Genomic DNA, 144,179 nt, shown 5'->3' with positions numbered 1-144,179 from the left:
ATGCAAGACCAAAATCCACCCTGCTATATCTAGGTTGAGCAGGTTATCCCTCCAGACAGAGTGTGCTCCATGATGCCAGTTCAAACACTAGGAATAACTACTCCAGATCCCACTGAAAGTGGCCCTATAGACTTCCTAAGCCCCATAACTTTCCTGCACATTCACTGGTCCAAGCTTGACCCTATGCAGATTCCCCCACTTATCAGGCCAGGGTCTGTGCTCTCAGTTGCTCAGGTCAGCTGTTTCTGTGGGTATCACTATCATGTTCTTGACCTGTGTACTCATATCATCACTCCTTTGTCTCTTGGATTGGTCTCAGGTAGCTTGGCCTAGTGCTTTGATATAGGTATCTTTATTTGTTTTCATCAGTTGCTGAATGGACAATTAAGATAGTCATCACTCTGCTAAGAGGGAAAAGGCCAGTTTAGGTGTCCTCTCCACTGTTACTTAGAGTCCTTTTTGGAGTTATCTTAGTAGAATCCTGGGATTTTCCCTAGTGCCAAGTTTCTTGCTAGAGCTTTGATAGTTCCCTCAATCAAGATATCTCTTTTGTTGTTTTCCATCTGGGTTCTTCCCCTTCTTGAGCATTCTGTTTTCTCATGGTTTCCTCCTTTCTCTTCTTATCCCCTCCCCTTCCTTCCCAAGTAGTAATGTTGGGCAGTTGCAGAAGACCACCCACCAGTAGGATTGCCACTGCCCAAGGACAGCCACAGCTGCAAACACTCAAGGCCACTTGTGTGGTGGTAGCCTTATTTGTAAGTCCTGATCATCTCAGCAGTGCCTCAAGTTGTAACCCTATTCTGTGTTACCTTGAGCCTGCCAAGGGCCTGAAGAGGGAAAGAGGACAGAAGAGACCTGGGTCATTAGAAAGGAGATCAGCAAAATTCCATTTATTCAACCTTGGGAACATCCTTTCAGGCCTAGCTCATGCACAAGGAATTTGCAAGCCAGGTGGGTGAGAAAATGCCACATCCACAATGGAGTAAACAATGCCCTATATCTAATCACCAGGTGGGGCAGAGTAAACACAGGAACAAACAGGATGTTTTAGTTGGCTTACCAGAAACTGTCCTCAAGATGAACCCAAAGAGAAGGGGTAGACCCATGGGTCCTACACTTATTGAGGCAGTAGAGTTTCCCAGTTAAGGGGAGGCCATAGACCATGTTAGATAATTGCAAGTTTGGTGTTCAAGACATGCTGGTAATGGTGGTTGGAAAGAGAATGTTCCCCAAATGCTTATAGATTAGAATCTTTGGTCACCAGGGAATGAGACTATTGAAATAAGTCTATTCTTATAAGATGTAGCTTTATTGGAGAAGTGTGTCATTGTGGTTTGCTTTGAAGTTTCAAAGAGGCCATTCTTAGGGGACCTACAAGGCTACACAGTATATCAGCTGGCATTTAGAAGACAATCCATCAGAGACTGACATATCTGATGGAGGCATGTGTTGAAATATGAGCGGCAGGCTACTTTCCCGGCACCTAGCCGCCGGCACCGCTAGCTTTACCCGAAATAATTACATGGAAACTGTATTCTTTTAAACACTGCCTGGCCCATCAGTTCCAGCCTCTTATTGGCTAGCTCTTACATATTGATCTAACCCATTTCTAATATCCCTGTAACACCACGAGGTGTCTTACCAGGGAAGATCTTAACCTGCGTCTGTGTCTGGTAGGAGAATCATGGTGACTCCTTGATTCAGCTTCTTTCTCCCAGCATTCTGTTTTGTTTTCTCCGCCTACCTAATTTTATGTCCTATTAAAGGGCCAAGGCAGTCTCTTTATTTAACCAATGAAATTAACACAAGCCAGAAGACTCTCCCCCATCATTTCCTCTTTTTCTGTTTAAACAAAAAAAGAAAGGCTTTCATTTTAACATAGTAAGATTACATATAACAAAACAGTTATCAAGCGAGAATTACAGTTACAATATTTATATCTGTTTTATCTTTTATCATAACTAAAGAAAACTATAACTATAACTAACCATTCTACAACTCCATCAAAGACTCCAGAAGGATATAATATTACCTAAGCAAACAAGAAATCCAAAGCTCTAGAAATGACAGAGACATCTCGCTGTCTATACAGTCACACAAAGTTCCTCTGTACCATTGGGGCATCCATCTTCAGCCTTCAGGCCCATAGTATCCAGCAGACATTTCCATTAAGCAGGAAATTTCAGACAGTTCAGTCACTATCTGCTGTGTCCTGCAGAATGTCTCGCAGACTCTTTCATAAGTCATGAACCCTAAAAGACCGTCTCACCTTTAGGCAAGTTCAGCAGTCCTCTCTCTGCGGGTTCTCTGTGTCCATTTTATGCAACAGTACAGGCAAGAGAAGTTTCTTGCCCAAATGGCTATCAAACTCCATAAGGATCCTCTTCGATGCCCATCTTCCTCTTGAAGTAGATTGGTGCTGCCAGGAGCAGACATGTCTCATTGTCATGAACAGTCCTAAGTTATTAAAATATTTTAAATGCCATATTCTGCAGCCTTTGAGAGATATGAAGAATGCCTATCTGAAATATATCTCTATATATCTAGAAAATCTAACTAACATGACTACAAGCTTTACTATTATCGATGATTATCCATTAACAACCTATATTTCTTAATTATACAGTACATTTTTAAATGAACTACACAATCACAATACCCTAATCAAGATCAGAAATACATATACATATAACAAAATTGACCTTAAAATCCATACCAATGCAAATTATTCATACCTTATCCTCGTCCTCATCGTCACTCTCCTGGGTGGGCCTGGAGCACAAAGTAGGAAAAATGGAATAAGCCTCCTCCTTAGTGGAAAACCTTGTAAATCCTCAGTTTAGCTTGACTGTCAGAGGGAATGCAGCACATTTTATCCTACAAGGCATACTCATCCATTGGTTCACTCACTTATCCAATGAATGATTAAATTCATCCATTCTTCCATGTCTCTCTCTCTTTTCTTCGATCCCTCTTCCATTTCCCCCTGTATCCTGTCAACAGCTTCCCAGATAAATTTTGTATGTCTCTTCTGTTCTTTAGTTCATTTGTAAAGAATTTGCCCTCTCAGGGGAGGATTTTTTTTTTTTTTTTTTGCTTCTCTATGGATGGAGACCATATGAGGAAGATCAGATGAGCAACCATGACAACTCTTGTGCTGTAAAGTTAGGCTGACCACATATTGATGGCTGACATTCCTGTGCAATGAGTCAGATGTCCATGAGCTCTGCCCCTGGTGACAGACTGGCAGACATCACTGTGGTCACACATACTTAATTCATTCAGTGTTCACAGATCCTGGAGATTGAGGTTTAATTCTTGTCTGATGAAGAAACCAAGATGAAGAGAACAGAGGAGCCTGAATTAAGGCCTCAAAATGGGTCATTTGCAAAGTAAGGCTACCTGCCTCCACATGTGCTGTCTCCCTATCTTAGTCAAATCCATCCTTCCATAGAGTAGCTATAGAGTACTTCCATAGAGTACCAATGTCCAGCCAACTGCTAACCACAGGTTTGAACCCAACTGCCTTTGATATCTGAAACAATTGCTGTCCCCTTAAGGTCTCATAACAACACAAAAAGGTACATAAGAACTCTCCAGCACCACATTAGAGCAATTCTAGGACCCCAAAGATGCAGCAAGTTATGTTTATTGGGAATAAAGATGGTTCTGGTGGGACAAAAGGATGTAGCATTAAAAAACATATTGGCGTACTCAATATGATTGCATGTGATATGGCCCACACAGGCTTCTGGTTCTGAATACTTGGTCCTCAGCAGGTTTTGGAGGTTGTGGAGACCCAGAATTTAGCTGGAGGCATTGGGGTCTGAAAGGACAAGCCTTGATGTTTCAGAGCATCCTTTCACTTGGTCTCCACTGTTTACTGATTCCCTTACAGAGAACGAGCAGCCTCCTGTTACTGGTGCCATACTTTCCCCAACAAGAACAGACAGAACCCCCTCCATACCCTAGTTCCTTTCATCACATATGAAGGCATAAGTCACAAACAGTCTCTCACACCAGTTTAGAATTATGATTAATAGAATGGTTATTTCTTTAAAGGGGAAAAATTTACAGATCACCATCCCAGACAACAGCCCTCTGCAGGATCAGGAAAGGAGCCTAGTAGCCGGAAGTGAAGCTTGAAGCAAGAGATCAAGCTGAAGGCAGATGCTGCTTTTGAAAGAGAAAGAGACCACACCCAAATGGACTGATATCTCAGCAGCTATTAACGGAAAGAGTGAAAAAAAAGCTCCTGCAACACACATATTTGGTCATAGCAAAAAAAAAAAAAAAAAAAAAGTTACCAGTATGTGAGAAAAACCCATTTTAGTTTTTTTTTTTTTTCAGTCCTACAGGATATATCACAGAGACAGATTCTGCTTTATACATGACTGATGATTTCCCTTTAAGAAGAAACCCACAGACAAACCCCCTCCCCCAGCTCCTTCTGCAGGGCTGTCTTTCTTTCGCACGACCCAGCACCCCTCCCCAACCCTGCCCCGCTGTATGCTAGGACCAGTGCTCAACTACAGTCTTAAGCTCCTAAACTAAGGCGACCCACCCAGAGCGGTGAGTGCCTGCCAGCCGGGCAGGCCTCAGGGTCCCCTGTAAGGGAGCCGGGCACCTTCAGCTCCGGTACCAGGCTTCCTGCGCGCTCCTGGATACCACCCCCCCCCCTGCTCCATTCATCCTGTTGGCCCTGGATCATTGGGCTACCAGCGGCCCTGTTTAGTTGCTGAGGAATCCCATCAGGACGGTTGCTGAGGAATCCCATCAGGATGGTTGCGGAGGAATCCCATCTGGACAGGAACGGTTCCTGCTTCTACACTGAAGAGATATACCCTGAGAGTCAATCACAGCAAAGTCTGGACCAAGAGACCAGGCCTCTCCTGGCTCCATTTGAAGGAAGAGATGGGAAGGCGCCAATACAAGAATTACTCCAACAATCTGAAAGGCAACATGACACCACCAGAAACCAGGGATCCCGAAATAAGAAGAATTGTACACCCTACTCCTGAAGAAATAGAAGAAATCGACTCAAAAGTGAACTATATGAAAATAATAGAGGACCTTAAACAGGAGGTGAAAAACTGCCATAAACAATTAGAGATTACAAACAAAAAGGTAGAGGAAATGAATAAATCGCTCAAAGACACGCAAGAAAACCAAGAGAAACAAGAAAAAGCAATCAAACAGGTTAGGGAAGCGGTTCAAGACATGAAGAATGAAATGGAAGCAATGAAGAAAGCACAAACCGAGGGAAGAATGGAGATGGAAAATCTGGGTAAACGAACAGGAATGACAGAACAAGTACTAACAACAGATTACAAGAGATAGAAGAGAGAATATCAGACACTGAAGATACCATAGAAAAAATAAACACACTGATCAAAGAAAACAGCAAAACCAACAAATTCTCATCACAAAACATTCAGGAAATTTGGGACACAATAAAAAGACCAAACCTAAGAATAACTGGAGTAGAAGAAGGAGAAGAAGTGCAGCTCAACGGTACAGAAAATATACTTAATAAAATTATAGAAGAAAACTTTCCCAACCTGAAGAAAGAGGTACCTATGAAGGTTCAAGAAGCATACAGAACACCAAATAGGCTGGATCAAAAAAAAACATCCCCTCGCCATATAATAATCAAAACACAAAATACACAGAATAAAGAAAGAATATTAAGAGCCGCAAAGGAAAAAGGCCAAGTTACTTATAAAGGTAAACCTATCAGACTTACACCTGACTTCTCTATGGAAACCATGAAAGCCAGAAGGTCCTGGATAGATGTACTGCAAAAACTAAGAGATCATGGATGCAAGCCCAGACTACTATACCCAGCCAAGCTTTTGTTCACTATAAATGGAGAAAACAAAATTTTCCAGGATAAAAACAAATTCAAACAATACGTAGCCACAAATCCAGCCTTACAGAAAATTATAGAAGGAAAATCACTAACCAAGGAGTCCAACAATGCCCACAATAACTCAGTCATCTAGAGACCTTGCACCAGCGCAACTCAAAGAAGGGAAACACACAAACCCTACTACTAAAAAAGTGACCGGAGTTAACAACCACTGGTCATTAATATCACTTAATGTCAATGGGCTCAACTCACCTATAAAAAGGCACAGGCTAAGGGATTGGATACGAAAACAGGATCCAACGTTCTGCTGTCTACAAGAAACACACCTCAACCACAAAGACAGGCACCTACTCAGAGTAAAGGGCTGGGAAAAGGCTTATCAAGCAAATGGTCCTAAGAAAAAAGCAGGTGTGGCCATACTAATTTCTAACAAAGTTGACTTCAAACTTAAATCAATCAGAAGAGATGGAGAGGGATATTTTATACTCATAACAGGAACAATTCATCAGGATGAAGTCTCAATCCTGAATATCTATGCCCCGAATATAAAAGCGCCCACGTATGTAAAAGAAACATTACTAAAACTCAAGGCAGACATCAAACCACAAACACTAATAGTAGGAGACTTCAACACTCCTCTCTCACCAATGGACAGGTCAATCAAACAGAAACCTAACAGAGAAATTAGAGAATTAATGGAGGTAATGAAGCAAATGGACTTAACAGACATCTATAGATTATTCCACCCGAAGAGGAAAGAATATACCTTCTTCTCTGCAGCTCATGGAACCTTCTCGAAAATTGACCACATAATCGGTAACAAAGCTAACTTACACAGTTACAAAAAAATATTAGTAACCACCTGTGTCTTATCAGATCACCATGGATTAAAGTTAGAATTCAACAACAATGCTACCCCCAGAAAGCCTACAAACTCATGGAAACTGAACAGTCAACTTCTGAACCATACCTGGATTAAGGAAGAAATAAAGAAAGAAATTAAAGTCTTCCTTGAATTCAATGAAAATAAAGAAACAACATACTCGAACTTATGGGACACTATGAAAGCAGTGCTAATAGGAAAGTTCATCGCACTAAGTGCCCACTTAAAGAAAACAGAGAAAGCACATATTGAAGACTTAACAGCCCACCTGAAAGCTCTAGAAAAAAAAGAAGCAGACTCACCTAGGAGGAGTAGAAGATTGGAAATAATCAAACTGAGGGCTGAAATCAACAAAATAGAAACACAGAAAACAATCCAAAGAATCAATGAAACAAAAAGCTGATTCCTGGAGAAAATCAACAAGATTGATAAACCCCTATCCAAACTAATCAAACGGCAGAGAGAGAATACGCAAATTAATAAGATCAGAAATGAAAAGGGGGACATAACCACAGACACAGAGGAAATTCAGAGAATCATCAGATCATATTACAAAAGCCTGTATAACACAAAACTGGAAAATGTAAAAGAAATGGACACTTTTTTAGATAAATACCATATACCAAAGTTACACCAGGACCAGGTGAACAATCTAAACAGACCTGTTGGTCGCGAAGAATTAGAAGCTGTTATCAAAAACCTCCCTACCAAAAAAAGCCCAGGACCAGATGGTTTCAATGCGGAATTCTACCAGAACTTCCAAGAAGAGCTAATACCCATACCCCTTAATGTATTCCACAATATAGAAACTGAAGGGTCATTACCTAATTCCTTTTATGAAGCTACAGTTACTCTGATACCAAAACCACACAAAGACTCAACCAGGAAAGAGAATTACAGGCCAATCTCACTCATGAACATCGATGCAAAAATCCTCAACAAAATACTGGCAAACCGAATCCAAGAACACATTAGGAAAATTATCCATTATGATCAAGTAGGCTTCATTCCTGAGATGCAGGGCTGGTTCAACATACGAAAATCTATCAATGTAATCCAGCATATAAATAATCTGAAGGAAAATAACCATATGATCATCTCATTAGATGCTGAAAAAGCATTCGACAAAATTCAACATCCATTTATGTTAAAAGTCTTGGAGAGATTAGGGATACAAGGGTCATACATAAATATAATAAAAGTTATATACAGCAAGCCGACAGCTAACATCAAATTAAACGGAGAGATACTCAAAGCCATCCCACTTAACTCAGGAACACGACAAGGATGTCCACTCTCTCCATACCTCTTCAATATAGTACTGGAAGTTCTAGCAATAGCAATAAGACAACATAATGGGATCAAGGGGATTCAAATTGGAAAGGAAGAAGTTAAACTTTCGTTATTCGCAGATGATATGATAGTGTACTTAAGCGACCCCCAAAACTCCACCAAAGAACTTTTACAGCTGATAAACAGCTTTAGTAATGTGGCAGGATACAAGATCAACTCCAAAAAATCAGTCGCCCTCTTATACACAAAGGATAGGGAAGCAGAGAGGGAAATCAGAGAAGCTTCACCATTCACGATAGCCACAAACAGCATTAAATATCTTGGGGTAAATCTAACCAAGGAAGTGAAAGATCTATTTGACAAGAACTTTAAGGCATTGAAGAAAGAAATTGAGGGGATACCAAAAAATGGATGGATCTAACTTGCTCTTGGATTGGGAGGATCAACATAGTAAAAATGGCAATTCTACCTAAGGCAATTTATAGATTCAATGCAATCCCCATCAAGATCCCATCAAAATTCTTCACAGATCTGGAGAGGACAATAATCAACTTTATATGGAAAAACAAAAAACCCAGGATAGCCAAAACAATCCTATACAATAAAGGATCTTCTGGAGGCATTACCATCCCTGACTTCAAACTCTATTACAGAGCTACAGTAATGAAAACAGTGTGGTACTGGCATAAAAACAGAGAAGTCGACCAATGGAATCGTATAGAAGACCCGGATTTTAACCCACAAACCTATGAACACCTCATTTTCGATAAAGGAGCTAAAAGTATACAATGGAAGAAAGAAAGCATCTTCAACAAATGGTGCTGGCACAACTGGATGTCAACCTGTAGAAGAATGAAAATAGACCCACATCTTTCACCGTGCACAAAACTCAAGTCCAAATGGATTAAAGACCTCAATATCAGCCTGAACACACTGAAAAGGATAGAAGAGAAAGTGGGAAATACCCTACAACAGATGGGCACAGGAGATCGCTTCCTATGTATAACCCCAGAAGCACAGACATTAAGAGCAACATTGAATAAATGGGACCTACTAAAACTGAGAAGCTTCTGCAAAGCAAAGGACACTGTCACTAAGACACAAAGGCAACCTACTGACTGGGAGAAGATCTTCACCAACCCCGCAACAGACAAAGGTCTGATCTCCAAAATATATAGAGAACTCAAGAAACTAGACTTTAAAATGCTAATTAACCCAATTAAAAAATGGGGCACTGATCTGAACAGAGAATTCTCAACAGAAGAAGTTCAAATGGCCAAAAGACACTTAAGGTCATGCTCAACTTCCTTAGCAATCAGGGAAATGCAAATCAAAACAACTTTGAGATATCATCTTACACCTGTGAGAATGGCTAAAGTCAAAAACACCAACGATAACCTTTGCTGGAGAGGTTGTGGAGGAAGGGGTACCCTCATCCATTGCTGGTGGGAATGCAATCTTGTGCAACCACTATGGAAGTCAGTGTTTCGGTTTCTTAGGAAATTCGGGATCAACCTACCCCTGGACCCAGCAATACCACTCTTGGAAATATACCCAAGAAATGCCCTATCATATGACAAAAGCATTTGTTCAACTATGTTCATAGCAGTATTATTTGTAATAGCCAGAACCTGGAAACAACCTAGATGCCCTTCAATGGAAGAATGGATGAAGAAAGTATGGAATATCTACACATTAGAGTACTACTCAGCGGTAAAAAACAATGACTTCTCGAATTTTGCATGCAAATGGATGGAAATAGAAAACACTATCCTGAGTGAGGTATCCCAGACCCAAAAAGATGAACAGGGGTTGTACTCACTCATAATTGGTTTCTAGCCATAAATAAGGGTCACGGAGTCTACAATAGGTGAATCTAAAGAAGCTAAGTAAGAAGGGGAACCCAAGGAAAAACATATAGTTATCCTCTTGGCTAAGGGAAGTAGACAAAATTGCTTGGGAGAAAATTGGGATCTTGGGGTGGGGTGGGTTGGGGGTAAGGGGAGATGGGGAGAGAAAAGTTAGAAGGGAAGGAGGTCGGGCCTTGGGAAAGCAGGAGGATTGGGATAAAGGAAGGTTGGACAGGGGAGCACGGAACCACAATTCTTAGTTAAGGGAACCACTTTAGGGTTGGCAAGAGACCTGACCCTAGAGGGGCTCCCAGGTGCCCAAGCTGAGGTCCCCAGTTAGTTCCTTGGGCAGCTGAGAAGAGGGAACCTGAAATGACCCTATCCTATAGACATAATGGTGAATATCTTGCATATCATCATAGAACCTTCATCTGGTGATGGATGGAGATAGAGACAGAGATCCACACTGGAACACTGGACTGAGCTCCCAAGGTCCTAATGAGGAGCAGAAGGAGGGAGAACATGAGCAAAGAAGTCGGGACCACGAGTGGTGCACCCACCCTCCGAGACAGTGGAACTGATCTATTGAGAGCTCACCAAGACCAGCTGGACTGTGACTGAAAAAGCATGGGATAAAACTGGACTCTCTGAACATGGCGAACTATGAGGGCTGATGAGACGCAAAGGACAATGGCACGGGGGTTTGATCCTACGTAATGTGATGGTTTTGTGGGAGCCCAGCCAGTCTGGATGTTCACCTTCCTAGATATGGACGGAGGTGGGAGGTCCTAGGTCTTACCACAGGGCAGAAAACCCTGACTGCTCTTTGGACTGGAGAGGGAGGGGGAAAGGAGTGGGGGGAGGGGGAGAAGGGTGGGAGGAGGGTGCGTAGGGGAGGAGGAGGGGGAGGGAAATGGGAGGCTGGGAGGAGGTGGAAACTTGTTTTTTTTTTCTCCTTTTCTCAATTAAAAAAAAAAAGAAGAAACCCACAAACACTCCCAACAACATCATCAACATTCAACAACATGTCCATGACTTCTTTGCCTTGCCTTTGATGGTGCAGTAAATGATGCTGCTAGTTAATCTGTGCAAGGAATATGAATTTCCCTGTAACTAAATAGACATAATTGACAAATTATCTTAAACACATCAGGGAGTCACACTGCGATGGAGTGGGTTATTCATCACCAGTGTGACAGTGACATATTTAAGATCCCTCTTTTGTCTTTAAACCTCAGAATTTTCAACATGGTATGTTGTCATACAGATTTCTTAGGGTTTTGTCCCACTGGTGGTTTCCTTGGATGTATGATTTGGTATGTTTACATGATTTTTGCCAGATCCAATCAGTTTTTGCCATGCACTCTCAGCTCCACATCATTGTATTACCCTTAGATTCTAGTTCCAGGAATTTTAGACATCTTGTGACTGTTGTACAAGTACTCATGTTCCACCTAAATGATTTGGGGTGTTATTTAGGCTGAGTTTTATCTTCCATTCCTGAGTTCATTGACTTTTCTTGGCCATCATTTCTGGGCCTCTGAGCCTAACTACTGGGGGTTTCCGCCAATTACTTCTTCTTGCTGAGATAGCCTACACACTCGGTATTACTGTGACTGTGTTTCTATAGCAAATATTCTTCTCAAGATAAAATAAATTTCAGTATTACAATCCATCTGTTTTTATTGTGATTTAAACACACACACACAAGTTAATGCACACACACTGATGATATCTCAACTTAGGGGCCATTCTGGGGTTGGCAAGAGCCTTATCTCTCGAGGGGTTCTTAGAAGGCTATGGGGTGACCCCAACTAGAACCTTTGTCAGGTGAGGAGAGGGTGCCTGTACTGTGCCATGTCACTAGGCACTATGGGTGCCTTGTCCCATAGTCAGACTGATGACTATCTTGAATATCACCGTAGAACTTTCATTTGGCAGTTGATGGAGATAAAAACAGGGCCCACATCAGAAAACTATACTGAGCTTCCAAGCTCCAGGTGAAGTGCAGAAGGAGGGAGAATATGAGCATGGAAGTCAGGAATACAAGGCCTTGGTCCACACACTGAGACACTGTGCCTGAGCTAATGGGAGCTCAACAAAACCAGCTGGACTGGAAATAAAAAAGCATGGGATCAAACTGGAAGCTCTGAATGTGGCTGACAATTGGGGCAGACTGAGAAGCCAATGATAATGGCACTGGCATTTGTCTGCACTTCATATACAGGCTTTTTGTGATTCTATTCTATGTGGATGCATACCTTCCTAAATCTGGATGGATGAAGTGTGGGCTTGGACTTCCCAAAGGTCAAGGTACCCTGCCCTCTATTTGGACTAGAGTTGGAGTGGAGAGGTTTAGTGGGGGAGCGAGAAGAAAGTGGGAGGAGTAAAGGAGTGGATATTTTGATATTTATTATTATGAAGTAATAAAAAATCAATAGAAGATAACCAATGAAGAGATGGGAGCTAGGAAAAAAAGCATTCATGTGAGTTGTTGACTCAGACACCAAAGATTTTTTCAGAAAAAAAAAAAAAACAGATAAAGGGATTGAGTTACTTGGGCAAGAGTATGACTCATGTAATTGGGAAGATGAGTGGGGTTTTTAATTTTGGGTCTCCAGGGGGCTGTATGAGCAGCATTTTAGGACCTGTATGCTGGATGTTTCTGTGGGTAAATAGGGAAGAAATCAGCCTATGAGGGCTTTTATGACATAAGTAGAACCTTGGTGATGTCACAAAGCCGTGTTTGGGGGTGGCAACTCTGTTCCACATGAAGCACTAGTCTTCTTTGAAGGTGGGTTTACTATCTTCATGGTGGCTGAGGAGGTCAGTTCAGCTCCTGGGCTCCACAACTGTTCAACAGGATTAGGAAGCTGAACATTTCCAGAAGATGGAATCTGGAGAACCAAGACATTTTATGTTTAGGAAGCAACTGGGACCTCTGTAGTCCCAGAAAGTTTTCCTTCAAATCTCCTGCTGGTCCACCATTTATGTGGTCACCAGCTCCTATGTTTGATAGCTGTGGGGACAGGGAATGCCATCTATTCTTCCCACTATATCTTTGCTAACAATGTCCAATTCATCAGTCCACTAAAATGGCAAAGATCCTCTTTGTCCGTATATGTTTTAAAAGATATTAATTACCTCTAAATGGTGCTGTTGCCCAGTCTAATGAGTCTTTCTTGTTGCGGTGGGTCTCACAGTACTCACTTCTCTAATGAAGACACAGAATGGCTTTATGTAATAAACCTGGGTCTGGATCAGGAGCTACAATACAGAGAGCCAGTGAACTATAGTGCCATGACCTTGGGCAGGTGGTTTGGATCAGCCACCTAACTAATAGCTTGAGGGAGATGGAGAGAAGTGGCTGTCCTTCAATTCTTTGAAATCTGTTCAGATTTTTCTTACTCACTTTGGGGATAGGCATACCTTCTCCTCTCATTGACGTAGTCAGTCAGGAAGTAGGTTTCTCAGCAGAGGTCAGTTGCCTTTGGGCAGCAGGAATGTGTCTCTGATACAGATATACTGAGCTGTAGACAATAGTTTGATAATTTTCCTATTAATTTCTTAAGACAAAATTACATTTAGTTATCCAAATCTATTCAGCACTGCCTTTGTCGCCTGCCCCAAAGTTCTTCCAGAAAAGAGCCTTGACCTTACATCTTCCCTCCCTTTCTTATACTTGCAGGCACCCATGGTGGAGGAAACCACTTTGTGTCTGATTTAAACTGAAGAGTTCTTCCAACCCAGAGATTGGCAGCTATGAAACCCAAGCACAGAAAGATAGCCAAGAGACAGCGGAACAGGAGTGCTGTGGCCTACCTCAGTAAGTCTACTGCCATGATGAAGATGCCTCTTAGTATGAGATGCATGCCACCTCTCCAAAAGAGGAATGGGCCATCTCTCCAGAAGCAAAAACTTAGTAGGCCTTTTGAGGCCCTGGAGAATATTGTTGGCCGCAGAATTTCTCATGGCTGGAAGGAAGCCAATGAACCAGTCACCCAGTGGAAAGCCATCATTCTAGATCAACTGCCAACAAATCCCACTCTCTATTTGTTGAAATATGATGGGATTGATTGTGTCTATGGCTTAGAGCTTCACAGCGATGAAAGGATTTTAAACCTTAAGATCCTGCCTAATAACGTGCCATTTCCTCAGGTGACAGACACTCATCTCTCAAACACCATAGTTGGCAGAGCAGTGAAACATACATTCGCGGGCACAAATGGCTCTAAGGATGACTGGAAGGGGATGGTCCTAGAGGAGGTGTCAATCATGAAGACCTGGTTCTATATTACCTACAAGAAAGATCCGGTCTTGTACATTTACCACCTCCTGGACGACTACCTTGAAGGCAACCTCCATATCATGCCAGGCTCTAAGGAGGAGTGGAGTGGGGTGGTCCCAGATGAGGTGCAGACCATGATGACCTGTTTCTACATTATCTATGAGAAAGATCCAGTCCTGTACCTTTACCACCATTTAGATGACTACATGAAAGGCAACGTCAATATCATGCCAGAATGTCCTCCAGTATAGGTTACTTTGGAATTAGGTAGAGATTCCTTGTCAGGCAAAAGTGTGCAGTACAACAAAAAAGATGGAACCCAAGAGATAGGTAAAATTATTTACCAAGTTCCCACCAAACCATCCGTGTATTTCATCAAGTTTGATAATGACTTCCATATCTATGTCTATGATTTTGTGAAGATCTGTTAAAGTGAAATTCTCAAATTTTGAGGGACAGACTTAAAACTGTGTTTGGAAATTTTTTTTTTCAGAGATAATTCAGGTATTCTATTAATCCTGGTATCTTTTTTTATTTTTTTTTATTATTATTTTTATTAAAGAAAGAAAATTTCTGCCTCCTCCCAGCCTCCCATTTCCCTCCCCCTCCTCCCACTCCTCTTCCCCTCCCCCCACTCCTCTCCCCCTCCCTCTCCAGTCTGAAGAGCAGTCAGGGTTCCCTGCCCTGTGGAAAGTCCAAAGTCCTCCCCCCTCCATCCTGGTCTAGGAAGGTGAACATCCAAACTGGCTAGGCTCCCACAAAGCCAGAACATGAAGTAGGATCAAGACCCAGTGCCATTGTCCTTGGCTTCTCAGCAGCCTTCATTGTCCGCCATATTCAGAGAGTCCGGTTTTATCCCATGCTTTTCCAGTCCCAGTCCAGCTGGCCTTGGTGAGCTCCCAATAGATCAGCTCCACTGTCTCGGTGGGTGGGTGCACCCCTTGTGGTCCTGACTTCTTTGCTCATCTTCTCCCTCCTTCTGCTCCTCATTGGGACTTTGGGAGCTCAGTCCAGTGCTCCAGTGTGGGTCTCTGTCTCTATCTCCATCCATCGCCAGATGAAGGTTCTATGGTGATAAGCAAAATATTCATTAGTATGGCTATAGGATAGGGTAATTTCAGGTTCCCTATCCTCAGCTGCTCCAGGAACTAACTGGGGACATCGCCCTGGGCACCTGGGAGCCCCTCTAGGTCCAAGTCTCTTGCCAACCCTAAGATGGCTCCCTTAATTAAGATATGTGCTTCCCTGCTCCCCTATCCAACCTTCCTTTATCCCAATCATCCCGTTTCCCCAAGTTCCCCCCATCCTCCCCTTCTCACTTTCTCTCCCCATCTCCCCTTACCCCCCTCCCACTCCACCCCCAAGATCCCAATTTTTTGCCCGGCAATCTTGTCTACTTCCCATAACCAGGAGGATAGCTATATGTTTTTCTTTGGGTTCACCTTCTTATTTAGATTCTTTAGGTTATCATATTATAGACTCACTGACCTTTATTTGTGGCTAGAACCCAATTATGAGTGAGTATATCCCATGTTCATCTTTTTGGGTCTGGGTTACCTCACTCAGGATAGTGTTTTCTATTTCCATCCATTTGCATGCAAAATTTGAGAAGTCATTGTTTTTTACCGCTGAGTAGTACTCTAATGTGTATATATTCCACACTTTCTTCATCCATTCTTCCATTGAAGGACATCTAGGTTGTTTCCAGGTTCTGACTATTACAAATAATGCTGCTATGAACATAGTTGAACAAATGCCCTTGTCTTATGATCGGGCATCTCTTGGGTATATTCCCAAGAGTGGCATTGCTGGGTCCAAGGGTAGGTTGATCCCGAATTTCCACCATACTGATTTCCAAAGTGGTTGCACAAGTTTGCATTCCCACCAGCAATGGATGAGGGTACCCCTTCCTCCACAACCTCTCCAGCAAAGGCTATCATTGGTGTTTTTGATTTTAGCCATTCTGACTGGTGTAAGATGATATCTCAAAGTTGTTTTGATTTGCATTTCCCTGATTGCTAAGGAGATTGAGCATGACCTTAGTGTCTTTTGGCCATTTGAACGTCTTCTTTTGAGAATTCTCTGTTCAGTTCAATGCCCCAATTTTTAATTGGGTTAATTAGCATTTTAAAGTCTAGTTTCTTGAGTTCTTTATATATTTTGGAGATCAGACCTTTGTCTGTTACGAAGTTGGTGAAGATCTTCTCCCAATCAGTGGGTTGCCTTTTTGTCTTAGTGACAGTGTCCTTTGCTTTACAGAAGCTTCTCAGTTTCAGTAGGTCCCATTTATTTAATGTTGCCCTTAATGTCTGTACTGCTGGGGTTATACCTAGGAAGCGATATCTTGTGCCCATATGTTGTAGGGTACTTCCCACTTTCTCTTCTATCAGGTTCAGTGTGTTCAGATTGATATTGAGGTCTTTGATCCATTTGGACTTGAGTTTTGTGCATGGTGATAGATATGGGTCTATTTTCACTCTTCTACAGGTTGGCATCCAGTTGTGCCAGCACCATTTGTTGAAGATACTTTCTTTCTAATGGAATATTCTTGCTCTAAAAATAAAAATTTGTGAACATGTTGTGTTGTTTGGTTAATGATGGATTGTGTCTTGTGGATGGGACATCACAGAGAGACATGCCTTTGTTTCTCAAGTTATATCTCAGAATCCCTTCAGCATTGAAAATGTTGCATGACACCCTTGTTCTGAAGTTGTAAGCATGAGGTCCCTTTGGGCATTAAAAGAATGTCTGAGTTTCCTGGTTCTCAAAGGAAGGTGTGTCAACCTTCTTATGAACACAGGGTAATTGCTGAAGCTTTTGTTGTTGACAGTTTATTAGTTTACTGGTAAAAGCTGTGAGTTACCTCTGCTCTTGGCAGTAAAGATTGAGGCCAACTGGGCCATTCAGGAAGATCTGAAACCCCCAGTTCTGTAGAAGTGGTCAGAAGCTCTCTTCATCCATACATTTCTTTGGAAAATCTTTTTTAATGTCATGGTAAAACTATAGCCTGCTTGAGAATCAGTGGAGTTCATTCTGCATCCTGGTTCAGAAGGAATGTGCCTGAGAACCCAGTGAGTCCATGAAAATATTTTGAGGTCCACTTCAGTTACTGGGGAAAATGATGAGTCCTTCTGGGCCTGAAGGAATAAGTCTGAGGCCTCTTTGTCAGAAAAAAAAAGTGGAGAACCCTGTACAGAATGAGAATGTTGCATCCACAGACAAACAGGGAATTTTGAATACAAAATTTTCTTTCTTCAGACACAGAAACTCTTATGCTCTGGGGAATGCAGAAAGGTCAATGACTCTTATGGGGCGCCTGATCAAATCTTCATGGGAATTTAGAATATCATGTTGTGCAGGGCAGGAAGCAGTGTGAACAATCTCCAAAGGCTAGGAGGCAATTCTCAGCTAGGGTCCGGACTAATTCAGTTAACTCCTTCTGATTTTGTTATTTCTTTATTTTCTTTATTTCTTTTGATCAAGTTAAGGGACATACACTGTGTTTACGGCACTGCTAGATGTTCTAATGCTTCAGAACTTTAGGCACCTGGGTTGCTTTATTTTTGCACGGAGACTTTGAAGTCATAAATTTGAATAAGAAGCACTGAACCTCTTGGACAGAGGGAATTGATCTTTCACACACTAGTAAGTCATGGTCAATATTAGTCAGAAGAAGCACATGTTATTCTCAGTGGGTAATAGATTGTATATCATGTTCTATGTAGAAACTGTGACCAATTAATAATCAGATGCAAAACATCTGCCTTTGTATAGTCAGATGGACCAATCTGATGCCTTAATGTGCATCTGAGATAGCCAGGAATGGAAAGCAAAGTTTTAACAGGTAATTGATGAGAAAGAAAAGTTATAAATTCCTGTTGTTCATGTGGGCCACAGAGTAGGAAAATATGAGGCTGGCCTGTAAATAAGAAGATGTAAATATGGCATGATAAGAGAGAGTAGCACCAAACTACACCCCCCTTAAATGAGCACCTTTATTACCTCAGTTTGACAGGCTTGCAAAGTTTGAAGCCGCCATGGGCAGAAGAACTATGTTTGTGTCTTCCTGGGGAGAAGTTGAAGTTCTAACACAATCTACATTAGAGGGCACATTTCTAAATTCTCTTTGGTCACAAGGAGCAATTCTGTGGCTCGGTGATTAAGATGGGCAATTCTCGAGGCTCTCACTTTCAGACTGAAGCATTCTGAAGCTGCCTTGTCCATAGGAAAACCTGAGGGCCCTTTGTTCATATTGATATGTTCTGAAGCCTTCTTGAGGGGGGAGGTAAGAACTTAGGCTCTTTTTGTGAGTCCCATTGCCTTTTAATCTGACAGGATCATCATAAGCATTTAGAAAACACAGGACTAAATGCAGAAACAAAAATCCAAAATATTCAGGCATCTGAGAAATTCACTTGATTGAACACATTCCACTGATTTAAAAAGCAGTTCTCCAAAGCTGGATTGATGGCTCAGTGATTAAGAGAACTGTCTGCTTTTCTAAAGGTCCTGAGTTCAATTCCCAGCAACCACATGGTGGTTGTTATGAGATCTGTAATGAGATCTGGTATATTCTTCTGGCCTGCAGGCAGGCATAATAGTCCTTTTTTTTTTTTTGCAAGGGGATATTTTGGAGACTCCATGGAACTGTACATGATTATCTGTGGCCTTATAGGATAGAAGGGATGTGTATGGGTATCCCATATTTATATTGAAAGGCTGTGTGTCTGCCTTGGTACATGCTGGAAGATCTTAGGTCCACTAGTTCAGGTCATCTATGTCTGAAATTTTTTTGGACAACAGAGAATGATTTGGTACTCCCTTTTAGAATTGGTGAATATACACTATAGGCATTTCTGTAAAGGTAAGATGCCAGTGTTTAAGAACACTGTCACTCTAGAGAGGAGGAGAGATATAAGGGTAAATGTCACTGAGTTCTCTGGTTTCCTTTTGCCTAAAAAGCCCAGATTCTGCATTTCTTATGTAAAGGTACTCATATGCATTTGGAATAATTGTTGTCAATGGTATTTGTCAGCTTTTTTTTTTTTTTTTTTTTTTGCTTTCACATGACATAGAATCTTCTACTTATCTTACCCTGCCATCTTCTGTGGTATCATTCAGTTGAACACTTATGGAAATGCATTTCTGAAAGGCTGTCTGCCCACTTTAGTGTGAAGTCTAACCCTTCCGAGATCAGGAGATGAGTAGTTATGCCCCGCCCCCACAGATGCTTTCTTTGTAGCTTTGGCAGTGCATGATAATATTGTGGTGTTCAATACGACAATATTTTTTTCAGTTTGCTGAAGGAAGGGAGTGATAGATATCCATGGATGATGGTGAGTAAGGTGCAAAAATCTAAGCAACTCAAGGAAGAGTCGAAATATGGAAACGGAGACATTGAGCAGCTTACAACAGTGTTGTAAGTCAGGGACAGCCTTGATTTGCAATAGGATATCTGAGCCTGCACTTGAAACTCAGACTGGGAGAAACATCAGTGTCTCCTTCAATGGCTTTTCTAGAGCATAATCTGATACCTGAGCTGGCTTCATTCTCTAGAGCTCACCATATCCCCTATTTTCACAGCAGACTTTTCAGTTGCAAGTGGTAAAACACAATTCAAACTGGCTTTAGAGAATGCTGAAGTTTAGTTAAAGCAGAAATGCATCTAAGCATCAAAAGACAGTGAGTAAACTTCAGGTGCAGCTGGATTGGGTAATCAAGAAATCTTGACGAGGATCCTGGTCTTGCTCGCTATTTTTTACTGACTTTACTATGGACACAATGTTAGGATGTTTTCCCTGGCTGTCTTAAGGTCATGTGCATTTGCACAAAGCCTAATATGGTCAAGTGAGGTCAACTTTAACAAAACCAGTATGCCATAAGATGACTGGTCTAGCTAAATGAGGAAGGTAGAACATACAGTGTCCAACAGTTTGCCACAGCAAGACAGGAAAAGCCACACATGCCTGGATATGGAGGACAGTCTCAGAGAGAAGTAAAGGTGAGGGGCAGGAAGGTCCTTGTGGCATCTGTGCTGTACAGGTACTTATTTGTAGTCACTACTCCCTGTCATTTTTTGATATTGTTTTCTAAATTTGAACTCCATAGGAATTCTGTAATCACTGTGCTGTGAAGTCTCCAAGACCCTCAAAAATACAGTGGAGAATTACTGAAGAAATACCCTGATACTGACCTCATCCTATGCACATACATATACTCATGCATATGTGTAAACACCCATATTATATATATATAAACAGCACACACACAGGAACATGATTACATTTTCCCAGATACATAGGTATATATGGTCAAAGCTTCACTGTATAAGATACTAAAGATAATAGAAAAAGCAGTTACACCACTGACTATGATATCTAACACACATTTCTCAGTAATGAAAATCAGTAGACAAATGTGTCCTGAACCAGCACCACCAACCTGTATGAACTCATAAGAAATATAGAAAAGCAGAGTATAAAATACTCCACTGACCACAGGGTGTGTGATCCCCAAGAGATCCTTGATTTTAGATAGCAGGTCTTGAAAATCAAGGCTGTAGATTCCCTACAGCAAGCCAGCTGTCACTGACAACCTGCTAAAACACTCACGGGGTTTTCTCTTTGGTTTTCAGCTTTGAACGCCATAGACCTACCATAAGCTTTGATTGGGATTTTTTTTTTTTTTTGTGGTATATGACCTCTCAGATTTAAAGTTTGGTATTTCTGTAATTTTAGCTATTTTGTTTTCAAACATTCCTTTAGCCCATTATCTACCTTTATACACACAAACATGCAAACATAAACACACGCACGCTCACGATAACTTGTGGTAGATGTATGATGGGTATGTTGGAAGTGATACAAAGGATGATGAGATAAGCAGCTGCATAGATGGCTCAGCAGTTAAGAACATTACCTGCTCTTCCAAGGGTCCTGAGTTCAATTCCTGGCAAAAAACATGGTGCCTCACAACCATCTTTAATGAGGTCTGGTGTCCTCTTCTGGCCTATAGGCGTACACACAAACTGAATATTGTATTCATAATAAAGAGATAAATATTTTTTTTAAAAAAAGAATGAAGAGATGAATTCTTTTTTCTAATCAGCAATGGGCAATACCTGTCCATAAAGGCTTTTGGAGATGAGGTTTACTAATCTACTCAAAGGCCAGACATGCTCTGAGATGGAAAATTAAAATAGATCCTCGTGACCAGAGTACATTGTCCTTAGCTATCCTAGCAGATCATAGGGGCTTCTGGTTATGATATGTGATAGTATGTGAATAAACACTGTGAACTATAAAATTCCTGGAGATAAGTACCTTTCAAAATGTAATTAGTGAGATAAATTAGGGTTAAAGAAAGGGAGGGATGAAGTTTTCAAAAATTCCAAGGAGTAAGTATGTGCCAAATCACTAAGACAATGGCACAGGAAGAAAATTAGGTGATAGAAAAGTGCTCCAATGCTCCTGAAGCCATATTGTCTGTGTAGCCAAAGGGAAACAGAAATTCTTCACGAAAATCAGATATAGCACTGAAATAAATAAACAAAACCTTCATCCAGCAAGAACAAAAAGTGCTCAAAGTAAAACTGGAAAAACGTGCAACAAGCAAAGCAAATTTTTCTATCAGTAAGATAATGTCTTCATTCATATCTTCAAATTTACACTTTCTCAGTATGTCAACTGCTCAATAAAGATGACCTTTCAAAGAACCAACTACTCTAAGGGTTTCCAAAATTATTCTATGTAACTATACTTCAGCTTCGTCATTAGAATGGAGGTGAATGTGATGTGAGCCACTAGCCATAGTGTGACTTCAGGGAAATTAAATGACCTTCCCAAACAATCAAATATGGAAATGTTATAGCACCCAACATATAAACCCAGAACAAAGGAATTGCTTAAGGCCATAAGGGCTACACTAGGGAGTCCAGCTGTGGCTATGTTCTGAACTGGTGAACTTAAACAAAAGCAGATAAAAGTATTTGAAAAACAACTTGCTTTTGTACTATAAGACCATTATTTTTCTTAAACTTATGCTTATATACGTCCGGTAGCCGAAGCACACAGTACTCGAGTGACAGTTGGCCTCAGAAATCGAACAAAGCTCGAGAGCTGCACTTGGAATGGATGTCCTCGGGCCTGCACGGGCCAGTCCCAAGTTGTCTCAGCTGGCGGTTCTGCGTGCACTAGCCAGGCAAACACCCAAGCTTTCTGAATGAGGAGGGCACCTTGGACCCTCTCTTCTTCATTAGGGTCGAGAGTGCTAGGTAGTCTGGTGCCCACTCTCAGCGACCAGGACATGGACTATACATTTACATAATAATAGTACTGCAGTAACTACTATGAAGCAGACTAGAGATGCATTTCAGCATGCAGGATGATGTTCACAAAAGTTGTCACCAATTTACTAGAAAATCCCAGGATAGGTCATCCTTAAAATACAGAATAGCATTTGTAATATCAGGTCCAGATGGTATCCTCTTCTCTATTCAAGCACCATTACTTATCCTTTCCCTAGCACAACCAGTGATTGCCTGGCCCCCACAGTCTGAGAAGCAAACACCTGGATCACCCTTTCTCATTCAGTTATGAGGCTCAAACAGATCTGACTGCAACACTACGACCTCCTGACAGCGGGACCAGAATGGTGTTAGAGGAACCCGAAAGCAAAGTCTCCCAAGCACCCCCTTGCCTTCCCAATCATGTTGCCTCTTCAATAGTCCGTATCCTGGTCACTGACAGTGGGCACCAGACTACCTAGCACTCTCGACCCTAATGAAGAAGAGAGGGTCCAAGGTGCCCTCCTCATTCAGAAAGTTTGGATGTTTGCCTGGCTAGTGCACGCAGAACCGCCAGCTGAGACAGCTCGGGACTGGCCCGTGCAGGCCCGAGGACATCCATTCCAAGTGTAACTCTCGAGCTTTGTTCGAATTCTGAGGCCAACTGTCACTCGAGTACTGTGCGCTTCGGCTACCGGACGTGTCCACAGTTCTCGGGAAGGAGAGCCTCTCTCTGAGGATATTGCTTTGCTGCTGCTTGCCGAGAGTCACCAGTGGCAAGTACATTCGCTGCCCCTTGCGAGGGGTAATTTCCCTTTTTATTTTTCAACTACTTTATTGGCTAAATGGACAAACCTGTGGAGAGAGGCCAGAGAGCCTCAGCTGGTCCATCACACTCTGACCAGAGACCACAGTTTTCCCAGCCTCCCCGGCCTGGGACCCCCTTCAGTGGACCCCGTCCAGGGTCCCCCTTCTGGGTCCCCCAATGGGATGATGACATCCTATCCCAATGGGTGAAGCGCTTGCCTCATAGGCCTGGGACCCCTTTCAGAGCCCGACGTCCTGGGACCCCCTTCAGTGTCTCCCAAGGGATTGATGACAGCGCACCCCAATGGGAGACATACTTGACCAGCACCAAATTACCGAGGGACTTTGCACCTCCGGGGGTGCTTCGACTGGCTCGGCACAAGTTCAGGTGCCAAAAGCCTTATAAGGACAAAACAGCCTTCACTGGTACTGCAGATAGTCTGCGGAGTCTTAGAGCTCTTATAAAGACAACATCCAGTAAGAAGACCCTGGATCCCTTAAAAGAGCTGAAAGAGATCAAGGAAGGACAAGTTCTACTTTCTCCAGAGGTTCCTGACTGCAGGAGTAACCCACTGAGCAGGGAACCCAGACCATCTGTCTTACCTCCTGCTACCAGAAAAAGAGTGGCCTCAACTTCTGTGCATAGACCTGGGAAGGTGCAAAGAAGCCTGGATATGTCTACTGTGTTTGAAGAACCTATGGACTTTGACCATTCGGGCACCAGAGTGTCTGCAACATCTCCAAGACGCTGTGCTAGGGATGCCAGTGAAAAGGTCAACGAGGATGACAGAGTGCCTGGGCCGTCTTTTGCTGACTCTTCCACTGACCAACGTGGACTGGTAATTTCCCCACAATTTAAAGGTTCTCTGCAACCTTCCTCCCCTACCCAAGGAGCTCTGGGATACTCCACTTCTTCCCAAGATGCTCAGGGACTACCCCTATCCACCGGAGAGATTCTGGGAGGAGCCCAATGTGATCAAGGGTCTATGGGGCAGCCCATATCTTCCCAGGCATCCCAGAAACCTCTCCCTTTTCCTGAAAGGAAAATCAAACATGTCTCCTTTTCCAGAAGGGTTTTCAAAAGTCCATCCTCTAGCCTAGGGGTCACCAATCATTCCAATTCTCGACCAAAGAGTTTTAGACAAGCCCCTTCTGATCAAGGGGGCCTACAGCAGGCCCCATTAGACAAAGAAGGCTCCAAATGTTTTTCTCCAAAAGGGGTGCTCAGTGATTGCTCATTTTCCCAAAATGGAATGTGTCCTACCCCCTCTCCCCAGAGGAGTTTAACACCTTTGAGAGCTGACAAAGATGACTGGAGAGTTATACCCTCTCCTGAAGAGAGCCAGGCCTGTTTCCCCTCTCCCCAGAACGACCCTAAGCAATCAGTATCTGCTGAAGTGAGCTTGAGTCCTGCCTCCTCTGACCAAGGGAATTTTATAAGTTCCCCTTTGAACCAAGATGGCTTTAAATGTCCTCCACCAGAAAATGGGCTCGGATCTTCCCTTACAGCACAGGGGGGACCAAGCTCTATCACTACTCCCCAAGTGGGCCTCACACCACTCATGCCTACCCAAGCAGAAACAAAACTATCTACATCTACATCAGGGATTCCAGAATCTTTGCTATCTTCAGAGGGGGCCCTAGAGAGTTCCACATATCTTCAAGAGATGCTAGACACTCCCAAGTCTACCCAAGGGACCCTTGTACCTTCTCAACATACACAAAGGTCTCTAGCACCTGCATCAAATTCCCTAGGGGTTCTGAGTCCTTCCATATCTGTCAAGAAGACACCAGAATTGTCTACATCTAGAGAAGTGGATCAAAGACCTATTCTCTCTCACAAAAGGAAATTCAAACCTAATCCAGATATGAAAATGGGCAATGGATATTCCCACTATAGCAAAAAGAAAAGGTCAGATTTTCCTTCTGAGCAAGGTGAGTTTCCAGTGTCCCTATCAGACCAAGAGGGCCCTAAATATACCATGCCAACCAAAAAGGCCCTTCTGATTCGTCATTGGAAACAAAATAGCCAAAGATATGCCAAGAGAGTTCAAGTGAGCCATGCACGCCCCACAACTACCCAAAGTGCTAAGTCAATACAGCCTTCCCTTCTTCCTCAGGAACCTCTAGGACTTTCCACATGTGTAGGAGAGGCTCTTGAAATTTCTACATATACACAAGGATTACCAGGTCATTTACAACCTGTCCAGGATGTTTTGGGTTCTACCATATGTGATAAAGTGACTGTGGGACAGGATACATATGCAGAAGGGGTTCCAGACTCATCCCCATCCTTAGAAATGGTTCCTGGATGTGACACATGCACACAAGAATTTGTAGCAAATTTCACATCGAGAGAAGGAGATTCCTTAGATTCTACCTGCCCACAAACACCCACAGGACCTCTCCACTCTTCACAGGAGGCTGTGGAAGTTTCTCTATCTCCTCAAGGGTATCAACAATCTGTCACAACTACACAAGAGGCTATAGGCCATTCCCCATCTACACAAAGGGATGTTAGTATTTCCACATGCCCACAAGTGACTCCAGAAGATTCAACAAATACTCCAAAGGTTCTGAATTCTACCTTATTTTCCCAAGGGCCCTTAGAATCTGTTTTGTCCATCAAACTGTCTCTAGAACCTAACATTCCTATACAAAAGGCTTTATTGTCTTCTACACCTGCAGAAAGTGTTCCTAAAACTCCCACATTTACACAAGGATCTACAGTAACTTCCTTAGCTGACCATGAGGATTTTAGACCTATAACATATGCACAGGAAACTTTAGAGGATACCACACCTACACACATTCTAGAAACTTTCCCTCATTCTGAAACTGTAGTAAAAATACGCACATGTACACCTGACACAGTAGCACCTTCCCCTTCTGAGCAAGAGGCTCAAGGATCTACCACATCTCGTGAAGGCACTTTACCATCTTCCCCATCTACACAAGAGAGTTTCATGCATATCCCTTCTCAGGAGGGAAATAGTAAACATGTTCCCTCTACCCAAGTGGGCCCTGGATGTTCCATTTCTACCAAAAAGAGGTTGAGAGATGAGCCTTCTGATGAAGGGGACTTCGGAACTTCCTCATCTGAGGAAGGCAGTTTCATACTTCTCCCTTCCTCAAAAAGGGTATGTGCATCTTCTACCACTCCGAAAGAAACATCAATCACTACAAGTACTCCTCAGGTAAGTACTACGCCTTCTATATCTGTCCAAAAGGACCTGCAATGTTCCACATCTGAACAAAAGACTGTGGAACCTTGCCATTCTAACCAAGGGCCTCGTGAACATTCCATATCATCCCAAGAGGCTCAAGGACCTTCGCTGTCTGTCCTAAAGTGTCTATGTCATTTACCATCTGTCCCAGGCCTAAAGGGACATTCTCCATCTCTGTTAAAGGCTCAAGAAAATTCTACCTGTACCCAAGGTGATCTGTCAATTTCTAAATCTGACTTGGGAGTCTTGAAATCTTCCTTATCTGCCAAAGGGTCTAAGGGAAAGGCCAAATGTAAACAAAAACATCTTGAACCACAAGAGGACCTGACATCTCCTATGTCCTCCAAACCATCTAAAGATCCTTCTGCCTATTCCTGCCTTCTTGCTGCAGAACACTTTCCATCTCCCCCAGGGTCTCCAAAACCATCAACATCTAAGCAGTGGTATCTAGGAACTTCATCATCTTGCCAAGGGTTTCTTGAACATCCCCCATCTGCCCCAGGAGACCTGTATTGTTCCCAGGCTGCCCAGGGAGCAAAAGAACTTTTGCCATCTGCCCAAGGGCCTCAGGAAAAATTTCCACCTTCATTAAGTTATTCAGGACATTTGCCCAACCTCCCAGAAGATGAGGAAGATTCCTCACAAGAACAAGGGATTTTAGAACATGTCCCTCCTGCTCAGGACTCTTTAGAAACTTCATGCTCACCTGGGGTGCCTTTGCAAAAGCCCTTGTTGTCCCTAGAAAGGCCTCTGGATCTTTCCATACCTACTCAGGGGAATGCTGATACTTCCCAATCTGCACAAGGCTTGCAAAAATTTCTACCATCTACACATGAATATCTGGAAAATTCCCCCTCAGCCTTTGATCCTCTTGAGCACTTACCTGTGGCTCCAAAGGCTCAGGGACTTTCAACTCTGTCTCAGGAAATCCCTTCCCCATTGTTGCCAGTTCATGGAACTCTAGAATTACCTCAATATGGCTCAGAGGCCATACCATCAATGCCATCTGTACAAGGGCTTCAGGGAAGTCTCTCACCCTCAGAAGGTAGCATAGCCCCTGTGCTCTCAGTCCATGGGTCTGTGGGACATTCCCTGTCTGCACAAGAGCCTATAGAAATTTACAAGTCCACAAAAGCAACTTCAGGGCATTCTCTGTCTTCTCTAGATGATATGTCACCTTTCATATCTTCCCAGGGGACCCCAGGACTATTGTCCTCTGTGAAAGTGGATGTGGGAACATATTCACACAGCACAGGATCTCCAGGACAATTGAAAAATATCTCAGGGTTTCCAGGATCTATGATATCTGATCATGATCCTGTTTTAATTTCCTTACCTGCACAAGGGACTCTCAGAAATTTGCCATCTGCTAAAGAGGATGTGGGACTTTCCCTGTCTGCCCAACAAGCTCCAGAACTGTCCACATTGGAACAAGAGTCTATCCAACATGTGGAAGCAGCAAAAGTGGCTCTGGTAAACCCATCATCTCCCAAAAGGGCTACCAAAAAACTTCAGTGTGCCCAATATGCTTTAGAACATTTGCCACCTAGTGAAGGAGCTCTTCAACATTCTTCAAAACGCGAGGGGACTCAAGAAAGTTTGAAATCTTCACTAGAGTCTCTTGAAATTTTGTCATCTAACTCTGAACATGTCAAAAATTCTCTTTCTGCCACAGATAGTCTGGAATCCTCTCTATCTGGTTCAAGGGTTCTTGGATATGAGCTAGCTGACAAACACCCTGAACAACATTCTATATATAAACAGGGGTCTCTGGGTAATCCACTGTCTACCCTAGAGGTTCAAGGACACTTAGTGCCTTTAAAAGGGAATTTGAAATCTTGCCAATCTGCCAAGGAGGGACAAAAAACTTTGATACCTTCACAAATTGTTCTGGAAAGTGTTCCAAGTATTTCAGAGGATCTAGAAGCTTTATCATCTGCTCTGGAGCATATGGGACTTTCCTCATTAGCAAATGAGTCACTAGAGAACTCCCAATATGCTGGAGGTGTTGTGGAATCTTCTTCCTCTGCCACTGGAACTCTAAGAACTACATTTGCCCAAAAGTCTTTGGAAAATTCTTTGCCTGGAAAAGGGATTAGTGAAATATCATCATCTTCCCAAGGGGCTTTGGAAATGTTATCATCCACAAAAGGGAGAGTTGAAAATGTATCATCTCCTGAAAGGTCAATGAAATCTCCTACTTCTTTACGGGAGCCTTCGAGACCTTCTTCATTGATCCAAGGCCCTCACCAACATCCACTACCTGCACAAGAGCCTCTAGGACCTGTCCAAACTGACTCTGGCATTCAAGGACCTTTATTAACTCCAGAGGCTGGAGGAAATCTATCAAGGGAACCAGGTTCTTGCAAATCTTTCCCATTGATGCCAGAAACTCTAGATCATTTGCGATCTGCTGAAGGACCTGATGATCTGTCCATATCAGCACATGGGATGTTTGATTCTTTACCATCTACCCAAGAGACTCTAGGAATTTTGGTATATTCTTCAGGGCTCATGGAACCATCAGAATCAGAACATAGGAAACTTGGGCATATGTCATATGTGGGAAAAGATGTAGAAATTTCTCCATTTGAGAAACCAGCCACATCAACTTCTCCAGTGACCCCATATTTACCTTTCATCACAGAGGTTTTGGAATCTTCCTCATGTGGTCTGGAAGCTCAGGGGTCTCTGTTATCTGCCAGAGAAGATGCAAAAGACACTGCCTCTGCACCACATGCACAGGAACCTTCTTTATCTACTTCCCAGGCCCTAGAACATTTTGTAACTACCCAAAGGCCTCTGCAAATTAGCACACCTAACAAAGAGACTCTGTGCTCTTTGACATCTAGAGTAGAGGGTGTAGAACATTCCACTTTTTCTCCAGAGGTTAGAAAAGAATCCCAAATGCTCCCAAATGTTCTTGACCATCTGTCCAATACAGGAGAGTCTCAAGAATTTTCTTTCTCTGCTCCAGGAACTAAGAACATTTCCTTACTTGCTCCAAAGACTTTAGAACATTCCTCCCTACAAAATGCAACTCAAGCCACATCCCATTATCCTCAAGAGGTGGTGGGATCTTTGCTATCTGTACAAGGGTCTTTGGGACAGTCTCCATCTGATCCTGGCTCTCTGGGACCACTGACATCTACACTAGGAGCTGGGGGACCTTCCCTATCTGAAGCAGATACTATACAGCTATCTTCATCTGCACCAGTGACCAAAGCACATTTGACCACTTCCCTTGGTCCTTCAGCTTCTAAACATGACCAGATGGAGGTGGGAATTTTGCCAGCTCTCCATGGAGATCTTGAAACTTCTCAGTCTGATCAAAGGACTGTGGAAATGAACAAGTTTGCAGAAGGGGCTCTAGAAAATGTATCAGTTGCTCAAAGAACTACAAAATTTTCAACTTGTTCCCAGGAGGCTAATAAATCTTCTCTATCTGACCAAGGTCATCTATTACATTCAGCACATGTCAAAGAGGCTCTGATGCCTGCTCTGTCTAATCAGGAAACTGAAGAATCATTGTTATCCCCCGCAAAAGATACAGAACATCCACCATCTTCAGTTAGTGTTCAAATGCAGGAACCTTCTCTATGTATCCTAGGGCCTCAAAACATCTCCTTACTTGTTCCAGAGCCTTTAGAATATTCCTCCCTACAAAATGCAACTCAAGCCACTTCCCATTGTCCTCAAGAGGTGGTGGGATCTTTGCTATCTGTACAAGGGTCTTTGGGACAGTCTCCATCTGATCCTGGTTCTCTGGGACCACTGACATCTACACTAGGAGCTGGGGGACTTTCCCTATCTGAAGCAGATACTATACAGCTATCTGCATCTGCCCCAGTGACCAAAGCACATTTGACCACTTCCCTTGGTCCTTCAGCTTCTAAACATGACCAGATGGAGGTGGAAATTTTGCCAGCTCTCCATGGAGATCTTGAAGCTTCTCAGTCTGATCAAAGGACTGTGGAAATGAACAAGTTTGCAGAAGGGGCTCTAGAAAATGTATCAATCACTCAAAAAACTACAAAACTTTCAACTTGTACCCAGGAGGCTAATAAATCTTCTCTATCTGACCAAGGTCATCTATTACATTCAGCACACATCAAAGAGGCTCTGATGCCTGCTCTGTCTAATCAGGAAACTGAAGAATCATTGTTATCCCCCGCAAAAGATACAGAACATCCACCATCTTCAGTTAGTGTTCAGATGCAGGAACCTTCTCTATGTATCCTAGGGCCTCAAAACATCTCCTTACTTGCTCCAGAGCCTTTAGAACATTCCTCCCTACAAAATGCAACTCAAGCCACTCAGGGAATTCTATCTTCTTCACCATATAGCCAACAATCACTACAACAGTCACCATCTTCCCAAGAAAAGTTGGAACCATCCAAGTTTGACAAGTGCGCACATAGCCATTTGCCTTCTGTCCCAGATGAGTTGGGAATGCCTCCATTTGTCCCAGTGATTACAGGCACATTGCCACAAACACCAATGACTCCAGGACTTTCCTCACTAACACAAGAAAGTCCAGTTCCTTCCTCATCTTTCCAAAAAGATGATGAATTTTGCCTATCTTCACAAGCAACTCTGGAAGTGAACACATCAGGGCAGGAGACTCTGAATCCTTCACCAACTACTCAAGTTCCTGAGAAAGCTTCTCTTTATACAAAACCCAGTTTGGTAAAGCTCACACACGTACAGGGTACTGAAAGACATCCATCTTCTAATTTGGGGACTATTCAAAGTACCAAAAAGGAACTAGGATTTTCTCCACATGCCCAAAAGCCACTGATAATTTCTTTATCTACACAAGAAACTCTAGGATCTTGTTCATCTGACCAAGTGGATCTGGGGACTTCCCTATCTGTCCAAGGGTCTCTAAAACTATCTACTCCCACACAGGGAATTGTAGAAACTGTGCCATCTGTGCAAAGTACATTGACACATCCCACTTCTTCCAAAGTAACTCCAAGATTTTCTCCTTTGGCCCAACATACTGTCCAAGAGTCAGCATCTTCCCCAAGGACTACAGGACTTTTTCAATCTAGCCAAAAACCTCAAGGATCTTTTTTGTCTTCACTAGAGCACATAGAACATTTGCCATCTGCTCCAGGTGCTCAGGAAAATCTTTCATCTAATCCATGGACTCTAGGACCTTTGCTATCTTCTAAAGTGCCTAAGGAACTCTCCACAGCTACAGAGGAAACTTTGCCTGCCCTAAGTTCTTTGTCATCTAGTCAACAGTCTTCAAAACACTCAGTATATTCTTCAAAGGTTTTGAGACAACACCAATATTCCCAGAATACCTTGGGGCATTTGTCATGTGGGAGAGAGGGTATGGAAACTTCTCAGTCTGCTACAAGGACTATAGAAGCTTTGCCACCACCTCTAGTGCCTAGAGGACATTTAACTTCTATCAAAGGATCTGAAGAATCTTTACCTGCTGGCCAAGGGTATCTAGATCCTTATAAACCTTCCCAAGGGCCTCTGAAACATGTTACGTCACCCCAGGAAATGCTGCATTCAGCACAATTTGCTGAAGGAACTCTACAACTTTCTGCACATTCCAAAGCAGTTCCAGAGCCATATACAAATTCCCAATTTATACAAGTGACTAGAGGAACATTCCCATCTGTACCAGAGCATCTGGGTCTCCTGTCATCAACACAAACAACTCCACCATCTTCTTGTTCGGTTGTAACGACTATGGAAACTTGCCCATCCTCAGAAGAAACTCTGAAAATGCCCAAATCTACACAAGGGACCCTAGAGTCTTCTTCTGCTTCCCAGGGCACTGGAGAGTTTCTCTTATCTGCCAAAGGCACAATGGGAAATTTGACATCTGCAAAACAAAGTGTAGGACCTTTTCCATCAACAACAGAACCTCTGAGGTCTATCCAAAATACACAGACACTATTAGGATCTTTGCAATCTGGTCAAAGTTCTCTGGGAATATCTCGGGCTGCAGAAGGGCCTGTGGAGCCTTCTTTATTTCCCCAAGGGTCTTTGGACTTATCTGTGTCTGCACAAGGAACTCTAGTGACATTGCCGTGTAATCAAGGAACTAGGAAACATCCTGCTTCATCCCAAACCCTTCAGAAAACTTCTCAGTCTGTGCAAAATTCTCTACAGTATCCACCATCTGTCCCAGGATCTCTGAAACCTTCTCAATCCGAAAAGAGAACACTAGGATCTTTGTCCTCTCCTGCAGGTACTGGGATATCTTCCCCTGGTTCTCAGGAAATGTTCCAACTTTCTGCAAGTTCAGGATATCCTGAACCTTTGCTATATTTTGGATTGCCTCTGGAACTTTCTGTGTGTGCACAAGGAACTCTGTGTCCTTTTTCATCTCCTCAGGGAGAACTTGATCCTTTGCATTGTTTCTCTGGTAATCTAGAATCATCTCAACCTGCCCAAATGAATCTTAGCCATTTGTCATCTGTCAGAGAGCCTGTGGAAAACTCTCCATCTGTCCCAGGTCCTAGAGAGCCTTCACCATTTAACAAAGTGCCTAGAGGAATTTCATCACATGTCCCAGGTGATCCAACATCTCTAATCTCTGACCACCTGCCTCTAGAACTTAATGTATCTGCTCAGTGTTCACTGAGTCCATCAGCATCTTCAAAAGGAACCCCAGGGTCCTTGTTATCTTCTGCAAACATCCAAGGAAAAGTTCAAAATACACAAAGTTATCATGGGCAATTGTCACATATAAGAGAGACATTGGAAACTTCTCCATCTCATGTAAGAAGTTCAGTATATGAACCTTGTCCTCAGGAAACTCTGGGACTTTACTTCTTAGGCCAGGGGAGTCAAGCAACTTCTCAATGTGCTCAAGGAACTGTGGGTTCCTGCCTACCTCCACAAGAGTCTATGGGACTTTCCACATCTGCACAAAGGAGTCTAGGACATCCTCCACCTGCCCAAGGGCTCTCAGGCACTTCCTCACATACACAACATACATGCTCACAGTCCACGTCTGCACAGAGCACAGCAGCATATTCATCATCTACCCAGTATCTCAGCCAGCATGCCAAAAAGACAGTAGAAACTTTGAAATCTGACCCAGGGTTTCCAAGAATTTCTATCACAGCACAAGCATCTGTAGAACCTTTACTAACTCCCCAGGAGTCCCCAAGATATTCATCATCTATACCAGGTGTATGCAAAACTTTGACAACTACCAGAGGACATGTGTTATCTGATGATGGGCCTCTGGAACTTCCCATATCTGCCCAGGAAAACTTGAGTCCTTCCCATTCTTCCCAATGCCTTTTGAAACCTTCCCTGTCTGTAGAAGGGACTTTTGGTCTCTCTACACCTATGCATGGCACTCTAGGACCCTCTGTTTCTTCCCTGGGACATCTTGGATCCTGGCAGTCTGCTCAAATTGTTCAACAAACAAATCCATCTGCTTCAGACTCTTTAGGATCTATGCCTTCTTCAAAAGGGCAAACAGTCATTTCTTTATCTGGGCAAGGGACTCTATCATCTTTCCTAGAGCCATTGAAAATTTCCTTATCAGTTCAAGTGGGTTCCAGGCCTTCATTATCTTTACAAGAACCTGGGGGATCTTGCCTTTCTTCACATGGAGAAAATACTATGGAAGTTCCTACCTGTGCACATAGCAATCTAGTGTTATCCAATTCCTCAAGAGGAGATTTGGGATCTTCCCCATCTACTCCAGTGACCCTAGGATCTTCTCCACCTGCTAAAGTGGATTTAGGAATGTCTCCATCTGTTTCATGGACTCCGACACCTCCTGTTTCTGCCCAGGGTGTTCAAGGGACATCTACATCTGCGCAAGAGGTTACAAAACCTTCATTAGATAGTCAGGGGAGAACAGAACCTTTGCCATATGCCCAAGATGATCTGGGACTTGGGTCTCTTTCCCTGGGAAGTGAGGCAAATTCCCAATTTTCAAAGGAGGAATTAAAAGTCTTGCCATCTGCCCAAGGGGGTTTTAAACCTGCTCTGTCTACCCCAGGGTCTGTAGAAAAATTGCTATCTGCCTCAAGGACACAAAAGCTTTTCAATTCTACACTCCAAGATGCTGGGAGCTTTTCTCTTTCCTCCAAAAATGACTCAGAACTGTCCATATCTTCAAAGAAGCATCTAGCATCTTCACCAATTACCAAACCTTCTATGAAACATTCTCCATCTTCCCAAGAGTCTTGGGTACCTAACCCATCTACATCAGATACTCTGGAACATTCCCTACAAGACCAAGGGTGGCAAGAACTGTCTGTACCCACAAAAGTGACTCTAGGACAAAAACCACATCAGAAGGGTTATGAAGGAAGATCATTATCTGTTCAAGGAACTGTGAAATTGTCTATATCAGGACAAGAGTCTCTAGGACCTTGCTCTTTCGACCAAGGGTCTCCAGAATCATCCACATCTTCCCACAAAGTGCAGGACCCTTCTTATAATCAAGGGTCTGTAGCACAATTCCCATCTGTCCCAGGAGATACACCTTCTCTCTCTGCCCAGGGAATACTGCAAAATGAGTCATCTTCCATAGTTACTCTAGAAACGTCATCTTCTCTCCAGAAAGATATAGAAGGTCTATTAGATGTACATGGTGCTCAGCAACTTCAAACTCATTCCCCAGGGTATCTGGGACATTCCCAATATACTCCAGAGTCATCAGAAACTTTGACATCTCCCCAAATGGTTTGTAAATGTTCAGAATCTTCATCTCTGACTCTAGAAACGTTGCCACCTCTCCCAGGAACACTAGGACATTTGCCATCTTCGCAAAGTGCTGTGTTCCTTTCTGATTCTGAGCAACAGATTCAGGAATCATCATCATCTCTCCAAAAATCTGTTCAATTTTCTCCATCTTCCAAAGATTCACTGAGACCTACTCCATCTGTTCTAGGGACCTCCCATTCTTTATTATCAGCCCAGTTGTGCCCCAAATTGTCTATATCTGCCCAAGGGTTTCTAGGATCTTCACCACCTCAGCAAGGGTGTTTAGGAGATTCATTATCCATGCAAAGAGCTCTTGGAACGTCGATATCAGCACAAGAGTTTGTAGGACATTCAAAATCTGATCAAGAGTCTCCAGAAATGTTCACATCTTCCCAAGAGAATCTAGGCCCTCCTTTATTCCAAGAGGCTTTAGTACATTCATCATCTATTCCACAAGATTGTGGACTTTCTCAATCTTCAAAAGGTATGTTAGGAACATCACTATCTATACAAAATGCTAGGAAAACTCTATCATCTGTCCAGGGGTCTATAGTAACTGTACCATCAGCTCAAAGTGTTCTAGAATTTCAGACTTCTTTGGAGCAGCCTCTGGGTACTTCCCAATTTGCTTCAGAGACAACAAAACCTTTGCCATCTTCTGAAGAGGTTTGTAGTATTTTGAAATCTCTCTCAAGGTCTGTAGAAACTTTGACATCTATTTTAGAGACACTGACATTTTCAACATTTGACAAAGGTGCAGCGGGCCCTTCTAAAACTGACCAAGTGATACTGAGATCACAAACAGTTTCCCACAAACCTCTGGAATTTTCTCTATCTGACCAACAGTCTGTGAAAACTGCCTCATCTCAAATGGGGCCTGATAGAACTTCACTAACAGACAAAGGTTTACAGGAAATATCTTCAGGTGAAAAGATGCCTTTAGGAGATTCACCACTGCAGCAAATCTGTTCAGGAAATGCATTGTCTACACAAGGGTCTCTAGGACTGTCCATATCAGCACAAGAAGCTCTTGGATATCCACCATCTGCTCATGGGTCTACAGATATTTCCATGTCATCTGAAGAGGCTTCAGGCACTTGTTTGGACCAAGGGCATTCAGGACAGTCATTATCATTATCGTTATCTAATCTAGGAGATCTTGGACTATCTGAATATTCACAGTGGCCATTAGAAACATCTCCATCTACCCATAGCACTCTAGAAATACCATCTTCTGCCCATGGGATTTTAGAAACTTCACCACCTGCCCAAGATTCTCTAGGACATCTGCCTCCTTCAGTGCAGATTCTACAACAGGCTTCCCTTATGCCAGAGACATTAGAACCTTTGTCATCTGACAAAGAGGCTTGTAACATATCAGACTCTTCCCCAGGAACTTCAGAAACTTTTCCATCTATACCAGGATCTCTGGAAATTTCATTCTCTGCCCAAGGTACTATGGGACCGTCTGTATCTGAAAAGGAAATTTTAGGACCATCAGTATCTCTGGAGGAATCCCTGGGACCAACTTTTCCTGACCAAGGGTCTCTGAGAAGCACTCCACCTGCATCTGGGACTGGGTCACTCTCGCTCTCAGAACAAGGTTGCCAGAAAATATCTTCATGTGTACAAGGATCTTCACCACCTCAGCAAGGGTGTTTAGAAGATTCATTATCCATGCAAAGAACTCTTGCAATGTCGATATCAGCACAAGAGTTTGTAGGACATTCAAAATCTGATCAAGAGTCTCCAGAAATGTTCACATCTTCCCAAGAGAATCTAGGCCCTCCTTTATTCCAAGAGGCTTTAGTACATTCATCATCTATTCCACAAGATTGTGGACTTTCTCAATCTTCAAAAGGTATGTTAGGAACATCACTATCTACACAAGATGCTAGGAAAACTCTATCATCTGTCCAGGGGTCTATAGTAACTGTACCATCAGCTCAAAGTGTTCTAGAATTTCAGACTTCTTTGGAGCAGCTTCTGGGTACTTCCCAATTTGCTTCAGAGACAACAAAACCTTTGCCATATTCTGAAGAGGTTTGTAGTATTTTGAAATCTCTCTCAAGGTCTGTAGAAACTTTGACATCTATTTTAGAGACACTGACATTTTCAACATTTGACAAAGGTGCAGCGGGCCCTTCTAAAACTGACCAAGTGATACTGAGATCACAAACAGTTTCCCACAAACCTCTGGAATTTTCTCTATCTGACCAACAGTCTGTGAAAACTGCCTCATCTCAAATGGGGCCTGATAGAACTTCACTAACAGACAAAGGTTTACAGGAAATATCTTCAGGTGAAAAGGTGCCTTTAGGAGATTCACCACTGCAGCAAATCTGTTCAGGAAATGCATTGTCTACACAAGGGTCTCTAGGACTGTCCATATCAGCACAAGAAGCTCTTGGATATCCACCATCTGCTCATGGGTCTACAGATATTTCCATGTCATCTGAAGAGGCTTTAGGCACTTGTTTGGACCAAGGGCATTCAGGACAGTCATTATCATTATTGTTATCTAATCTAGGAGATCTTGGACTATCTGAATATTCACAGTGGCCATTAGAAACATCTCCATCTACCCATAGCACTCTAGAAATACCATCTTCTGCCCATGGGATTTTAGAAACTTCACCACCTGCCCAAGATTCTCTAGGACATCTGCCTCCTTCAGTGCAGATTCTACAACAGGCTTCCCTTATGCCAGAGACATTAGAACCTTTGTCATCTGACAAAGAGGCTTGTAACATATCAGACTCTTCCCCAGGAACTTCAGAAACTTTTCCATCTATACCAGGATCTCTGGAAATTTCATTCTCTGCCCAAGGTACTATGGGACCGTCTGTATCTGAAAAGGAAATTTTAGGACCATCAGTATCTCTGGAGGAATCCCTGGGACCAACTTTTCCTGACCAAGGGTCTCTGAGAAGCACTCCACCTGCATCTGGGACTGGGTCACTCTCGCTCTCAGAACAAGGTTGCCAGAAAATATCTTCGTGTGTACAAGGACATTCACCGTCTCAGCAAAGAGGATTTAGTCATGCTTCATCTGCCAAAAGGGACAAGAAACCAGATACTACTCCCCAACAGAGCATAGAAGCTTCCACTTCTACAGAAGAGGACATAGGATCTACTCCCTCTCATGAAGTGACCCTCAGACATTCTACCTCTCCTCATGGGACTTCCAGCCTTACTTCTACTTCTACCAGAAAAAGACTCGGGCATTTCCCTTATACTCAAGAAGTCATCAAAACTTCCACTGACACCCAAGAAAGCTTCAGTTCATCTCCAGATGGAGACAGTCCCAGGGGGAGTGTCAAGTCTTCCTCTTTGTCCAAAAGCAATGATGTCAGACATCCTGTTTCTACAAAGGAGGACTTTAAACACACTCTTTCCATTCAAGAGGGACACAAACCTTCCACTGGTGCCAGAGAAGGGAGTGGGACTTGGATTCCTGTACAATGGGGACTCATATATCCACCAATTCCAAAAGGGAGTGGTGTATCATTCCCTGTTGTCCAAGGAAATTTCAGACATATCCGACCTCAACTAGCAGACCTAAGATCTTCCCTCTCTTACCAAGGCGGAGACACAGCCTTCCAATATGAACATGGGACCCCCATATGTAACCCTTCTGTCCTAGGAGGGCACAGATATTCACATTCAGTCTCATGCAATCTCCGAAGGATTCCACTGCAAAAAAGGAGCCTGAGTTCTTACCTCTCCACTCAAAAAGACATCAGACATTCTCAATGTGACCAAAGGGGCCTCAGACTTTCCTATGGCCACCCCGTCCAAGGCAGCTTTAGAATCTTTCAATCTGAAAGAGAGAGCCTCAAGAATAGTCCATCTAAATCACTGAGACTCACATTTGCTCCTTGTAACCAAAGGGAATTCAGAAATGTGCCCTCTAATGTAGAGTGGGTTAGAACTTCAACTTCTGCTCCAGGAAGCCTCTATGGAGGCTTCAAACCTTATAAGCCTGTCAAACCCAAGTTCTAAAGATGCTCATCTCAAGAGGTGATCCTGGGTCCTACTCTCTCTTATCATGCCATCTTTAGATCTTATTCACAGGCCAGCCCCATATTTTCCTACCTTGTGCCCCACATGAACAACAGGAGTTTATAACTTTCCCTTCTCATAAAACACCTGTTAAACATTTGATTTCCATTCCTGGCTACCTCAGATGCATATTGAGGGATCAGATTGGTCCATCTGACTATAAAGAAGGCAGGCATTTTCCATCTGATTATTAATAGGTCACGTTTTCTACATAGAATATGATATACTATCTATTACCCACGGAGAATAGCATGTGCTTCTTCTGACTAATGTGGCCCTAGACTTACTTCATATGGTTTAGTGGGTGACAGATCAACTCCCTCTGTCTAAGAGGTTCTGGGTGTTTATTATTCTAATCATCTGACTTCAAAGCCTCTGTCCAAAAATAAAACTACCCTGGTGTTATAATAGGAGCGGCGGGGCTGCGTCCCCAGCACCCCGGCCACCTGCTAGCTTATGCCCGAAATAACAACACACAAACTGTTTTCATTTAAACACTGCTTGGCCCATTTCTATCTAGCCTCTTCTAGGCTAATTCTCACATATTAATTTAGCCCATTTCTAATCATCTGTGTAGCACCACTAGGTGCACTTACCGGGAAGATTCTAGCCTACGTCCATCCTGGATCAGAGCTTCATTGTGTGTGTCTGCCCAGGAGAGAGGAGGATGGCGTCTCTCTGAGGCATCTGCCCCCGAGAGGAGAGCTGTTGAGTCTGAGCTCACTTCCTCTTCCTCCCAGCATTCTGTTCTGTTTACTCCTCCCACCTATGTTTTAACCTATGAGGCCAAGCAGTTTCTTTATTACTTAACCAATGACCTTCCTCCATCACCCTGGTGCCTGAAGTTCTAGAATGTTAGATCATCCAGCAGTGCCCTAAACCCAGTATATGTGCCTTAACTTGATCAGCAGAAATAAAGAAATCACACCCTTCATATTCAGATGTAGATAGCTGAATTGGTACAGAGACATAGCTGAGAATTGCCTCCTAGAGGCTGGAGACAGATCACACTGTTGCCTGCCCTGCATGACATGGATATTCTATATTCCCATGAAGATTTGATCAGGACATGTTCAGACTTCTCTAATTCCCAAATTAACTGTTGATATCCCACGCTTCCCACAAGAATCTTTGACCTTTCTGTATTTCTCAAAATAGCATAAGTCTTTCTGTCTCTGAAGACCGAAAATATTGTACTCAAAATTCCCTCTTTGTCTGTGGATGCTTCATTCTCATTCTGTACAGGGGTTCTCCATTGTTTTTCTGACAAAGGGGCCCCAGACTTATTCTTTCAGGCCCAGGAGGACTCATCCTTTTTCCCAGTGACTGAAGTGGAGCTCAAATTATTTTCAAGGGCTTACCGGGTGCTCAGGCACATCTCTTCTGAACCAGGATGCAGAATGCACTCCACTAATTCTCAAGCAGGCTATAGCCCTATCAATACAGAACCAGAGCTATTCCAAATGGATGTATGGATGAAGGGATCCTCTGACCTCTCCTTCAGTACTGGGGGGTCTCAGATCTTTCCCAGTGGCCAAGGTGGCCTCAATCTTTTCTGTCTAGAACAAAAGTAACTCACAACTTTTACCAGTAAACTAATAACCCATCAACAACGAAAGCTTCAGTCATTACCTGGTCCATTACCAACTCCATCATGTCTTAGATATTCCCTTCAAAATTAAATTAATTCACTAGTTGAGGAAGCTTACACCTTGGTGCACGGTCTTATGAATAGGGATTTTAAAGTTATTTCCTTCAACCACAGTAGCCCCTGACTTTCATACTTTGCCAAAGGGGGGTTTCTGTACCATGCTGCTTTCTGTGTCTTTACTGGGGGAATCTGAGACATGCCCGTTTGATGAAGTAAGCTACAGAACTGGCCCAGTGACTGAAAAATGTCTCAGATATTCAGACTTGGTTTATAGGTACTTGAGATTGACTCCCTATTACTAGGTAAACATCACAGCTTCTCTTTGTGTTCATGGCCGACTCAGGTCTACCAAATAACTAATCGAGACTAGAGCTTCTCCGTCAGAACTGAATGGCTAGGAAATATGCTTCTCACCACCAAAGGAATCTCATGGAACTCTAGATTGAAGTTGCATGGCAGAAGAATAACAAGTACTCTGGATCTAAGATCATCTGTTTTCAAGCTACACACCAGATATATGCCTGTCCTCCATGTCTACACCTGTGCAGCTTATCCAGAGTTTAAGTAGGGAACAGACCTAGGGACTATAATTCAACTTGTAAGAAGAACCCTCTGATTGCCATTAAGCCTCAAAAGGAGTCCTCAGAGATAAGAATTTTCTAGAGTTCACTGAAGAGTTGGAGAAGGACTAAGGAGTGCCTGGATCTTATCCTCTACAAAAGGTAAGCAGTTGCATTCCCATTTGCTCAACAAGGTCTGGGATCTGTCTCCTTTCCAAAACATTATTATTATTATTATTATTATTATTATTATTATTATTATTATTATTATTGTTTTTTGCTCTGAAAACTTAGGCCTAAAAATACCCCTTTTAGCCCAAATGGCCTTCAGAAATTTCCCTCTGAGGAAGGGAACATGTAATATTTCACCATTGATCAAAGAGCATTGGTCACTGTGGTTAGTTCACAGAAGTCAAGAAGAGTAGACAAATCGAGGAACCCATGCCACTTCCTTAAGTAAAGTAGCCATGGTATAGACTTCTCAGTCATACCCAGTTCTGTTTGCCTGCACAGAATTCTTAGGCATCAACCACACTGTGCCTTCCACCAAGTATCTTAATGAATCCTGATATTGATGCTTGGTCTCTTTCAGATTCAGCTAAAGATATGGACATTCTAAACTATGAAGAAGAGTTAGATGGTGAGGCAATTCTAGGAGCTTATGAGGTATCAAAGTCAACTGAATTTTTGATCATGGTAATATGGGATTTTCACATTCTGATCATATCTCCCCTGCCTCATGGGTCTCAGAAACTCCTTTCTTCACAGGGCTACTCACTCTTCCCTCTGGTCAAGGAGATATCTGATCTTAATCCTGGAATAAAGGGAGTCCTACATCTTTCCAGTTTGTTCAAAGGAGGTGTAGATGTTCCTTTCGTGTGAGGGGCCCATATAATTCCTGATATTATGGAATGGACCTCAGACATTATTCTTAATAAATGGGCCCCAGATTTGCACTTCAGTAAACTGTAGACACAATATTGATCCAATGAGAGCCTCTGACAATAAATACCCTGTGAAGGATGGTGGTTATATTCTACTTTCCTTGAGAAAGGGGACTTTAGACACACCATTTACCTTCATGGGTACTGATAGAAACTCATCTGATTAAGGGGATACAAACCAGACCAGTGACATGAAGACTTACTCAGATGTTCATCTTTTTGTCATGTAAACTCCAAATAAGCACTCCCTGACCTTGGATTCCTCAGAAAAACCACTTTTATCTGCAGAAACCTCAGCTCTATTTCTCTCACTGAGAAGATGTTAATCTTTTCCCTTCTGACCTGGTTGTTCAAGCATGCCCAAATGACCAAAGGGATGACAGAGTACTCTGAACTGATACCCTGGGACAAAACAGTAAAAAAAAAACTTTTCCTTTATTAAACCCTTTTACTTTTAAGATTCTTACCAGAAATGGAATGGTCTCATCTTGTCTCATATGCCTATGCTACTGATGAAAGGCTTGTGGAGGACACAGAGCTAGGAGCTGCCAACCAACCTGTAAGAGAAAAACTCTGCTTCCCATGTGGATCTCCTGAGGAAACTGGGAGTATGGGGACATTGGAAGAGAGTTGAAGGAGAGGGGAGTTTCAGAGAGGGAGCAAAGAAAAACGTAGAATTCAATAAAAATCAATTAAAAAAAAGAAAAAAAACTCTGATCGCTTGAAACCAAGCTTGAGAGCCCCAAAACACATGGGTATTCCATAGTGTGAGGACATTTGGACCTGATAAGATATTGGCTGATCCTCCTAGTTTTCAGAGTAACCTGGGGACTTCATCTGTAGACCAGGCTGGCCTTGAACTCACAGAGATCCACCTGCCTCTGCTTCCCAAGTGCTGGGATTAAAGGCATGTACTACCACACCCAACTACTCTCTTTCTTTCTTTTTTTTTACTTTAAGAATTTCAACTTTTAGCTTGCATATATTTTTAACACACTGAAAACCATTTAGAAATTTTCTTTGTCTTTGAATCTCTCTTTACTGTATATCTCTCTTTTTCTGACCACATGAGTCTTTAATTTACCAAGCAATATCAGTAGGACTAAAGCCGTGGCTTTGCCAGCTACATCCAGTCCATTCCTTAGCTTTCCAGCCTCATGGCTAAGGTACTGGCTGTAGCCATGTTTACTGCCACAACTCTATGGCATTTCAAGGTTCCTGCCAGCAAGTAAGTTGCAGCATTATGTCCACAAACAACACACAAGTCCTCTCTCTGTAGTCGGCCCTCCTGCCTCAAACAGTCAGAGTTTGCCCTGGCAGGATGGCCCAGAAAGCCGGCATTTTAAAACAACACAGGTTTTTTCCTGCTGCTGAGTCAGGAAAATTTCAAAATGGAGGACGTACCATTTTGTGCTAGCTCTGGGGCCGCCAGGTAGGAGCGGTACTCAGCACTTTAATTCTGAGACTGAGCGTGCAGCACAGAAATTCTTTTCATCTAAGTTACATCCAAATCTGACACACAGAGCACTGCACAGTCTGAAAACATGTCTCCGTATGGCGGCAGAAATCCGCCATGCTCTTCCCCCTGCCTAAGCCTGATTCTGCCTTCTGCCCAGGTGCAGGCGGGAACGCTGAACCATAGGCAAGGTCTCAGAGCACTCTCCTCCGATCCCAAGTGGGAACACAAACATCTAGTCCCATAAAAGCCACTGAAATGCTTTAAAGCCAGAGTTCATGCTGGCAACACAGCCCCAAGAAGCTGCGCTTTAAATTGACACAGCATTTTTTCTGCTGCTGTTGCCAAATCAGGAAATCTCTCTACAGCACGCCACCAACAAACAGCAAAAATCTGTGTTAAACTCTCTCTCCCTTATTTTTAAGCCTTCTCAGGTTTTTAAGTGGATTTAGTCCATCACGTCGGGCGCCATTTTGTTGTAATTAGACCTGGTCACCTCTCCCAGACTCGACAGCTCTGCTCTCTGGAGCAGAGACGCCATGCTCCGCTCTCCTGGGCAGATGTGAGAGCTCTGCTCTCTGACACACACACGATGAAGCTCTGACCCAAGATGGACGTAGGCTAGAATCTTCCCGGTAAGCGCACCTTGGGGTGCTACAAAAATTATTAGAAATGGGCTAGTCCAGGTGCGAGAATTAGCCTAGAAGAGGCTAGATAGAAATGGGCCAAGCAGTGTTTAAAAGAATACAGTGTCTGTGTAATTATTTCGGGGCATAAGCTAGCCATGCAGGCGGCCGGGGTGCTGGGGACGCAGCCCCGCTGCTCTAATTACAACACCAAAACACATGGGTACTCCATAGTGTGAGGACATTTGGACCTGATAAGATATTGGCTGATCCTCCTAGTTTTCAAAGTAACCTGGGGACTTCATCTTCTCCCTTAGGGTTTCTGGAACTTAGGGCACTTTCCTACCTTCCCAAAACACTCTCCCTTTCAAACATGGGGACAGAAACCTTCCATAAATGGCCTAATAGGTCTTCTATCAAGCTGTTCAGGAATAGGTCTGTGGGAGACTCTCTCTATAAACAAGGGACAATAGTCCACTCTGGTTTGAGGTCCCATAAGCATGTTTGGCAATCAGAGCATAGAACCCCATGCCATCTGCCTTCAGATTAGTCAATGTAAATGGAATGACTTCAACATCTCTGCCGAGATCAGGACTGCTGAACACAAACTACAGGAAGTAACCTAGCCAGGAACAATCATCCAGGTCTTTGGAAGAAGACATAGATTGTTACTGCCTTGTCTCTCTCTCAGAAGGAACACAAATTATGGATAAGACTTGGAAGCTCATGATCAGTTCTGGGAACTTTCTCCACTATATGAGGTGCCCAAGATATTCCTCTTCAACAGAAATATGTATGACACTTTCACACTCTGTCCAAAGGCGATTCTGTCCTCATTTTTCAATGGGGTCTCAGAGGTTTCCTCTCTTACATTGGGCTCAGAATTTTCACTTTTCGTCTTCTTCTTCTTCTTCTTCTTCTTCTTCTTCTTCTTCACCTATTCCTTCTCAATACATGGAACAGGAGGTCAGAACTCTCCTAAGATGTAGATTTTCCTAAACCCCATTTTCCAATGAGCCCTACCCTAAAATATTTGTTTGGTGTTATATGGTCCTTATATATTCCCATTCCTCCTAAGTGACTCTGTCTTTTATCTTCTCATTACAGGTGTGTCAGACCAAGAGTGCATTATACCACCAAGAAAAACAAGTATCAGACATTCATGATCTTCCCTGAAGGTTTGTGAGCCAATTATCTACTTCCATCTAGGAAGAGGATTTCAGAAGTTCAGTTTTCACAAAAGGAAATCTAAAAAATCAAACCCTATTGAATGGTCTCTCAAAACTGGCCCCTGTATACAAGGGATGTCTCAGACCCCCATCCTCTGATCTTCAGCACTTTAGTACACTCTAAGGCTAAAGAACCATCAAGCTTCCCTTCTTTAGTTGGCGACCTCGCATGTTCCCCTACTAACTAAGATTGCTTTGGAGCTGGCCCCTCTGACCAACACAACCAAACAAATACATATGAGAACAATGGGATCTCACAACATTCTGCTTTAAGATTACAGGACAGAAGCCCCAAGCCATCTGTCTCCAAGTTTGGTTATCAAAAACACACTGTTTCTTTTATTCACAGATATGTACAGCTGAACACAACCTTGAGGAAACATCAATGCTTGCATAACCACTTAGCCTGTTGGAAGATTGTAAGGAGATTTGCCTTAGACTCTCAAAGATTTCGCACAAGGTATGCGTTTGCATTGGGAAAAATAGCTGATGTTAGTGCAGCGCCAGAACCTTTTCCCATTATCCAAGATGCCTTGGGACCTTCCTGTTCTGATCATGATTGAAGTGCATAGTAGTATTTTACCAAATGTGACTGGAGCCCTCCTTGCTGTGAATAAAGACATTTGGGATTTCTCATTTGCTGAAGGTAGTCTCAGAACTTCCTATTCTGAGAAGAGGTTGTCAGAATTTCCCTGTTTACAAGAGACTTCAAGTACACTTTGTTTATTGAAGTTTTCATGAGAACTACCCTGGGTCAGACTGAGCCATCATCCTTCCCTCCATTAAAAAATGTGTTCTTACACCTTATCCACCTGTACAAGGGAGACTAGGAAGCACTGTCTTTGACTCCAGGAAACTCATGCATTTCTTTTATTCACAAGGTGACATTAGAAATGTTATTTTGAATAATATTGCATCCTACATTGTAGGATTCTATCAAAAATCCTCAAACATTTCATTCTGTCTTTGAAGTACCTCCAAAATATGCTGCTCTAAACAAAAATGATTTAAACCTTTTATCTATGGTGCTGGTGGCTAGGGAACTCCATTGCTCCACTCTAGGTTGTGGGCCCCTGTCATAACTTTAGAAATAGAAATTGAATCCTTGAGATTTCTGTCCAGTGATCCAAAGTGGGTCTCTGTCTCTGTCTCCTTTCATCGCCTGATGAAGGTTAATATTCAGGAGAATGTTTTCTTTGGGTTCTCCTTATTTAGCTTCACTAGGATCACTAATTATAGGCTCAATGTCCTTTTTTTATGGGTAGAAACCAAATATGAGTGAGTACATTCCATGTTCCTCTTTTTGGGTAGGCTTACCTCACTCAGGATAGTGTTTTCTATTTCCACCCATTTGTATGCAAAATTCAAGGAGTCCTTGTTTTTTACTGCTGAGTAGTACTCTAATATGTAAACATTCCATACTTTCTTCATCCATTCTTCCATTGAAGGGAAGGTTGTTTCCGGGTTCTGGCTATCACAAACAATACTGCTATGAACATAGTAGAGCATATACTTTTGTTGTATGATAAGGCCTCTCTTGGGTATATTCCCAAGAGTGGTATTGCTGGGTCCAAGGGTAGGTTGATTCCGAAATTCCTGAGAAACCACCACACTGTTTTCCAAAGTGGTTGCACAAGTTTGCATTCCCACCAGCAATGGATGAAGGTACCCCTTTCTCCACAACCTCTCCAGCAAAGGCTATCATTGGTGTTTTTGATTTTAGCCATTCTGACAGGTGTAAGATGGTATCTTAAAGTTGTCTTGATTTGCATTTCCCTGATCGCTAAGGAAGTTGAACATGACCTTAAGTGTCTTTTGGCCATTTGAACTTCTTCTGTTGAGAATTCTCTGTGAAGCTCAGTGCCTCATTTTATAATTGGGTTGATTAGATTTTTACGGTCTAGTTTCTTGATTTCTTTATATATTTTGGAGATCAGACCTTTGTCAGTTGCGGGGTTGGTGAAGATCTTCTCCCAGTCAGTGGGTTATCTTTGTGTCTTAGTGACAGTGTCCTTTGCTTTACAAGCTTCTCAGTCTCAGGAGTTCCCATTTATTCAATGAGGCCCTTAATGTCTGTGCTACTGGGATTATACATAGGAAGTGGTCTCCTGTGCCCATGTGTTGTAGAGTACTTCCCACATTCTCTTCTATCAGGTTCAGTGTGTTCGGACTGATATTGAGGTCTTTAATATTTTTAAACTTGAGTTTTGTGCATGGCGATAGATATGGATCTATTTTCATTCTTCTACAGGTTGACATCAAGTTTTGCCAGCACAATTTGTTGAAGATGCTCTCCTTTTTCCATTGTATACTTTTAGCTCCTTTATCGAAAATCAGGTGTTCATATGTTTGTGGGTTAATGTCAGGGTCTTCTATTCGATTCCATTGGTCAACTTCTCTGTTTTTATGCCAATACCAAGCTGTTTTTAATACTGTAGCTCTGTAATAGAGTTTGAAGTCAGGGATGGTAATGCCTCCGGATGATCCTTTATTGTATAAAATTGTTTTGGCTATCCTGGGTTTTTTGTTTTTCCATAAAAAGTTGATTATTGTCTTCTCCAGATCTGTGAAGAATTTTGATGGGACCTTGATGGGGATTGCATTGTATCTATGGATTGCTTTTGGTAGATTTGCCATTTTTACTATGTTGATCCTCCCAATCCAAGAGCAGGGGAGATCCTTCCATTTTCTGGTGTCCGCTTCAATTTCTTTCTTCAAAGACTTAAAGTTCTTGTCATATAAATCTTTCAGTTCCTTGGTCAGAGTTACCCCAAGATATTTTATGTTATTTGTGTCTATTGTGAAAGGTGATGCTTCTCTGATTTCCCTCTCTGTTTCCTTATCCTTAGTGTAAAGGAAGGCCACTGATTTTTTGGAGTTCTTCTGGTATCCTGCCACATGACTAAAGGTGTTTGTCAGCTGTAGGAGTTCTTTGGTGGAGTTTTTGGGGTCGCTTATATATACTATCATATCATCTTCAAATAATGAAAGCTTAACTTCTTCCTTTCCAATAGGAATCCCCTTGATCCCATTATGTTGTCTTATTGCTATTGCTAGAACTTCAAGCACTATATTGAAAAGGTATGGAGAGAGTGGCCAGCCTTGTCGTGTTCCTGATTTTAGTGGGATGGCTTTGAGTTTCTCTCTGTTTAATTTGATGTTAGCTGTCGGCTTGCTGTATATAGCTTTTATTATATTTAGGTATGACCCTTGTATCCCTAGTCTCTCCAAGACCTTTATCAAAAAGGGATGTTGAGTTTTGTCAAATGCTTTTTCAGCATCTAATGAAATGATCATATGGTTTTTTTCTTTCAGTTTATTTATATGGTGGATTACATTGATAGATTTTCGTATGTTGAACCAGCCCTGCATCTCTGGGATGAAGCCTACTTGATCATAATGGATAATTTTTCTAATGTGTTCTTGTATTCGGTTTGCCAGTTTTTGTTGAGAATTTTTGCGTCGATATTCATGAGTGAGATGGGCCTGTAATTCTCTTTCTTGGTTGGGTCTTTGTGTGGTTTTGGTATTGGGGAAACTGTTGCTTCATAAAAGGAATTTGGCAATGACTCTTCTGTTTCTATACTGTGAAATACATTAAGGAGTATAGATATTAGGTCTTCTTGGAAGTTCTGGTAGAATTCTGCAATGAAACCATCTGGTCCTGGGCTTTTTTTGGAAGGGAGATTTTTTTTTAATTTATTTATTTATTAAGGATTTCTGCCTCGTCCCCACAACCGCTTCCCATTTCCCTCCCCCTCCCCCGATCAAGTCCCCCCCCCCTCATCTGCTCGAAGAGCAATCAGGGTTCCCTGACCTGTGGGAAGCCCAAGGACTGCCCACCTCTATCCAGGTCTCGTAAGGTGAGCATCCAAACTGCCTAGGCTCCCACAAAGCCAGTACGTGCAGTAGGATCAAAAACCCACTGCAATTGTTCTTGAATTCTCAGTATTCCTCATTGTCCGCTATGTTCAGCTAGTCCGGATTTATCCCATGCTTTTTCAGACCTAGGCCAGCTGGCCTTGGTGAGATCCCAATAGAACATCCCCATTGTCTTAGTGTGTGGGTGCACCCCTCGTGGTCCTGAGTTCCTTGCTCGTGCTCCGTCTCCTTCTGCTCCTGATTTGGACCTTGAGATTTCAACTTTTTGTTTCATTGATTCTTTGGACTTTTTTCTGTGTTTCTATTTTGTTGATTTCGGCCCTCAGTTTGATTATTTCCAGTCTTCTGCTCCTCCTGGGCGCTTCTGCTTCTTTTTTTTTTCTAAAGCTTTCAGGTATGCTGTTAAGTCCCCATATGCTTTCTCCGTTTTCTTTAAGTGGGCACTTAGTGCTATGAACTTTCCTCTTAGCACTGCTTTCATAGTGTCCCATAGGTTTGAGTATGTTGTCTCTTTATTTTGATTAAATTCAAGGGAGATTTTAATTTCTTTCTTAATTTCTTCCTTGACTCAGGTGTGGTTCAGTAGTTGACTGTTCAGTTTCCATGAGTTTGTAGGCTTTCTGGGGATAGCATTGTTGTTGCCTTTTAACTTTAATCCATGGTGATCTGATAAGACACAGGTGGACACTGATATTTTTTTGTATCTGTGGAGGTTTCCTTTGTTTCCAAGTATGTGGTCTATTTTCGAGAAGGTTCCATGAGCTGCAGAGAAGAAGGTATATTCTTTCCTATTTGGGTGGAGTGTTCTATAGATGTCTGTTAAATCCATTTGCTTCATTACCTCCAATAATTCTCTTAATTCTCTATTAGGTTTCTGTCTGATTGACCTGTCCATTGGAGAGAGAGGTGTATTGAAGTCTCCTACTACTAGTGTGTGTGGTTTGATGTCTGCCTTGAGTTCTAGTAATATTTCTTTTACATATGTGGGTGCTTTTATATTAGCGGCATAGATATTCAGGATTGAGACTTCATCCTGATGAATTGTTCCTGTTATGAGTATAAAGTGTCCATCTCAATCTCTTCTGATTGATTTTAGTTTGAAGTCAGTTTTGTTAGAAATTAGAATGGCCACACCTGCTTATTTCTTAGGACCATTTGCTTGAAACACCTTTTCCCAACCCTTTACTCTGAGTAGATGCCTGTCTTTGTGGTTGAGATGTGTTTCTTGCAAACGGCAGAATGTTGGATCCTGTTTTCGTATCCAATCTCTTAGCCTGTGCATTTTTATAGGTGAATTGAGACCATTAATATTAAGTGATATTAATGACCAGTGGTTGTTTACTCCGGTTATTCTTATTGTTTTTGGTAGTAGAGTTTGTGTGTCTCCCTTCTTTGAGTTGTGCTAGTGAAGGGTCGCTAGATGCCTGAGTTATTGTAGGCAGTGTTGGCAATGTGGGGTTCCTTGGGTTGCGATTTTCTTTCTATTACTTTCTGTAGGGCTGGATTTGTGGCTACGTATTGTTTAAATTTGTTCTTATCCTGGAATGTCTTGATTTCTCCATTGACAGTGAACAGTAGCTTGGCTGGGTATATTAGTTTGGGTTTGCATCCATGGTCTCTTAGCTCTGAAGTACCTCTATCCAGGACCTTCTGGCTTTCATGGTTTCCATAGAGAAGTCAGGTGTAAGTCTGATCGGTTTACCTTTATAAGTTACTTGGCCTTTTTCCTTTGCAGCTCTTAATATTCTTTCTTTAACCTGTGTATATAGTGTTTTGATTATTATATGGCGAGGGGATGTTTTTCTTTGATCCAGTCTGTTTGGTGTTCTGTATGCTTCTTGAATATTCAAAGGAATATCTTTCTTTATGTTGGGAAAGTTTTCTTCCATAATTTTGTTAAAAATATTTTCTGGGCCTTTGAGCTGTGACTCTTCTCTTTCTTCTATTCCTATTATTCTTAGGTTTGGTCTTTTTATTGTGTCCCATATTTCCTGAATGTTTTGTGATGAGAATTTGTTGGCTTTGCTGTTTTCTTTGATCAGTGTGTTTATTTTCTCTATGGTGTCCTCAGAATCTGAGATTCTTCTATCTCTTGTATTCTATTGATTATGCTTCTTTCTGTAGGCTCTGCTTGTTGCCCTAGATATTCCCTATCCAGCTGGTCCCCAGTTTGTGTTTTCTTCCTTGCTTCCATATCAGTTTTCAATTCTTGAACTGTTTCCATTACCTGTTTGATCGTTTTTTCTTGGTTTCCCAGGGTATCAAATAATATGGAATGCTTCATGAATTTGCGTGTCATCCTTGCGCAGGGACCCTGCTAATCTTCTCTGTATGGTTCCAATTTTAGTATATGTGCTGCCGAAGCGACCCACTTTGGAGCACCGGACAGAAATCTCAAGGTCCAAATCAGGAGCAGAAGGAGGGAGAGTACGAGCATGGAACTCAGGACTGCGAGGGGTGCACCCACACACTGAGACAATGGGGATGTTCTATCGGGAACTCACCAAGGCCAGCTGGCCTGGGTCTGAAAAAACCTGGGATAAAACCGGACTCACTGAACATAGCGGACAATGAGGACTACTGAGAACTCAAGAACAATGGCAATGGGTTTTTGATCCTACTGCACATACTGGCTTTGTGGGAGCCTAGGCACTTTGGATGCTCACCTTACTAGACCTGGATGGAGGTGGGTGGTCCTTGGACTTCCCACAGGGCAGGGAACACTGATAGCTCTATGGGCTGACAAGGGAGGGGAACTTGATTGGGGGAGAGGGAGGGAAATGGGAAGTGGTGGCGGGGAAGAGACAGAAATCTTTAATAAATAAATAAATGGAAAAAAAAGAAACTGAATCCTAAGCTATGTTTTTCAATCCAATCACTAGAAATCAACTGACCCCATCACTGCTGCCCAGACATGGAGCATGAAAACGACCTGAAAAAAAGAGGAGACCTAGCTGTTGACAGCCATCCAGGTACATTGAAGAAGGCTCTCATTGCTGCCTGAACTCTCTAATACTCAACACAAGTTGAGGAAGCTCTAAAGAAGAGTTAGAAGCTGAAGTGCAGTAATGGTACCTTCCTTCACTGAGTAAGGTAGTAAGGGCATTCACCTTCAACAGGATGGTACATGACATTTCTCCTCTCTGTGCAAGGGTTTTCCAACTCATACCCTTGCCCTAAACAGGTCTCACAAAGGGCCAGTGCTTCCACTCTCCTCAAGTTATCTTATTCCTTTTGCTACACTGATGAAAATGGTAGACCTCCCTCCTAGGACAAAGCCTACTGCAGACCTTCCCCATTTTCCTAAGGTGGTCTCAAGTATTCATTTGGTGGCAAAGATCCTCAAACTTTACCTTTGAATAAAGAGGCCCCATATTAAATATTCCTTACACCACTCACACTGTAACAGCGAGAGTCAGATTTGCCCATATTCAGTCCAGTGTAGTGAAAGGGGGAACTATGATTCCAAACTTCAACCACAAAAATTAGAAAGATCCCATTTTTTGCCAAGAGGTGTCTGGGCTATTCCACACTGATGAATAAGAGCTCAGAATTGCAACCAAAGGGGTTGCAAATCATTCCCTCTGTATTTAATTGAGCTACAGGTCTAGCCACTGACCCTGGGAGGCCCTAGAGCATCCCCTTCTTTTCATGGACATATTTCACTTGACTTTTGGACTCATATTACCTTAGTGCCAATCCCAGGGGCTAAGATTGCTAAGAAAACACTTTTGTAACCATGGGACCTCAAAGGATTCTAGGTAGAGGGAAAAATATAAAAAGCTAAAACTAATAATTATGCTATCTGCCTAGAATGTAGCTGTCAGAAATGCAAAATGTTCTCATCTTTTATGTAAATGAAGACTGTGCTTATGTTTCCCAACTGCCCACGCACAAATAATTACACAGAAAATATATTAATTACAATTCCATGTAGCCTGTTAGCTCAGGCTTCTTATTAACTAACTCTTACATATTAAATTAACCCATTTTTTTAAATCTATGTATCACCATATGGCTGTGACATACTGGAAAAGTTCCGGTGTAGTTCTGCTTTAGTAGCTACGTGTCCTCTTTTGGACTCCACCTAATTTCTTTTTATATCTCTTCCAGCCTGGCTATATTCTGCCCTGCCATAGGTCAAAGCAGATTTATTCATTAACCAAAAAAAAGAAAAGCATAAACAGAAGGACATTCCACATTACTTACATTGATGGATAAACACAGATCAATACAACCCTGAGGAAGCATCAAAGTTTACACAACCACTCATCATGTTGAAAGAGTGTTGTAATTGCTTCTTGTACTCTTCCCAACAGTTGATGTAATATATGGATCATGGAAGTTGGGAGCACAGTAAGAATCAAATGATGCTGAACCAAATCACTCAAGTAAAACTAGCATTTTCCCTTTCTGCACAATGGGGTGATTGGATCTTGCTATTTGGTCAAACATAATCAGGCACTTTTTCTCTAAGCAAGACAGTTCAAAATGACCTCAGAAGTTTCCCCTCTGAGTATAATGTGGGCTTCCCAAGCTGTTTCTATTCTCAAGGCATCTCACATTGTGCCTTTTTGGTGACTGGTTATCAGAAGATCCCTTTGATTAAAGTAACTATCAAGCCTTTCTGTTATTATAAATAACACCCAAGGCCATCCCTCTTTGTTTAAGGAAATTCATAAGAATAACTGATTTTTTAACTAAAGTTATCTCAGATTTTCCATTTTTCTCAAGGTGACCTAGATCAAAGTATCCTCAGATCACCCCCTATAAGCATGTGGGCCTCAGAATTATCCCCATAATGGAGATCTTTCCCCTTTAACTATGTCCACTATGAAAATACATGTGTGACCAAAGGGACTTCATCTTGTTCTGCTTTGAGGTGACAGAGCCTGAGACTTAGGTCATCTTTGCTTCATTAAAGTCACCAGAATGAAGAGGTCTCATCCTTGATACACACACCAATGTAGCTGATGAGAACTGGAGCCTGCCAATCATGACTGATAGATGATGCTCAGATTACTGCCAGGCCTGCCACAGGGTGCCTGAAGATGTGAACCTTCTAAACAGTGATGAAGTCCTTCCTCCACTGCACAAGGTAGAATAGGATACTCCCTTTTGCCTAAGTGGTTTGTGACTTCGCTTCTCTCTTTAAGTCTGCCAAAGTCTTCCATTCCTAACCACCATCTATTTCTTTCAATTAGACTTCAAATGCACACTCTGTAACAAAGAGGGCCTGATATCTATCCTGCATGACTGAGGGGGTCAGGGCCCAAGGCCCCAAAACTTTCAAATTCCAATCAAAAAGGCCTTCAAAACTTACCCTCACTTAGTAAGGATCCAATCATTCCCTTTTGATGAAGGAGGGCTCAGACCTTCTCCCCGTTTACTTAAATATGCTTCACTTACAATACATCATCTGAAAGGGTCATCATTATCCTCTTTTTTCAGGGTCCTCAAATTCCTCCCCTCTGTCCAAACGGTCTGAAAATGTCTTTCTTTCATAGAGGAGATTCAGAGCATCATAATATAGCATCAGACACTATTCGGAAATACTTGGCCTTTCCCCTCTATCCAGGGGGAAATAAAACTTTCTCCCAAAGCCCAAGATGGCTTGTAATATGTTCTCTTTTGCCCAAGGATGACTCCGGCCTACCTTATCTACTATGGGGCTTATAGATCTTGTTCTCTTGACTATGTATGTCTGCTATATTCCCAACTGTCTAGGATTGCTTCAAACTTTCTTCCAGCTACATATATGGGATTATCTTATCTGACCAATAACTTCTTAGACTGAAAATGACCATCCAACCACTTGGAAAACATGCAATGATTACTTCCCAGCCTTTCACAAGCCCACAAAGGTATGGATATTCTCAATACTGAAAAAGATTTGGAAGCTGACTAGGCCAAACCAGACCTTCCTCTGCTCCACAAGGTGTTTACTTTATGCTTAATGGAAAATTGCGATTCCTATTTTATTGAACATTGCCATATACTTTACACCCCTGACAAATAGGTGTAGACCTTCACTTGTGCACAAAATGTCTCAGAAATTCCAGTTATGACCAGAGTGCATTAATGTTTCTCATTATTCCCATGAATTTTGCCACATAACATTTTTGATGAAGGGTATAATAGTCCTTCTATTTCTGTCCCAAGTACCAAGGCCCTACCCATCTTACATAGTGGATTTAGACATTCACATCAATAAAGAGTGCCTCAGGCCTGCCTTGTGTAATCAAGGAAATTTCACAGTTGATTCCATACCTATAACTTCTAATTTGGTGGCCTGGGAAGTACTGTTCTGACTAAAGAGAACCCAGATCTCTCTGGACCGAGGTCCTTGAACACAAGAACAGCAAGATGGGGATAACTCATAATACTGCCTTCACTCTAGTCCCTTAGACAGAGAATTCCTGTCCTACATGAAGAGGAATTTGTGGATGGACCTATACCAGATAAAGAAACTGAGTCACAGACGTCTGTCGTGCAGCCTCTTAGAAGACTTCTAAGACTGCTGACATGCCTGACATAGACATTCAGAAAATGTGTGTTCTAGACTGTGATTTCAAGTTTGGTGCCGATGAAGAAGTGAGTGTCTGGGACTTTCTATAATTCTCAGGGTATCATTCAGGTTTCAGCTTCTGCCCAATAGGTACACAGACATATGACCAAGGGAAGCTGAGATTATTCCACCTAGTCCTAGGGAGCTCCTGACTCCTCCTTCTAGGTTAGAGGATTTTAGATCTTTCACCTGCTCCCAAAGTGGTAGCAAGAATTCTTCTTCTGCCCACATAGGCTTTCTCTGCCTACCTAAGTTCTGCCTTGCTATAGGTCCAAAACAGTATCTTATTTATTAATGGTGATCACAGCACACAGAGGGGACTCCCTCATCATGGATATGCTCAACCTACCCAGACAAGTCTGAGAGTATCCTCTCTTTCTTACTGAAGTGGCTTTTAGACTATCCCCTCTCCCAAGTATACCCCCAAGTTTTGTCTTCTGACCAAAGGGTTTCAGACCTGCCTGCTCTACTAGAGAGGTACATACAAGGGTTCTCAGATCTTCTGAACATGACTCTGTGGGAGTACAATTACTAGGACCATATAATTGGGCCACATACCATTCTGATGTGACCAAAGGAGTTTCAGTTTACTGTCTATAATTTACCAGACAGCCTCAGATCTACTCATTCTGCAAGTTGTCTTCAAATAGGCCCTTCAGTCCAAGGAGAGCCTCACACTCTTCTCCTCTGATTCAGTGGCCTCAGACATTCCCCCACCTAAACCTGAGACCATAGAATACTTTTCTTCACACAATGACTTCTCCAGACATCCCAGGCTTAAAGACTCCAAGCCCATGTGTAGGAAGTAGAGTCTAGAACTGAAGCCCACTGCCTCAAAGCCAAAATCCATATAATGTGGTCCCCATCATTCAAACTTAGATCTGAGCAGCTGAACATATGCTTGAGAAGGAGAACAAGCTTGGGACTCTCATGCAGACTTTTGGAAAATGCCTCACCTACCACACATTTTCTACAGTGGACAAATATCCAAGTATTTGATGACGAGCTGGAAGCTGATAAGGCAGTTCCTGGAATGTGTTCCATTGTATGAGGTGGGCTGGGACTTTGATCTCATGTTAAGCAGTGGGTATGCTGATTTCCAACTTTACCCAATCCAACATGCTATTCAATATCTCTAATAACCCCCAGATTTCCACACTCCTCACAAGACACCATCAAACATTTCCCCTCTGACCCTGGGGTCCTTGTATTTTCTCCGGGCTCTTGTTTCCTCCCTTCTTCCCCATGCACCTTGGCATGTTCCTGACATCTCACCTCTGACCCTTTGATCACTATTCATACATTTCTGACTTATGTGGGGGATATTAAAGGTCTGAATATGAGGCCTTCGATAGTGTTCCCATTGACCAAGGGTGTCGCACACATACTCTTTTCCTTTAATGGAGTATTCAAACTCCACACCTGGCCAAGAGAGTTTCAGATCTTCCCTTTCTGTAATGTATGGTGTCTATACTAACATGCTTATCCAAAGGGCCTCTAATTTTACCTTCTGACCAAGCAAGTGTCTGGCATTCCCACTCTGCTCAAAGACACACGTACATGAGGTAGACAGAAGTCTTGGGCACACTCCTTCTAATCAATAACATTCTTCCCCTCAAGATGGAGGCCTCAGAGTGCAAGAGTAACAAGGAGAGTCTGGAAAGCAGCCATCAGTCTTTAGCGCATTCATCAGAACATCAGAAGTGGACTTCTTCCGACCTTAGTGCCCTGAACAGCACGACTGAACACCAACCTGTGAGGCTTCAAAAGTGACAGACCCCAGCCACGCTCTTGCAATAATGTTCAGATTACTGCATATCCTTCTGAAGATGCCACAGATGATACTGTTACTTTGTTGTTGTTTTGATTGTTGTTCTCTTCTTGGTGTTATTGTTTACTTTTAAGTTTAGAAGAGGACATCTTGATGTTTTCTTGGTATGTTAATTATCTACTGGCATTAAAATCTGGCAACCAATTGTATAAATGTTTCACATGTTCTAATCTATTTGGAAACCACAACGTATGCACATCTTCTACCTTTTTGTATCAAAGACATACTGCTATGCAATTCTATTTTACAAATGTAGTCATTTTAGCCAACATTCATATATATGTATGTGTGTTTTCAAAACTGTTTTCTGTGCTATATTTATTTTTTAAAAATTAAATTCATTTATTTATTTACTTTACATCCAGATGCAACCTCCACTTTTCCCTCCTTGTCCTATTCCATCCCCTTCGGTTCCCATCTCCAATTCACTCCTCCTCTATTTCTGTTCAAGAAAGGGCAGGTAACCTATGGAAATCAACAAAACATAGCAAACAAAGTTGCAGTAAGACTAAACACCTCCCATGCACCAAAGCAGTGCAAGGTGACCCAGAATGAGGAGTAGGTTTCCAAAGCCTGTAAAAGAGCTGGAGATAGTACCTGTTCCCATAGTCAGGAGGCCCACAGTAGGATCGAGTCACCCAACTGTAACACATATGCAGAGAAAATTTCATTTGATGCCATTTGGAAGATCCTTTCTTACATGTGCTGGTCCCTCCTCCTGCAATTTCACAGTGATTAGAAGGATGTTATAAGTACCATATTCAGAAATAAGCCCAATACAACCCGGACAGCATCGTCGGACTAAGAAAATCTTTCTGATAAATGTCAGTCCTTTCTTGTGAAAGCTGAGAGCAGCTTTTTTTCTCTGGATTCAAGCATGGCTTTGTGCAAGGAAATTTGCTTTAGGGTAAAACTGGTTTAAACCTTCATGGGGGCACAATGAGCTTGTCATCTCTGAGACCAAGTGGAACAATAGTTACATAGAAGCATTGAGCAGAACCAAAAGAGAGAGAAAGGGTGAGCAGGAGGAACATTGCATGGAACAGAAAACTCTTGGATGACAGAAAAAGCAGGTTTGACCAGGGTCTCAGAGGGAATAAGCAGAACTTGCTGGGGCAAAGATACTGTGTGTACCTATCATGAGGAGAAACCAAAGTATGATTTGATAATGAAGGTCATGGGAGGAGAGGGGTGAAGTAGCTCTCCAGGGCTGAGGGACTATTGGATGCTGTCCAGAAGAGAGGCTAGGAAGACTTTGTACCTATGGAGCTTCATTTGCATCCTGTCCTACAAAGACCTCCATTAAAGTAGGCTTTTTTAAAAAGTAACTCTAAAAACTTGTGTTCCTGATAAAGGTGGGCTTAGAACCAATGGAACCTCAAACTTTCTCATGTTAATAAAGGATGATACAGAAATTCCACCTCTGTGCAATATAGCCTCTGTGGTTATCTCTGTGGCTATAAGAGCCCCATAGATCCTTCCAGGAGGTGATGGTCCTCAGGCATTCCCATTCTGCCCTAGGAAGCTTATTTTTTTGCCAAGAGAATTTAAAAAATAACCCTGATAGCCAAGGTTCCACATATATTTTCCAGCTTTGCCTGAAGTTTTGTATATAATCCCTATGGCCGAGGAGGTCTATGATTTTCATTGGACAAACACATCTTGGATCACACTGGTTAGAGGTCTTGGGTGTCAAGCTTACTTTCTGTGAATAATGAGAAATACAGTCACATAATGAATTGTTCAAGAGTGTCCTTATTTCTGTGAATCCATTCTATGACCCCAGAAGGCAATTGACACCACAGGTTTGAACCCTATTAGACATAATTCTCCAATACTTACATCCTGATGATAAACTTTAACTAATCATGTTGGTGCAATAGATGATTAGCAGACACTAACAATCCATAGAAGAATTATATTGTAAAAACATAAAATAAAAACTGTTCTATGTCACCTATAAGTATTCATTTTAATACAGTTAATACTATATTTTGTGCTTCGGGTAAACTGAAACATGAAATAGTTTTTCCAACATAATGAAGAAGAAAGAAACATTTTTATGGATCCTGTGTATATTTTCTGTATGCTGCTTTTTCCCCTTAAAATATCTCTAAATTTGGCTTATTAAAGAGCCATGTGGCCTTCCAGATGCAGGATGACATTAAAAGGAGATTCTGGAGTGACACTCTAAACATGCAAATTTATCTTTGAAAATCCATGCCCCTTTGACTTATTTCCCCATTTCTTCTGATTGAGCTTCATTAAGTTGTATTTTTTTTTATTTTAAAGGCAGTTAAGTGGAATCCTTTCCACGATTAAACAGAAAACAGTCTCTGCTCAGGTGAGATGCATTTAGAGGGGTTACAGCAGCAGATGAACATGAGTGTGTCCTCCTTGGCAACACACTAATGATATCACCACCACAGACAGGAGCTTTCTGATTTGTTGAGCACATTTCTCATGGAGGCAATGGCAAAGTAGGAGCTATAGATATTGGGGAAGTTGCAGGAAGTCTAAATGAATAAGGGATTGCTGATTCTTGATCTGCATGGCTCCCCTTTCCAGTCCCCATATCCATCATCACCACTTCCTGGAGATCTGCCATCAGCATTTTGAGACTTTAAATTTGCACATTTCCCCCTGCCTCCACTACTAGTGCAGTCCAAAGGCTAAGGAAAGTGGATCTCAAGACACATGAATTCAACCCTGTCCCTAGACCAGCATATCATACACAAAGACCAGTGCTTTGGTCAGTGTTTTACTGCTGCGAAGAGACACCATGACCATAGCAACTCTTGGAAAGCATTTAATTGGGGCTCGATTATTGCTTCAGAGATTTAGTCCATGGGCATCATGGCAAAGAAGTAGCATGTGATGCATAGGCAGACAAGATGGCTGAGAGTTCTACATCCAGATCCAAAGACAGCACGAAGAGAGAAACTCCGGGTTTGGAATGCTATTGAAAGTCAGCAGAGTCCAGCTCTGCTGACTTCCTCCCAGGGTTCTGTCAGGTTGCCTCAGCATAATGAAAAGTATCTTAGGATAGCTCTAATTTGAGGGAAAAGACGTATGCTTTCAGCTCCAGTCAAGCCTCTTTATTGTTCAGTATTAATTCTAATTTTCTTGCCCTAAGTATCAATAATTTCTTAGCTTCAATTCTCTCTCAATTCTAATTCCAATTCAAATTTCTGTTCCAATTCATTATTGTTATAATTACTCTACATTCTTTCTTCTTCTTTTTTTTCTTCATTTTTCTGCATTCTTTACTCTTTCAATCTTATTTTTTCTGCTGCTGCAAATTCCCAAGTGTGTGTGTGTGTGTGTGTGTGTGTGTCCACTCATTAGCAATTTGTTAGTAATAAAAAACTACAAGAAAAATTCTTTTTTTAATATTTATTTATTTATTTATTCATTCATTATGTATACAATGTTCTGTCTGTGTGTATCCCTGCAGGCCAGAAGAGAGCACCAGACCTCATTACAGATGGTTGTGAGCCACCATGTGGTTGCTGGGAATTGAACTCAGGACCTTTGGAAGAGCAGGCAATGCTCTTAACCACTGAGCCACCTCTCCAGCCCCTACAAGGAAAATTCTTAGAGACACATGCATTCTTTGAAGATATGTAACAAAACTTATCAGCTAGTTTGTAGCTAACTGTAGCTGCAGCTGTGTGGAGATCTTTGCCCTCTCTTAAAGGGAACCTCTACAGGTTACAACGAAAGAGAACTAAACCATTGAGAGATCTAAGAAAAAGACAAAGAGTATACGTACTATTTTACATTTCTTTATTTTTAATTGAGCTATACATTTTTCTCTGTTTCCCTCCATTCACCTTTCCCTTCAACCTGCTCCCATTATTCCCATGTTCCCAATTTACTCACATGATCTTGTCTTTTTCTACTTTCCATGTAGATTAGATCCACATATGTCTCTCTTAGGGTCCTCTTTGTTGTCTAGGTCCTCTGGGATTGTGAATTGTAGGCTGTTTTTTTATTTGCTTTATGTCTAAAAGTCACTTATGTCTGAATACATATGATATTTATCTTTCTGGGTCTGAGTTACCTCACTCAATATGGTGTTTTCTAGATCTATCCATTGGCCCACAAATTTCAAGATGTCATTATTTTTTCCATTCTGTCCTACTCCATTGTGTAAATGTACCACATCTTCTTTATCCATTCTTCAATCAAAGGGCATTTAGGTTATTTTCAGGTTCTGGTTATGACATATAATGCTGCTATTAACATAGTTGAGCACATGTCCTTGTGATACGTTTGAGCATCCTGTGGGTTTATACCCAAAAGTAGCATTGCTGGGTATTGAGGTAGGTTGTTTCCTAATTTTCTGAGAAATCGTCATACAGATTTCCAAAGTGACTGTATCAGCTTCCACTCCCATCAGCATTGGAGGAGTATTCTCTTTACCCCATGACCTCTCCAGCATAAGTAGTCATCAGTATTTTTTTTAAATATATTTATTTATTTATTATGTATACAATATTCTGTCTGTGTGTATGGCCAGAAGAGGGCACCAGACCCCATTACAGATGGTTGTGAGCCACCATGTGGTTGCTGGGAATTGAACTCAGGACCTTTGGAAGAGCAGGCAATGCTCTTAACCTCTGAGCCATCTCTCCAGCCCAGTCATCAGTATTTTTGATCTTAGCCATTCTGACAGGTTGAAGATGGAATCTTTTTTTTTTCTTTCTGGATGTTAACACTGTGGATTTCTTTTTTTTTTCCATTTTTTTATTGAGAAAAGGAGAAAAAAAAACAAGTTTCCACCTCCTCCCAGCCTCCCATTTCCCTCCCCCTCCTCCCACCCTTCTCCCCCTCCTCCCACCCTTCTCCCCCGCCCCCCACTCCTCTCCCCCTCCCTCTCCAGTCCAAAGAGCAGTCAGGGTTCCCTTCCCTGTGGTAAGTCCTAGGTCCTCCCCCCTCCGTCCATTTCTAGGAAGGTGAACATCCAAACTGGCTAGGCTCCCACAGAGCCAGCACATTACGTAGGTTCAAAACCCCGTGCCATTGTCCTTGGCTTCTCATCAGCCCTCATTGTTCGCCATGCTCAGAGAGTCCAGTTTTATCCCATGCTTTTTCACAGTCCAGCTGGCCTTGGTGAGCTCCCAATAGATCAGCCCCACTGTCTCAGTGGGTGGGTGCACCCCTCGTGGTCCCGACTTCTTTGCTCATGTTCTCCCTCCTTCTGCTCCTCATTGGGACCTTGGGAGCTCGGTCCAGTGCTCCAGTGTGGGTCTCTGTCTCTATCTCCATCCATCACCAGATGAAGGTTCTATGATGATATCTTATAGTTGTTTGATTTTCATTTCTCTGATGGCTAAGGATGTTGAGCATTTCCTTAATGGCTGAAAAGCCATTTTAGATTTATCTGTTGAGAGTTCTGTGTTTAGGTCTATACCCCATTTTTATTACATTATCTGTTCTTTTCATGACCAATTTCTTGAGTTCTTTATATATTTTGGAGTTAAGTCCTTGTCTGATATGAGTTGGGTGAAGATCTTTCCCATTCTGCAGGCTCCTGTTTTGTCTTTTGCTTTACAGAAGCTTCTCAGTCTCCCATGTCCTTGGGTAGGTAGAATAAACATAATAAAAATGGCAATCTTACCAAAAGCAATCTACAGATTAAATGCAATGCCCAGCAAAATTCTACACAGACCACAAAAGAACAATACTCAACCTCCTATAGAAAAGCAAAAAAACCCAGGATAGCCAAAACAATTCTGTACAATAAAGGAACTTCTGAAAGCATCACATTCCCTGACTTCAAACTCTACTCCAAAGCTACAGTACTGAAAACACCCTGGTATTGGCATAAAAACAGACAGGAGGCCAATGGAATTGAATAAAAAAAAACATGGATAACAATCCACACACCTACCAACTCCTGATTATTCACAAAGAAGCAAAAATATAAAATTGAAAAAAGAAAGCGTATTCAGAAAATGATGCTGGTATAACTGGATATTAACATCTAAAATAATGAAAATAGATCCATATCTATCACCATACACAAACTCAAGTTCAAATGGATCAAAGACCTCAACATAAAACCAACAACACTGAAGCTCATAGAAGAGAAAGTGGGAAGTACACTTGGACCCATTGACATGGGAAACCACTTCCTAAATATAACGCCAGTAGCACAGACACTGAAAGCAACAATTAATAAATTGGATCTCGGCTGGGCTAGGGGCTGCGGATGGCAGCGCTGTCTCGGTGGGCAGCATGAGTTTGGCGGGGGGCCGGGCCCCTCGGAAGACCGCTGGGAACCGGCTTTCCGGGCTCCTGGAAGCCGAAGAGGAAGATGAGTTCTACCAGACCACTTACGGGGGTTTCACAGAGGAATCTGGAGATGATGAGTATCAGGGGGACCAGTCTGATACGGAAGATGAGGTAGACTCCGACTTTGACATTGATGAAGGAGATGAACCATCCAGTGACGGAGAAGCAGAAGAGCCCAGAAGGAAGCACAGGGTTGTCACCAAAGCCTATAAGAAGCCTTTAAAAAGCTTGAGGCCTCGAAAGGTCAGCACTCCAGCAAGTAGCTCTCAGAAGGCCAGAGAGGAGGAGGCACTGCTGCCCCTGGAGCTACAGGAAGACGGCTCTGACAGTCGGAAGTCTATGCGTCAGTCTACAGCCGAGCACACGCGGCAGACTTTCCTTCGGGTTCAAGAGAGGCAGGGACAGTCGCGGAGGCTGAAGGGTCCCCACTGTGATCGACCACTCACCCAGGAAGAGCTGCTCAGGGAGGCCAAGATCACAGAGGAGCTGAACTTACGATCGCTAGAGACCTATGAAAGTCTTGAGGCTGACATAAAGAAGCAGGTTCACAGAGCGGAAGTGCTCTGGGCCAATCATCACCTACCATTCAATGATGGTGCCACTCGTTGGGGAGCCCGGTCCCAAGGAGGAGAATGTGGACGTGGAAGGACTTGATCCTACTCCTGCAGCTTCTGCATTGACCCCGCACACTGGGACTGGAGCCGCTGGCGCTCCTGCTCACTGCTCACGCACCTTCATCACATTTATTGATGATGCAACATTTGAAGAGTGGTTCCCCCAAGGGCGCCCCCCGAAGGTCCCTGTGCGGGAGGTCTGCCCAGTGACCCACCGTCCAGCTTTGTACCCCGAACCTGGAACAGACATACCCTATGCCACTGCTCGAGCCTTCAAGATCATTCGTGAGGCCTAACAGAAGTACATCACTGCCCATGGACTGCCACCCACTGCCTCTGCCCTCGGCCCCGGTCCCCCGGGCCCTGAGCCACTCCCTGGCTCTGGGCCCCGGGCCTTGGGGCAGAAAATTGTCATCAAGTAGACGCTTGCTCCTTAGAAACGTCTTTCTTCTGCCAATTTGGGCTCACAGGTCCGCCGTTCCCTTTGTCCTCGCTCATCTTTGCTCTGGGTTTTGTTTTGTTTTGTTTTCTTTTAAATCATTTCCTTCCCTAGTTCATTCTGGTTTTGTTTTGTTGTTTTTTCAATTCTAATAAAATGGTAAAATCCAAAAATAAATAAATAAATAAATTGGATCTCCTGAAACTGAGAAACTTCCATTTTATATTTCTTTTTTTTTTTTTATTGAGAAAAGGGAAAAAAAGTATCCGCCTCCTCCCAGGCTCCCATTTCCCTCCCCCTCCTCCCACCCTTCTCCCCCGCCCCCCACTCCTCTCCCCCTCCCTCTCCAATCCAAAGAGCAGTCAGGGTTCCCTGCCCTGTGGAAAGTCCAAAGTCCTCCCGCCTCCGTCCATGTCTAGGAAGGTGAACATCTAAACTGGCTAGGCTCCCACAAAGCCAGAACATGAAGTAGGGTCAAAACCCCGTGCCATTGTCCTTGGCTTCTCATCAGCCCTCATTGTTCGCCATGCTCAGAGAGTCCGGTTTTATCCCATGCTTTTTCAGTCACAGTCCAGCTGGCCATGGTGAGCTCCCAATAGATCAGCCCCATTGTCTCAGTGGGTGGGTGCACCCCTCGTGGTCCTGACTTCCTTGCTCATGTTCTCCCTCCTTCTGCTCCTCACTGGGACCTTGGGAGCTCAGTCCAGTGCTCCAGTGTGGGTCTCTGTCTCTATCTCCATCCATCACCAGATGAAGGTTCTATGGTGATATGCAAGATATTCGTCAGTATTGCTATAGGATAGGGTCATTTCAGGTTCCCTATCCTCAGCTGCCCAGGGAACTAACTGGGGACATCGCCTTGGGCTCCTGGGAGCCACTCTAGGTTCAAGTCTCTTGCCAACCCTAAGGTGGCTCCCTGAACTAAGAATTGTGCTTCCGTGCTCCCCTATCCAACCTTCCTTTATCCCAATCCTCCTTTTTCCCCAAGTTCCCCCCATCCTCCCCTTCTCCCTTTTCTTTCCCCTTCTCCCCTTACCCCCATCCCACCCCACCCCCAAGATCCCAATTTTCTCCCTGGCAATTTTGTCTACTTCCCATAGCCAAGAGGATAACTATATGTTTTTCTGTAGGTTCACCTTCTTATTTAGCTTCTTTAGGTTCACCAACTGTAGTCTCTGTGACCCTTATTTATGGCTAGAACCCAATTATGAGTGAGTACATCCCATGTTCATTTTTTTGGGTCTGGGATACCTCGCTCAGGATAGTGTTTTCTATTTCCATCCATTTGCATGCAAAATTTGAGAAGTCATTGTTTTTACCGCAGCGTAGTACTCTAATGTGCATATATTCCATACTTTCTTCATCCATTCTTCCATTGAAGGGCATCTAGGTTGTTTCCAGGTTCTGGCTATTACAAATAATACTGCTATGAACATAGTTGAACAAATGCTTTTGTCATTTGATAGGGCATCTCTTGGGTATATTCCCAAGAGTGGTGTTGCAGGGTCCAGGGGTAGGTTGATCCTGAATTTCCTGAGAAACTGAAACACTGATTTCCAAAGTGGTTGCACAAGATTGCATTCCCACCAGCAATGGATGAGTGTACCCCTTCCTCCACAACCTCTCCAGCAAAGGTTATCCTTGGTGTTTTTGACTTTAGCCATTCTGACAGGTGTAAGATGATATCTCAAAGTTGTTTTGATTTGCATTTCCCTGATTGCTAAGGAGGTTGAGCATGACCTTAAGTGTCTTTTGGCCATTTGAACTTCTTCTGTTGAGAATTCTCTGTTCAGTTCAGTGCCCCATTTTTAAATTGGGTTAATTAGCATTTTACAGTCTAGTTTCTTGAGTTCTCTATATATTTTGGAGATCAGACTTTTGTCTGTTGCGGGGTTGGTGAAGATCTTCTCCCAGTCAATAGGTTGCCTTTCTGTGTTAGTGACGGTGTCCTTCGCTTAATAGAAGCTTCTCAGTTTTAGTAGGTCCCATTTATTCAATGTTGCCCTTAATGTCTGTACTGCTGGGGTTATACATAGGAAGCGATCTCCTGTGCCCATCTGTTGTAGGGTACTTCCCACTTTCTCGTCTATCAGGTTCAGTGTGTTCGGGCTGATATTGAGGTCTTTAATCCATTTGGACTTAAGTTTTGTGCATGGTGATAGGTATGGGTCTATTTTCATTCTTCTACAGGTTGACATCCAGTTGTGCCGGCACCATTTGTTGAAGAGGCTTTCTTTCTTCAATTGTATACTTTTAGCTCCTTTATCGAAATGAGGTGTTCAAAGGTTTGTGGGTTAAAATCCAGGTCTTCTATACGATTCCATTGGTCGACTTCTCTGTTTTAATGCCAGTACCACACTGTTTTCATTACTGTAGCTCTGTAATAGAGTTTGAAGTCAGGGATGGTAATGCCTCCAGAAGATCCTTTATTGTATAGGATTGTTTTGGCTATCCTGGGTTTTTTGTTTTTCCATATAAAGTTGATTATTGTCCTCTCAAGATCTGTGAAGAATTTTGATGGGACCTTGATGGGGATTGCATTGAATCTATTAATTGCCTTTGGTAGAATTGCCATTTTTACTATGTTGATCCTCCCAATCCAAGAGCAAAAGAGGTCCTTCCATTTTCTGGTATCCTCTTCAATTTCTTTCTTCAATGCCATAAAGTTCTTGTCAAATAGATCTTTCACTTTCTTGGTTAGATTTACCCCAAGATATTTTATGCTGTTTGTGGCTATCGTGAAAGGTGAAGCTTCTCTGACTTCCCTCTCTGCTTCCATATCCTTTGTGTATAAGAGGGCGACTGATTTTTTGGAGTTGATCTTGTATCCTGCCACATTACTAAAGGTGTTTATCAACTGTAAAAGTTCTTTGGTGGAGTTTTTGGGGTCGCTTATGTACACCATCATATCATCTGCAAATAACGAAAGTTTCACTTCTTCCTTTCCAATACGAATCCCCTTGATCCCATTATGTTGTCTTATTGCTATTGCTAGAACTTCAAGCACTATATTGAAGAGGAATGGCGAGAGTGGACAGCCTTCTAATGTTCCTGAGTTTAGCGGTATGGCTTTGAGTTTCTCTCTGTTTAATTTGATGTTAGCTGTCGGCTTGCTGTATATAGCTTTTATTATATTTAGGTATGACCCTTGTATCTCTAGTCTCTCCAAGACCTTTATCATAAAGGGGTGTTAAATTTTGTCGAATGCTTTTTCAGCATCTAATGAAATGATCATATGGTGATGTGGGAGTGTCATATATCAATCTGTTGATTTCATTGGTTAAGTAATAAACAAATTTTTGGGCTCATAGCTTAGAACATTGGTGAGTGGAGTAAAGAGAACAGAATGCTGGGAGGAAGAGGATGTGAGCTCAGTCTGACAGCTCTGCTCTCAGGAGCAGAGACACCATGCCCCGCTCCCGGTCAGACACACGCGATGAAGCTCAGACCCAGGATAGACGTAGGCTAGAATCTTCCTGGTAAGACCGGTGCTCACAGATTATTAGAGATGGGTTGATCCGGATATCAGAATTAGCCCGTAAGGACTAGAGCTAAAGGGCCAAGCAGTGTTTAAAAAATACAATTTGTGTGTTGTTATTTCGGGACATAAGCTAGCCAGGAGGCTGGGGTGTGGGGGACGCAGACCCGATGCTCATATTACTACAATATTTTTTTTTCTTTCAGTTTATTTATATGATGGATTGCATTGATAGATTTTCATATGTTGAACCAGCCCTGCATCTCTGGGATGAAGCCTACTTGATCATAATGGATAATTTTTCTAATGTGTTCTTGGATTCGGTTTGCCAGTATTTTGTTGAGGATTTTTGCATCGATGTTCATGAGTGAGACTGGCCTGTAATTCTCTTTCCTGGTTGAGTCTTTGTGTGGTTTTGGTATCAGAGTAACTGTAGCTTCATAAAAGGAATTTGGTAATGACTCTTCTGCTTCTATATTGTGAAATACATTAAGGAGTATAGGTATTAGCTCTTCTTGGAAGTTCTGGTAGAATTCTGCATTGAAACCATCTGGTCCTGGGCTTTTTTTGGTAGGGAGGTTTTTGATAACAGCTTCTAATTCTTTGTGACTAACAGGTCTATTTAGATTGTTCACCTGGTCCTGGTTTAACTTTGGTATACGGTATTTATCTAAAAAAAAGTGTCCATTTCTTTTACATTTTCAAGTTTTGTGGCATACAGCTTTTGTAGTAAGATCTAATGATTCTTTGAATTTCCTCTGTGTCTGTGGTTTTGTCCCCCTTTTCATTTCTGATCTTATTAATTTGCATATTCTCTGTCTGCCGTTTGATTAGTTTGGATAGGAGTTTATCAATCTTGATTTTTCTCCAGGAACCAGCTTTTTGTTTCATTGATTCTTTGGATTGTTTTCTGTGTTTCTATTTTGTTGATTTCCGCCCTCAGTTTGATTATTTCCAGTCTTCTACTCCTCCTAGGTAAGTCTGCTTCTTTTTTTTTCAAGAGCTTTCAGGTGGGCTGTTAAGTCTCCAATGTGTGCTTTCTGTGTTTTCTTTAAGTGGGCACTTAGTGCTATGAACTTTCCTCTTAGCACTGCTTTCATAGTGTCCCATAAGTTTGAGTAGGTTGTTTCTTTATTTTCATTGAATTCAAGGAAGACTTTAATTTCTTTCTTTATTTCTTCCTTAATCCAGGTATGGTTCAGTAGTTGACTGTTCAGTTTCCATGAGTTTGTAGGCTTTCTGGGGGTAGCATTGTTGTTGCCTTCTAACTTTAATCCATGGTGATCTGATAAGACACAGGTGGTTACTAATATTTTTTTGTAACTGTGTAAGTTTGCTTTGTTACCGAGTATGTGGTCAATTTTCGAGAAGGTTCCATGAGCTGCAGAGAAGAAGGTATATTCTTTCCTATTTGGGTGGAATATTCTATAGATGTCTGTTAAGTCCATTTGCTTCATTACCTCCATTAATTCTCTTATTTCTCTGTTAGGTTTCTGTCTGATTGACCTGTCCATTGGTGAAAGAGGGGTGTTGAAGTCTCCTACTATTACTGTGTACGGTTTGATGGCTGCCTTGAGTTCTAGTAATGTTTCTTTTACGTACGTGGGTGCTTTTATATTAGGGGCATAGATATTCAGGATTGAGACTTCATCCTGATGAATTGTTCCTGTTATGAGTATAAAATGTCCCTCTCCATCTCTTCTGATTGATTTAAGTTTGAAGTCAACTTTGTTAGAAATTAGTATGGTCACACCTGCTTGTTTCTTAGGTCCATTTGCTTGATAAGCCTTTTCCCATCCCTTTACTCTGAGTAGGTGCCTGTCTTTGTGGTTAAGGTGTGTTTCTTCTAAACAGCAGAATGTTGGATCCTGTTTTCATATCCAATCTCTTAGCCTGTGCTTTTTTATAGGTGAGTTGAGTCCATTGACATTAAGTGATATTAATGACCAGTGGTTGTTACCTCCAGTCACTTTTTTAGTAGTAGAGTTTGTGTGTTTCCCTTCTTTGAGTTGTCTCTAGATGTTTGAGTTATTGTGGTCATTGTTGGACTCCTTGGTTTGTGATTTTCCTTCTATTACTTTCTGTAAGGCTGGATTTGTGGCTACGTATTGTTTAAATTTGTTTTTATCCTGGAAAATTTTGTTTTCTCCATTTATAGTGAACAAAAGCTTGGCTGGGTATAGTAGTCTGGGCTTGCATCCATGGTCTCTTAGTTTTTGCAGTACATCTATCCAGGACCTTCTGGCTTTCATGGTTTCCATAGAGAAGTCATGTGTAAGTCTGATAGGTTTACCTTTATAAGTAACTTGGCCTTTTTCATTTGCGGCTCTTAATATTCTTTCTTTATTCTGTATGCTTTGTGTTTTGATTATTATATGGTGAGGGGATGTGTTTTTTTTTTTTTTTGATCCAGCCTGTTCTATATGCTTCTTGAACCTTCATAGGTACATCTTTCTTTAGGTTGGGAAAGTTTTCTTCTATAATTTTATTAAATATGTTTTCTGGACCGTTGAGCTGCACTTCTTCTCCTTCTTCTATCCCAATTATTCTTAGGTTTGGTCTTTTTATTGTGTTCCAGATTTCCTGAATGTTTTGTGATGAGAATTTGTTGGTTTTGCTGTTTTCTTTGATCAGTGTGTTTATTTTCTCTATGGTATCTTTAGTGTCTGAAATTCTTTCTTCTATCTCTTGTAATCTGTTGGTAGTACTTGTCTCTATAGTTCCTGTTGTTTACCCAGATTTTCCATCTCCATCCTTCCCTCGGTTTGTGTTTTCTTCATTACTTCCATTTCATTCTTCAAGTATTGAACCGCTTCCCTTACCTGTTTGATTGCTTTTTCTTGTTTCTCTTGGTTTTCTTTGGTATCTTTGAGCGAATTATTCATTTCCTCTACCTTTTTGTTTGTAATCTCTAATTGTTTATGGCAGTCTTTCACCTCCTGTTTAAGGTCTTCTATTATTTTCATATAATTCACTTTTGAGTCGCTTTCTTCTAATTCTTCTGGAGTAGGGTGTACAATTCTTCTTATTTCGGGATCCCTGGAATCTGGTGATGTCATGTTGCCTTTCAGGTTGTTGGAGGAATTCTTGCATTGGCACCTTCCCATCTCTTCCTTCAAATGGAGCCAGGAGAGGCCTGGTGTCTTGGTCCAGTCTTTGCTGTGACTGACTCTCTGGGTGTATCTCTTCAGTGTAGAAGCAGGAACCATCCCTCCAGAAGGAACTCCTCAGCACCAAAACATGGAGGCCTGGTAGTCCAATGACCGACGGCCAAAAGGGAGAATTGGGGGTCAGGGCGGGGACAAGTAGAACACAGTACACCCTGCCGCACAAGCTGAAGGTGTGCAGTGCTCCCTTTCAGGGGTCCTTGAGGCCTGCCCAGTAGGCAGGCACTCACCGCTCTGGGTGAGTAGCCTTAGTGTAGGAGCAGAAAACTGTTTCTGAGCAAAGGACCTAGCAGAAAACGCAGGCTTGGGGGGTGGTCGTGTGTAAGAAAGACAGCTCTACAAAGGAGCTGGGGGAGGGGGATTTGTGCTCTCTTCCGGGGCAATCCGCCCCTGGATCGCACACACTCACCCGTCCAGATGGAACTCCTCAGCACCTAAGCAGGATCGCCTGGTAGCCCAATGATCGGGGGACAAAAGGAAAACTGGGGCAGGCAGGGCGGGATCCAGGAGAGCACAGGCAACCCTGGAGCACAAGCTGAAGGTGCGTGCGTGCTCCCTTTCGGGGGTCCTTGAGGCCTGCCCGGTAGGCAGGCACTCACCGCTCTGGGTGGGTAGCCTTCGTGTAGGACCTTAAAACTGTTCTTGAGCACTGGTCCTAGCATACAGCAGGGCAGGGTTGGGGGGGTTGCTGGGGGGCTGGGTCGTGCGTAAGAAAGACAGCCCTGCAGAAGGAGCTGGGGGAGGGGGGTTTGTGCTCTCTTCCGGGGCAATCCGCCCCTGGATAGCACACACTCACCCGTCCAGATGGAACTCCTTGAATTTTCTTAATGCTAATGAAAAAGAAACAATGGCAGGAGAGACACTGGATAATAGAAAAAAAACTTCTGAATTAAATCAGCTAGCTTATTTCAAGGATGTGTTGTCCTCAGAATGGAAACCAGGAGATGTGCTATGTTGGGGAAGCTGCTTCTCTCTTGTTTCCACAAGAGAATAAAAGCTATAGGATACCCTCAAAATTAATAAAGATTCTATTTGAAAAGGAGAGCTCTCTTGAGAAAGAGAAATGATAGCTCATCCACAGAAGTAAAAATCATACAAGTAGTAAAGAAACCGCATAAGTGTTGGGGCAGAATTCTGTTCTTCTCATGGTAGGAAATTACACATCTTCAAAAAGTCAAGAGAACCTGGATGTTTGGATGCCTAAAGAGGAAAAGATAACTCTCCAGAAAGGATCACTGAACAAAGAGGAATATGACTTATGAGAACAGGTCATCTGCAGGGTAAAATTTTATTCTCTGTATATATATATATAATAGCTAATACCCAGTAGAATTATAGACTCTTAAAAATCAAAGCTGGCTTGGAGCTTGACAATGGCTATTCTTCTCTAAACCCAAGCATGTTGTTAAAAGAAAAACTCACACTTGGATGTTGGATTCCCTTCCTGCTCCCCATTGTGATCTGTTAGTTCCCCTTTAATAAAGAACTCCTTATTGGGAGCTAGTGTAGGATTCCTTTATTCGTGTCCCCTCCTATCTGACCCATTCCCCTTCATTCTCTAGTACATCTTGATACTCCAGCAGCTCACTGGCATCTCTCCAGACCCACCATTCTTCACCTGCATCTTTTCTTGGACTTCCCACCTAGCTATATTCTGCCCTGCCATAGGGCAAAGAAACTTTATTCATCATGCAATAAAAACAACACATATCCCACATCAGTGAGCAGCAGTCAGTGGAGAGATACATAACTGATCAGAGTACTGAGAAAAAGAGACTGTGTGCTCAGTACTAAATGGGACATATATATATCAACCCCACCCCCACAGCTCAGGGAACATTGAGAAAGAAAAAGTGGGAATAATGTAAGAGCTGGATGATGTGGGGGAAAGTATAGAAATGCTGTGTTCTAGACATGAGGGGCTATCACACTATGAACCTACAGCATCTAGAGTTACCTACACAAGATCAAACAAAGATGAAGCATATGATCTTCAGGTCCCCACTCCTGCCTAAAGAGTTATTGGCAGTTTGTAGTTTCTGGGGAGAGAATCTTTCTTTGTAGAGGTTGTGGCGACTGATAGGATTCCTACATTCCAGCAGATGGCCCTACAACCGTGTATATACATGCATCATTAACTAGACTTTAGGGAGATTAAAAAAGACACAAAATTGCAAGGGTGGCATGTTGGGGGAGGTGTGGTGGGATAAATATATTCATACTTTATTGTATATGTATGTGTAATTCTCAAGCATAAACACATCAAAGACCTAATGTAGTTAACAAACATTGCAGAACATCCTAACCAAACAATACAGTATACATATTCTCCATATATACTGTAGCCCATGGGACATTCCCTAAAATGAATCATATAAAAAACTGTAAAAAACAATAATAAATTATAACAAGCATCTTTTCCAGCCTTTCAACCATTGGTTAATAAAGAAGTTGCTTTGGGCTATGGAAGGGAAGAATATATGTAGGCAGGAAAGTTAAACTGAATGCAGAAAGAAAGAAGGCAGAGTCAGGCAGATGCTATGTAGCTACCCAAAAAGCAAGTTGTGAGAGAACAAACCACAGCCTAATGGTAAAATCTAAAATGATAAAAATGGGTTCATTTAAGATGTAGGAGTTAGTAAGTATAAAGCCTGAGCTAATAGGCCAAAAAAGATGCAATTAATATTAAACCTCAGAGTAGTTATTTCATAAGTAGCTTCAGGAACAGATGGGTGAAGAAAAACCAGTCCAGGGGGACCAACAGGATGGAGATATTTGTAGATTTTTATTGAGCTCTACATTTTTCTCTGCTCCCCTCCCTGTCTCTCCCCTCCCTCTTAAGCCTTCCCCCATGGTCCCAATGCTCCCAATTTACTCAGGAGATCTTGTTTTTTTCTACTATCTACTTCCCACGTAAATTAAACCTATGTCTCTCTTAGGGTCCTCATTGTCTCAGTTCTCTGGGATTGTGGTTTGTAGGCTGGCTTTCTTTGCTTTATGTTTAAAAAACACCTATGAGTGAGTGAGTACATGTGATAATTGTCTTTCTGTGTCTGGGTTACCTCACTCAAAATAATGTTTTCTAGCTCCATCCATTTTCCTGCAAAATTCAAGCTGTCGCTATTTTTTTCTGCTATGTAGCAATCCATTGTGTAAATGTTCCACATTTTCCTTATCCATTCAGTCAATGGGCATTTAGGTTGTTTCCAGGTTCAGGCTATGACAAAAAAAAAATCTGCTATGAACATAGTTGAGCACATGTCCTTGTGGCATGATTGAGCATCCATTGAATATATACCCAAAAGTGGTATTACTGGGTCTTAAGGAAGATTGTTTCCTAATTTTCTGAGAAATTGCCACACTGATATCCAAAGGGGTTGAACCAACTTACATTCCTACCAGCAATGCAGAAGTGTTCCCTTTTCCCCACAGCCGCTCCAGCATAAGTTGTCATCAGTGTTTTTTATCTTGGCCATTCGTATGGGTGTAAGAGTTATTTTGATTTGCATTTCTCTGATGACTAAGGATGTTGAACATTTCCTTAATGTCTTTCAGCCATTTTAGATTCCTCTGTTGAGAGTTCTCTGCTTAGGTCTGTACTCCATTTTTTTTTAATTGGACTATGTGTTCTTTTAGTGACCAATTTCTTGAGTTGTTTGTATATTTTGGAGATCAGACCTCTATCTGATGTGGGGTTAGTGAAGATATTTTCCAATTCTGTGTTTTGTCTTGTTGACCGTGTCCTTTGATTTACAGAAGCTTTTCAGTTTCAGGAGGTCCCGTTTATTAATTGTTTCTCTCAATGTCTGTGCTGCTGGGGTTATATTTAGGAAGTAACTCCTGTGTCAATGCATTCAAGTGTACTTCCCACTTTTTCTTTTATGGGTTCAGTATGGCTGGCTTTATGTTGAAGTCTTTGATCCATTTGGACTCGAGTTTTGTGCATGGTAATAGGTATGGGTCTATTTTCATTCTTCTACATGTTGATATCTAGTTATGCCACCACCACTTGTTAAATATGCTTCTTTTTTCCATTTGATATTTTTTGCTTCTTTGTCAAAAATCAGGTGTTCAAAGATGTGTTGATTGATATCCGGGTCTTCCATTTGGTTCCATTGGTCCTCCTTCTACCAATACGAGGCTGTTTTCAGTACTGTAGCTCTGTAGTAGGGTTTGAAGTCAGGTATTGTGATGCCTTCAGAAGTTCTTTTATTGTATAGGATTGTTTTGTGGTGCAGGATAGTTGTCTGTATTCTGTCAATCATGTTTTAAATAAATGCTGATTGGCCAGGCAGGAAGTATAGGTGGCAAAACCAGACAGGAAGTACTGGTGGAGCAAAGAGAACAGGAATATTCTGGGGAGCAGAAAACTCCCTCCACCATTCCTGCCCAGATCACCGAAGAAGCAGGATGTGATCTGTCTGGCTGAGAAAGGTACCAAGCCATGTGGCTAACATAGATAAGAACAATGGGTTAATATAAGCTACAAGAGCTAATAAGAAGCCTGAGTTAATGGGCCAATCAATTTTATAACTTATGGAGATCTCTGTGTGATTTTCTTTGGGGCTAAATGGCTGGGGGGGCTGGCCTCATGTTACAGTTTTGGATATCCTGGGTTTTGTACTTTTCCATGTGAAGCTGATTATCATTCATTTGAGATCTTGAAGAATTTTGCTGGTATTTTGATAGGCATTGCATTGAATCTGTAGATTGCTTTTGGTAAGATTGCCATTTTTACTAAGTTAATTCTGCCTACCAAGGAGCATGGGAGATCTTTCAAATTTCTGGTGTCTTCTTCAATTTCTTTCTTCAAAGATTTAAAGTTCTCATCATACAAGTCTTCCACTTGTTTGGTTAGAAGTACTTAGAGATATTTTATGCTATTTGTGGCTTATTGTACAGGGTGTTGATTCTCTGATTTCTTCCCAAGCCCTTTTATCATCTGCGTACAGGAGGGATATTGACTTTTTTGAGTTAATCTTGTATCCTGCTACATTACTGAAAGTGTTTGTGGGTTGTAGAAGTTCCTTGGTAGAAATTTTGAGATCACTCATGTAAACTATTATATCATCAGCAAACAGTGAGAGTTTGACTTCTTCTTTTCCACTTTGTATCCCCTTGATCTCCTTTTGGTGTCTTATTGCTCTAGCTAGGACCTCAAGAACTATATCCAATAGATATGGAGAGAGTGGACAACCTTGTCTTGTTCCTGATTTTGGTGGAATTGCTGGGAGTTTCTCTCCATTTAGTTTGATGTTGTCAGTTGGCTTGCTGTGTATGGCCTTTATTATGTTTATGTATGTTCCTTGTATCCCTGCTCCCTCCAAGACCTTTGTCATGAAGGGATGTTATAGGTTGGGAAAGTTTTCTTCTATGATTTTGTTAAATATGTTTTCTGTGCTTTTGAGTTGAACTTCTCCTTCTTCTATACCTATTATTCTTAGATTTGGCCTTTTCATAGTGTCCCATATTTCCTGGATATTTTGGGTTAAGCTTTTGTTAGATTTAATGTTTTCTTTAACTGATGAGTCTATTTCCTCTATTGTATCTTCAGCTCTTGAGATTCTCTCTTCCATCTCTTGTATTCTGTTGCTCATGCTTGTGTTTTTGATTCCTGATCATTTTCTCATGATTTCTGTTTCTATAATTCCCTCAGTTTGTGTTTTCTTTATTGCCTCTATTTCAGTTTTCCAGTCCAGACTTGTTTCTTTCATATGTTTGATTTCTTTTCTTAGTTTTCTTTTAGGTATTTGCTGATGTCTTCAAATATTTTGTTTGTCTTTTTCTTTATTTCTTTAAGAGAATTTCTCATTTCCTCTTTTAGAGTTTCAAACGTTCTCTTGAAGTTATTTTTTGGTAATTTTCTTCTGCTTCATCCATATTTATTTATTCAGGTCTTTCTGAAGTAGGGTCTTTAGGTTTTACTGGTGTTGTGTTGTTCTTTGCAGTGTTGCATGTGTTCTTACCATTTTTACTCATCTTTTCCTCTAATATGTATGGTTGGGGCTGTCTGAGAATCTGTTGAACTCACAGAGATCCACCTGCCTCTGCCTCCCAAGTGCTAGGATTAAAGGCATGTGCCACCACTGCCCAGCTTCAAAATAATTTCTAACTCTGACTCTCAACACTAAAAAACAAATCCTGTTTGTACAATTTGTTATGTGCCGAGTGTTTTATACATGCACTCACTCAGCAAACAGTTACTCAGTACCTGCTTACACCAGACATGCATATATCCAAAGCTCTGTGAAATGTTCAAACTATTTTGCAATTACATGTAAAATTTCCACTATGTTCTCTGTAATCTCTCAGTATTTTAGCCACTTGACACATCTGTCTGAAGTGTCTATATACATAATAGATTGGAGACTCATTTTACTGGTTGCAATTTATGTAATAACCAACATCATACTTATCATTTAGAGATATTATTTGCTTTATAGAATTACTCTACAAAGTCCCTGTTAGTGATATACTCAAGTCTGTTTTGTGAATGTTTTACGTGTTTTCAAGAACATTTCTGATTTATGGTATAAAATTATTCTGTAATAAAAACAAGTACAAACAGGCAAGTAACAGGAATGTAAGTATTCAAATAATATGTATTTTGAAATATTAAGTTCTGTATCACAATAGTGAAAGACACTGGAGCTACTGGATCCTCTGGGAAGGAAAAGACTCACTAGATGTTTTCTGGAAAGAAAAAGACAGAAAAACAAACACATTATGATACAAGAGATGCCCTACTGACATGCCCACAGGCTAATCTGATCCAGACAGTTCCTTAACTGAGATTCCCTCTTCCCAGGTGACTCTAGTTTGTGTCAAAAACACATCAGCATGCCATGAGTCATTATGATCTAGAAGACACTACAGCTAGATGCTCTCAGCTAATTAAAGTCACAAATAATTAGCAGTCTTGTCTCTTAAAAGGATCTCTGAACAGTGGCTCTTAATGACTGTCATTACCTATGCTGCAGTTCTGGAATGATCTACTTTTACATATATGGTCATGGAAAAATTAATAAGTGTCATGGTACTGATTCCACTTGCAGCTTTTATCATTACGGGACTTCCATTCCAGTTCAAGATGACTAACACTGAGGCTGGGTACTGCTAATGGACCAGTCATTCCAATCTACCTGTCATTTCCTTCCATGGTAAATCCTGACTTTCGGGTGAGTATTACTTATCATTAGAAATCATTCACACTCCATATTCATTCCCAGTTCTCTATGCATTCCCCCTATCACAAGTCTTTCAGTTCTTTTCCTTCGATAAAACTACCAGATTACCAGCCACTTGCCAAAGATGTGTACTCATGTATCCATGAAGAATATAAAATACTTTACCTCAAGAGCTAACTTTTAACACTTGTTCCAGAAGGTACAAACTAAATTCAAGGCATAGAAATTATTGTTATTACTATTATTGTATTGTAAGATTTTGGAGTTAAGTGATCTTGAATAGAAGTTCCAATATTCATGGATGTCTTTTAACTAGTCAATTAACCTCTATGAGCCTAGATTTTGTTATCTGTAAAACAAAAAAAATATCCGTGTAACCTATGTACCTAACATCTAAGTGCATCAAAGGTACTCAATAAAATGATGGTAACCTATATTATATCTCTAACATATAATCTATTTGTTACTATCATGACGTCTTCCTAACAGAAGACATCCTGTCTCTTTCCTCTATAGCCCACTATTTCTACTATTATCAACGCTCCCAAAATTGAGAATAATATAAAATGAATCTCACCATTTCTCTATCAACAAAATCAATAACTGTACTTTTAAGAAAGATTCTCAAATTTTTATCAAATGCCTGTAGAACTTGACTTTTATTTCTTTCCCATCTGCTCCTGCAACATTTCAAATGTCACCAGTGGCAACCTTTGAAAATATGCAGGTACAGTGACTGTGGTGGCAAGCCACAAACATCATCCTGAATCCTGGAGCGTGTGTAACTGGATGCAGCCAGTACATGTTACCTCTTCCTGGAGAAGATGGGTACTTGCCCATTTATCAAGACACAAATTCTCATGCCATCAAGTACCAAATATGGTCCACTGTGGAGATGAAGAGGAACATAAAAAGTAAACCTAACCAAGAGAGCTTTCCAAGTAAGAAAGAAAAACAGAAACAAGATGAAAACAGTTTCTGGCTTTAATCTTGACACTGGACAAGGAGAAAGGTGCACAGGTGGACAGCAGGAGAGCCAAATGCCCATGGGAGGTGATTATCAGAGAGCCCAGACAAGTCCTTGTTCACGCAAGGCTAGGAAGGTGGACAGGATTTCTACAACCAGAAGGAAAAGTGTCAAACCTGGTTGATCAGCTTGTGGCCAAGTGCAAAGTCACTACAGAGAAACAAATACCTCAATTGTAATCTTGGTCACTGTTAAACTGTAGAGATTCTGAGTATCTCAATCAGCTATGATATATACCTGGTGAACAGATAACTCACTAAAGTACAGTAGGATAACTAATTATTCCAGGTAACAGATGCACAACTTATTTTAGTTGAATTTTCTTTTTATTGAAAATGGATTTTTTTCATGCAATATATCCTAATTACAGTTTCCCCTCCTATACGCCTCCCACTCCCTTCTCAGCTCACCTACCATTTAGATCCACCCACTTCAGCCTCTCATTAGAAAACAAAGAAGCATCTAGGTAATAATAATAATAATCAGAAGAAAAAAAGTCCAAGAAAGGCACAAGAAGCAGATACAGATGCAGAGACCCACAACTTCACAAAGTCAGAAATCCCATTAAAACACAAAACCAGAAGCCAATATATATTGCAAAGGGCCAGGGTGTGTAACAAGAGGAGCAGGCTGCTTGTTGTCCCGGCAGCCCAGCTATCTTACACCCGAAATAATCACACAGAAACTGTATTAATTAAAACACTGCTTGGCCATTAGCTCTAACTTCTTATTGGTTAATTCTTACATCTTAATTTAACCCATTTCCATTAATCTGTATATGGTCACGTGACTGTGGCTTACTGGCAAGATTCTAACCAGCGTCCATCTCAGGCAGGAGATCCATGGTGTCACTCTGCCCTTCTTCCCAGCATTCAGTTCTGTCTACTCCACCTACCTATGTTCTGTCCTATCAACTAGGCCAAAGCAGTTTCTTTATTCATTACCCAATGAAAGCAACACATAAACAGAAGGAACTCCTACACCAAGGGTGTGAGAGAGGGAGAGTAAAAAATACATTAAATTTTTAAAAATAAAAATAAATTTAAATTAAAAAAGGAACTAAAAAGGAAAAGCCCTGCCACAGCATTATAAGACAAGGAACCTCTAAAGATTCCTCTGAGCTCATTTTCTGCTGGCCATCTACTTACTGCTGGGCTTGCAGCCTGCCCTTAAGAATAGTTTGTTTCCCCAGTGAGATCACCTTGGAGAACACCATATTTTCATGTAAGTGGTTATCACTTGGAGACAGATCCTGGGTTAGGGATGGGTGCATGAGTCCACTTCTCCATTAAACTCTAGGACCCACCATGCAAACCATGCAGGCCCTGTGCATGCTGCCTCAGTCTCTATGATGTCATACGTGCTTTGATGCTGTTGTTTAAAAGGCATGTTTTCTTGGTCCTCCATCCCCTCTGGCTCTTATACGCTTTCTTCCTTTTCTTCCACCAGATCGCCTGAGCCTTGAGAAAAGGAATTTAATGGAAACGTTCTTTTTAGGGCTAAGTGTTTCAAGGTCTCTCACTCTCTGCATATTGTCTGGCTAGGGTCTCTGTATTTCTTCCAATCTACCACGGGAAGAAGCTATGTTCAAGTCCTAGAGAAGGAAACTTCCCTGATGATGAATGAGCAATGCACTCATCTGAGTATAGGAGAATGTTGTTATGAGTCATTTTATTGCTATGATTCTGTTTTGTTTTGTTTAACAGTGGTATTTAGTTTTACCTTAGTTTCCTAGGCTAACTAGTCTCAGGTCCTTAGTCAGTCAAGCAGCACTGGGTATGGACCAAAGCATATGTTGATCAAAGTAGATGTTGATTGTTTACTGCCACAAATTTGTGCCTCAGTTGCCTTAACATGTCTTGAAAGGGAGGACACCTTTGTACATTAAATGTGTACCTGGGTTGGTGTTTTCGTTGCTCCTTTGGTAGCCTGCAGAGTACATTCTAGTACCAAAATACACTAGCCCAGTGATATAGAAATTGTTTAACATATGTAAATTGATAAATGCAATCCATCATATAAACAAACTGAAACACAAAACCGAAATGATTATTTCATTAGATGCATAAAAGACCTTTGAAAAAACCAGTACCCCTTGATAACAGTCCTAGAGAGATTAGAGATACAAGCAACATACCTCAACATAAAAAAAGGCAGTCTACAGCAAGCCCACAGCTAGCAACAAATTAAATGGAGAGAAACCCAAAGCAATTTCACTAAAATTAGGAACAAGACTAGGCTGTCCACTCTCTCCATATCTATTCAATACAGTGCTTGAAGTCTTAGCAAGAGCAATAACAACTGCAGGAGATCAAGAGGATACAGATAGGAAGGGAAGAAATCAAATTATCTTGACTTGTAGATGATATGATAGTATACATAAGTGACCTGAAAATTCTTTCGGGCAACTCCTACGGCTGATAAATACTTCAGCAAAGTTGCTGGATATAAAATTAACTCATAAAAATCAGTAGCCCTCTTATATACAAATGACAAATGCACTGAAAAATGAATCAGGAAAATAATACCTTTCACAGTAGCCTTAAATAATGTAAAATATCTTGGGGGAACTCTAACCAAGCTCATGAAAGACTTGTATGATAAAAACTTCAAGTTCAAGGGTCCTCCCAGCACCTCTAGGCTCCGAGCTGAAGGAGGCGAGGAACTAGCTGATGTGGGAGGCCTGTTTCCCATCTGGGGCCATGGCCATGTCAGGTCAAGAGCTGCTTCTGAGATCTGTGTCTGGGTCCATGGCCCTACCACAGCCAGAGCCTATGTTGGTTTCCAAGGTACCTGCTGCCATCAAAGATCAGGTGGGTTCCCACCCACCTGGAGCAGTGTTAGTGTCTAAGGGTCACCCTGCAGATGAGGTGATACTAATCTGAGTGGCCTGCACTGCCCTCAGGGTCATGGTAGCATCTGGACCTGGGCTGACACTGACCCCTGCTAAGGTCTATGTTGATGTCCATGGCCTCTGTCACCACCAAAGGTCACATGATGCTTGAGCTCTGGGTTACTCCAGTGGTCATGTTGGTGACTGAGGGATGCGCTACGGCCAGGGCCATGAAGACTTGAGTGAACTGGACTGCCACCTGGGACCATACTGGGACCAGGGGCCATGTCTGGATCTATGACCCTATTGCAGCCAGGGTCTGAGCCAATATCCATGGCTCCTAATATTATTGAAGGCCATGCAGATGCATGAATTCTGGCCTGCCACCTGTGGTCACGTTGCTGTTCAAAGGCCAGCTGGACAATCCTGATATGAGAGTCTTATGTAGTTACCTAGAGCCAGGGTGACATCAGTGTCAAGAGGCTGCAGAGGACCATGTCTGAGTTCATGATCCTACTTCAGCTTGGGTCTGTGTTGGTGTCCATGGCCACCAAAGGTCACAGGGATGTCAAGCTTCCAGGTTGCAATCTATGACCAAGATGGAATCTGAGGGACATGTAGCTGCTGGGGTCATGGCCTACACTGACACCCATCGCCATGGAATCATCCATGCCTCAGCTTCTGCCAAGAGCCCATGACTTGGCCCATAGCTCCACTACAGCCAGGGCCAATGTTGATATCAGTGGGGTCTAGGCCTACACCTGAGGCCATATTGTTATCCGAAAATCATGCTACCATTAGGATCATATAGATCGGGTGGCCTTTGCTGCCACTTGGAACTATGGCGACATCTGGGCCCAAGCTGCTACTCATGACATGTCTAGGTCCATGGTACTGCTGCACTTGGGGGTCTGTGCTGATGCCCATTGCCTGTGTTACCACAGAAGCCAACAAAACCCGTGTGTTGAACTGTGAGTTGAAGTACAAGGGCCTCCCTCAGCTGGCCCCACCCTTCACTGGCCTGGAGAGAACTTCCCCCAGTCACCAGAGAACCAACCCCATCCTAACCAGTCCTGGTAATAATAGACTCCCATAACTCTTGCAGAAAAGTTGGCCCTCCCTTAATGGGAGAGCTGCCCACATATACACACTTATGAAATATAGTCCCACTCCTAACCTCAGGCATGGGAGAGAGGGTCCTTTCCCTCCATCTGAGGATCGTCCCAGTGACCCAGACTGACCAACTCAGCAGTCACCCAGGTATACAGCAGGACTTTGAGCTGGCACACCCCAACAACTATCCTATCTAAGATATACTGAACCCACTGGTCCTAAAGAGCTATGGCCGCATGGTCTGCATGACTCAGGACAACAGTGAGATTTCCTGGGAGTTTAAATGAAGGTACAGGGTTGATGGTAGACCAGAAGCCAAAGGCCTTGAACCTGAACACATTGCACCATGATCATTCCCAAGGGAAGCAACTTAGACAAAAAAGTATACTGCATAATATATAGCAGCTCCCAGTGCCACTAGGACCAAGGAAGAGGCCATGGAGAAATAAGGGTGCAGAAGTGAAAAAATTCAGGGGGAGGGGTTGTTTTGTTTTGTTTGTTGTTTTGTTTTTTCAGTTTGCTTGTTTATTTTTTGTTGGTTTGCTTGTTCTTTAGTTGAAATTGGTATTCTTATTTGTAGTATTTATTTCTTCTTTTCTTTATCTTTATCATATCTTCATTATTTCCTATCTGCTTTCTTTTTTAGAAAACACTATAAGAGTAAGGATAGATGCAGAAGGACTGGGAGATGAGTAGGGTTGGAGTGTATGATGTGATTCCCAAGGGAATAATTTTAAAAAGTTAAAAAATAAATAAATAAAATACAAAAACTATTTCAAGTCATTGATGAAAAACTGAAGAAGATATCAGAAGATGGAAAGATCTTACATGCTCATGGATTGGTATGATTAATATAGTAAAAAATGGCCATCCTACCTAAAGCAATCTACAAATTTAGTGACATCCCCATCAAAATTTCAACACAATTCTTCACAGATCTTGAAAACACAGTTTTCAATTTCATATTAAAAAAAACCACAATAGCATCACTAAAGCAATCCTGAATAATAAAAGAACTGCAGGAGGTATCACTATCCCAGATTTCAAGTCATACTACAGAACTGTAGTGATAAAAAACCATATGGCATTGGTACAAAATCAGAGACTTTGATCAATGAATCAGATTGAAGACTCAAACATAAACCCACACACCAATGATACCTGATTTTTAGTAAAGAAAGAAAGAAATACAAAATGGAAAAAAGTATCTTCCACAAATGGTGCTAGTCAAACTGGTTGGCTGCATATAGAAGATTCCAAACTGGTCCATACTTATCACCCTGTACAAAACTCAAATCCAAATAGATCAAAGACCTCAATATATAACCAGATACACAGTACTGCAAACTTATTTGCACAGGAAAAGACTTTCTGAACAGAACACTGCTAGCATAGGAAATATATAAAGAACTCAAAAGCTAGATATCAAAAAAAACAATTAAAACAATGTATAGATCTAAACAGAGAATTCTCAATCGAGAAATCTCAAATGGCTGAGAAACACTTAACGAAATCTCCAAACATCCTTATTCATGAGGAAAATTCAAACCAAAACTACTTTGAGATTTTATCTTACACCTTACAATATCAATAAAACAAGTGACAGTTCATGCTGTCAAGAACATAGAATATAGGGAACACTCACCCATTGCAGGTGGGGGAGCAAACTCATATAGCCACTATGGAAAATGGTGTGGTGGTTCCTCGGAAAGGTGGGAATTAATCTACCACTAGATCCAATTATACCATTGATGGAGGAAGGTCATTGGCTAATAAAGAAACTGCCATGGCCCATTTGATAAGCTAACCTTTAGGTGGGTGGAGTAAACAGAACAGAATGCAGGGAGGAAGAGGAAGTGAGCTCAGACACCATGCCGCTGCTCCCCAGAGCAGACGTGATGAACCTCCGACCCAGGATGGACGTAGACTAGAATCTTCCTGGTAAGCGCACCTCGTGGTGCTACACACATTAATAGAAATGGGCCAAGCAGTGTTTATATGAATACAGTTTGTGTGTCATTATTTTGGGGCATAAGCTAGCCAGGCGGCCGGGAGCTGGGTGGCAGGAGCGCAGCCCGCAGCTCTTTCAACATACCATTCTTAGTCATATATCCAAAAGTGGCTTCATCCACAGAGGCACTAGCTCAACCATGTTCACTGCTGCTCCATTAATAATAGCCAGAAATTGGAAACAACGTGGATGACCCTCAACAGATGAATGAATAAAGAAAATGTGATACATTTGCTTAATAGAATATTACTTAGCTGTTAAAAAGAATGGCATTCACAATTACATGGATAGTACTAGAAAAAAAAGTCAAGCTGAGTGAGGTATCCCAGACCAAGAAAGACAAATCCATGTATTCTCTTATATGTGGATATTAACTGTTAAATCAGTGATGACCAAACTGCAATCCATAGATCCACAGAGGCTAGGTATAGAGTAAGGAAGTTGGGGTGGGGAAGACAGATATCCCTAGGAAAAATAAATAGAATAGATACCTATGGGTGGATGATGGGACTGGAATGGGAGGATCAAAAGAGGACAGGGGAAGAGGAAGGAGGCAAAAGGGAAAGAACACAGGAAGAGACAGAAAAATTAAGGACCATTTGAGGGGTAGTATAGAAACCTAATAACAGGACTGGAGAGATACCTCAGCTGTTAAGAGCAATAGCTGCTCTTCCAGAGGTCCTGAGTTCAATTCCCAGCAACATGATGGCTCATAACTGTCTATAATAGGATATGATGCTCTCGGCTTGCATCCAGATATATAAGTAGAGCACTCATACATAAAATACAAATAAATTTTTTTAAAAAAATTAAAGAAACCGAGAAGCTTCCTAAAACATATACATATGTGAAGGTGATCTATCTAATGAAACTGCCAAATAATGGGGAATACAAAGTCCTAATTGAACATCTCTTGTCACCAAGTGAACTCTCCAGTACTGGGATGGGGTTACATTTCATTAGTTGTTGGCCAGTGGGTTCCTGTGGGAACCCTCAAATATCCCCGCTGCTGCCAAGACAACAAGCTGCTCTCCACATACTTATAGCAAAGCTCCTTGTCAAAGACAACACCTACACAACTAACATGGAGAAGTAAAGTTGGTACCTACATAGAGCCTTCACTCCTAAATTCTAGCATCCTTGGTATAGGATTGTATTCTACAAGGAGAAACGCAAACACCAATGCAGCCACAAACCCTTAGAAGCATGCTGGAAGCTGTACAAATGCTGGTCCTGGAAAGGAATGTCATGGGAAGAGTTTCTAAAGTGGTCCTATTGACTTTAAGAGACAGGAGGATGAATCAGTACACTCTAAGAAATGTCTGGGTCCTGATTTTTGTTCTGTAATAGAAGGTAAGTTCCTGATGGCTTGTGCTTAGACCTATAGAGTTAAAGCAAACCTGGCTGAAGAAATTTGAAAAGCATAGTTGAAGAAATTGTTTCACTAATTTTACTTTGTATTTATGCTCTCAGACTTTGTCTATAAGTGTAGCTTATAGGAGGAGGCAACATAATATAAATAAAGTATTGTCATAGATGGAAGCTCTTCTAGTTAGACAACTGTCCAGTTCTAAAAACAACTACTTGCACAAATCCTTTGGAAAGTTTTAACTGAATGAACAGGAACAGTTTTAAGATTTCACTAGTAAGTAATGCCCTGGCCAAAAAAAGAGTATTTGAAGTATGCAAAAAAGTAATACTTATAGATCGACTACATTCAAATTGTCACAAATTTAGAATATGCATATATAGTCTAGTTCAATTTTATTTCAAAGTTGTATTCTAGTAATACAATGTATTTTTAAGTTATAACTGTAATTATAGTACTGGAAAGTCATATTTGTAAAACTGAATTTAATCTATGGAGCTAAGTATTTTCACGTTGTATATTATTTCATTTCTTAATACCAGAAATATTTAAGACTATGTTGCCATCTGCTGGTAGACCTTTTAAGAATCTCATATAGTGTAATGCTTATTTTATTTTAAATTAAACTTTTTGCCACTAAGTTCAGTGGTACATGTTTCACTTTTTGTTTGTTTGTTTGGTTGGTTGGTTGTTTGGTTGTTTGGTTGGTTGGTTAGTGTTTCGTTGATTGGTTGTTTGGTTATTTGTTTGATTGGTTGGTTTTTTAAAGCAGAGTCCCACACAGCCTAAGCAGGCCTCAGTGTCACTAAGTAGCTGAAGATGTTCTTGAATTCATGATTTTCCTGCCTCCATCTTTCCCCTGTTGAGATTAGAGGACTGCCCCACCATAGTGAGCCAAGATATACTGACCAGTTAGTAGATAGGTTAGTTGATTCTTCCAGGACTGGGATGGAGTCAGGAGCCTCCCCACTTACTAGACAAGTACTCTACTACCAAGTACTGCATAGTTTGTCCTACCTCAGTTTAAAAATTCCAAACTCATAAAACAAAAGCATCTAGCCACTGTATAATTCTTCAGCACAGTGAAAGCATGTGACAAAATGGGCTTTGAAAAAATGTGGGGCTGGAGAGGTGGCTCAGAGGTTAAGAGCACTGACTGCTCTTCCAGAGGTCCTGAGTTCAATTCCCAGCAACCACATGGTGGCTCACAACCATCTGTAATGAGATCTGGTGCCCTCTTCTGGCATGTAAACATACATGGAAGGAATGTTGTATACATAATAAATAAAAAAAAAAAAAGAAAGAAAAATGTCTGTCCTGGAATTCTACTATAAGGAAGCTCGCAAAGGGAGAGAGATTAATCTTTTGTAAAGGCACTGGAGACTAGGGTAGCCAAACTCGGCTTTGGAGAATCTCACAATTACAGCATTCACATAAAAACAACTGGTTTAGACTAGAAAAAAAAGAGGCAGACACAAAAAATTATTTTCATAACTGAATATGTGTGTGTGTGTGTACAGCTTTATAGATACATATGTACACAAAAAAATATTAGGAAGGAAGTTAGCAACTTATATTTATAAAAACATGATATTCCACCTCTATGGAGTGGTTAGGATCCCATGCCTAAGAAACAAACAAACAGAACTCAGCACATGTCCCACTTCCAAACATGTGAAAGCTCTCCAAGATGTCTGACAAGATGCTTCTAGAGCCCAGCTGTACTTAGACTAGACTGCATGACCTGCTGTAACTCCAGTGCACCGTTGTAAGCCACCTACTAACCTCAGACCCAAAGCATGGCAACATGCTGGTGACTCTGGCCAGTTTGTAGATATGATACATGTTCAAAAAACAAATTCATAAATGTTAGTTGATACAAAATTTGCAGGTAATTAACATAAATTTAATAAAGATAAAACCTCAATAGGCAATAAGCTTTCATAAACTATGTTTTACTTTTTAATGTTTTTATTTAATATTGTTGTGGATTGTGTGTGTGATGTGTGTGTACTTGCATGTACACGTGCACAGCTCACAGGGTGCATGTGAAGGTCGGAGGACAACTTCCAGGGATCAGTTCTCTTCTTCTGCTTTGTTTCTGAGTCAAGGACTCTCTTATTTCTTCTGGACTCTCTGAGGATCCAGGCTAGCTGGGCTGTCTGTAGACCCAGGCTAGCTGGTCTGTCTGTGGACCCCAGGCTAGCTGGTCTGTCTGTGGACCCCAGGCTAGCTGGTCTGTCTCTGTACCCCAGGCTAGCTGGTCTGTATGTGGACCCAGCCTAGCTGGGCTGTCAGTGGACCCAGGCTAGCTGGGCTGTCTGTGGACCCAGCCTAGCTGGTCTGTCTGTGGACCCAGGCTAGCTGGTCTGTCTGTGGACCCAGGATAGCTGGGCTGTCTGTGGACCCAGGCTAGCTGGGCAGTCTGTGGACCCAGGCTAGCTGGGCTGTCTGTGGACCCAGCCTAGCTGGTCTGTATGTGGACCCAGGCTAGCTGGTCTGTATGTGGACCCCAGGCTAGCTGGTCTTTCTGTGGACCCAGGCTAGCTGGTCTTTCTGTGTACCCCAGGCTAGCTGGGCTGTCTGTGTACCCAGGCTAGCTGCCCTGTGACTCCGCCTCCCATCTCGTCTTAGGAATATGGGACAAAGAGTCACACCAGCAACGTAATTTCACCTTACAAAATATCTGCTTAGCTGTGTGATGTCTCAGTAAAGTCTTTGCTGTTCAAACAGAAGACTCTGAGCTCAGTCTCCAGGATGAATGTAAAAAGCTCAGTGTGGGTCAAACACTTGCTATCCCAGTGCTGGGAAGGCAGAGATTGGTCGGTACCAGATCCCTGGTGCTTGATTTCCAGCCAGCCTAGCTTAATTGGGCAGCATTGGACCAATGAGAGACCCTGTCTCAAAAAGACAAGACGAAAATCAACAACCTGCTCAAGATGCCCTCATTCCTCCACACACATATACATATACATACATGTGCACACATAACTACACGTATAAACATTCAGACCACGGAAACAAATACACACAAAAAAATTTTAAAATAAGAAAGTGAAGGTACCCTGAATCTTAGCATAACTGTTTATAACGTAAAAAACACAAAATTGAAGCATGACACATTTATAGATCCACCACAGAGTGGCAGTAGAGGAAAGTCTGGGCTTAGGTTAAAAGTGAAAATTTGTCCGCAAAACAACAGGAGGAAACTTAAATCACTATTTAGTTTAAATATGGGGTGAGTGTGAAAAATTAGAACAGAAAACATCAGGCCATGAGCCCAAGCATGTACCAAACTGGGTGCAAGCTCTACTTGGTTATGGGTATAATTACATTATGGATTCAACAGTAGAAGCCCAAGCAGCTAGGGTCGCTTTCCTGCATCGTGAAGAACCTTGCTCAAAGGCAGCCTGAGCTAGCTTCTGCCTTCTGTATTGGAAACAAAGAATTTCCTTAATCATGGATCCTACAAGTAGAAAGTATTCTGTTAGAAGCTTCATCCAGCCCCTGGCATCCATATACCCAATGAGTCTGGGATGTTCTGATGGAAGTTACACCCCAAGCTCCCCCATCTCTCTCCAAACCCTGCCACATCTCAGAAAGTTTCCCAAATGATGACCCCTTCCCCGAGAGATGCTCAAGAAAACTCCCATGAGGTATTTACATTGTCCCTAGGAAACAGACCTGTGGTTTTCTAGTCTTCCTTTCCCATCTCCTCTCTGGGGTTGGGCTGGAACATCATCCAGGAGCGTTTTTTTTTTTTTCCATTAAACCTGGGCCTTTTCTAACTTAGTTTGATTTGGTCTGACTTGGATTGCTGCGTCAACAGAGAGCTTATCCGAGTACAGAAACTTTTCATCTGGAGGTTCCATCAAGGAGCTGTTTCTCTTGGCCCAGGGCCAAGTGGTGGGGAAACACCCTTCTCCCCAAGACTTGCTCTATGCCAGGCTAAGATCAGCTTCTCACTGGGTAAGTGTCCTTTCCACTTCACTGCCTTAGAGGCCCAGGGCCTCCTGCCAAAGACATGGCTGTGCCAGGTCCCTGACCTGTCACCAGAACAAGGACTCGCCTTGTCCCTTGGGGAACCTTTTACAGAAAAATGTTCTGTTCAAGAAAATATCGCACACCTCCATTTTTTTTTTTTTTTACTCAAAGCCTACCACAGTGGACACTTTGCGCTAGGCTTCAGACCTGGCATAGACTTGAGAAATGGTACCTGCGATACAAAGCCAGATCCCCAAACACACTTGAGTTGCCTTTTACAAGATCTTTTTAAATTGGGGCTCTCTGACACCATATGTCCTAAACATCTAATTTCTCTGTGCACTAAGGCCTGGCCTCAATATACCCTTGACAATGGAACATGATGGTCACTGGAGGGAAACTTTTGAATTTTCCATCCTCCATGACCTTGAAAATGTTTGTCAACATGGGGACAAGCGGTGAGAACTACATGATGTTCACATTTCTGGGCATTGTGCTCCCACCATTCCCTCAGCAGCCAGGCTCACAGCACCCTTCTTACTGACTAGGGTCACAGTGCCTCTAGATTTCACTTGTTCCATTCAGTGACCGACATCCCTCACATTCCTCACCCCCACACACACAAAGCAACTTCCTCCTCCTTACCCACCCTCTCCTCCCCTTCCTCCTACTATCCCTCCCTACCCTTCCAAGCCACACACCATGCCCTCGCCCCCCTCTACACATTGGCCTAACCCCTCTGGACCCTCCCTGCTCTCTACTCAAACCCTGTCTTACCAAACCCCTGCCCTCCTCTGCCCTGTCAGAGAGGTAGTGGGAACAGATGGGATTATTTGAGTCCACATTCCCTTCTAACTTCAGGTCCTCTCACAAACACAAAAGCAGTTGGGTTCCTTGTCTGCTAATTCTTCTGTTTATATCAAGAGTTTCGCTATCTGTCCCAGGCCTACAATTTGGCATTATCTCTTAATCATCCAGGCCTCCACTCCCACTCCCAAAGAGCAAAGTCAAATTCAGGCAGCAGCTAGGCAGTACACAGACCAGAGCCATCTAGTGGACAACACAGTCCCTTAGGGGACGCAATGGTGCCAGCTACTGAACCATACTGGGATTATCAACCAGGTCAGAATGGCCAACAGAGGTGGGACATCATCGTTTCCTTCAGGGTATGGAGATGGTCTCAGAAAAAGTTGTTAATTTTGATAAACTCTTAGAGATTACACAGTTAGCTGATGAAAACCCAGCCATTTTTCTAATTGATTACAAAAGACCATGGTTCAATATACTCAGCTTGACCCAGGCTCCCCAGCAGGAGCTGTAGTCCTGGCCAACCATGTCATTTCTCAGTCAACACCAGATATTAGAAAAAAATTTTAAAAGGCTGAGAATGCCCCCCAAACTCTCATACAAGAATTGGTGAAAATGACCTTAGCCAGATGCTTCTCCACCAACACCTCCTGCTGAGTGAGTCTACCAACTCCCCACTCTCCCTCCCCACATGCAGGAAGCAGCCAGACATGAACAAGCATCCATATACCCAAAGAGTCTGTAATGTTCTGATGGAAGCTCCACCCCAAGCCCCCTTCCCTATCTCTGTCCAAACCCTGCCCACATCTCAGAAAACCTGCCAAATGATGACCCCTCCCCCAGAGATGCTCAAGAATGCTCCTATAGAGTATTTAAACTGCCCCCCAGGAAACAGATGTGTGATTTTTCCAGTCTTCCTTTTCCACCTCCTCTCTGGGAGCTGGAAAATCATCTGGGAGTGTTTTTGTCCACTAAACCTGGTTTTTTTCTAATCATGTTTGATTAGTCTGATTTGAATTTCTACATCAGCAGAAAGGCTTATTGGGGTGCAAGAACTTTTCAGAAATAATGGGCATGGTTCGTCCCACTGGAATGAGATTGTGATATCAGGTGACTTCTACCTTCAGATACACACTGTCAGGAGATAGAGAATGCATGCGTTCTTTGTCCTGACAGAAGAGACGCGCATCTGTGAAGCACAGTGGGAGAGGTTCTCAGAAGATCAAAATGCTGTAGAAGGCATGGAAATTAAATGAACTCCCTCTCGTAAGACTTTAACTGCCTATGACTTGAACTATTCTGTGCTCTGCTCTGCTTTATAAGATGAGGGCCCTTTGTCTCTGCTAGTTGTTATTGGAACCTGAGATATCTGGGATCACAGAATTTGAACAATCTAAGAATGTATGACTTGTTTCTGTAACAAACATGCTGTGTGCGGAGGATCTGACCTAAGACCTCAGGAGCTCCACAAGCCTTTCTTGACCAGGCTCCTAGGACTGTTCTGCTCACAGTCCAAAGCACTCTAAAACTTTCCTGGTTCAAGTCTTTTCACTGCCTTCATTTATTCATGTGATCTGGAGGCACACATGCCACAGTATCTAGAATCGGGGGTAATTTATGGGAGGTGTTGTTCCCTTCAGACATCAAGTGCACAGGCAAGATCAAATTTGAGTCTTTAGGATCTTACCAGGCCAGAGGTTTTGTTGGTTTGTTTGTTTTTCCTAAGGCAGGGCCTACCTTGTAGCTCAGGTTGACTTCAAACTCGCCTTTTAGTACAAACTAGCTCAAACTCCTAATCCTCTCAGTGCAGCCCCCTGAGAGCTATGATTACAGCCTCAGTGTGTATCCCTTACCACTGTGATACACTTCCAACACAAAACAACAAAGTGCCTGGAGGACAACTGGATGGGTTTTTTGAGACAAGGCTTCTCTGTGTAACTTTGGTACCTGTCCTGGAACTAGCTCTTGTAGACAAGGCTGGCCTCAAACTCACAGAGATCTGCTTGCCTCTGACTCCCAAGTGCTGGAATTAAAGGTGTGTACCACCACCACCCAGTAGTTTTATAATCTGTTCTGAAGTCCACATGAGCCCATGGAGAACCTAGCCTTAGTATTTCAAGTGGACTCTATCCCCTGTTGTGAAATAGAATATTTGTTTAACTATGTAACAATGTGTTTCTTTTGTTTATCATGCTGCATTTGTTTAACTACATACATAAAAACATGCTGTTGTTGTACCTTGTCTGCCTAAGGCACCTGATTGGTCTAATAAAAAGCTGAACAGTCAATAGATAGACAGAGAATGAACAGGTGGGGCTGCCAGGCAGAGAGAAGAGAGGTCAGCCATCCAGCCAGGGGTCAACCTACCAGGGGCCAGTAGACAGACAGAGGAAGCAGGAAAGCAGAATTGACAGTACACAGATGAGGTAAATGAGCCTCCGACAGCATATAGATGAATAGAAATGGGTTCACCTAAGTTTCAAAAAAAGCTAGCTAGAAACAAGTCAAAGCTAAGACTAAGCATTCATAATTAAGAAGTCTCTGTGTCATGATTTGGGGGCTGGCAGTTCAAGAAAGACTGCTACAATCCTTTAGCATTCCATAATGGAATGGAAAAATACTGAAATGTTCAAGGCCAAATGGGCATTGGAGAAAGAGAGATGCCCAATCCTTCGGGGACTGTTAGACAGTGAGGGGATGAGGCTCCTTAGCAGTTCCTCTGTGTTTCATTGGAGTAGTCCTAAGCAATTGGACCTACAGAGTAAGGGCTAATGTAGAAGCAAAATGAATAAATACGCTATTAGCTTTCCAACTCTGTTAAAAACAAATCTCTAAAACCTCGGAGGGATTTCATTTAAGGATTCATAGCACAGCCAAGTTACTTCTCTCATTTAGTCACAGGATGAGAAGACAGAAGTGTTTTAAGCTTTCACAGTAGTAAGGCCCCTTTTTTTATTTTGTGTATGAAAGCCTGACAGCAAGTCAGCCTTTGTCTGAGGGCTCCCTCTGGGTATCAGGCTCACTTGGAAAAGAACAGAACCCACCACAATGAAAAGAGATTTACCACACCGTGGAACAGACATCAGTCAAAATCATGTGGAAGCCTTTGCTTGGGATAACACTAGGGTGGTCACTTCTTCACTCCCATGCAGTTTCCCAGAGGAATGGAGACACAGTTGCCCACAGAGCAGCAAGCATAAATGATGGAGGAAGGTCATTGGCCAATAAAGAAACTGCTTGGCCCTGTGGGTGGAGTAAACAGAACAAAATGCCTGGAGGAAGAGGAAGTGAGCTCAGACTCCATAGCTCTGCTCTCCTGAGCAGACGTCTGAGAGAGACTCCATGCCCCGCTCCCGGGATGAAGCTCCGACCCAGGATGGACTAGGCTAGAATCTCCCCGGTAAGCGCACCTTGGGGTGCTACACACAGATGATTAGAAATGGGCTAAATTAATATGTGAGAATTAGCCTAGAAGAAAATGGGCCAAGCAGTGTTTAAAAGAATACAGTGTCCGTGTAATTATTTCGGGGCATAAGCTAGCCGGGCAGGCGGCTGGGGTGTTGGGGACGCAGCCCCGCCGCCGCCCCTATTACTTCACATAATAGTGTGTACCTGTTGACGAAGGTGTCTATCCTGCCCATTCCCACCGCTGTTCAGTCCCAAAGAGACAAACAGAAGTCTACATTAGTTATAAACTGATTGGACTATTAACTCAGGCTTCTTATTAAGTCTTACATCTTAAATTAACCCAATATTCTTGTCTATGTTAGCTACGTGGCTTGGTTCCTTTTATCAGTGAGGCAGTCTCATCTTGCTTCCTCTGTGTCTGGGTGACAACTGCAGACTGAGCCTTTCCTTTTTCCTGAATTCTCCTGTTCTGGTCTCCCTGCCTATACTTCCTGCCTGGCTACTGGCCAATGGACATTTATTAAACAAATACAAGTGACAAATCTTTACAGGGTATAAGACCATTGTCCCACAGCACTTCCCTCTTTTTTTTTTCAAAACAAGAACTCTGAATCTAATCTTCCTTGTTTATCTTTTTTCCAGATCGCTATCTGTAGTAAGGAGGCTGCCCAGACTCCCGAAATAGTCACACAAAAACCATATTATTTAAATCACTATTTGGCCCATTAGCTCTAGCTTCTTATTTTCTAACTCTTACATCTTAATTTAACCCATTTCCATTAATCTGTGCATCACCACAAGGTCATGGGCTACCAGCAAAGTTTCAGCATATCTGTCTCAGGTGGGGCTACATGGCTTCTCTCGCACTCCACCTTCCTTCTCCCAGCATTGAGTTTAGTTTTCCCCCACCTAGCTCTATTCTTTAGCCAGTTTCTATATTGACCAATGGTATTCACAGCATACATAGGGGAATCCCACATCAATTATCTCTAACAACTTGTAACCAACACTCTAAACAAAGACAAACATCCATAATCCATTTTGTGGGAATATGGGCATGGTTTTCTAGGCTACTTCCTGCTGGTAATCTTATGGGGACCCAAAGAAAATTTAGGATTATGGTAAGTCCTGACTGGAATATTCTGTGAGGCTTGATCATCTCAGCCAGCAATCTTGAGGTTGTTCAGGATGTAGAACTCAGATGAAACTCCAACAGAGGTCCTTTGAAATGTTGGATCACCTTGGCCATCCACTCCAATCAGAAATTTCTTATAGGGGTCTTCCTTGATCAAACCTGATTTTTCTTAACCCAGAATGAATCCACGGCCTCTCATTTCCTATAGAAACAAAAGCAAAACCTCCACTCCAAAGTAACATATCTTTTGAATTAAATTTTGAAGTCAGGGCATTTTCAAAATACATGTTGGATTAATTCAGCAGTATTTTTAATCAAATGTATTTTAACAGCTTCTGCTCCTTCCTCAGCAGTCCTACAATTCAAGGACAACACAATAACATAAAGTATCCAGATTCTCTATGTATTTAATATCTTTACGTGGCTTTATTTAAACTCTATTTCTTTTATTTTTAATTTTTGTTTTTTGGAGATAGGGTTTCTCTGTGTATCTTTGGCTATCCTAGAACTAGTTCTTGTAAATCAGGCTGTCCTTAAACTCACAAAGATCCGCCTGCCTCTGCCTCCAACGTGTTGGGATTAAAGGTGTGTGCCATCACACCCAACTACTTTTTTCTTTTTTTTAAGGACTTTATCCTTTTTCTTTTCTCTCCTAAGTCTACATATATTTTTAAACACACTGTAAACTGTTTAGAGGGGTTTTTGTCCATCTGAATCTATCTTTACTGTATATCTCTCTTTTTCTCACCATGAGACTTTAATTTGCTAAGCAATCTGGCTAGGATTAAAGCTGTGACTTTGACAGCAGGATCCTCCCCATTCCTTAGTTTTCTGAGAGTCTAGCTTCATGGCAGAGTTGCTGGTAAAAGCCATGTTTATTGCCACAGCTCTATGGAGTTTCAAGGTTGGTTGAGATGGAGGAAGGACAGATATGGGAGCAGGGAAGGAGATATCTTAATTGAGGGAGCCATTTTGGGGTTGGCAAGAGGCTTAGCTCTGGAGGGGTTCCCTGGAGTCCATGGGGATAACCCCATCTAGGACCCTGGGCAGTGGAGGATAGGGTGCCCGAACTGGCCTTGTCCCATAGTCAAACTGATGACTATCTTGAATATCACCATAGAACCTTCATCCGGCGACAGATGAAGATGGAGACAGAGACCCACATCGGAGCACTGAACTGAGCTCCCAAGGTCCAGTTGAAGAGCAGAAGGAGGGAGAATATGAGCAAGGAAGTCAGGACCATGAGGTATTGGTCCACCACTAAGACAGTGTGCCTGAACTAATGGGAGCCTCTTCAAAAATCTCAAGATTCAAGCCCCATTTTTCTGGTCATCTCTGTAACAAAACAGCTGTTATAGCCACTCCTCACAATCTATCCTTGTATCCAGGAGACTAGGCAGATATGGTGAAACACCCTGCTTTCCCACCTCCGGCACACCCCCCTGAGACACTGACTCTTCTATCCCAGCCCCACTCTTAAGTGGAAGCTCCCAGAACTCCCAGTGGACACACCTAGCAATATCCCAGAAGAATTCCCTCCCAGGCAACACAAAGCTGCCACACTCTAAGTACCAGAGAGGGCAAGGAATAAAACTCATACCCAACAAAGACAAGATCAGATATCAACACCTAGAATAGGAATCTTTCTGAACCCAGAAGCCTAGCCGCCAGTGTAAAACCACAGTCAATTACAGCCAGGACAGTATGTCTCCACTAGAGGCCAACAACCCACCACAGTAGAACCTGAGTATATAACTGAAATGCAAGACAAGACCTTAAAACAGCCTTGATGAATGTGTCAGATGTCCTTTAAAAGGCTATGATTGAATCCTATAAAGAAATCTATGAAAACAGAATCAAACAGGGGAAGGAAATGAATAAAAACCTGAAAGTAGAAATAGAATCAATAAAGAAAGTCCAAACTGAGGGAAATCTGGAGACGAAAATTTAGAAGCTAAAACAGGAATCTCAGAGTCAAGCCTCACCAATAGAATACAAAAGATGAAAGAGATATTGTAGATACAATAGAAGGAATGGATGTCTTGGTCAAAGAAAATGTCAAATCTAAAACATTCCTGACATAAAACATTCAGGAAATCTGGAACAGATTTCCCCCCCACCCCCCCCACACACACATACTTCATATACTCAAAACATTAAATACAGAACAACAACAACAAAGAATGTTAAAAGCGAAAGAGAAAAAGACAAAGTAAATATAAAGGTAGACCTATTAGAATTATACCCTACTTCTCAGTGGAGACTTTAAAGGCCAGAAAGCCCTGGACAGATGTGCTACAGATTGTAAGAGACCACAGATGCCAGCCCAGACTACCAAACCCAGCAAGACTTTTAATAACAATAGATGGGGAAAATAAGATTTTCTATAATTAAACTAAATTTAAGTAGTATCTACCAATCCAGCTCTACAGAAGGCACAGAAAGAAAACTCCAACCTAAATAGGAAATCACAGGGGAAAAAATTCCAGACCAACAAATCAAAAGGGAAAACACACACACACACACACACACACACACACACATTCCAATAGCAACAACAGCAAAGTAACAGAAATCAACAAACACAGTTCACTGCTACCTCTCTACATCAACTGTCTCAATCCCCCAATGAAAAGACATAAACAAACTGAATGGATATGAAAACAGGATCCATCCTTCTGCTGCATCAAAGAAAAACAACTTAACATTGAGAACAGACATCACCTCAGGGTAAAATGATGGAAAACGATATCCCAAGCAAATGGACCTACAAAGTCAAGCTATGTATACATTTTAATATCGGACAAAATAAGACTTCAAACCAAAAATAATAAGGTACTACATACACATCAAAGAAAACAGCTACCAAAAAGATGGTGCAATTCTTAATGTCTATGCCCCATACACAAAGGCACCCAAGTTAGTAAAAGAAACACCACTACAGCTTAAAGCACATATTGAACCTCAAACATTTATAGTAGAAGACTTTTTAAACCCTACTCTCACCAATAGACAGGTCATCCAGACAAAAACTAAACAGAAAATAATGTGGGATCCAGCCATGATAAGCTAAGTATGGGCAGGTCACCCAGCGGAAGTTTTTTACTTCCAACCATTATCACCTGCCAGAGTAGAACTCAGCCATCGATAAATTTAATAAGAGGCCTGAGTCTGAGTAGTTTACCCTGAAGCAATATGTGGTAGCAGGAAAAACCACAAGCTGAGATTACCCAACCACCACGCAAGAACAGACCATTCAAAGGAAATTCCTAACATTCCAACCACTGTAGATAGGATCACCTGCCAGCACACCTCACCAGGACACCCCTAGACAAATGTCAGCAAATCATGGGTCCTAAACTTCAGAAACCCCTCACCTCCACCTTTACTACTATAAAAACCCAATTCTAACTGAGCTTGGGGCTCTCTGTTTATTCCAATATGTTGGGCATGTGGAGAGACCAAGTTTGAAAATTTGATTAAAATAAAGGCTCTTTGCTTTTACATATGGGACTCGGTCTCATTGTTGGCTTTTGCAGGGACTTCACAGATTTGGGCATAACAGAGCTAACATGTTATAAACAAAAGATACTTGCATTTCATCCAAACACGAAAGAATATATCTTTCTCTCTGCACCTCATGAAACTTTCTCCAAAACAGACCACATGTTTGAACAAAAAGCAAGTCTCAACAGATACAAAAAAATTTAAATAATACCCTGTGTCCTATTTGATCACCAAGGATTAAGATATTAAGAACAGAAACAACAGAAAGCTTACAAACTCACGGGAACTGAACAGCTTACTACTGAATGAAAAATAGGTCATGACAGAAATTAAAGACTGGCTAAAACTGAATAAAAATATACAACCTACACAAATTTACAGAACACAATAAAGTTGGCCCAAAGAGGCAAGTTCATAGCACTAAGTGCCTATTTTAAAAACTGGAGAGATTTTTTACTAGTGACTTAAAAGCACAACTAAAAGCATTAGAACAAAAGAAATCAAACCCAAAAGAAGTAGACTGTAAGAAATAATCAGACTCAGAGCTGAAATCAATAAAATAGAAACAAACAAATAAAAATATAAAGAATCAGTGAAGCAAAGGGTTGGTTCTTTAAGAAAATCAATAAGATTGACGAATCCTTGTCCAAATTAATTAAAAGGCAAAGAGATAAGATCCAAATTTTAAAAATTAAAATGAAAAGGGAGACATAACAACAGACGCTGAGAAAATCAAATGAATCACAAGGACATACTTTAAAAACCTGTACTCCGCCAAACTGGAAAATCAAAAAATAATGATTTTTTTCAATATATACAATTTACCAAAGTTAAATCAAGATCAGATGAACAACTTAAACTAACCTATAACCCCTAGCAAAATGAAAACAATAATTAAAAATCTCCTAATCAAATAAGGCCCAGGGCCAAATAGTTTGAGCGCAGCTTTCCACTAGACTTTCAAAGAAGAGTTAATCCGGTACTCCTCAAATAAAATAAAAGGAGAAAGAACATTCCAAAATTCATTTTATGAGGTCACCGTTACCCTGATACGCAAACCACATAAAAGCCCAACCGAGGAGGAAAGTTACAGACCAATTATTAACATAGGTGCAAAAATTCTTAATTAAATACTCGCAAATTGAACCCAAGAACACATCAAAAAGATCATCTACCATGATCAAGTATACTTCATCCCAGATATGTTCAATATAAGAAAATCAGTAAATGTATTCCAACAGATGATCAAAGAAAGACAAAATAAACATATGTTCATCTCATTTGATGCAGAAAAGGCCTTTGACAAAATTCAACATTCCTTCATGATAAAAATCCTAAAGAGATTAGGGATACAAGGGACATACCTGAACACAATAATGACAACTTACAGCTAGCCCATAATCAACATTAACTAAAATGGAGAGAAACTCAAAGCAATTTCACTAAAATTAGGACTAAGACAAGGTTGTTCACTGTCTCAATACTTACTCAACATAGTACTTGAAGTCTCAGAGCAATATGAAAACTGAAGAAGATGAAGGGGCTATAAATTGGAAGGGAAGAAAAGTATCATGATTTGCAGATATGTTAGCATATATAAGTGACCCTGAAAATTCCTCCAGTTAATTCCAACAGCTGATACTTCAACAAAGTGCTGGATACAAAATACTCAAAAAAAAATAATCAGTAGCCCTCCTATATACAAGTGACAGACAGACAGAAACAAATAGGGAGAACACCTCTCACAATAACCTTAAATGACATCAAGTATCTTGAGTATCTCTAACCAAGCACGTGTACCAGAAGACAGAAAGATCTTACATGCTCATAGAAAGGAAGGATTAATATAGTAAAAATGGCCAGCCTATCAAAAGCAATCTATAGGTTCACTGCAATCCCCATCAAAACTTCAATACAATTGTTCACAGATTGAAAACACAATTTTCAGCTTCATAAGGAAAAATCCCAGGATAGCTAAAGCAACCCTGAATAATAAAGGAACCGCAGGAGGCATCACCATCACAGACATCAATGTGAAGTGCAGAGCTGAATAAAAACCACAGGGCACCGGCACAAAATCAGACTCATTGACCAATGGAATCAAACTGAAGGCCCAGACTTATATCCTCACACCTATGATACTGGTTTTTAATAAACAAGAAAGAAATATACACTAGAAAAAGATTATTCAACAAATGGTGCTGGTCAAACTAGAAGTCTGCTTGGAGAAGAACCCAAATATATCCTTATTTATCACCCGGAACAAACTTAACTCCAAACAAATCATAGACCTCAATATAAAACAGATACACTATACTGCATAGAAGAGAAAAGTGGAGAATAGCTTCGAACTCATTGTCACAGGAAAAGACTTTCAGAACAGAACACATCTAGCACAGGAACTAAGATCAACAATTAATTAATAAATGGAACAATTAATAAATGGAACCTCATGAAACTGAAGAGCTTCTGCATGACAAAGGATACCATCATTAGGACAAAGTGTCAGCCTACAGAATGGAGTAAGATTTTTACCAACTACACATCTGATAAAGGGCTAATATTCAAAATATATATAAAAAATTCAAAAACTGGATATCAATAAAATAACCCAATTAAAAATTTATAGATCTAAACAGAGAATTCTCAACAGAGGAATCTCAAATTGTTAAGAAACACATAAAGAAATGTCTAACTAACCTTAGTCATCAGGGAAATGTAAACCAAAACTACTCTGAGACCTTATCTTACACCTTATAATATCACTATGGAAAACGGCATGGTGGTTCCTCAGGAAGATGGGAATTGATCTACCACTAGATCCAGTTATGCCATTCTTAGTCATATACCCAAAAGTCGCTTCATCCACAGAGGCACTTGATCAACTGTTCACTGCTGCTCTATTAATAACAGCCATAAACTGGAAACAACCTAGATGACCCTCAACATTTGAACATGGAAAAGTCAAGCTGGTGCCTACATAGAGCCTTCATCCCTAAATTCTAGCATCTTTGCTACCAGAAGAGTTACTCTGCACACTACCAAAAGAGTGAACACCAATGCAGCCACAAACCCTTTGATCTACAACACTGTCCTGACTGGAACATATGCCAGTGCAATGGTGGCACAAACCTTGTGGGAGTAACCAACCACATCTGGTTTCACTTAAGGCCTACCCCACAATGTGGAACCCACACGTGTCAATGCTTTGGTGACCAAAAACCTGGGACTAGATATCCCAGAGAGCTAGGGCAAAGCCAAATACTACTATTATTCTAAAAGAACATAGCAATACAACAACTCCTAATGTCATTCTGCTATACTCATAGATCAGTATCTTGCTCAGCCATCATTAGGGAAGCTTCCTCCTGAAGTAGATGGGAAAAAACAAAGAGACTCAAGTCAGATGATATGCAGGGAGACAGAAAGACCTTGGAACACTCAGCCCTGAAGAGAATGTCTCCCTCAAATCCCTCCCCTCAGGGCTGAGGCAACCCTGTGGAAAAAGAGGAAAGAGTATAAGAGCCAGAGGGAATGGAAGACACCAAGGAAACAAGACTTTCTAAACACTACAGGACTAACACACATATGAACTCAGAGAGATGGAAGCCACAGGCACAAGGTTTGCACATGTCTTCGCCAGATAGGGTCATAGAAGTAAAAGCAGAAGTGGATACATGAGTGTTCTCGTCAGACGTGATCCAGAGTTGTGGGGGAAGAAGCATATGCTGAGGGAGAAGTTCTTCACAAGTGCCTGGAACCTTCCCATCCAAAACATTCCCAATTTACTCTACTGTACTGTCCCACCCTACATCATCTAGACCCTACCTTCTCAAACTGCATCATCAACCAATGTAGAGGCCACATAAAGGAATTAAAGGTAGCAAGACAAATGTGGCAATAGAAGGTTTCTGGATATGCAACAAAAATTATTTTAAAATCAAATTTGCAATGAATTTGGGGTGTTTCTGGCTATCACTGACTTGTGCTGCACTTGCAGCCTTGGTTCTGAACATGTGCCCTGAGCACATTGTAATGAATGCATGTGGAATCACAGCACACAGCACAAACCAACACTCAGACTCAAGACCAGTATTCACTATAAACTGCAGCTTTCACCGCCTACGCCATGTTTCTGCACTTGCAGACATGCAACAGTTCAATTAAAAAGCAAAGACTTCTTATATTTTTCTATTATCATTCCTCAGCAAGTAAGGATTTAGTCAACACTTGTTTGATTTTATTGTATTAGAATGCTTGATTTTTAAAACTGCTGTTAGAGATGCTGGCTTGAGTTTTATACAAGGTCATTGGATGAATTTTGGAATGGGATTGGACAGAATTTCCAACAGTTTTGGGAATGCCTCCAAACACACTGCTGCCATTTTGTACTGTGTGTTTATGCCCAGCAGCATTCTTGAGTTCCATGACTGTGAAACAAGATACTAATCAGCTCTGAGAATGGTTGAAGATGCTCTACAGATATTCGGTCAAGATTTGATTCTCTGTGTAAGGATAAAGAGCACACCATCTCATTAGTACTCAAAGTTGCTTCTCTTTAATAAATTACAAAGTGGTGAGTATGCTGAATAAGTGTTTCAAAATAAAACTCTCTAGGATTTATTATCAGTACACATTTAATTTGAATACAGATCATGTAAAAAGTTTTCTAACTAAATTGGGTCATGAGTACAATAAATTTAAGAATTGCTGGTCTAGATCAGGAGTCTACACCCTGGGCAACTGTATATCACGGTCCATACTTACATAGCCCTAAAGTACTTTTCCTACTTTTTCTCAGAGAACCAACTATACTATAATTATATATATGTTTGCTTCCATTTTGGTTTTGGAGGGGGGTTGTGGTTTGTATTGGTTTGGTTTGGGTTTTTTGTTTTGGTTTGGTTTGTCTTGTCTTGTTTTGAGTCAAGGTCTCACTCTCTAACCTAGGCTGGCCTAGAACTCAGTATATAATGATTCTGTGGAATAGTCCTTTTATACACTGTAAAGATTTGTCACTTAAATTGGTTTAATAAAATGCTGACTGGCCGGTAGCTAGGCACAAAGTATAGGTGGCACAACCAAACTAAGGATGCTGAGATGAAGAGGGGTGGAGTCAGAGGAGATGCCAGCAGACACAGGGGAAGCAGGACATGAAAAACTGAGGTAACAAGCCATGAATCATGTGGCAGAGGGTAGATAAAGAATATGGGCTAATTTAAAATGTAAGAGTCAGCTAGTAACAAGTCTGAGCTATCAGCCAAGCATTTACAATTAATATTAAGTTTCTCAGTGGTTATTTGGGAGCAGCTGCCAGCACAGGAAAACTCCACCTATACAATGATTCAAACAAAAACTAAAATATAAAAATACTAATAGTTAAGTTTAAATAGAGATTGGGGATTTTTTTTTTCATGAATCTAACCAGTTAAAGAAAAATTCCACATTGCTTTCATCAGTCTCAAAGGTGTTCAGGAAGAGATGCCTGAATTTGAACCCAAAAAAGCACGAATAAAGCTTGGGTATGGCAGAATTCTTGCCGGCTTGGCACCAGAGGGATAGCAAACAACACTACCACCTCCCATCCCCCTCACCCCCCACTAGCCATAAACCCCCAATGGGCCATACCTGGCTTAGATCCAGAGTTAGCACCCAGCCCTAGTCCATCCTTTGTGCTACAGGTACCTTTTGTCACCCTTTGCAAATCTTGTCCCATGGATATAAGGCCTATGTAAAACTTGGTTAAGGAAAACCCAGAAAACCATGGTACTTCATGAATCAGGTATTTGTACTTGACAGAGTATTTTTGGAAGCTTCATTCAGGTTGTTTTGAGCCTATGAAAATCTACTAACTAACGTGTAAATATATAGGAAAAAGTAAGAATGCTGAAGGGCTAAGGGAAAGTGCTTCAGTCCACCAGGCTAAGGAACCTTGTGACTGCTAAGGTTAAGTTCATTCTCAATGTGTCTCTGAGTCTTCATTTCATGGACCCGTGTGAACCCACACACCCAGGCCCACTTGGGGTTTGTAGGGCTGGAGTATAAATGAATCCAATGGGAGTACCTGAATTACCACTAGGAAGAGGAATAGGTCTGAGTGGTGGCTTTAGGTGCAAGGGGAAAAAAGACTAGGATGTTGTACACTTGTTGTCCTCAAAGTCCAAAGGCCCAATACATACTTACCCGCTATCAGAGCAAACGGTCAGAGCACAGCTGGTGTTCTGGCTATGAAACTCTCCGCAGAACCCCTTAAGTGTCCTGAGGGGTACAATGGAAGAAGAGCAGTCTGAGTTCTGAGGAGCTGTGCTGTCTTTGTTAGCCCAGAGCCTTTGAGGTCGGCAGTTACAGACTTTCCACCAACCCCACTCCAGCTCAGCAAACAGGCCTCAGGCTTTCCCCTGGAAAAGATGGGTGAAAACATGCTATAAACAAAACATACCTTAGTGACACAGGGACTTGAAGAGAATATATCTGATGAATGTACCACGGATCTAGATGCTGTAAGCTGTGAGGCTAACTCAAGAATTTATAGTAAGGACAGATCTAGATGCTGTAGCTAACTCAAGAATTTATAGTAAGGACAGATCTAGATGCTCTGGCTAACTCAAGAATTTATAGTAAGGACAGATCTAGATGCTGTAAGCTGTGAGGCTAACTCAGTCTATAATAAGGACAGATCTAGATGCTGTACGCTGTGAGGCTAACTCAGGAGTCTGTAAAAGGATGGGTCATGAGAACCCATCTCTGAAGTAGTACATTCTTTGAATGTGCTAAGAAATAGTGGATCCCTTAATATGAACCTCCCCATATACCAACCTAAACATTGTAAGCAAAAAAAAAAAAACAGGTCCTAATGGTATCTGTCTAAGAATAGCAATGCTAAAGAAGGAATTTCATGAATTTCATGTAACATTTGTCAAACACCTTCCATTCACGTAGAGTAAAAGATCACAGTACTTAAAATCTGGCAGGAAGTCTTCAAGACTCCAGATGTACAAGGTCAAGAACTTCGAGTTAAAATACAAACATGATACTCACAGAAATACCATCACCCCCTTCCACTCTTCTCCCCAGCCTTGCTCTGCATGAGTCCAAGCCTTGTGTCACGGCTCTTTAATCTGTGAAGAACAAGTATGGATGAGCTACCCTCAAACACAAAGGCCACTGTTTACAAATTCGAATAACAATTGATAGCCATGGACAGTATTTCCATTTACATCACATCTATCTTATTACTAAAGCAGGTGATCTCCCCGTGGAAGACTGAAGTGAGCATCTGTGTAAAGAACTGTCAAGAAGGACCATCAGCCAAGAGTCACTTACAGGGAAAACCTAGTACCTGGGAGATGCAAACCTTTTAGTTGAAGACAGAGGAGTCCCAAGACTTCACATGTGAAACTTCTCAAGAATCAATAAGAATAGATCCATAGAAATATTTCTCTGTTAGGGGTGATACTTCTTTCTGAAGACATTAACAAGATGGGAAAGGGAGAGGTCAAGGTTGAGGAGGTACCAATATAAACAGTTCTGTGACTCTTCAGAACCACTTCTGTGCAGTAGCAATACAATACCAGAGATTCCTATCTGTGCTCACCAGCCGGAGCCCCTTGAATTAGATTAGAGCAGACCTAGGTCATAGAGTCCACTGACATTCAGAGAAGCTTATCCTTATGTGTGTGTGCATAAACTATATAGACTGCCTACATAAATCTTGGCTACTTTAATGCCCAAGAACTTGAAGTCATTTCTATTGGCTCTTGTGGGAATTTGAAATACAAAACATTCTGATAAAATCATTTGCCACTATCAAGGAATATCCTCTAGAAAGCCACAGGCACCTCTCTAAAATAACCTATTGGATATTTGTTGCAGGCATGCCTTTCCAAAGATACCACAAAATCACAGCAAGTAACCTTGAAAAGAGTCTGGATGTCTGTTATTTGCCTCGGGAGCTAAGTATATGATGTGCCACTGTAAGGGAACAGATGAGACCCCTCGTCTCTCTTGAAAAAAGAAGAAATTGCGCCAGAGGAACTTTGCTATGAAATAAGCCTTGAAATCTGGCCTAAGATTGACAAGTCCTTCTGACTTACTCTGGGATTCTCTGTCAAGATCCAATATATATACATATATAGAGGTATAGAGATCTTCCTTATCCCATGAGTTTAATCTCTGATGGATCCTCTCAATTCCTCATTTTAAATCTAATCCAAGATTTGCCTAAATTTTCATTGTTATAAAATGATTATGATAATGCTCCCTTTATAATGCATACAGATGACAGTATCCCCTTCATAATGAATAGAGTTTTGATGAAGGTTTATTAACTCTGTTCTTGTAACATGAAAGAAGATATAGACAGAAGTAAGAGGCTATGCTTGCATTCCAGTGAATGTTTATTGACCAAAACAGTGGAGCATGATTGACTTACGGGCCCTGCTTTGCTAACCACTGATTTTAACTATTCTTACTTCTAAACTTAGACCTGTCTGGACAACAATGGGTCTAGTGTTTGCACGCATATGTGTATGGAAGAAGATTGATAGAGTTCTTAACTCCCGGACTATCAGCTACTCTGACACTCCCTGGTGTTATTAAATCTATGATGGGTTATTGACTATGCTTTTTATAATAGCATATACATGCAACTATGAAATTACAATATCATTAAAGATAAATGTTTTCAGTAATGTGGCAGATACAAGATTAACTCAAAAAAATCAGTAGTCCTCAGATATATATATATATATATATATATATATATATATATACCGAGAAACCAGAGAAACAGCACCCTTTACAAGAAGCGCAAATATAAAATATTTTAGGGTAACCCTAACTAAACAAGTAAGTGAAAGACCTGTATGACAAGAACTTTAAATCTCTGAAGAAAGATATTGAAGAAGATATCAGAAAATGGAAAGATCTTCCATGCTCTTAGATAGTTAGGAGCAACATACTAAAAATGGCAATCTTACCAAAAGCAATCTACAGATTCAATGTAATCCCCATCAAAATCCCAACACAATTCTTCACAGACCTTGAAAGAATAATACTCAACTTCAGATAGAAAAATAAAACACCCAGGATAGCTAAAACAATTCTGTACAATAAAGGAACTTCTGGAAGCATCGCCATCCCTGACTTCAAACTCTACTATAGAGCTTCAGTAATAAAAACAGCTTGGTATTGGCATAAAAACAGACAGGAATCAAATCAAGACCCTGATATTGATCCACACACCTATGAACACCTGATCTTTGACTAAGAAGCCAAAATGGTACAATGGAAAAAAGAAAGCATCTTTAACAAATGGTGCTGGGATAATGTTGATTGCTTTGGCGGGTTATTTAGTCTAGGGGTTTGTAACCCGCCTGGCAGTTCAGTTATTCCAGGGTCCCGGAGAGGCACTATCTGGAAGATAATGGGCTAAGAGAGAAGAATGAGGTTAAGCGGGGGTTCCTGTCAAAGCCTCAGTTTATTAGAGATGGGGTACAGCTTATATAGGGTAAGGAGTTTGGCTTGGGATGGGGGCGGGGCATGGAATCTTGCCGCATGGTCCATGGTGGTCACATGGTCCAGGAGGTTACCTTCGGTCAGGTCACGTAGGCCAGGAAGTCACGAGTTGACACACCTAGTTCTCTAGATAGTTTGGAATGTGGGGTGGGTTCCGCTAACAGATAGCTCTCCATTAACAGCCAATTTGGGTGTGGGGTAGGCTCTGTCAATAGAACGATTCTTAACACAATTATGGGTGTGGGGTTCTCTGCAGACTCCCCAGGGTGATGGTCCCTGTAACGATTTTAGGAGGATACGGCTCCTGACAGGATAACTGGTGCCAACATGTAGAAGAATCAGAATAGATCCATATCTATTGCCATGCACAAAATTCAAATCCAAGTGGTCAAGGACCCCAACATAAATCAAGTTACACTGAACCTAACAGAAGAGAAAGTGGGAAGTAGCCTTGAACACATTGGCACAGCAAAAACAATTCAAAGAGAGGGAAGAGATAATATGTGCGCAAAGGAGGTCAAGATCATGATGGAAAATCTAGAGAGACAGCTGAACCAAGCTGGTGGAATCTCATGAACTCTAGACCAACAGCTGTGGAGCCTCCATGGGACCGAACTAGGTCCTCCATATGTAGGAGACAGTGGTGTATCTTGGTCTATCTGAAGGGCCCCTGGTGCATGAGCTAGCTTGTTGGATCCCATTCCCTATGGTGGGATGCCATGCTCAGCCTTAATGCAGGGGAGAGGGGTTTGGTCCTGCCCCAACCTAATGTGCTAGACATAGAGAGCCCTTATCTGTTGGGAGGAGTAGATGGGGGGTGGGCTGGGGCAAGGTGAAAGAGAGTGGGAGGAGGGGTGGGATGGAGAACTGGTTGGAATGTAAAATGAAATTTTAAAAAATTGTTTTTCCAAATTTTCTTTAAAAGTTATATAACCTTAACTAAAGTTTTTATTATGTCATTTATTGCCATTTCAGAAGCCTAGCCTCACTGAATAAAAATGCTTTAGCATTTGTGGAAAATTAAATGCCTGAAGTCCCTTCACAGCTGTTCAATGCATTACATTTCTTAGTGCCACATAACAAAAATTTATTTCTTAAGCCCAGCATTTACTGAAAACAACATTACTACACTAAAATAGAAGTAGCCTTTTACAAAATTTTTTGATGTTATCAGTTTTTCTCATTTCTGCATCTGCAAACTTTCTGAGGTGTACTATTTTAATCTGAAGCACAGGTTCCATGAATCTGTCACGTTATTCCTCAGATAGTGAGCCACTGTGAACACCAACGGCAAGCCTGGTTCAAGCTGATTCCAATCAACTGTTACATCACTGTATGCCTTTCTAAATTCTTCCTTTAGAACATCTTTCAAAAGTTGTTTCAGAAGTGACATAAGGATCAATTTGTTCTTTACACAGAACACTTGATGCAAGATAACACGGTGTGATGGGACGCAGATTAGGGCAGAACCAGACATATGTGAGCAGCATTGCCCTCCTCACCAGTATTTCAGTGAAAAGACCAAGAAGGCAAGGCCTATCCTTGAATTCCACTAACATGTTAAGGGATATCATTGTGTGTCTACACGGTTTAACCACCTTCATCACACTAACATCATAGAACTGAGGTCCATGCATGGTATGTCATAGTGTCAGATGCCTAGCCCACATTAAATATCATCTCTGATCAGATATTCATAACTGTGTGTCTGGATGTGATATATAAAACTGAGATAGACAAACTGTTTCCCTGACTACTCCTTCAGCAATGTTGTATTACATATCCCAGCTTATGTGCGAATACTGGGTAAATACCAACAAAATAGATTTTGTGATAATTAATGACAAGTTAATTTATTGACCAGTTATATTATGTCAAATGCTATTCTTGGCATGTGCGTGTTTTATAAGGAAGCTCTTAGACTGTGACACCACATGAAAAGGAGAGTTTGTCCTTTGCTGTCTTTCCTACTCTTCATCATTAACTGATTCCTGGCCTAGAATGTTTCCTGCATTGTCTTTGTGGTATCATTACCTTCCGTTTCCTTAGAAACCACGGAGGAAACAGGATTTCTCCCAAGCACATCTAGACCAATGACTCATCATGCTCACCGTGCACTTAACAGTGTATATCACTTGGCTTAAAAAGAGCTAAGATCCAGATGTGGCTGCTCATAACTATAACCTAGCACTCAAGAGGTTGAAGCAGGATTGCCCAAGTTCCGGGCCAGCCTGAGCTATATGGTGACTCCCAAGATAGTATGGGCCATATAGTGAGTTCTAGGAATGGCTGAGTTATCAAGTAAAGCTTTAAAAAGAAAACATGAAAAATTGTAATTAGGGCTGGGTGGTAGTGGCAGATGCCTTTAATCCCAACACTTGGGAGGCAGAGGCAGGTGCATCTCTGTGAGTTCAAGGCCAGCCTGGTCTAGAGAACCAGTTACAGGACAGCTAGGGCTTGTTACACAGAGAAACCCTGTTTCAAAATAACTAATTAAAGAGATTTAAAAGTGTTTTAGAATGAAACTGATCAGGATATATGTACAGTAAATATATTGCAAATAAAAACAAAATTATTATTCATGATAAAATAGGAAAGGTTTTATTTTAGCAGCAAGTTCTTATCACTTTTAAAATATTGTGGTATCACTTGGTAAAACTTTTAACCCATGTTGTTAATGTATTAATTCTCATACATTGCTCCTTATAACTGTCTTCACTAGAAATTACCGATAAATTATGTAAGTAAGCATACAGATAGAGAAGTATCTCTTCAGTTTTCTTAACAAATTACTATGGTTTACATGCTCAAAGAGAAAGCAAGTTCCTTAAAAAAATACTGTGAATCAGCTACAGTACTGAAAACAGCCTGGTATTGACATAAGAACAGACAGGAGGACCAATGAAACCAAACAGAAGAGCCGGATATCAATCCACACATCTTCGAACAACTGATCTTTGATAAAGAAGCAAAAAATATCAAATGGAAAAAAGAAAGCATATTTAGCAAATGGTGCTAGCATAACTGGATATCAATATGTAGAAGAATGAAAATACACACATATCTATCACCATGCGCAAAACTCAAGCCCAAATGGATCAAAGTCCTCAACATAAAGCCAGCCACACGGAACCTTATAGAAGAGTGTAACACCCGATTCTGTATTACCCTCTCAGTACAGTCGTATTATAGTCGGGCAAGGGCCTGGAGATCGAAAGAACACACAAGAGACCTGGGTCTTTCGAAAGGAGGTCAGACAAAAGCCTTTATTCAACCTTGGGGAAATCCTTAAATACTTAGCTGCTACACAAAGAATTCCCCCCAGGCAGGTGGGAAATTGCCACACCCAAGATGGAGTAAACAATGCCCTACAGCTAATCACCAGGTGGGGCAGAGGGAGCACAGGTTCAAATGTAAATGCTGGCTGGCCAGAGACTGTCCTCAAGGTGAACCCCAGGAGCAGGGGTAAACCCAGGCCCTACAGAAGAGAAAATGGGAAGTACACTTGAATGCATTGGCACAGGGAACCACTTCCTAAATATAACCCCATATTATACAATTATACAGACACTGAGAGAAACAATTAATAAATGGGACCTCCTGAAACTGAAAAGCTTCTGTAAAGCAAAGGACATGGTCAACAAGACAAAATGACAGCCTACAGAATAGGAAAAGACCTTCACTAACCCCACATCAGACATCTGATCTCCAAAATATACAAAGAACTCAAGAAATTGGACACCAAAAGATCACATAATCCAATAAAAAAAATGGAGTACAGACATGAACAGAGAAATCTAAAATGGCTGAAAAACACTTAAGGAAATGTTCAACATCCTTAGTCATCAGAGAAATGCAAATCAAAACAACTCTGAGATTCCATCTTACACCTGTAAGAATGGCCAAGATCAACAACACTGACGACAACTTATGCTGGAGAGGTTGTGGGGAAAAGGGAACACTTCTTCATTGCTGGTGGGACTGCAAGCTGGTACAACCCCTTTGGATGTCAGTGTGGTGGTGATTTCTCAGAAAATTAGGAAACAATCTTCTTCAAGACCCAGTAATACCACTTTTGGGTATATATCCAAAGGATGCTCAATCGTGCCACAAGGACATGTGCTCAACTATGTTCATAGCAGCTTTGTTAGTCATAGCCAGAATCTGGAAGCAACCTAAATGCCCCTCGACTGGAGAATGGATAAGGAAAATGTGCTATATTTACACAATGGAGTACTACACAGCAGAAAAAAATAACAACAGCTTGAATTTTGCAGGAAAATGGATGAAGCTAGAAAACATTATTTTGAGTGAGGTAACCCAGACCCAGAATGACAATTATCACTTGTATTCACTCACTCATGGGTGATTTTTAAACATAAAGCAAAGAAAACCAACCTAACCACAAACCCAGAGAACTTAGACAACAATGTGGATACTAAGAGAGACTTACATAGATCTAACCTACATGGGAAGTAGAAAGTAGAAAAAGACAAGATCTCTTGAGTAAATTGGGAGCATGGGGACCTTGTGGGAGGATTGAAGGGGGGAGGGGAGAGGCATGGAGGGGAGCAGAGAAAAATGTAGAGCTCAATAAATATCAATAAGAAAAAGAACAGATGGCAGCAGACTGTCGGCTAGCATCCACAAAACCCTAGGTCCCATCTCTGCCACTGTATAGAGCACACATGGCAACATATGCCAGCAATCTAAGCACTCTGGAGTTACAAACGGAAGGACCCAAAGTTCAGTCATTCTCAGACACAAAGTAGGCCGACTTTGTTCCTCAAAGATCCGAGAAAACACTGGGTAACTCAGAAATGATGTAATTAATAAAAAATTTTCTAATACCTGTTTATAAAAAAATACTGGGGGCTGGAGAGATGGCTCAGAGGTTAAGATCATTGCCTGCTCTTCCAAAGGTCCTGAGTTCAATTCCCAGCAACCACATGGTGGCTCACAACCATCTCTAATGGGGTCTGGTGCCCTCTTCTGGCCTGCAGGCATACACACAGACAGAATATTGTATACATAATAAATAAATAAATAAATTTACTGTGAATCTTGCAAACAATCACAAAATGTTAATTAGTCAATTAAAAAACATACCTTGATGCGCTGTGATTGCTTTTATAAGTGCTGCAAAACTGAAGTTTACTAACTAAACTCATAGCACTAAGATGACATCTATATTCAATTCAATTTTGGCTAATATGTTAAACTCTAAGTAAGAAAGAAACTCTGTACAAAAAAGTTTTAGCACATTTTCAAAAATAACTATAGAAATTGTGCTACAGTTTAAAATAAGACTACTTAAAATAGGGGTTGTAAGTTCTTCTAGTCTTCACTGAGGCAGATTTAATATTGACAGCAGAATTGTTTTCGGTCCATGTACCCTACTGAATTCCAATTGCACGCAGTTTTCCAGGAAGGCGATGGATGCCATTTAGGTTCGTGAGACCTCACTGGTTGAAGCACCAGCCAATGTTGTTATGGAGGTGACTGCAGCTCTTCACAGACTGACAAGCAGGGCGGCACCCATCATTATCAACATCTGAGTGCTGAAAGGCATTGTATTCTGGTTATCATCTTCCCTGAAGCTCCGAAATGCATCACCTGCATAAAATGGATTATTTTCAAAAAAAGATGAATTCAGAGAATTTTTATTTCAATCATTACCATCCAATTATACAGAAATACTGAATCCAGAAACAGAATCGATTGTTTTTTCCACTATTTGTCCTGTGAAAATCTCTCTCACACAATGTGCCAAACCTTGTGAAGCCTTGACGGTATCTTTAAGTACACAGACTAACCAGCATGGAAGCTTGGCTATAGAAAAATCAGATTACGGTACATGTACCTGCAATACCTGAAAGTGATCTGAACGGTGACTGATAATTTAAAAAAAAAAATAAAACAACTTACACACTATGTTTTCTTTTTATTACATAATGGGGTTTGGGCATTCTTTTTACTTTTTTATGGGTATAATTGTTTGGCCTGCATATGTGTCTGTGCACCACATGCAAGGAGTGCTCATAGGGGCTAGAGAGTATGTTGGATCCCCTGGAACTGGAATAGCAGACAGTTGTGAGCCCCAAGTGAGTGCTGCGCTTTGAACCTGTTCCTCTGGAAGGATGGCAAATATTCTTAACCAGTGACTCATCTCTTCACCACTTCATGGTAGATTTTCATTTTAGAAAGACAATTATGGATGAAGGTGAAGCATTTACCCTTGAGAATATTAGATTTGTAATTGCAACATAATTTCCTTTCATTTGGAGATATAATGTTCCTGTAGCATGCCTAGGGTGCTCATGAAAATTCTGATGTACTATTGAGTTGTGCTGTCCCCCATGGTTCTTCACATCTGTGTAGACTGATTATTTTTAAGGAGCTTACACTAAACACTGCATGACTATCATGCCTGATATTCACCAGATCCTTAAAGGATTAAATTTCTTGGCTGAGACAGTCCAGCTAATAATTAAATTGCATGCTCAGGAACTATATTTTGTTTTGTACAGTTACATGAAGTTAAAGGTTCTTATCGGACTCATACCTACATTTAACCTACATGAAATTTTTGATTAATATGTTCAGTGAAAAGAAAAGCTATATGAAGTATCTAGAAAGCCAAGATCTGACTTACACATTGATCTCTAATCTACTGTCATCGGCTGTATGTCATCACCATATGTCCTGTGTTATGGCTATCTTTACGTAATACCGGGCAAGGGATAGCTCAATTTTTTGTGTCATTTTAGTAATTAAAATCTTACCCATATTTCCTGAATATTGTCCTAAATGTATTTTTAAAAATTGTGTTTCATCCTCGAGCCAAAAATTATCATATAAAGCATAAGCCAAGGTGTCGTCCTCGGACTCCAGGGCCACATGAAACACAAAAATGGAATCTTTCTGGTTTACTATGTAAAAAATCTTTTTCGGTCCTAGCCAAAATTCTCCTGTAAAAGAAATGCTTTGTTTTAAGACATTTAGTTGAAATGGGAGAACAATCTTTTGTTTGTGAATGTTGATGCCATTCAGCGTCTTTATAACTAAGGAGATGCATCCATAACCAGGACTCTGGACAGGCGTGGCCCAGCTCATCCATCAGCTGTTATTTAACTTTGCTATGGGACAATGGTCTGTGCCCTGTCACTTGCATTTTAAATAAATGCTGATCGGCCAGTAATCAGGCAGGAATTAGAGTGGGGCAATGAGAATTCTGTAAAGAGGAAAGCTTCGATCTGAAGCCATCACCCAGACACAGAGCAAGCAACATGTGACTGCCATGCCGAAAAAGGTAGCAAGCCACATGGCTAACACAGACAAGAATTATGGGCTAATATAAGTTATAAGAGTTAATAAGAAGCCTGAGCTAATAGGCCAATCAGTTTATAATTAATGTAGACCTCTGTGTATTTCTTTGGGACTGAACGACTGCAAAGAAGCCTCTGTCAACAGAAATCTCAGCCCACATCACCTACTTATTTTGTTAATTCATTAACCTGAACAGAACCAAACAAACTGCTCCATTTCTATCGCCCCAAATTCAACTTAAAAGTGTACTTAAAGACTAAATTAAAAGTCAAGATTTACCTTTACGGCATGTCAACAAAAAACTTGTTGAAGTCTTACGTCAACTAACAAATGATGCGACCCAGTGAAAGTAGGAGTTTTAATCTCAACTCAGCTGCTCCTTAAGAAACATTTCCTTCAACTACTGAACCATACCTGGATTAAGGAAGAAATTAAGAAAGAAATTAAAGTCTTCCTGGAATTCAATGAAAATAAAGAAACAACATACTTAAACTTATGGGACATTATGAAAGTAGTCCTAAGAGGAAAGTTCATAGCACTAAGTGCCCACTTAAAGAAAACAGAGAAAGCACACATTGGAGACTTAACAGCCCACCTGAAAGCTCTAGAAAAAAAAGAAGCAGACTCACCTAGGAGGAGTAGAAGACTGGAAATAATCAAACTGAGGGCTGAAATCAACAAAATAGAAACACAGAAAACAATACAAAGAATCAATGAAACAAAAAGCTGGTTCCTGGAGAAAATCGACAAGATTGACAAACCCCTATCCAAACTAGTCAAACGGCAGAGAGAGAACACGCAAATTAATAAGATCAGAAATGAAAAGGGGGACATAACCACAGACACAGAGGAAATTCAGAGAATCATTAGATCTTACTACAAAAGCCTATATGCCACAAAACTGGAAAATGTAAAGGAAATGGACACTTTTTTATTTATTTTTTTTAACAATGTATTTTATTTTCTTCCTCCTTTATTTTTTAAGTAAAGGAAATCATAGGGTGGCCCCAGAGGTCCCTTGGGTAAAATTACAATCTGATACGGTAAAACCATGGGCCACAGGGCTACACAAAGGAGTGAAGGCATGTCTTTACAGTAAATAATAGGGTTTCTGGTGAGATTCCTAGAAAATTGCGGGAGAAGAGAGGCTACATGTGCTCAGGCCTTAAGCATGACTCTGTGACTTTTACGGTTCTTACTTGAGACATCTCTCTGTAATAGGAACATTGTCTCCATGCCACGGACTCCACAGAAAACATTAGTTGTGCTGGAACCCTTGACACTGAGCTGGTGACGGCCTTCAACAGAATCCCATGTTCCCCCCTCTTTCTCTATGGTGTCTCCTGTGAAATCTTCCTCAGACAGACCATCCTGAGCAACCTCATTCATTCCAGCTGCAGCAGGGTGCTCCGTGGGATGACGGTGCTGTGACGTGTGCAGTCCTCTCATTTGTCGGGTGTGTAAGCTGTGACTGCTGCTTTCCTGGGCATGAGCCTCTCAGTGTCCGACAATGCTGGCTCACACTCATCGAAGAACATGACTAGGAGATAGCTGAGACAGCACTTCAGCAAAGACTCAGCCTCCAGCTGAGGCTGAAGCCCTGGGATTTCTTTTTTTTTTTAATTTATTTATTTATTAAGGATTTCTGCCTTTTCCCCGCACCCACTTCCCATTTCCCTCCCTCTCCCCCGATCAAGTTCCCCTCCCTCATCTGCTCGAAGAGCAATCAGGGTTCCCTGACCTGTGGGAAGCCCAAGGACCGCCCACCTCTATCCAGGTCTTGTAAGTTGAGCATCCACACTGCCTAGGCTCCCCCAAAGCCAGTACGTGCAGTAGGATCAAAAACCAACTGCGATTGTTGTTGAGTTCTCAGTATTCCTCATTGTCCGCTATGTTCAGCTAGTCCGGATTTATCCCATGCTTTTTCAGACCTAGGCCAGCTGGCCTTGGTGAGTTCCCGATAGAACATCCCCATTGTCTCAGTGTGTGGGTGCACCGCTCGTGGTCCTGAGTTCCTTGCTCGTGCTCCCTCTCCTTCTGCTCCTGATTTGGACCATGAGATTTCTGTCCGGTGCTCCCATGTGGGTCTCTGTCTCTGTCTCCTTTCATCTCCTGATGAAGGTTAATATTCATGAGGATGCCTATGTGTTTGTCTTTGGATTCACCTTCTTATTTAGCTTCTCTAGGAACATGAATTATAAGCTCAATGTCCTTTATTTATGGCTAGAAACCAAATACGAGTGAGTACATCCCATGTTCCTCTTTTTGGGTCTGGCTACCTCACTCAGGATAGTGTTTTCTATTTCCATCCATTTGTATGCAAAATTCAAGAAGTCCTTGTTTTTTACTGCTGAGTAATACTCTAATATGTATATATTCCATACTTTTTTCATCCATTCTTCCATTGAAGGGCATCTAGGTTGTTTCCAGGTTCTGGCTATTACAAACAATGCTGCCATGAACATAGTTGAGCATATACTTTTGTTGTATGATAGGGCCTCTCTTGGGTATATTCCCAAGAGTGGTATTGCTGGATCCAGGGGTAGGTTGATCCCGAATTTCCTGAGAAACCGCCATACTGCTTTCCAAAGTGGTTGCACAAGTTTGGATTCCCACCAGCAATGGGTGAGTGTACCCCTTTCTCCACAACCTCTCCAGCAAAGGCTATCATTGGTGTTTTTTATTATAGCCATTCTGACAGGTGTAAGATGGTATCTTAAAGTTGTCTTGATTTGCATTTCCCTGATTGCTAAGGAAGTTGAGCATGACCTTAAGTGTCTTTTGGCCATTTTTAGTTCTTCTGTTGAGAATTCTCTGTTCAGCTCAATGCCCCATTTTATAATTGGGTTGATTAGCCTTTTACGGTCTAGTTTCTTGATTTCTTTATATATTTTGGAGATCAGACCTTTGTCAGTTGCGGGGTTGGTGAAAATCTTCTCCCAGTAAGTGGGTTGCCTTTTTGTCTTAGTAACAGTGTCCTTTGCTTTACAGAAGCTTCTCAGCCTCAGGAGGTCCCATTTATTCAATGATGCCCTTAGTGTCTGTGCTGCTGGGGTTATACGTAGGAAGTGGTCTCCTGTGCCCATGTGCTGTAGAGTACTTCCCACTTTCTCTTCTATCAGGTTCAGTGTGTTCGGACTGATATTGAGGTCTTTAATCCATTTGGATTTGAGTTTTGTACATGGTGATAGATATGGATCTATTTTCATTCTTCTACAGATTGACATCCAGTTTTGCCAGCACAATTTGTTGAAGATGCTCTCTTTTTTCCATTGTTGGAGAATTGTTGGACACTTTTTTAGATAAATACCATATACCAAAGTTAAACCAGGACCAGGTGAACAATCTAAATAGACCTGTTAGTCGCGAAGAATTAGAAGAGGTTATCAAAAACTTCCCTACGAAAAAAAAGCCCAGGACAAGATGGTTTCAATGCAGAATTCTACCAGAACTTCCAAGAAGACCTAATACCTATACTCCTTAATGTATTTCACAATATAGAAACAGAAGAGGCATTGCCAAATTCCTTTTATGAAGCTACAATTACTCTGCTACCAAAACCGCACAAAGACTCAACCAAGAAAGAGAATTATAGACCAATCTCACTCATGAACATCAATGCAAAAATCCTCAACAAAATACTGGCAAACCGAATCCAAGAACACATTAGAAAAATTATCCATTATGATCAAGTAGGCTTCATCCCAGGGATGCAGGGCTGGTTCACCATACGAAAATCTATCAATGTAATCCATCACATAAATAAACTGAAAGAAAAAAAAAACATATGATCATTTCATTAGATGCTGAAAAAGCATTTGACAAAATTCAACATCCCTTTATGATAAAAGTATTGGAGAGATTAGGGATACAAGGGTCATACATAAATATAATAAAAGCTATATACAGCAAGCCGACAGCTAACATCAAATTAAATGGAGAGAAACTCAAAGCCATCCCACTAACTCAGAAACACGACAAGGCTGTCCACTCTCGCCATACCTCTTCAATATAGTGCTTGAAGTTCTAGCAATAGCAATAAGACAACATAAGGGGATCAAGGGGATTCGTATTGGAAAGGAAGAAGTGAAACTTTCGTTATTTGCAGATGATATGATAGTGTACATAAGCGACCCCAAAAAACTCCACCAAAGAACTTTTACAGTTGATAAACACCTTTAGTAATGTGGCAGGATACAAGATCAACTCCAAAAAATCAGTTGCCCTCTTATACACAAAGGATATGGAAGCAGAGAGGGAAATCAGAGAAGCTTCACCTTTCACGATAGCCACAAACAGCATAAAATATCTTGGGGTAACTCTAGTCAAGGAAGTGAAAGATCTATTTGACAAGAACTTTAAGGCATTGAAGAAAGAAACTGAGGAGTATACCAGAAAATGGAAGGACCTCCCTTGCTCTTGGGTTGGGAGGATCAACATAGTAAAAATGGCAATTCTACCAAAGGCAATTTATAGATTCAATGCAATCCCCATCAAGGTCCCATCAAAATTCTTCACAGATCTTGAGAGGACAATAATCAACTTTATATGGAAAAACAAAAAACCCAGGATAGCCAAAACAATCCTATACAATAAAGGATTGTCTGGAGGTATTACCATCCCTGACTTCAAACTCTGTTACAGAGCTACAGTGATGAAAACAGTGTGGTACTGGCATAAAAACAGAGAAGTCGACCAATGGAATCGTATAGAAGACCCGAATTTTAACCCACAAACCTATGAACACCTCATTTTTGATAAAGGAGCCAAAAGTATACAATGGAAGAAAGAAAGCATCTTCAACAATTGGTGCTAGCATAACTGGATGTCAACCTGTAGAAGAATGAAAATAGACCCATATCTATCACCATGCACAAAATTCAAGTCCAAATGGATTAAAGACCTCAGTATCAGTCATTGAACCTGATAGAAGAGAAAGGGGGAAGTACCCTACAACAGATGGGCACAGGAGATCGCTTCCTATGTGTAACCCCAACAGCACAGACATTAAGGGCAACATTGAATAAATGGGACCTACTGAAACTGAGAAGCTTCTGTAAAGCAAAGGACACTGTCACCACGACAAAAAGGCAACCTACTGACTGGGAGAAGATCTTCACCAACTCCGCAACAGACAAAGGTCTGATCTCCAAAATATATAGAGTACTCAGGAAACTAGACTTTAAAATGCTAATTAACCCAATTAAAAAATTGGGCACTGAACTGAACAGAGAATTCTCAGCAGAGGAAGTTCAAATGGCCAAAAGACACTTAAGGTCATGCTCAACCTCCTTAGCAATCAGGGAAATGCAAATCAAAACAACTTTGAGATATCATCTTATACCTGTCAGAATGGCTAAAATAAAAAACTCCAATGATAGCCTTTGCTGGAGAGGCTGTGGAGGAAGGGATACCCTCATCCATTGCTGATGAGAATGCAATCTTGTGCAACCACTTTGGAAATCAGTGTTTCGGTTTCTCAGGAAATTCGGGATCAACCTACCTCTGGACCCAGCAATACCACCCCTGGGAATATACCCAAGAGATGCCCTATCATATGACAAGAGCATTTGTTCAACTATGTTCATAGCAGTATTATTTGTAATAGCCAGAACCTGGAAACAACCTAGATGCCCTTCAATGGAAGAATGGATGAAGAAAGTGTGGAATATCTACACATTAGAGTACTACGCTGCGGTAAAAAACAATGACTTCTCGAATTTTGCATGCAAATGGATGGAAATAGAAAACACTATCCTGAGTGAGGTAACCCAGACCCAAAAAGATGAATATGAGATGTACTCACTCATAATTGGTTTCTAGCCATAAATAAGGGTCACAGAGTCTACAATTGGTGATCCTAAAGAAACTAAGTAAGAAGGTGAACCAAAGGAAAAACTTATAGTTGTCCTCTTGGCTATGGGAAGTAGACAAAATTGCCGGGGAGAAAATTGGGATCTTGGGGGTGGGGTGGGATGGGGGTAAGGGGAGATGGGGAGAGAAAAGGGAGAAGGGGAGGATGGGGGAAACTTGGGGAAAAGGGAGGATTGGGATAAAGGAAGGTTGACTAGGGGAGCACGGAAGCACAATTCTTAGTTAAGGGAGCCACCTTAGGGTTGGCAAGAGACTTGAACCTAGAGTGGCTCTCAGGTGCCCAAGCTGAGGTCCCCAGTTAGTTCCTTGGGCAGCTGAGGATTGGGAACCTGAAATGACCCTATCCTATACTGACGAATATCTTGCATATCATCATAGAACCTTCATCTGGTGATGGATGGAGATAGAGACAGAGACCCACACTGGAGCACTGGACTGAGCTCCCAAGGTCCCATGAGGAGCAGAAGAAGGGAGAACATGAGCAAAGAAGTCGGGACCATGAGGGGTGCACCCACCCACTGAGACAGTGGAGCTGATCTATTGGGAGCTCACCAAGGCCAGCTGGACTGTGACTGAAAAAGCATGGGATAAAACTGGACTCTCTGAACATGGCGAACAATGAGGGCTGATGAGACGCCAAGGACAATGGCACGGGGTTTTGTTCCTACGTAATGTGCTGGCTTTGTGGGAGCCTAGCCAGTTTGGATGTTCACCTTCCTAGATATGGACGGAGGGGGGAGGACCTAGGACTTACCACAGGGCAGGGAACCCTGACTGCTCTTTGGACTGGAGAGGGAGGGGGAGAGGAGTGGGGGGAGGGGGGAAGGGTGGGAGGATTGGGAGAAGGGTGGGAGGAGGGGGAGGGAAATGGGAGGCTGGGAGGAGGTGGAAACTTTTTTTTTCCTTTTCTCAATAAAAAAAAAAAAAGAAACATTTCCTGAAAGCACTCAGCTGAAATTGCTTTTTCTGCCTTGGAAAATCCTTATAAATGAGTATTTCTTTGTTTAAAAGCAGCTTGCCATAACCTATGAATGGAAACAAAATGTAGCCACACTGAAGCTTCCCCAGATTTAGAGTTGATATTTCAAAGACAACTGTAGATCTAAGGTGGATGACATTAACAGAACTCTCTCACTTGGACAATGTTCTTGCAAACACATTTAGCCACTGGCTTTCTATCTTTCGATATCCACAATGTGGACTAAATGTGGACATTCCTGAGCTACAACCTACTTAAGTTATGAAATTACAGGGTATAAAATTTCAGAGGGTTGGAAGATAATGAGACAGACAGTATTGAAACTCAAAAAGCTATGACTAATATATAAAGTTCTTTTCTATGGATATTTTAGCTATCACTCTGTTCAAACTGAAAAGAATAAGTACAAGAAAAAGTGGACACATTGCAGGATGGGTTTCTCCAGGAACTTTTAGTTTCATGGTCTTTGTATGTCTTAAGCTTCTTTCAGTTTTACTCCAATCCCATATGTAAGCATTACCAGCACATTTTATTAGATACCCAATATATTTTAATTCTACTAAATATAAAACAGTCTCAGTTTGCACAAGCAGTATATGGTTATAGAAATTCTTAGTCAAAACTCTCTTCAAATTTAGAGAATAGTTATGTACATCATAGTTTTGCAAAATTACATTCAACTTAAAGGCTTTGACTTTAATGGTCATATGCCTTGGTTCTATCAGTATTTCATTGTATTTTAAGTCTATGATAACCCTACCTTTTTTTTTTCTTTCCCCATCCCACAAGCAATTGGGAAGCACCTACCAACTACTGGGTACAGATAACAAATATTCAGCTGAGAATTTTCACTCAAATTATATTTCAATTCATCTCTAAAAAGTTTTACTTTTTTAAAATGTGTGTCTACAGGTGTTTTTGCATACATGTGTACACCTTGTGTGTGCCTGGGCTAATAAAAACCAGAAGAAGATTTTAGATCCCATGGAACAGGAGTTACAGGCAGTGTGATCTGCCATGTGGGACCCGGAAATTGAACCCAGGTCTGCTGGAGAAGGAGCCAGTATTCTTAATTGCTAAGACATGTCTCCAGTCCAGATTTCTAGGTCTTAACTGAAAACAGTTTTTAAAAATAATTTGACATAAGAAAGTAGAATTTAACTCATATTTTTATATTCACATATATTTACCCACTCTTCCTGAAGATTTGACTAACGCTGATGCAGTTCAGACATATCACACCAGAAAGAAAGAGAAAAGGCAATGCATACATATATATATAAATTCTGACCTAAAAGGTCTTCAAATCTATCCAGGTAATCACACCATGGCCTCTGGAAGTCAACTGTCCCATTGAGCCTTTTCTGAACTACTGCCCATCCTCCTCCTCTGAAATCCATGTCATACATTACCTAAAATGGGCCCAGAAAATGCCAAAATAATATACCATTGTTTTCATTATTTGACATTATAGAACTCATCCCTAATCCTATTGAAAAATAAATACAAGAAAGTTTTCATTCTCATAAATGTATTCAAGTTTTTTATTGCTTTTACTGAGCTATATATTTTTCTCTGCTCCCCTCCCTTCCTCTCCCCTCCCCTTCTACCCTCTCCCATGCTCCCTATGCTCCCAGTTTACTCAGGAGAGCTTGTCTTTTTCTACTTCCCATGTAGATTAGATCCTCTCTGGAAATACTACCACTTACACAAACCCATGATTGACCTAACTGAGCCTGTATAAGATTTTTAAGACATAACTGTCTGCAGTATTTTACGGTTATCATATAATTCCTCAACTCAACATTTTCCCCCAGTTCAGGGATAACAGCGCTGACATGCAACGGCAGAGATGGATTGATTAACAAATGACTTTGTTCTTTGGATTATAATGCTGGTTTCTTAGTGTTAGAAATGTCTGCCTGCCTCTGGTTTCTCTTTTCTCCCACAAACTGGAGTTCAGATTGGTATTTCAATACTGAGCCATGAGCTGTGGCCACTCAGCAAGTGTTCACAGGGGCCTCTGTTGAAACTGTGTGACATGGACCTGTCTGGGGCCCACAGAAACAACAGGGGAAGAAAGCAAAGCGATCCACTCTACAAGAGACTTCCCACACAGAGTCAGAAAAAAAAAAAAGAAATAAAAAAACCAATGTGAAGGAACTTCAGGCACCACACTTTCCACAGAAGAGGCAATTATGCAACCCAATCCTCTCAAAGTTATAATTCTTCCCTTCTACCGCTGTTCAGATCCAGTTTGGGATGTGTAGGCAAAGAGACTTAGGTAGTTTTTAAATTATTTCCCACATAAGTCCTAATTTCGTGACATCTTGTCAATAGATTTCAAGAGAAATTATGGTAATAATTCTAAGAATAGAAACTCTTTGCATCTACTTAGAAAGAAAGGTGGTTGTTGTATAATATAGACTATTGATAAACTTTAAAGATCATAAATTTTTTATACACTGAGAAAGTACCCAGAAAAAAAATACATGAACACACACACACACACACACACACACACACACATATCCTTTCTGTCCACAAGCATTGTGTGCAGTAGATACCTACTAGAAATACAAGCAGACAATTACTAAGGATAAACAAAGTATAATTCTTATTATTCAAATTAAGCATTGATCAGTTTAGCAGTCTTCCTTATGCCCAAGTAAAACACTTTTTCTATTAATTTCTTTTTAAATTTTTGAAGCAAAGTCTCACACTGGTAAATAATGTATTATCAAAAGAAAGTATAGGCATGAGTAGGAATCAAAGTAAATGTACTTTAGTAAGCCCCACGTCATCACACATTATTTTCACACATTATTGTCTAGTCTCCATCAAATTAAATTAAAGCAATAATTTGTATTGCACAGCTCTGCCCCATAAGGATAACATAAAACTTGGCAACAGATGGATTTACTTTGAATAGTGTAACTATGGACACTCAGGAAACTGAAATTCATGGTCTGAGTAGAAGATGTAAAGAAAACTGACCTTTACATGTTATAAATTTTGCTAATTTATTTAAAATTTTCAAGACAAAATTATTTTTAAAGTAAAATAAAAATAATTGCAATTTCAATATTTATTAAGTTAGCTTGATGTTTACTTTATTCTGTATAATAAGTGAAAACTTTACCTCAAATGGGTAGCTAGATCCTTCTAGAAAGATTATATATAAACCACTAGGGGTTCTGGTGACAGAGCTAATTGAATCTTTAATATCAGTGCAATCCAAATCTAGGGAAAAATTACTCATTTAGTGCACTTCAAGCATAGCTAAAACAATGAGTTGGCGGCAGAGAATTGATGGTGCTGTCTGAAACTGTTACTACAGCTTCTATCAGTGATGCCACACCTTTATCACATTAGAAACGAAACATTACCACAGTTTTAGAACTCAGGAGAAAACATAAGAAAGAACAGAAATTAAAGAATTTGGGTTGCTGCTAAGCCCTCACAAATAACATTCCTTTTGGTCATTAGTGTTTAAAGTCTCATATTGGGGTCAGAGTGATGGCTTAACAATTAAGTGACTATTGCTTGAATTTTAGTCTCATATTGTGGGGTCAAAGAGAAAACTCAAAAATTAAGAGCCCAAGTAGTCTTGCAGAGAGCCCAGGTTATGTTCTTAGCACCCAGACAGTGGCTCACAACTGTCTGTAACTTTAGTTCCAGGGATCCAGCACTCTCCGGTCCCTGCACACATATGTGCACATAAACTCACACAGGCTCACACACACACACACATAAGTAAAAGTAAAACAAATCTTTAAACACTCATTTGGGATCAACCCTTACTCATTGTATAATTAATCATTCTCTTTTCCAAAGATTCTACGATAACCCAAGTTTATTTTTAATATATAAAGGATGGGTAGGAATGAGAAAACTTAAGTAGTTTAATTGTGATTAACACGTCCTTGACTACTTTATTCCAAACTTCAGAGTGTAGTGTGTTGAAGTCATCAATGCCAATAACTAAGAGGGAAGTAGAAACTGCTTTCTTCACTAACAAGAAACAAAGCAAGGCTAGTGTGTACTCTTTCTACAAATGTTAAAGCTGTAGCCTTGCCACCCACAAAGCTCCACAGAGGACTGTGAATGCCTGTATGTGATACCAGTGTGCCGAGGAGTACTACATTCTATTTGAAGATATTCTAATGTACATTTTTAAGTGTAATTACATAACTCCAACCCTGTGATCCCAGTCACTCAGGAAACTGAGGCAGGAAATCTTGCCCTGACTACATAGTTCAAAGCAGCCTGAGCAACTTAATAAGACCCTGTATCAGAACAAGAAGTTGGGGGTAACTTTCTTTTTTAAAAAAATATTTATTTATTTATTTATTTATTTATTTATTTATTTATTATGTATACAATATTCTGTCTGTGTGTATGTCTGCAGGTCAGAAGAGGGCACCAGACCTCATTACTGATGGTTGTGAGCTACCATGTGATTGCCAGGAATTGAACTCAGGACCTTTGGAAGAGTAGGCAATGCCCTTAACCACTGAGCCATCTCTCCAGCCCGGGGCGGGTGGGTAACTTTCTGATAGATCACGTGCCCACCATGTATGCAGCTTAAGTTCAGTCACAAATACCACCTCCAAAAGCAAGTTTCAGGGCATCACTTACTCGGGTGACTGCTATTACTTCCTAGCTAGGAACTACTGACTAGCTGGAAGCCTTAGAATGCTTTCTTAATGTAGGAAAAATAGCACAATTCACTGTGCCATAGCGGTGTTTGTTTGTTTTTGGAGGTTTGAAAGGCAAGCATTTAGCACAGAGCTTACCACACATTAATCTGTAGAAAACAACTCAACAGAAAGGCCTTAGTATAAAAACTTGTTCAGCTTCCCTTTGTTTCTGGGGTAAATAGTTTTGGGGTTTGCATTGTGAAATAAGAGGAAACATTCTTCTAATGGAGCTATGCTCAGAGTGTGGCAGAAGTAGTCCACAGTGAAGGGCTGGCCTACAGCAAAGCATTGCCTCGTCATCGGTCGGCAAGTGTGAGCAAGTTTCTTGGGCTTCTTGGGTTGTCTTCACCTGATGCTGGGGGTATCAGAGCAGGGCTCTATGCTCTTGCTGTGCATCACAGGATAATTCAGAATGTGTTGTGATTTACTCGCTAGTCCTGCATAGCAAGTCTGTAAGACTTGCAGAGTTTAACATTCACAGCCAACCTGTCTGGCCTTAGAGTCACCTGAGACAAACACCTACAGCTGTGTGCATGAGATGGTCTCCAGAAAGGTTCAGCTGAGAACAGAAGGTGCAGCTTGATTGTGGCACCATGTCCATGGACTGGGGTGCAAGATTGAATTAAAGGGAGAACGCGAGCTGAGCCCCAGTATTCATCTCTCTCTGCTTCCTGACGGCAGATAGTGAGCAGCTGCCTCCCACAGTGCTGGGGTGTATGCTCCTGCTGCCATGCCTCCCCCACAGTGCTGGAATGTATGCTCCTGTGATCAAGCCTCCCCCACAGTGCTGGGTGTATGCTCCTGTGATAATGCCTCCCCACAGTGCTGGGGTGTATGCTCCCTCTCCTGCTGCCATGCCTCCCCTACAGTGCTGGGGTATATATTCAAACTGTGAGTCACATGAAACTCCCACTTTGAGGTGCTGTTTATCTGGTATTGGAGACCCATGAGGAAAGACAGATAAGGGTTTCAACTTACTGAGGAGGAAACTAGCAGCTTGGAAGTTAAGGACCAGCCTGCCACTGGACTTCATGCCTTGCTACACCTCGCCCTTTCACTCAGAAGAGGATGAGACAATAAGTCATTTTAAAGTAACACATGCACTGTCTTAATAAAGGAACAAGGAGATGCCCAATCCCTGTCTGTTCCATCCCACTTCAGAGAAAAACTTAGGATCACATCCTTGAGCGTCAGTAATATTTATTTGCTTGGAATTTTTATGTGAATTAATATTTGTAAGATTTACATAGCACTTTCTTAGAAGCACATAGGAATAAATATGTTATATTTTAGTGCAAAATGTTAACTTGGTATTTATTTATATATTAAATTTCTTTTTTCTTTAAAATGTTATATCTCACTTTGAAACGTAGAAAAAAAATACTTTTCACAGGTTAGGCAGGGACTCTGGAAAGCCTCTTCTTTGTGAAGAGTAATTAGTAATAAAATGTCAGGGTGGGATGCTCAGAATACAGCACCTAAGGTTACTTGATGGTCAACAGATTCTTGATATTATTTTACACTATGGCTTCCAACCAGTGGAAAAGTCCTCAGCTTCTGAAGGAACACGTGCTGTAACTGGCTGAGGAGCAGGAACAGTCCTCCAGACTGCTAGGAAACAGGCAGCATTGTAGTCAAAACCTTCCGCTGCACCACGCTGCCCAGGAAACCCTGAGGAATAAAACAGGAGTGTGCAGAGACTGAAATACCAGCGCTCTCACCATGTGACTGCATGGGCTGGCGGGAAAAGATTCCAGCTGTTTGCTAAAATCCTCTGTAGTCAAAAGGAGAATTCGATTCATGAGCTCATTAACCTAAAGGCAGACACACAAGACAAGGTTATATTAGCTAAATTATATAAACGCTGTCTCTAAGCCTCTCTAGGCCAGAAGGATGCCTTCTCTTCTAGATTGGATTCTTACTGTTCTAACACAATAAAAGCATAAACAGCATTCATTCCACCCAGCAGCATCTCCTAAGAGCTAGTTCTGTCTGCCATTACTTCTGTGCTGTCTGTCCCTGCAGCTCTGCTCTCACTGTCCTGAAGGCTCTGGTGCCTTCCTCGCTGCCTCCCCTGGCTCTTCCCTAATCATCTTCCACACCAGCTGCTAAGGGGGTGATGACATTTTCCTCACTCGCATACTTCAGTGGCCCCTGCTGTAGTGAGATTTAGTTCCTACAGATTCAACTCAATGCCCAGCAAAACTGAAGCAATATTTATTCAAAGACCTCAAAAGAACAGTACTCAACTTCATATGGAAAAGCAAAAAACCCAGGATAGCCAAAACAATCCTGTACAGTAAAAGAACTTCTGGAGGCATCACAATCCCCACTTCAAACTCTACTACAGAGTTACAGCACTGAAAACAGCCTGGTATTGGGCATAAGAACAGACAGGAGGGCCAAATGGAACCGAATAGAAGACCTGGATATCAATCCACACATCTTCGAACACCTGATTTTTTGACAAAGAAGCAAAAAATATCAATTGGAAAAAAGAAAGCATATTTAGCAAGTGGTGCTGGCATAACTGGATATCAACATGTAGAAGAATGAAAATAGACCCATATCTATCACCATGCACAAAACTCAAGTCCAAATGAATCAAAGACCTCAACATAAAGCCAGCCACACTGAACCTTATAGAAGAGAAAGTAGGAAGTACACTTGAATGCATTGGCACAGGGAACCACTTCCTAAATATAACGCCAGCAGCACAGACACTGAGAGAAACAATTAATAAATGGGACCTCATGAAACTGAAAAGTCTGTAAAGCAAAAGACACGGTCAACAAGACAAAATGACAGCCTACAGAATAGGAAAAGATCTTCACTAACCCCACATCAGACACAGGTCTGATCTCCAAAATATACAAACAACTCAAGAAATTGGTCACTAAAAGAACACATAATCCAAGATCAACAACACTGACGACAACTTATGCTGGAGAGGTTGTGGGGAAAAGGGAAAAAATGACATTTTATTTAAAACAATAGCAGTGAAAATAATGAATTACACATGGTTTGGAATAAATAAAGAATAGTATCTCAATTTATTTGAACTTATAACTATAAGTTTTAGTTAGTACATATTTGTTTAAAATGAGATTGGCCAAAAAGTAATTGTTTCAACATTCTTAATGAAATTATGCTTCCTGATAATACAGATTCCCTAAAATTATTTATTTAATTAAGAAATAAGATTCTTAATGCCTATTTTCACTGCATGAGATAAGAAGTTTAGGGCCAGGAAGTATAGGAAGTGGGGGACAGGGTCTCATGTAGCACAAGCTGGCTTTTAGCTCCTTTCTGTCCCTCTTGCCTCCATCTCTCAAACTCTCAAATGCTAGGATTACATACAAGTGACTTGTGTCAACCTGCTTAGCCACTAAGTACTATTAGATGATAAGACAAAGTGCAAGTGTGATTTACTTGCATACCATGACAGTTAATTAAAAATACATCTTTGTTTTATTTTTTCTAATACTATATTTTATAAAATCACATCCACCTATGACTAGCATACATATACATAATAAATCTTAACCAAACCTTTGGAGGCCAGCAAGACAGCTCAGTGGGCAGGGCACCTGCCACTAAACTTGAAAATCTGAGTTCAACGTCCACACACACAGACACATACACACAAAATTAATTAATTAATTAATTAATTAATGAAACATATGTAAAAACATTAAATTTCCAGTTTGTTAGTTTCTGGCTGAACTTGTATAATATATCCCTTTGATTTCATAGAAAATATACAATATTCCTTATTTTAAAAAAGGTTGCACAAACACTAAAATTGCATTCCCTTAAGGCATTTGAAATCCTGTTACTATCATCTCCCATAGTCTCTAAAATCCTCGGGGCTGGAGAGATGGCTCAGTAGTTAAAAGCACTGGCATCTCTTGTAGAGAACTCAGAATTGGTTCTGACGCAGTGTTTCATAGCCAACTGTAACTCTACTCTCAAGAGATTCAACAGCTTCTGGCCTCCTCAGTCACTGCACACAGGTGGTGTATGTACATACACACAGGCAGACAAAACATTCATGCACATAAAATACAACATTTTAAAATAAATATCAACCACCTCTGCTTCTCAGACTGAGAAAGTTTTACATATAAGACAACGACACTCTTTCCAGCAAAGAGCCCCAGGCATTATCTCCTGTGTACCTTTTAAATGGTATTTGTCTCTAGGTTTACTTCATCCTGGCAGTAGAATGATGTTAATAACGTCTGACAGCTGAGTCTGTTTCATCCAGCTTTATCTCTCATTTTCATTTTCAGTCTCTTGCTTTTTCTTAGTTTTTTCCCTGCTTTTGTACAACTGTCTCAATGGGACCAAAGTGAGTCCATGGATTGGAGTTCAGGACACTTACGTTGCACAGAAATTGAGCACACTTAAGCCAGCCTTTTACACGCTAACCTATAACTGACTATCCAGAGGAACTGGGTCACATTATTAGCTCCACCCATCCCAGGCTGCCTTTCTCCACTGCACCCCATGTATTTGATAAATGATAGGAATTACTGCACGGTGACTTAATTGTTCTTACATTGAAACTAAAACTGTAATTATGATCCTTTCTGACATTAAATGACTAGATTTGTATTGTATTTATTGTATTATTGCATTATTGTTGTAGTTTCTAGAAGTAATGTGTTTGTTCTTAGAAACACACTGTAGTGGGTGGGGGGAACTAAGGTGAAATTTCTAAGACTCTGAAGCAAGGAGTAAAGCAGCCATTCAGAAATCAATGTATTAATATTATCAGAACCCTCTGGCTTGCCCTTCTTTCTATGGTCTGTTGATACCACCAGACTCTCTGGAGGAAAGACTGCATTGACTTAACAAATATCTATGAAGCACATACTTATTAAGTGTCAAACACAGAAAGCATTTAGCCTTGGGTGATCAGATATATATAAAATAATCCGTACAAAACAAAGGCACATTTTTTAGTGTCAAAGATTGATCTCATTACAATTGTGGTAATTTTTAATACTTACTGCACATAAAATGTCTTTCTTCTCCAGTTACTTTGGTCTTAGCATCACGTGACTCCTTACAGTCTTCCTTGCACACGGTATTGCTCCTTTGACTTTCATCTTTGAGGTGAGCTTTATCTTCTACATTGCTATCTACTAGAGAATCCTTAGAGTTGTAAAACAGAAATGAAAACAGTACATGAAAATATACTGTCAGACCTTCTACACGGGAAGAAGACTGCAGAAAACAAATCGAAATACACAATGTAGATGATCACTTAAAATATATTTAATATATATTAAAATATATAATATATATTAGTTTAAATTCCCACAGATAACCCTTAAGGGCACAATTTAGTTTTGGTCAGTAAACATATTCAGTACTTGTATTATCTCTTTTTCTTCTCAAACTCCAAACAAATTTGCGTAGGATTTCCTCCCACTCCTATGACTCCATGAATTTGACCCTTACTTTCTACAAACTTGTGTGTGACAGGACTCACTTATCACCGGACGAAGGAGGAAATTCCTCAGAGATATCATCAATGCCTCTAGCCAAGTGAATTTTCTGCCACCAACTGTTAAAAATTGAAGGAAAAATGTATAGGAATATTTGATTTTATATAAAATAATTGAAGATTTGAAAAGATAACTACTCATGGATTTTAATGTTATCATGGATAAAATTTAAAATTATAGAATCTTGTTTTGTAAAAATCAGTAACATATCATTAAAAGGATAATAACACGTGACATTAAAAGTATCTCTATCTGTTTGCATGTGATTAGTTTCTTCACTATCAAGACAATCTTTGAGTAAGGTTGCCTATTTTCTAGACACTAAGAGATGGGTATAGAACTAACTACATTACAAAGATCCTTGCCTTTGAAAGAACTTGTACTTTGTTACTCATACTATTTTAAAGTTCTTGTTCCTTCTTTTCACTTCTATAACAATTGACAGACTTGATGTTTTTAATAGATATTCTTTTTTCAGTAAGGCTCTTAAATTTTAGTAAATGTATTAAAGAATTAAATCATTAGTGTCTGTGCAGCTGTCTTGGACTTTTTTCTTGTTTCAACCACAGCATCTTGACATTTGGTTTTTATATAATGGCAAATTCATTTTTAACATTTAAAAATGCAAACCAACATTTCAGTATATGGGCAGTCAACCCCTCAGCTATTCATAACATTGCACACTGCATGCTAGCTGTCACTCTGAGGTTGTTTTAGATAAGATATTCATGCATCCCAATTAACCACATAAAGGCCTTTATTTGAAATGTCATGGTTTACAGACTAGCTTTCTTTTTATTTTTTTTTATTATTTTTTTTTGTTTGTTTTTTCGAGACAGTGTTTCTCTGTGGCTTTGGAGCCTGTCCTGGAACTAGCTCTGTAGACCAGGCTGGTCTCGAACTCACAGAGATCCGCCTACCTCCGCCTCCTGAGTGCTGGGATTAAAGGTGTGCGCCACCATCGCCCGGCCTAGCTTTCTTTTTAAAGAGTAATTTTTACTAACCATCAGATGTTTCATTATCAAAAGTAATAGGAAAGCAGAGAATTAAAATATCTTTAAACAACTGAGTCTTAAATTTAGTTTATTTTAAAATGTAACATTTAAGAAGTATCAACTTCTTGAAACAAATATTTTAATTGTTATATAAATTATATTTGTTGTATAATATATATTTTCAAGTTTCTAATACATCATGAAAGCTAAAATAAAATTGCTAAAATTCTTCCCACAGAATGATGAACACAGCTACCTTGTATAGTTTCTCCACAAATGAAAATACATACATGTAAGAACAAGAGTGATGCTTTGGATAGACACATCATATTTTTCTTGAATTAATACAAACACTTTCTCAAATATCAGCTCTCTGTGCAAAGAATGGTGCACGGAGTCATTCGTTAAGAATGTCTGGAAGTTGTTCAGCACAAACACACGTGATACTTACAAGCTTCCATGGCCTTTCTGGAAGGTGGACAGCACAAATACATGCCAACACTTACTATGCTTCCTCATCTGAAACAACACCCTTTGATGGAAAACAAGGCAGGTCCAAGCAACATTCACACCTTAACTGACACACATCCTTCCCATCGCTTCCTACCTACAGCACAAACCAGATGTTTTCTAAAGTCATCTAATTCTGAACTGGAGTTTCACCTCAGAAAACTGTAGAATGGAGTAGAGAGGTGACTCAGTGGTTAAGAGTCCTCTACAGGACTGGGCTTGATCCAGTCACCCACATGATGTTCCAGGGGATACAATGCCCTCTTCTGGCCTCCCTGGGCAGCAACCAAACGTATGGCACACAGACATACATTCAGGCAAAACACCCATGCACATAAAATCAAAGTTTTTTGCTGTAAAATGGCTTTCATAAACATATATGAAGTAGAGACAGCTGACAGACCAGAAACCCTATTATGTTGACATTATCTTTGAATATTGAGATTCATTCAACATCAACATCCAAAGTTGATGATTAAACTTTTTTTAAAAAGTGTTTTAGCCAAATTTAATCATCAATGGTCATATTAACCAGTTAACTAACCACATTTTTGGCTCCAATTGATTGGCGCATTTTTCAACTACCTTAGTAAAACTTCAGAAATTCTGAACTGTTAGTCACTGAAAAATGGTCATTTTCTGGAAACTATCATGTGACCCAGTTATATCAAGTCTGGGAATATATCCAAAAGACTCCATGTCCTACCACAGAGACACATGCACATTCAAGATGACTGCTGTCTTCCCAATAGCTAGGAAATGGAATTGTCTGAGATGTTATCACTTGGTGAACAAATGATGAAATGTGGTACAGATACACAGTGAAATTAATATCCCTTTAAGAGAATGGAATTTACAGCAAGGTAAATGGGACTAGAACATGTTGTACTAATCAGGCTGCTGAAACCCAGAAAGACAAAACTACACATTCTCTCTCTTTTGTGGTACCTAACTTCAAATTGTTAGAATTCTGTGTTTAACCTGCTGTGTCTGTAGAGGTCAGGATGCTACGAAGGATTCAGAACAGGGGAGAGGGAAGAAGACACAAAAGGGAGCATAGAACAGAGCACATGCTATGGAAGGTAGAGAAGGGGATTCGTGGGCTTAAGTTGGGGAGGGAGTGGCAGGATGAGAGGTAGGGAGGTAGCAGTGGGTTAACCAAAATTAAGGATATATGAAAAGGCTTTTAGAAACCCACTACTTTGTAAGACAATTTAGAAAAACATTTAAAAGGAAGAGTTTAGTCAAATCTACCTTCAATGTGTGAATAAATGGGTTATTAAATGAAAATCTCAAAGCTAGCCATGGGCTACTTCCTATCAGTTACTGGTTGTGGTAGCCCCAGAAGCCTAACAATGTAGGTGAGTGTCATTGCTCTTTGTTTCTCACTAAACACCGTATTGTGAACAACACAAGGCATAGAGAACTCAAGTAGGAATTGACCTGGAAATGTCGTCCTTACTGGCTAGACGTCATAGTACTGGACGATGCTGCTGTGCACTCACTAGGGCTGAAACGTCTTCACTTACCCAGGGGTGCACTCTGCATGCTACAACACTGACCTTCCAAACAAGATCTGTCCATAGACACAACAGCAACAAGACTGGTAGAGTTCACCAACTGCTTCGGATCTGAGGCCTGCTCCACAGAAAATCCATGCTTAGTAACCCTGGCTGAACCGCATGTCTGTGGAGGTCTCTGCGGCAGGGGGAACTCCTACTTTTGTTTTGCTAAGTGGACGTGTCAAAATGCCTTCAAAATATTTGTGTGTAGCCATAGACTGGTGTTGGTCACAGATGTTTCTCTTTGCAGTGCGCAGTCGTCGTTAGAGAGGCTCTAGAATACGTGACTGCTAAGTGCTCAACTCTAAACAGAACATCCACATCAGCCTCCCAGGGTTCAGAGAATGTCCCAGAACAGGGAGCACAAAGTACAGCAAGCGTCTGAGGGAGGGGGAGTGCTGTGAAGCGCTGTCTCCTGCACAAAACATGGTGGTTGCACTCATGAGTCCACAGCAGCCATGGTGACCCACACAGGATCAAGCCAGTCAGAACGTTAGCATGGATAAGACAGGGGTCCCTTAGACTCCATCCACAGTTAAGTAGTCAGCTACTGGCAATTAGTAATTTCTAGGGAAGAGGGGTCCTTTTTCTTCCGATATATAGCTGCAAGTAGTTATCCAGGCTCATGGAGACAGCAATAATTGAACTTGGGGTTATTTTTTAAAGGATGTGAAAGTACATGTTGGGAGAACACTAAGGGAATGGGATTGGTAAATTGGGAGTTATTCTGATAGAAATATATACATATGTGAAATTGTCGAAGAATGAATTTAAAATATTTTTAAATTAAACAAGATCATTTTCTAAATGATCCATATCTAATGTGAGTCTTAACTTTTTTCCTTTACAATGGCTTTTCATTCTAGAAACACACTAAGACTTCATTAATTTCAAAATTAAAAAACAGTAAAGTTCCCTTGGGCCTGGCTTCACATTTGAGAAATCATCTTCTGCACCTCCTTTCAGGGCCAGAGCAGAGCCATTGTTTGAAGGTGGTGGTGCAGTGGCTGGTTCACAATAGACGCACAAATATTCACTTAATAAATATCTTAAACTAATTACCTCTCTTTGCCTTTACTTCCTCACTGCCAACTGTGTGAACTCAAACACCCTTACCTACTATTGACTGAACGACTTTCTTGGGGTTCTCCAGTGAAGCAACAGAGGTGGCTGGAAGTGTGGACTGCCTGGTTTGAACCCTGATTTCATCATCCCTTACTCTTGAACCTTGGAGAAATAGCTCAATTTCCTCTCTTGCAGAACTGGAATCATTCTGTGGATTAAATTAGGTAAAATATATCCATACGTAACACCATGCTAGAAGCAGCAGGCAATCAAATGTGACATGTGTCACTTTTGTATTATTTCTCATCATCTATATGCAGTTCCAACACTGACAATATACATAGCCTCGATAACATATTAGTAGATGTATGTACTTTAATTTTAAGCTTCTAGTTAAATTATTGTGAAATTGAATGAAGAAGACATTATCTTCAGCATTCTAAATCAGACAGAACTTAAAATACTTAGTTCTTTCACAGCTTTCCAAGATATAAACTTAGGAAATTCTCACTTATGCAGGAAAATATTTCTGCAGAAAACAGGGGGAAAAAACATTTTCAGACAAGATCAAAGTGAGAGCATAAAAGCTTGCCCACCCCAGGCTGCCACTAGCCTTGCAAGTTTGTAGCAGCTGTTTGATTAAAGAAGCAGGAGTCAGTGGTAAGGCTGACTCATACTTGGAGAAATCCTCTATTAAAGACACCATATCCTACTGTAAGAGTGTATCTTTGGTAATGAATAGCTATGTCTCCACTCACACAAACAGCTGAGTAGATATCCAACAGATTAAACCCCGACCCATGTTGTAAATGCCTAGCTGGGGCTGGGGAGATGGGTCAGCAATCAAAAGCAATCAAAAAGACAGGGTTTTTCTGTGTTAACAATCCTGGCTGTCCTGGAACTCACTTTGTAGACCAGGCAGGTGTCAAACTCACAGAAATCTGCCTGTCTCTGTCTCCTGAGTGCTGGAATTAAAGGTGTACGCCACTACCACTTGGCGGTGTTCTTACAGAGGCCTAATTTTAGTTCCCAGAACCTATGTGGTAGCTCACAACCATCCATAGCTTCAATTGTAGGTGACCCAATGCTATCTTCTGGTCTCCGTAGGAACTACCACACATATGGTGTATACATGCAAGCACAACACTTCTACACATAAAATATTTAGTTTTTAAACTTGCTTTAAAAATGTCTAGTTGCACCCAGACAGATTTCTCTATTTTGTTTCTGTGTGGAGTGTAGTCTGTGACTACATTGCTAGCTGGAGCTCTCGGAATTCTGCGGTTTGCCTGATTCAATAATTACTCTTTCCTCAAGAAACACTTTTAAACTTAATTTGTCTCAAATTTTCCTACTAATTGGTCCAGTATTCCACTGAGATCATTTCTATAACAATAAAGCAGCATTTAGTTTCTTTTGTAAGTAGAACATTATTAAGTTATGAGATAATGTTACTGAAGTTGAAGCCTCTTATGCCACTCTCACACTCTGTCTTTTTTTTTTTTTCTTCTTTTTTTGGTTTTTCGAGGCAGGGTTCCTCTGTGTAGCTTTGGAGTCTGTCCTGGAACTCACTCTGTAGAGCACCCTGGCCTCAAACTCACAGAGCTCCTCCTGCCTCTGCCTCCCGAGTGCTGGGATTAAAGGCGTGCACCGCCACCACCCGGCTTCTTATTCCTTTCTTTAATTTTTTATTATTTCCCTCCACAGAAGCTGGGAGTGCTCACACAGGATCCAGCAGCTCAGCTTTCCAGCATGGATGGTGCTGTAAAGGCCTCGCCCCACTCCCACTGTTCACAATGCTCATTATTCTGAATTGGAAGGTCATGTTTTAATTTTATCAGATCAGTGTCAGTGTGCACCCATGTAAGCCCTTGCATGATTAGGGAGGCCAAAAGACAACTTTCAGAACTTGGGTCTCACCTACCACAAAATGCATTCCATTCAGATCCTCAGATGTGGCAGCATCCTTACCTGCTAAACCACCACCCATGTCCTGAAAGTCAATAATGATAACCACCTATCAACACACCTTACTGACTAAAGGTTCAGATTTTAAACACTTGTCATTTCTATCACTGCAATCATAATCCAGTCTCTCGTCAACTTCCCCCAAACCCTGTGACAACCTTCAGGCTACTCTTCCTGTTTCTAGTCCTAGCCTCTACATTAGTTTCTTCACAGTAACTACAGGGTAGTGGCATTTCATTTGTATTTTAATAAATAAAGCTTGCCTGAAGACCAGAAAAGTAAAACAGCCACATTGGCCAGCTTTTAATCCCAGTAGCCACACTAGGTATGGTAGTGGTACACGCATTTAATCCCAGAACTAGAGAGGATTATAAAACAGGAGACAGCACTCAGTCTGTCTCATTCTGAGGTTTCCTGGAGGCAGGATCACCATTTTCGGACTGAGGTGGAGGTAAGAGCCAGTGGCTGGCTGCTTTGTTTTTCTGGTTTTCAGGTTGAACCCCAATATCTGTCTCTGAGTCTTTATTAATCATGCCACACTCCAGTGATCCTTTTTAAACGTTAGGTGATGTAACTCCCAAATGCCCTTCTCTCCACTAAAGGTTGGCTTCACATTAGGACCTTATAAGACCCTACCAGATTCTTTACATTCATCATGCAGACAACTGAGTCAGACTCCCCTTCCTGTATTCTAACCTAGTTTCCCTTCCTTAGAGGACATTCTTGAGCACTCTATCTGCAACAGTCTCTCTGGTGTCTGTCTATCTGTCTCTCTCTCTCTCTGTCTGTCTGTCTCTCTCTCTCTCTCTCTCTCTCTGTCTCACCACACAACTACATTTTTCTAAAGTAGTTTTTAGAGCCTAATATATTCTACTGGCAAGAAAATTTAATATAAACTTCAAACCTTAACATTTTGAAGCTTTTTAATTTTTACTTTTTTTAATGATGTGGATGTCTGTGCACGTGCCTGCAGAGGTCCAACACTTCAGCTCTCCCTTGAACTGGACGACAGGCAGAGGCAAACCACCAGGTGTGGATGCTGGGAATCAAACTCTGGTTGTCTACAAGAGTAGTATGTTTTGAAGTTTATTCATCACTAAATCCCCAGTAACTAGAAAGTACTTGCATATAGTAGATGTGATGTGATAGACAGGTATGTAGGTAGAGAGAGAGAAAAAAATTCCCTAATAAATGAGTTGTATTGTTAGAAAATATAAATGAATTAAGCATTATATTTAATTAAGATGTCTTTATGAAAAATATTGGTGCTTTAGTTTTATTCTTTATGTAGTGTGTGTATGCTCGCACGTGCATGCACACATCCGTAGGTGGACACAGATGTTTATGGAAATCAGATTTGACATCGGCTATCTTTCAGTACTCTCCACCTTAGTTTTTGAGACAAGGGTCCCTGATTGAGTCTGAAGCTTCCCAGTTCAGCTAGACTGGCTGGTGAGCAAGGATCTGCCTGCCTCCAATTCTTCCCCAGTGACAGGACTCCAGCACAGCACAGCACAGCCGGCCTTTCCTGTGGGTGTTGAGGATCTGGACACAGATCCTTGTATTCGCAAGCATTTTACTGCCCAAGACCTTACAATCACCTTTCCTGGCAAAAGATGAACTTCATAAAAATCTTCAAATTATCTATTATCCAAGTATTTCGCCTTTAATTTTATTGCCTCTCAACTCCCTGTTTTTAGAAACAGGACTGAATCTCTTAAATAGGCTGTAGGAAAACTGGCTTAAGATTTTGAAGTTTTAAGAAAAGAATTAGAAATCAACAAACCTGTAGCTTTAAAAAAAATGGATAACAACCTTAAGTTAAATCTTCCTTTTATTTTTTATTACCTTTACAAAGCAACACTTAGACAAATAGTAACTACTGAGCAGGCATTTGTAGACACTGAGAAAACAAATCATGCCTTTCTTCTCTGTGGTTTTTAGACAGGTGAAGTAGCACAGGCTAGCGTCAAAGTCACTCTGCAGCTAAGAATGATCCTCCTGGCCCCATCTCCCAAGGGCAGGGATTACAAGGATGACACCGTGCTGATGTGAAATCATGCTTCTTAATGTTAATCAATATACCATGTAAAACAATAGTAATGTGACTACCGTTTCCCACTTACTAAATAATACAGTCTAAGCAAAATTTTCAGGAAAGCTAAAATGCAAATATTGTAAATAGCAACCATAAATTTCTCACTTTCCTTTGCCTTTTGCAGTGCCCTCCTTTGCTAAGGTTCAAGTTGTCCTGGAGAGACAGAGGTCTAATGACAGCATTGGAAACAGAACCAGGGCCGACGCTGATGGTTAGGGATTCAACAGTGGCCCGTGTAGCCAACTGTCCAAGCACACATGGTTTCCCTTTCTTGATAGGGTTATATGTTTTGTTTTGTCATCTTGCCGTGACAATGAATGAAACTTAAGCCCTTTGCAGTTAAAATCAAATGTGGATTGCGACACAACCCAATTGAATCAGAACATCTCCATTTGAAAGGGGGGAAAAGTCTGTTTTAAAATAGTTTCAGCTGAAAAAGTTTGTTTGTTGAAGTGCTAAAAATTTATAAAGGCAAAGATATTTTAATGCTCCAGAGTGATCTCTTTTTGTTCTGAACATTCTGCTAAGCAATCTGGGAGTATTTATACATATAAAATGTAAATAAAAAATTACAACTAACTAATATCCGGTCAAAATTTATGTTTCTACATTGGGCTCCAACAAAAAGGCTCAGCCTTGTTCCAAATTTTCCCTTACATAGCTATAAACCTAGTGACTCAAAACTGTTTAATTTCCCACATAAAAGTCATTTCAGTACGATGATCTCTTCTGGCACGTCTTCCCAGGAGATTATTAAGCTAAATCTGGACTTCTTTTTAGGCTACTTCTGCTGTGATGCTCCATTTGCAGATGCTGGCAGCAAACGAGGACCATAAGGATATGCTGAAGTGAAGTCATTATAAGTAGGGCAGTGGAGAGAGGGTGGCAGAAGTCTCAAGGCGTGGGGGAGAGTAAGTAGGGGAAGGAATTTTCCACTGAGCAAGCCTTTTTTTCCCTTTCTTTTTTTTTTCTTAAAGAGATAGTGATTTTCAAGAGAGTGATACCCAGGGAAGACTCATGACCTAAAAACCACAGGATTCCATACCTAACAAATTATGCACCAAATACTTATTTCCAAACTGCCAAGTAATATTTGTCCATATCTAGGGATTTTTCCATTTGCTGTTTTTCATCTGTTAGTATTCTCCAGAAAACACCATGAAAAGGGAGAACTGAATCAAGCTCTAAAGCATAGTTCAGCTGTTCTCACTCACAACTGTGAGCCCCAGAAATAAAGGGGCTGCCATCCACTCAACTCTGTTGTGAGATATCTGTGGCTGTCTTGATAAAGAGCTGAAGGGCCAACTGTAGCACGAATAATAAAAATCCAGTGACAGATATTAGGGTTCAAGCTGAAGGTCAGAAAAGCAAAGCATCCAGCCACTGGCTCTTACCTCCACCTCGGACGGAAATGGGCGAGATCCTGTCTTCATGAATCCTGAAGACATCACACACCACTGAGGTCCTGTCTATTCCCCTTATATTCCTCTCTCCACCACTCCCTGGCCTGTATGACTGACTAGGATGGCTGCTTTGTGCTCTGATCTTTAGGCAAACTTTATTAAAACACAAATAATACTATAGCCAATAGCTAGGCAGGAGGTATAGGTGGGACTTCTGGGCAGACTGAGGAAGTGGAAGGAGGTCCTGGAAAGAC

General features: G+C 41.2%; 2 protein-coding genes, 1 non-coding gene and 1 pseudogene across 3 annotated transcripts; 2 read left to right on the top strand and 2 right to left on the bottom strand.

Moving 5' to 3' along the window:
- Window positions 1-13,660: 13,660 nt before the first annotated feature.
- LOC121451295 (spindlin-2-like) lies at window positions 13,661-23,103 on the top strand. The gene is made up of 4 exons (XM_041656767.1): window positions 13,661-14,311; window positions 14,351-14,364; window positions 14,458-14,602; window positions 22,912-23,103. Exons 1-4 carry the CDS (start codon window positions 13,661-13,663, stop codon window positions 23,101-23,103), a joined length of 1,002 nt encoding a protein of 333 aa, XP_041512701.1.
- A 28,784-nt stretch (window positions 23,104-51,887) lies between these two features.
- On the bottom strand, window positions 51,888-51,995 carry LOC121452047. The gene has a single exon (XR_005974784.1). It is a non-coding gene; the product is annotated as a U6 spliceosomal RNA (small nuclear RNA).
- Window positions 51,996-64,246: 12,251 nt separating this feature from the next.
- Window positions 64,247-65,544, top strand: LOC121451934 (annotated as a pseudogene).
- Window positions 65,545-81,271: 15,727 nt separating this feature from the next.
- Angptl5 (angiopoietin like 5) lies at window positions 81,272-135,648 on the bottom strand. The gene is given in 13 exon segments (XM_041656766.1): window positions 81,272-81,697; window positions 106,588-106,802; window positions 107,443-107,522; window positions 115,030-115,477; window positions 115,480-115,536; window positions 116,706-116,891; window positions 125,394-125,514; window positions 127,245-127,345; window positions 130,527-130,547; window positions 130,550-130,619; window positions 130,808-130,890; window positions 133,824-133,968; window positions 135,556-135,648. Coding segments are annotated over 10 exon segments (1,125 nt in total). The 3' UTR covers window positions 81,272-81,697; window positions 106,588-106,802; window positions 107,443-107,522; window positions 115,030-115,229.
- Between the last annotated feature and the right edge of the window lie 8,531 nt (window positions 135,649-144,179).

Source organism: Microtus oregoni, unplaced genomic scaffold (genome assembly GCF_018167655.1).
Source record: "Microtus oregoni isolate MIOR12 unplaced genomic scaffold, Mior012 000008F_ref0000371, whole genome shotgun sequence".
NCBI classification, from domain to species: Eukaryota; Metazoa; Chordata; class Mammalia; order Rodentia; family Cricetidae; genus Microtus; species Microtus oregoni.
Note: the sequence above shows the minus strand (reverse complement) of the source record. Positions and strands in the feature narration are given on the sequence as shown.

Excerpts from the sequence above, each read along its gene's own strand:
- LOC121451295 (XM_041656767.1), top strand. The coding sequence starts at position 13,661 with ATGAAACCCAAGCACAGAAAGATAGCCAAGAGACAGCGGAACAGGAGT. Across the intron at positions 14,603-22,911 it reads ATATCTATGTCTATGATTTT|TCCGTATCCTGGTCACTGAC; the intron begins GTGAAGATCTGT and ends CCTCTTCAATAG.